We start from the raw sequence: 144,179 nt of genomic DNA, 5'->3' as shown, positions 1-144,179 counted from the left end.
GTGGTAATTTATAGCATTTTTATATGACTGTAGATAGCTTTTATTTCTCCTTCTGAAAACTACCTGCTCATATCCTTCAATCTTCTATCAACTGGGAAATGGCTCTCTTTTTATATAAATTTGACTCAATTCTCCATATATTTGAGAAATGAGGCCTTTATCAGAGAAACTTCTACAAAAAATTTTTATATTGATTCATTTTCTGTGGTACCTTTAAGTAAACTGTAGGTTTCCTGATTTTCTCTTTTAATTAGGCCTATTTTTGTTTCGCTTTGAGTGAGATCATGGTTGTTACCCCAATCTTTTTATTTCAGCTTAAGTATAATAGCCCTTCCATATTGTAGTGTTTAAGGGTATGGTGCCCTAATCTGAAAAAATATACATACTTTTTTTGGCTCTACCTTCATATCAGAGAATTTTGAATTTTTTTTTCTTTTTCTTTTATCGGGTGTTTACACAATTTGACTGTAAAATTTGGGTTAAGTAATTGGTCATAAACCATATGTAGGTCAAGGTAAGTAAAAATACTGTATGAAAAAAAAAAGTTAAAAAGAAGAAAATCCTATAGTGATTTCTTATGCCTACCCACAATATATCAAAACCACATTGGGGAAAGTCATGATAGGAATGGAATAACTGTATTAGATTCTGTTCTAGTCCTTTATTTTAATTCTGTGGATCTTTCTATTTTAAGTGTGATTCTTATAAACAACATATTATTATATTATAGTTTCTACTCAATTTCATTTTCTGCTTCCATTTTATGAGTGAGCTCATCCCATTCACATTCACAGTTATGATTACTGTGTATTTTCCTCTAGCTCATTTTCTTCTGTTTATTGTTCTCTCTCTCTCTCTCTCTCTCTCTCTCTCTCTCTCTGTCTCTCTCTCTCTCTCTCTCTCTCTCTCTCTCTCTCTCTCTCTCTCTCTCTCTCTCTCTCTCTCTCTCTCTCTCTCTCTCTCTCTCTCTCTCTCTCTCTCTCTCTCTCTCTCTCTCTCTCACACACACACACACACACATACACACACACATATACACAAACACACACATTTTTCCTCAAAAGCCTATTTTGCTTCTAGCCACTGCCTTCCTTAATTTGCTCTCCCTTTTATCACCCCCCAAAGAAATAAATTTTTTAAAACACAAATAAAAATAAAAGTTATGCCTTTTTATCAAATTGTAAAAAGCATTGTAAAGTGCTTAGCACAGTACTTGGCACATAGTAAATGCTACATTTTTGTAACACTTACTATTTGCCAGGCACTGTACTAAGCACTTTACAAATATTATGCCATTTAATCCTCACAACAACCCTTCAAGGCAAGCACAATTATTATCCCAGTTTTAGAGATGAGGAAACTGAAGCAAAGTTTAAGTAACTTGCCCAGGGTCACACAGTTAGCAAGTTTTTGAGGCCAAATTTGAATTCGGGTATTCATGACTTCAGGTCCAACACTTTATTCACTGTACCACCTAACCAGTCCACATGAGAATGACTCAAGAACTTATAGCTCTATATCTTTCTTCAGTTGGAGTGTCACACTTTAAGAGAGCCTGTGATAACATCCAGAAAAGAATGGTCAAAGGAAGAAAAAGGTTAAAGCAGAAGAGGAACCCTGGAAATAAGGCATATAAATATGGTTAAAGAAATAGATGTAATATATATTTCATTGGGTCATAGTCAAAGCTAAAAGAGACCTTAGAAAACATCAAATCCAAGCCCACATTTTACAGATGTGGAAGGAAACTGAGGCTCAGAAAAATAGTTACTTTCCCAATATCACACAGAAAGTATATGAGCCAGGATTTGAACCCATGTCTTCCTGACTACATTTTCAATGTCCTATGATAGTTTTCATCACATATTTGATGGAGAGTCATCCTAGAGAGGGAGTAGACTTCTTACATTTTGTTCCATGAAGCAAAATTAGGACTAACACCTGGGTATGAAATAAAGACAGATTTCATTCAGCTCAACCTAAGATAAGGCTTTATGACAGTTAAACAAATCCCATTGAATCCAACTATGTATTAGGTTAACTTGAGCTGTAGCAAGCTCTGCAGTACATCTAGGTATAGTGTGAGTCAGAAGTGCTGTCATAAGGAATTTTTGCCCTGAATAGACTCTGAGCTGTTTTTAAATTCTATTATTTTAAGGTTTTCATTAGGAACATAGAATTTATTTTCTTAATAATTCTTTCCTTTAACATGATAAACCTTTCACCAGGTAGGTGATTGACATAGTGGATGGAGCATTGGAGTTGGAGTCAATAAATCCTGAGCCTGACAGTCTGAGTGTCAGGTATTTACTAGCTGAGTGGTCTTACACATTACCTCTCTCAACCATGGTACTCTAGGATAATGTTTTCACACATTGCCCTAACTTTAAATGCAATTTTATCTTATTCCATCAGTAGCATGAATGCTAGTAATAAGAGTCGCAAGTGATTGCTTTGAAGTAGTCTAGAGCATTGGAAAACAAATCTCAATATAATACTATCAAGTTCAATGACTCTGAGCATACAGAAACAAAAACGAGTCTTCAATGCCACCCAGACTAAAATGATATCTTTTTTGTGTCTAATCCAGAAAAAAACAGTGAAGCAGCTGTCTCAATGACTGATGGAATTCTGCTGCTAGACAAAACCTAGCAGGCTGCAATACAACCATGATAAGACCAAGGTGATATTGATAGGCAGAAGGAAATAGTGGAAGAAATCTCCAAAAGAATATACTGAAATCACAAAAGCAGTACAAACACTAAGTTAATTTATCATTATTGTCAGAGGAGTAGATGGTTTAGAAGGCATTTCCCATTATTGATCACTGCAGCACAGAACACTGTCCTCTTTCCTCAAGACAAAGAAATTACAATAGCAGTTCCTTGAATCTAGAGCTTAACTGTTTTAACATATTCTAGTTGCATTCTTGGGGAAAGGTCAAGAAAATGTTGTAGAAAATAAGAGTTGAAGAAGGAATAGTATGTCAGTTGTCAGGCTGCTGGATAGAGCAAATCTCATAACCAACACTCTTCTTTTCACACTAGAGATTAAATTTTTATTTTACTAGGCCTGTAATTTTATCAGTAGGGGAAACTCCCAAGTGAAGAAATCCCTCTAAGCATGCAAATCAGTTTCTGCCCTGCAACTTATAGAAAGTTGGCTGGGGAACTGAGGAGTTAATTGATCAGCACCACCAGTATGCCTTAGAGGTAGACTTCAACCCAAGTCTTTCTGACTTTGAAATTGGCTCTCTAACCACTATAACACACTACTTTGTGAGATGACATTTAAGATCAAATTTAAGATTTATTGCCATCTTTGATGCTCTAAATAAGCAGCATTAAAGTCAGATGAATTCCTGCTGGCAACATCTAGACTTAGTAAACCATACATTAACATTATCTATGTTATATTGAATTTTTATTTATTTTGTACAACATTTCCCAATTACACCTTAATTTGATTCAGCAGCAATTGGTAGTTTTGCTGGCCCTACAGGTATGGGTTTGACACCTCTGCTCTAAACATATGTAAGGGTTATGGGATTTAAAGATCTTCCATGCCCCATTGGACTTGCTGATGTAGCAGGAAGGGGTGGAGCAAGAGGAACCGGAAGCCAAGCTAGAGTTCCTGCGGTGGCTAGCAGTGGCGGCAACAGTGGCGGCAGCAGCAGAGGCAGCGGCAGCGCGAAGCCCTTTTTTGAGTTAGCCAGAATTTCTGCTAAGGACTCCTGCTGAGGACTGCCAGGGGCCGGAGCTGCTGGGAGCGCGCTTCCCGGACGCTGGGTGGTTGCTGTGAGTGGGGAGAGGAGGACCTTTGCCTGAGGTAGCCTGTTCTGTTTTAAAGCCTTGAGAATGTGGGTGCTTTCTACTTTATCTACCTGTACCAATTTCATAACTAAGCTGATGGCTTTCACTTTCTGATTTTGGGACTCAGTCTTTTGGTATCTTAATAAATTTTCTAGCTTATTCCCCCATATGGCAAGCATGATGTATTTTGTGATGGATAATTATATCAGCATATCTATAATTTCCATAGGCATTGTGAATATGGCATTGCTGATATATTTGGCGACGAGGATGGGATCACAAAATGTCAGGCCTCTATTTGGAAGCAGTAGGGCTTTAGAGGGAGAAATGGCTATTCCAGGATGGGAGGATTTGCCTTATTACTCTCTAGCCAGAGAATGGGCTAAAAGCACAGGGCCCTGTGAAAACTGGGAACCAAGGCTAAAAGAGGGAGAACCTGGAGATTTGGAAAGATGTTTGAAAGGAATACCCATAGAACCAGGCAAAGAACTGGCAGGAGTGTGCAGGAGAGGCTGGGTGCTGCTAACAAGTTGTCGCCTTATGTGTAAAAGTAGGGATAAGCTGCTGGAGGAAAGAGCTCGGATGGCTAGGGAGTCAGCTGGTTTGCCTGAGGATTCTTCTGTGTCACAGCACTCAGAAGAGCAAACTGGAGGGACTCATGTTGTCCAGGAGCAAGCTACTGTTCATGTAGCTAAAAGGAAGCAAAAACCTAGCAGAAGGAATGTGCATGCAGCTTTTGTACAGGCTGGGCAGAGTTGCCCTGACAGCTTCCAGGAGAATGTGTGTGAGGAGAATGGAGCAAGGTTAGATGAGGAGTCTTCTAATGTAGAAGCTCTCCCCATAAGAAGAAGAAGACAGGAGACCCACTGAGGCAAAACAGAGTCCAGGGAGATAATTGAGGATTTCACTCAACAGGAGATCACTGATATATTGAGTAGATTCACCCAAAGAATGGGGGAGTCTTTAGTGTCTTGGATAGTAAGAATCACTGATGAAGGTGCTGGAGGAATAACACTGGACAATGAGGACTGTTTAAAATTCATAAGTATCAGTCAGAATCCTTTTGTACACCAAGCTTTTAGGGATCACCATATGCAAGGAAGTAATAACAAAACTAATCTGCTAGCTTTAGCTGCAGAAGGATGCAAAAAGCAATATCCTACTGAATCTATGTGGCCTAGGGGAGACAGACCCTGGTACTCACTTAGAGACTGTATGAGAAAGCTAAAGGAGGAGGTAATGAAAACTGCTATCCTGATTGGAGATGCAAATGCATATTATGATACCTCCCTAGGAGTTCCTCATAGAAATATCATAGTGAAGACAGCTCCTCCTGCATATAAGCACCTAATTCTGACTCTATTAATTGGAGAAATAGGGCACCCTCTTTCAGAGGTGCTGGATAAGATTTCACAATTAAGCAATTTAGGGGAATGGGAAAAAGACAAATTACCTCGACAGAGAAGAGTAAACAGCCAGAGGATTCAGAGACAAAATAGACCAACAAGAAGGGAACTGTTTACTGCTCTATTAAGAGCAGGGGCGGACTTCAGAAGAATAGATGGTATTCCAACTGAAGAGCTGCATAAGCTGTACCAAGAAAAGGTACTTAGCATTAGGATGAACAGGGAAGAAGGAACCACCCCTGCAGGTATTTCTGAATCTGAATCTTTGTATCCAAGTTTGCCCTACCTTCAGGGGGAATAGGAGATAGGCCAAGCCCCAGCCCAGATAAAAAAAATATGCAGAAGAGATTGCAGACCCCATATTGGTTTAACAATATATTGGAAGAATGAATCAACTACTGTGACTAGGGCACTGCTTGATAGTGAGGCTGAGGCCACACTTATCTATGGAAACCCTGATAAGTTTAAACATGGAACTCCTATTACCATCACAGGTCTAGGAGGCACTGAAATATCAGCCAGACAAGTTAAAATAACAATGAAAATTGTGCAGTTACCTAAGAAAGAATATACTGTGGTTGTTGTACCCATTCCTGAATACATCATTGGAATAGATGTATTGAGAGGCATGACTCTGAATTTACCTGAAGGGAGATACCAATTTGCTGTGAGGAAGATAGGAATTAATACAGTTTTAGTGGGAAAACTAAAAATGGACCCAATCACTTTACCTGAACCTTCTGAAGTAATTACTTTAAAACAGTATCGTGTGCCAGGTGGGCAAGATGAAATTGCCACTACTATAAAGGAATATGTTGAAGCAGGAGTGTTAGTCCCTACAACCACAAGATGGAATAATCCTGTCTGGCCAGTAAGAAAATCAGATGGGACATGGAGAATGACTGTGGATTATAGACAGTTGAATAAGGTGACTCCTTCTTTGTATGCTGCTGTTCCAGATACCATCACCTTAATAGATCCAGACATATGATGGGACTTGGTATGCAGTTATTGACTTGGCAAATGCCTTCTTCACCATCCCAATAGACCCTAAACAATGGGACCACTTCGCTTTCACTTGGCAGGGTAGACAATATACTTTCACCTGCTTGCCACAAGGGTATATACATAGCCCCACTATTTGTCACAGGGTTGTGGCTGAACAGTTGGATGAATTAAAGCTACTTGGTATACAACTTACCCACTACATGGATGATATCATGATACAGGGAAAAGATGCGAAAGAAGTGGAGAGGAGTTCGACCCTTCTAATTGAGCATATGAAAAGTAAAGGGTGGGAAATTAACCCCGCAAAGGTTCAAGGACCAGCTCAAAATGTGAAATTTTGGGGTATACAATGGAACAAGGGGCTACGGGAGATTCTTCCTCAAGCCCGACAAAAGATTCAGGATTTTCCTACCCCTACCAATAAGAAGGGGGCCCAAAAGTCCATAGGATTGTTTGGATACTGGAGGCACCACATTCCACATTTGGGACAGATTTTAAAACCTTTATATAGAGTCACATGGAAGAAATATGAATTCGATTAGGGACTTGAGCAGAGTAAAGCTTTTGAAGAAGCCAAGGCTGCCATACAATTGGCCCTAGATTTGTGGCCCATGCAAAATGGTCCAGTGGAATTGCAAGTGACTGTACAAGATGATTATGCAAACTGGAGCTTATGGCAAAAACAACAAAGCTGAAATGTACCTTTGGGATTTTGGTGTAGGAAGCTCCCTTCATCTGGAGTCCAGTATACACCTTTTGAAAAGCAGTTGTTAGCTGCATATTGGGCTTTGGTGGAGACTGAACAACTGACTCTGGGCCATGAAGTGATATTAAGACCTGGAATCCCGATTATGACCTGGGTAATGAGTACCCCAGCTTCTCACAGAATTGGACATGCCCAAGAGGCTAGTATAATCAAATGAAAGTGGTATATTCAAAATAGAGCAAAAACAGGCAAAAGCGGAGGCTCTGCTCTACATGAATCTGTAGCAAACATAGAAATTGACAGGAATGACACACCCCCTGAGCCAAAGCAACAGTTGGTACAGTCCACTGTAAAATGGAATGAGGGATATGATGTATTAACTGAGGAACAAAAGAGACATGCATGGTTTACTGATGGGACAGCAAAATATTTGGGGCAAAAAAGACATTGGAAAGCAGTGGCCTATAACCCATGTACTAGAAGGACTTTGGAAAGTACTGGGATAGGTGCAAGTAGCCAATATGCTGAACTTATGGCAGTATATCAAGCCATCAAAATAGAACAAGGAGGACAGTGTCACATATTCACTGATTCATGGGCAGTAGCTACTGGGTTAGCTACATGGATGCCCATGTGGAAAAATGAAAATTGGGAAATTCATGGCAAACAAGTCTGGGGCAAAGAATTATGGGAAGATATCTGGAACATGTCTTTGGTCATGGACTTGTCAGTTTTTCATGTAGATGCTCACATGGCCCCCACCACACCAGAACGTGAGTACAATGCTCATGCTGATCGACTGGCAAAGATTGCTACTGAACATATTGTCCCTACTTTGACAACAACTGATGATCCGGTATTAGCAAAATGGGTCCACCAAACAGCAGGCCATTTGGGGGTCCAGGCCACACACCAGTGGGCACAAGATCGAGGTATTAGTATCTCTCATTCACTGCTAAAACAGATAGCAGAAGAATGTCATATATGTCAATTGGAAAAGGAGTGAACTGTTCCTCAGGTAGTAACTGGAGAGATAGCAAGAGGAAAAGTCCCAGCCCAAATCTGGCAAATAGATGATATTGGTCCACTACCACTGGATAAAGGATGCAGATTTATATGTACTTGTGTTGACACCTATTCAGGTGTACTAGTGGCTTGTCTTTATAAGAATGCAACCCAGAAAAACACTTGTAAAACTCTAGATCTCATAAGTCTATATTATGGAACCCCAATGCAGATTCAAAGTGACAATGGGTCACATTTCAAAGGCAATGAAATGAAGAAGTATTGTATACTAAACAATATAGAATGGATATATCATATTCCATATTACCCAGAAGCATCTGGGTTAATTGAAAGAATGAATGGATTATTGAAAGAACAGTTGAGGAAGTTAAGTTCCAATAATTCATATCAACATTGGAAGGATAATTTGTTCATGGCTTTGCGTAATTTGAATAATAGACCATTGGGAGGAAGTACACCTCTAGCCAGAATGATGACCCCCAATCTGCAAATTAGAAAACAACAAACACATAAGATCCCAAATATTGAGTATTGGACCTTGAGGCCAGATGTCCCAGCACTGTACCCGGGACCACCTGGTTCGGTGGGGTATGATTTACATTGTTTAGAGGACTTTTGGTTGGACAGAAAAGAAATAAGAAAAATCTCCACTGGGATATGCATAAGAATCCCTAAAAATCACTTTGGACAGATTTTACCCAAATCAGGATTAGCAGCTCAAGGAATACATGTATTGGCTGGAGTAATAGATTCTAATTATCAAGGAGAAATTGTTGTAACATTCCAGAATTTAGGTGAAGGGCCCATACAGATTCATAAAAATGATAGGATAGTTCAAGTGATTATTGTTCCTTGTAAAACAATACCACTTGTAAAACTGACCCTCTTTCCAAAATAACTGTCAGAGGAACTGAAGGATTTGGTTCTACTGATAGAATAAAATCAGGAGCTAAAGTATGGGTAAAATGGAAGCCAGATGATGTTCCAAAGGCTGCAGAGATTATAGCACATGGGAGGGATAACACTGTAACTATTGTTTATTCTGGAGAAGATGATTACAAAATTGTACCCTTAACTCATTTATTCTACCGTGAGTGAGGCTACAATAGTCTGGTTATTGTCTCTTTGCTTCTTCTTGATTTTTTGTCTCTTCACCTTGTTTGCTAGATTTGTTTCCACAGGCTTGGTACCCTCCACCTGTAGATCCCTGATAACTTAAGCTGGATGTCACCCCCTGTCTGCAACTGTGATGTGTCACCCTTGGACCTGGCATCAAGCATATTAAGAACTGACCATTCAAATGGGACCCCTTAGGACAGGGACAGCTCTACATCTGATTTCAGCAGCAAGTAGCCATGGAAGAAGAGACCTTCAGCCCTTACCACAAGATTTTGGGGCCCCATTTGTTTGGGGTGGGGGGAATAATGGGGAGCTTGTGCTCAAGCCCCACCCTAAAATATGGTTTTCTGTGTTTATTGTGTGCTATTCTTGTTATATTGTTGTGAAATTTTGTTGACACCAGTTATTCCTACTGTATTTTTGCCAAGTAAGGGACATGAAAGATCTTGGGGCCAAATGTAAGGGTTATGGGATTTAAAGATCTTCCATGCCCCATTGGACTTGCTGATGTAGCAGGAAGGGGCAGAGCAAGAGGAAGCGAAAGCCAAGCTAGAGTTCCTGTGGTGGCTAGCAGTGGCCGTGACGGCGGCAGCAGCAGCAGAGGCAGTGGCAGCGCGAAGCCCTTTTTTGAGTTAGCCAGAATTTCTGCTAAGGACTCCTGCTGAGGACTGCCAGGGGCCAGAGCTGCTGGGAGTGCGCTTCCCGGACACTGGGTGGTTGCTGTGAGTGAGGAGAGGAGGACCTTTGCCTGAGGTAGCCTGTTCTGTTTTCAAGGCTTGAGAATGTGGGTGCTTTCTACTTTTATCTACCTGTGCCAATTTCATAACTACTCTGATGGCTTTCACTTTCTGATTTTGGGACTCAGTCTTTTGGTATCTTAATAAATTTTCTAGCTTATTCCCCCATATGGCAAGCATGATGTATTTTGTGATGGATAATTATATCAGCATATCTATAATTTCCATAGGCATTGTGAATATGGCATTACTGATACAACAGAATACTGCAAGAATTTGCCAAGAGCCATCTATGTTTTAGCCAACTTTTGGGCTCACAATGTAACTACCCATATAAAAGTATTTCTTCACTAAAAAGAAATTGGCATGAATAAGAGAGAGTGCTTGCTATGTTCACATTTGTAGGAAGTAGAATTACATATAGAGTTTCTTATTCCCCAAATTTGCAACTCAGGAACACATGCCGGAATTACCTAATTGTTGAAATCTCTTGTCTTATGTCAAATAACAGTGAATCTGTAATCTTGAGTGCACAAGCCCTCATCAATCACCCTACTAATAATACAGTAGTGAAGAAAATAAAGGAAGTATATGTACTTCATGTTTGATGTTTTGGGGTTAAATTTTGCAGTGTCTAGCTATCATGGCAATTAGCACCAAAGAATGAGTCAAAAGAGAAAGTGAATAGTCTCAAATAATGGATTCATGTCTCAAAATTAGAGCTCCAGAATTTAAAAGCTTCCTATTTATAGTCTACAAAGGAAAAATAACCTGGGATTATATCAGAACATGCTTTTATGTAAGTACAAATACAGAAAGGGAAATTATGAAAAATTAATGAAAAGAAAATGGATTTTAACTTGATGTTATCTTTCCCAACCAGGGAAGGCAAAGTCTTTCCATTCTTCCTCTTATTCCCTCAGAGAAAGCAGTTAAAATAGAAGTATGGATCCATAGCTGGTAATGCAGCATTTGATAAGGGAGCTAGCATAACTGTACGGGGGCTTTGAAACTCTTAAAAGTACTAAAAAATGGCAACCACATTCATCAGGGAAATAATTTTTCTTTACTTTTTAATTAAAAAGCTTTTCACAAGGAAAAAAGTTAGCTCATTCAATTGATGGCTAGAAATTTTGACTAGTGACAGGGAAAGAACTGACATACGGAACCATGAACTTGATGATAAAAAGAAATAGAGTGTCAAGGTAGCAATATCTAGTGAACAATCAAACATGATTCTAGGAGCAGTTAAAATCTATGAGGCAACAACAGTGGGTCCTCTTCACCTTCTAACTTCCTTTGATCATCTTATTGAAGTCAAGAGAGTCATAATGTGTCTCTCCAGGGGAGACTTAGAGGGGAAAAAAAAAAAAACAAAGAAGACAGGAAGGTCCCAGGAAATATTTAATGGCATTAATTGCTCCTATGCATGTAACACCTTGAGTTTTACAAAGCATTTCTTTCACAATAATCCTATAAGGTAGGTAGGGCAAGGCATTTTTTGTGGGGGTGGGAGAAGTGAGAGAGAATCTACACATATAATTTCTTTGATATTAAGAACTGACAGTGTAGAAACTCTTGTCACTGGCAAAATGTCTATGACTTATAGTCTTAAGAAGTTAAAGGACTTGCTCCTAATTTCACAGCTAATAAATGTCAGAAGCAGAATGTCTAACCTCATTTTTCTGACTACAGGCCAGCCCTCCATCTAGGTGTCTATGCTGCCAATCATAAGGCAGTGTGGGAATGGAAAGGTAGGATATTTTTACAGATTAGAAAACTGAGGGCCAGGAAGGTTAAATGAATTAGGCTCAAGTTCACATACAAAGTAAGTGTCAGAGGTGAGATTTGAACTAAGTTCATCTGACTCCAGAGTATGTGCTTTTATCATTTTAGAATGTTGTCTCCTATTGTAGTGAATGCTTAGACTACAACATAGGCAATCATACTTTTACTTAAATTAACAAAGGGTAGAAATTAAGGACACAAGGTGAAAATTGAATAGGACAACATTTGGACATGGCTTCCCATGCCTCTATTGGTTCCTCACAGATGCTAGCCCTCAAGAGGAACAGAGTACAAGCACTGAGTATCTTTCCAGGGCAGAAGAAAAATTTCTCTCTCCCAACCCCCAGATGGTTATAATCTTCTAATTCCATGTCAGCTCAGGGATCATTTTAGTAATGTGTCAAAAACACAGTCTATTTGTCCTAGGGCCTGAGAGTTTCTATACTCTCCCGTTCCTTTATTTCAAAAACTTGATTTTCAAATACTCAGATTATGGATAAACTTCCACCCTAGCACTAGTTTTTAATCATGATTCTCTGTGAAAAAGAGAAAGGAAGGAAGAAAGGAAGGAAGGGAGGAAGGGAGAAAGGGAGGAAGGAAGGAAGGAAGGAAGGAAGGAAGGAAGGAAGGAAGGAAGGAAGGAAGGAAGGAAGGAAGGGAGGAAGGGAGGAAGGGAGGGAGGGAGGAAGGGAGGAAGGGAGGAAGGAAGGAAGAATTTTCTGGGAGCTGAAGCAGGCCTTGGACAAAACCCACATTTTCTATAATTTTAATCTGTAATTCTTATAAATGAGCTGGTACTATAATGGGCCTTCACTCCCATAAATCTGGTTAGGAAAGGCAACAAGTAGTTTCAAAAGGAAGTAGTTTCTGACCAACAATGTCAGAACTTTTCAATTCCTCCTAGGATTTTCAGTGTTAGCCTCATGATTCCAGCTCAGTTGATTGTATGCCATCACATAAAGATCAATTTAATTTGATATTCTAATTTGAAAGTATATAAATACATTTATATAAAGCATATAAATACAAATTATATAACTGAAACTCCAACCGAGAGATCTTTTTTTCTAATGACTAAAAATTTGATATGCTACTTGAAGAATTAAACTGTAGCCATGTGGACATTTTTCTCTGAAAAAGAAACAGACATAAAGAAGTTTTTGCTAAATACAAGAATTATTCATGGGTTAGTTCTCAAAGAGGAAAATAAAAGTGCTTGAAAAGCAGGTTTAATAATATGCCTTAAGAACCAAAAGATATAATAATTCAGAGGGCACTTGATAGCTTTACCTTGCAGTATTCATGATGAACAATGACTACCATGCAAATAATTATAGTTTATACACTAACAATTGATATGGGTATTGAAGTACAGAATTTCCACAAAGAATTTGAGCCCCTGCAAACCAAATCAATATATAACTTGTTATTGGAGGATTCCATTTTTAAAAAAAGCATAGCACAATTCATTTTTAAAATTGTGTGTGTATGCTTACACATACTATATACATACACATATGTGTTAGTGGTGGTGATAGTGGTTGTTCAGTAATTTTTCTGTTGTGTCCAATTCTTCATGACCCCATTTTAAGGTTTTCTTGGCAAAGATATTGGAGTGGTTTTCCATTTCCTTCTCCAGCTCATTTTATAGATGAGGCAAACAGGATTAAGTGACTTCCCCAGGGTCACACAACTAGGAAGTGTTTGAAGCCAAACTCGATCCCATAAAGATGAGTCTTCCTGATTCAAGTCCGGTGTTTTATCCATTGTGTCACTTAACTGCATATATATGCATGCATGCATGTGAATGTATATGCATGTATGTATATACACGTACATATACATGTGTGTGCATATATAGTGTGCGTGTATATATAATCACATATGCGTGTGCATGTGTATATGTGTAAATGTTAGAAAATAGTTTGAAATTAAAGAAGTAAAGAGGACAAAGGTTCATGGCCTCCTCATACCATTATATCACCAGTGTTATTCAAAAAGAGTCAAAAAGAACTAAACATGGTGAGCATTAAGCATCAAAAAATTAATCACAATTTCACAGATATGGAAATGAAAGTTTACTGATGTGGGAGTCGCTTCAGAATCAGCTGCCTGTGTGCTGCTGATCATCTTGTTGAAGCAAAGGTCAAAATTAACATCTAATTAGAAGAAAGGCTAAAGATGAGAGGACATAGTATATAATTATATGAGCTCCAAAATGGCCTATTTGAAACAAGGGTTTCCTGAAAACTTCTCAAACGAGAGTGAAGAGTTGATTCTGATTATAGCTATTTCTTAGTGAAGTTTAACTGATGTGAACAAGAAGGATACTAAAAGAACATAACATATCATCCAGCAAACACTTAATTTCTTTGTTAAACAAAGGGACAAGGAAACAGAAGACAATTTCAGTTTATAGAAGAAGCCCATTTGTAAAAAGTACAAAGGAATGTGATGGAAGATTGTGAGTAATTTGTTGTTCATTCAGTCACATTCGACTCTTTGTGACCCCATGGATCATAATACACCAGGCCCTTCTGTGCTCCACTATCTTCCAAAGTCTGTCCAAGCTCATGTTCATTGTTTCCATGATATTATCCTCTGCCGTCCCCTTCTCTTTCTGCCTTCAATCTTTCCCAAAATCAGGGTCCTTTCCAATGAATCCTATCTTCTCATCATGTGGCCAAAGTATTTAAGTTTGACCTCTAGTATTTGTCTTTCCAATGAGTTGCCAATGAATTTCACTGATTTAATCTTCTTTCTGTCCAATGGACTCTCAAAAGTCTTCTCCAGCACCACAATTTGAAAGTGTCAGTTCTACATGTTTGGTTTTCCTCATAGACTATTTCACAACCATACAAAACTATTGGAGAAACCATAGTTTTGACTAGATGGACATTTGACAGCAAGGCAACATCTTTGCTTTTTAGTATGCTACCCAAATTTGCCATAGTTTTCCTTCTAAGGAACAAGCATCTTTCAATTCTATGGCTGTAGTCGCTGACTGCAGTGATCTTTAGCCTGAGAATGTAAAATTTGACACTGTTTTCATTTCTTCTCCCTCTGTTTGCCAAGTGATGGGACCCAAGTGATGGGACTAGTCTCCATGATCTTAGTTCTACTGATGTTAAGCTTCTAGCCAATTTTTAGAGTTTCTTCTTTCACCCTCATCGAGAGGCTTTTTAGTTCTTTTTCATTTTCTGTCATTAGAGTGGTATCTGCATATCTAAGATTGTTATTTCTCCCAGAAATATTAATTCCAACTTTGATTTATCCAGTCTGACATCTTAATTAAATAAATAAGGTGACATTGTGCAGCCTTGTAATATTCCTTTCCCAATCTTTAACCAATCACTTTTTCCATGTTTGGTTCTATTTGTTGCTTTTTGACCCATGTATAGGTTCATCAGGAGACAAGTGTGTAATATCATTCCACAAAATAGCAATTAGTAGTAGAAGAGAAAGGTTCCTACAGAAAGATGGCCATGAAACCCAATAGTCAGATCACCTAAGAGTATTGGCTGATAAAAATGGAAGAAGGGTAAAAAATAAAAGTGAACTGGAACAGAGCTCCCAATTTGTCTATGATATTCTATTCTCATTATCAGTGACAGTGGAAACACATTTGGACCCTAACTGCTCATTAGGCAGAGTCAGTTAGGTAGATAGAGAGCTGGACCTGGAGTCATGAAAAACTGAATTCAAATTGGGCTTAAATCCCATGATGGTACATTGTCAAGAAAACCAGAGAATTTGCAATCAGAAAGATATTCATCCAAGGTTTTGCTCTACCATTTGGCACCTGTGGGAGATTAGGCAAATCACATAAGGCTCTATTTTGATAAGAGGAAGGTGGGCTAGATAGCATCTAAGATTCCTTCTAGCTTCAGTTCTAAGACTAAATGGTCTTATATGATACCAAGAAAATGGAAGTATGCTTGTGCTACAAAAGGACATTGTAAATAAACTTCTGATACATATTTTTTTATTTTGCATCAGTGTCCCTTTTCCCCAATCCCAGGTTCCCTGCTTGTTGCCATTTACAGACTTTGAAACTGAGGATCAAAAAGATTAAGTGATTTAATCAATGTGAGGCCATAAGTAAAAGAGTCAGGATTAGAAGCCTGATATCTTGACTTCTAGTCTCTGCTCTCTTTTTATTATAACAAGATACTTCTCTCAGAAACAATCAAGCCTGGAGGGCTCAGAATTCTCCACACTCTGGAAGGAACATAAAAACAGGGCAGAGAACTAACCACAAAGAGAGGCAAGAATTCTGATCGCTAGAGCCTCTATGGCTAGCGCGCTCCTACTTTATCTGACCTCCCAAACTTTGGATTCTGTTTGTCTGCCTGAGGCCAAACTGCCTATTTCCTCCTCCTCCTCTTCCTCCTCTTTTTCCTTCTCCTCCTCCTTCTCTTTCTTCTATCAAATGTCTCTGACTCTGAACTCTGACAACATAGTGCATTAAAGAGACATATCAAACACACAATTAGCATTTTACCAAATCCTATGTTTGTTTGCATTGAATAGATAGCTGACTGCTACACATTGTTAACTGGGGTTAATTTCAGAGCTCTGAATTACTTGGAGGGAGAGAGGAGTTGGGAGCTTCCCCTAGGACAAGGGTCCTTAATATTTTTTGTATCATAGACCCATTTAGGAATCTGATAAAGCATAGGGATCCCTTCTCAAAATAATATGCATAAAATACATAATATTATAAACAAAACTTATTATACTAATATATACACATGTATGTACATACATGTATACATATTTTTGGAATAAATACCTGTATGCAAGTTAGCCATTCCAGAGTAAGTATACTGCATCAAGAATGGGATGGTATGCCTGTAACCCCTGCTTCCAGGGAATCTGGGGATGGTGGATCTCATGAGTTCAGCAATTCAATACCCCAGTGGGTCAAGCCAACAGACTGATGAGGTATCTGCATTAAATCTGGCACCACTATGGTGAGCCTCTGGGGAGCCACCAAGCTGCCTAAGGAGGGGCACAGTTCAGAAATGAATCCCTGATCAGAGCTGAGGTTTGGCCCATGAGTGCCTCTGTACTTAGAGCCTAAGTGGGATAGGGAGACTCAGTGTCAAAAACAAAACAAAACAAAAAAAAAAAACGTATTAAGAAGAAAGAAGGATGAAATGCTATCTTCCCTTGGTATCTGAATATAAAAGCTCTCCTCAGTAGTTATGTATGCCCAGGAGGATAGAAAAGCTTTAATTTTTCTTCAAAAATCTATTTTACTATAATTCTGCTAATTATTCTATGTATGATTCTAAGAGAGGCAGCTGGGGATGATAGAGAACTGTCCTAGAATATAGGAAGGAAGATTTGCATTCATATCCAGTCTCTGATTTTCACTAGCTATTTGAGCCTTAGCTTGTCATTTATCTCCTCAGACATCTAGCTAGTTCCCTAAGATTATAGTTTCATAGGAGGTAACAGCCTACACTGATTTCCAGAGTTTCCTCACCTGGAAGTACCCTATAACAGTGAGATCACAAGTCCAGTCTGTATCCCTAAGGTACTGCAAATAATTAAGAATAAAAAGGAGTTACCACATGGGAGAGGCATGCTGGTAATTATCCTTGAGTTAGCATCTGAGCTGGCCCCTCCCAGGCAGCTCTGTTCTATTTCCAGTCATGCCCTGGTGTGACACCATTAGATTATTTAATCTATCATTTTGATGTCCTCAGCCTGGCATTTAAGGCCATCCTCAAGTTCCCTCTGACCCACTCTTCTAACTTTCTTTCATACTGCTTCCTTTCCTGCTCCCTATGTTCCAGCCAACCTGAACCCCTAGTTCTTCCCCCAACTCAACCTTCTATCTCCCACCTGAATGTATTCACACAAGCAACCTTTCATGCCTTGGATGCTCTGCATCCTCGTCTCTGCCTTTAATTCTGAATCCTTACTTTCCTCCCAGGATCAATTTCCCATGGTCCTTTCTCTGTCCAAGTGGGCAATATTTATGCACAGTTTATATCCCCTGGTAAAACTGAAGTCCCTAGGGTGAAGGAAGGAGAGGAAATGTAATTCAATGGAAGAAATGTGTTTAGAGAAAAACTACCCAGAGCTCAAATCTCCCCTCTGCAACTTAATACGTGTGTGACCTTGGGAATGTCACAACCTCATTTTCCTCATCAGTAAAATGAGTAATTTGGATTAGATAATGCTACAGTCCCTTCCAGCTCCTAACCCATGCTATTTTAGCTTTTCATCAGAAATGGAACAAAAAGGAAGTATATATTTTGTTGGATTTTTTTTTGCTTGTTTGTTTTGGTTTTTTTCCCAACTGGGAGGACTGAAGAAGGCTCATGGGAGGCAAAAGCCATATGGGGCAGAGGAAACTTGGGTACTGTTGCTCTCTGCAAAGAAGGGAGGGGCTCAAAGATGACACACCACACCAGTGAGCAGATGGCAAGGAAGGGCACTGCTACCTCGAACTGAATATAATCATGCAGTAGGAGGAGGGAGAGAAAGAGAAGGAATAAGCTTTATAAATTGCCTACTATGTTTTTAAAAGTTTTGTCTGACTCAGTGACCCACCTAAGGAGTGATCTGCCTTACAGAATTTGCTGTTTGCCTGGAGATGCACCTCTTTGCCCTGCTGTGTGTAGAATAAGGGATTATTTTTGCTCCAGCTGATTTCTTCTTCCCCTTACCTCATCACTACTTGGCCAACTTGGGAGTTTCCTGCTTTATTTAAACCTGTATTTGCTATCTATACTTTCCTAAGGGGTTGTGTCTGCAGATAAAAATGAGTTGATTTTTGTTGCTATAAAGGAGTGGACCAAGAAAGGGAGGGAAGGTCCAAAAGATACCTGAGATCAGTTGCATCAGCCTTAACTATGTGCCTCTATTAACTTGCCTCATTGACTGAACAAAAGTCTTCACTACAAACTAGTTTATTGCTATTTTGTATCCCCAACACCTATGACAATGTCTTTCACATAGTAGGTTCATAATTAATATCTATTAAGCACTAATAAGTGCTTAATAGGTCAGTATCACTTCACAAGCAAAATAAAAGTAATTTTATCTTATTCTTAAAATCCATCCTTGATAGGGAAAATTAGGAAGGACATAAATTTTGTAGAAATTTTCTGAAATTTTGTAGATTTTTTTAAAATGTAGAGTAGCTATTTAGCCAGTTATTATGAATCTGATGCTGGGGTTTTCTTTAGACGTTCCCATAAATGCTGAGAAAAAATTTAACTGGTATTGAAGTCCTTGTCATAACGATTACCAAAAAGAGGCAAACAGGGAGGCTTATTTTCGGACTTTCATTTTAATTACACTCTTGGATATAGTTCAACTGACCATCTTCTTCCTCACTCACAACTTCTGAAAAGACCTTTGATTTATATTGCAAATATCTTGTATGGACAAAGTTGTTGACATGTTTTCTCCTTCATTAAAATGTGAACTCCTTGAGGGCAGGCTCATGTGTTTGTATTTCTTGATATCTCTAGCACCAAGCACAGTACCTGGAATGGTAGTTAAGAGATCAATAAATGCTTTTTTGATTTGAGGACACTCCTTGGCCAGTCCCCATGCTTTTGCACTGATTATCCCACATGTCTGAATTGTATGCCCTCCTTACCTCTGTCCTTAGAGACCCTCTCTCTTCCTTTAAGATGCAGTTCAAGTACCATCTTTAGGAAGTTTTCAGATTCTACCAACTATGAGTACCATCTCTCCCTAACTACTGTATATAAAATTCTATTTATTTATTTACTTCATTTTTGTGAGATGTGTGTGTATATATAATGTGTATATATACATACATATAGACATGTATGTATGCATGTGTATATATACATGTATAAATACAAATGTATATTTATAAGTATGTGTGTATATATACAGATACAGATTTATCTTCCCCTTTAGAATGTAACTCCTTGAGAGTAAGGATCACCTCATTATTTATACTTGTATCACCAGAGCTCATCATAGTAGGGGCTTAATAAATACTTGTTGCCTGATTGATTAATGATGTACAATCTTTTCCCCTATTGTTTCAAATTCGCTCATGGATTTTTCAATATCATTTTCAAGTGAAAGCAACTGGTAGGAACAATGCCTAAGAAATTAGGATGAAGTTTCCAGTTAGAAAACAGTAGAATAAAAGACTATATGACAGTCTTGTCTTGGACAGGTATATCTGCATGTCGAAGACCTCTCAAACAAAATATATTAAAATAATTTTTTTAATTCAGAAGGTCTGGTGTCTTTCATTCTAAATTCCATTGCCTTTTAAATAATCTTGGTTTATTGTCCTTACACTTCATTCAGTTCAACTAGACAGCCCTAAAACTAGTTAACACCCTGATGAACTGCACAAGTTGTGGAATTAATATTGCCCTAAATTGTTTCTACTCAACAAGAATTATAAAGCATGGCTCGATTTGTAGTCTATAAAAATTATTGGAAATTGAAATAGGCAGACTTGATGGATTTTGATTATAGGCAATCAAAAATTTTAACCTCTGTATGTATTCATCAGACATTTTCTCTTCATACATCTAGATTAAATTTATTCATGGTAATCTAGAAATTTAATTTTCTGGATTGCTCTGATGTAGCTAATTTTCTTATTATGGTTTTCAGCTAGAATTGCTTTGAGGCCTCACTTTTTCTTTAATTTGATTGCTCCCTTATATGGAGAGTTTCATATCTATATAGCAAAATCTGGTGCCTTGACCACAATTATTTCTCCTTGCCAACTCCAAACCTACATTCTTCTCTAGCCTCTATTTTTAAGGTTCCCTTAAATTTAACACAGTCATTTTTCTTACAACTTGACTTTGTACTATTATTCCAAGTCATAACCAAATTACCAGATTTGACATTTATTAAAACTAGATAGAGCTTCAAAATGACTATTTTAAAATGGCTGCCTATATTTAGTTTGCTTAAAGTTTTTTTGTTTTGTTTTGTTTTTCTCACATGATGCTTTATGATAACATTTAGTTACTTCAGAATCAAGGGAACCATATAAAAGTTTATTTCTGTTCTTTGCCACACTGTTGTTTGGTTCCTTATTATATTCCTCCTTAGTTCATCTTACATTTCTGAAATAATGCTTCAGGTATAATGGACAAGATGCCTAGTTATTCTGTGGCAAATTCTAATAACTATGTCAGGTTATCTGAAAGCCAGTCCCTAGATAGAATAGTCTACAAGATAGTGAGTGGTATTGCCAGAATTGTTAGCTTCCAGTTTTGGTGTGGGTGATGACTGAACCTGTGATTTTCTTGGTACAGGGAACGCCTGGGCATCAAGAGGAAGCTAGGTGGAACAGTGGACAGTTTGGAACTTAGAGTCAGAAGTTCAAATCCATTCTCAGACATTTACTAGCTGTGTGGCCCTAGAAAAGTCACTTATGTTCTCTAAACCTCAGTTTCCTTATCTGTAAAATTATAATAGTAGCACCTACCCCCGCCAGGGTTGTTGCAGGGATCAAATGAGATAACATATATAAAATGCGTTGCCAACCTTAAAGTAATGTAAACACATGGTAGTGGTGGTGGTGGTGGTTGTGATGGCGGTGGCGGTGGTGGTGGTGGCAGCAGCAGCAGCAGCAGCAGCAGCAGCAGTAGTAGTAGTAGTAGTAGTAGTAGTAGTAGTAGTTTGATACCTACTCTGCAAAATGTAAGCATAGACAGTTGCCTAAGCACTGAGTAGATAAGTGACTTTCCCAGAGTCACAGAGTTAGTACAGTCTGAAGAAGGATTTGAACTTCCTAACTCCAAGTCCACTTTGTCCATATGCCATCAGGTTACCTCTAAATGACCTACATTGGTAGTGGAAGTCTCCTCATTGGGCACTTCTTATGCCATTGAAATCATGGTTTCAGTCACCATCCTCCCTGAACTAGATGCTAACAAGTCCATTGTTTCTATGATGCTAAAGATCTCTGACGACAGCTATTTCTCCATTTCAACACTTTGCCTCTAAGTTAGTCATTAATAACTATTTAGTAATTACTGAAAAATTCTTATATTTATCCTGCGATGTATGTTTGAAGCTGGAGTTTCCCTAAGTGGCTATTAACCTAAATAATTCTAGCAAAAATTGGAGCTGCTCTGAGAGAATATTTTCACCCTTCCCAACACTTTATTTCGTTCATCGCACTCCTTCCAGTTTTAAAGTATTATTCATTTGTGGGAAAGACATTTGTGTAGTATAGTAGATAAAGAATTGGTCTCAAAGATAGGGAAATCTGGGTTAAAATCCCATCTCTGACTGTGATTCAGAGCAACCAAATAATTCTGTAAGACAAATGACAAAAAAGGGGTCCATCTTCATTTGTAGAGGGGGTATCCTCACCTGGGAGTTCTCTGTTTCAATATTACCTGTCCAGTTCATATCCCTATTAACTCATTTGTGTAACAATGGCAAAGTTCATATCCAAATTTCTTTCTATATATCTTCCTTTCATGTTCAAGTGCTTTGCATATAGTTTATTTTTTAATTGAACTAAAATATATTTTCAATTTTCTTTTTTTCTTTTTTATTCCAAATTATTTATTTTTAGTTTTCAACAATCATTTCCACAAGATTTTGAGTTACAAATGTTTCTCCTCATCTTTCCCCTACCCCCCACCCCAAAATAGCTAACTTACTGAATACCCCTTCCCCAAATCTGTTCTCTCTTATATACCCCCTCCAACTTTCTAGTAGGGCAAGATGGATTTCTATACCCCAGTGCCGGTATGTCTTATTTCCCAGTAGCATGTAAAAAAAAAAAAAACAACTTTTTTTTTTAATTTGTTTTTGAAACTTTGAGTTCCAGAGTCTTTCCCTTCTTCCCTCCTCACCCACCCCCACTGGGAAGACAAGCAATTCAACATAGGTTGTACATGTGTAGTTACACAAAACACTTCCATAGTAGTTATATTGTGAAAGACTAACTATATTTCCATCCTATCCTACCCTGTCCCTTTTAAAAAGTGTTTACTTCTAACTACCTTCTCCCCCAATCTTCCCTCCCTTCTATCATCCCCCCTCTTATCCCCATCCCCCCTGCTTTCCTGTAGGGTAAGATACCCAATTGAATGTGTATGTTATTCCCTCCTTAAGCCAAATTCAATGAGAGTAAGGTTGACCCATTCCCTTTCACCTCCCTGCTCTCCCCCACCATTGTAACAGTATTCTCTTGCCTCTTTTATATGAGTTAATTTACCCTAATCTATCTTTCCCTTTATCTTTCTCCCAATATATTCCTCTCTTACCTCTTAATTTTATTTTTTAGATATCATCCCTTCATATTCAATTCATCCTGTGCCCTATGTTTATGTATATATGTACATATAAATGCACACACTCACATATATATTTATATACACATATACCCTCCTATATATACATATGTATGTATTTATACATATATACATATATATTCCCTTCAACTATCCTCATACTGAGAAAAGTCTCATGAGTTACAATTATCGTTTTTCCATGTAGGAATGTATATAGTTCAACTTTAATAAGTTCTTTATGATTTCTTTTTCCTGTTTCCCTTATCATTCTTCTCTTGCTTCTTGTATTTGAAAGTCAAATTTTCTGTTCAGCTCTGTTTTTTTCATCAAGAATGTTTGAAAGTCCTCTATTTCACTGAATGATCATATTTTCCCCTGAAGCATTATACTCAGTTATCCTGGGTAGGTGATTCTTGGTTTTAATCCTAACTCCTTTGACCTCTGGAATATTCCAAGTCCTTCAGTCCTTTAATGTAGAAGCTGCTAGGTCTTGTGTTATCCTGATTGTGTTTCCATAATATTCAAATTGTTTTTTCCTGACTGCTTGCACTATTTTCTCCTTGACCTGGGAACTCTGGAATTTGGCTATAATATTCCTAGGGAGTTTTCTTTTTGAGATCTTTGTTAAGAAGTGACCAGTGAATTCTTTTAATTTCTATTTTGCCCTCTGGTTCTAGAATATCAGGGTGATTTTGCTTGATAATTTCTTGCAAGATGGTGTCTAGACTCTTTTTTTTATCATGGCTTTCAGGTAGACCAATAATTGTTAGATTATCTCTCCTGGATCTATTTTCCAGGTCAGTGGTTTTTCCAATGAGATATTTCACATTGCCTTCTATTTTTTCATGTTTGGATCTGTTTTATAGTATTTTGATTTCTCATAAAGTCATTAGCTTTCATTTGATCCAATATAATTTTAAAGGAATTATTCTTTTCAATTCATTTTTAACATTCCTTTTCCATCTGACAAATTTGGCTTTTTAAGGCATTCTCCTCATTGGCTTTTTGTGCCTCTTTTGCCATTTGAGTTAGTCTACTTTTTAAGGTGTTATTTTCTTCAGTATTTTGGGGGGGTCTCCTTTAGTAGGCTATTGACTTGTTTTTCGTGATTTCCTTGCTTCATTCTCATTTCTCTTCCCAGTTTTTCCTCCACTTCTCTTATTTGATTTTCAGAATCCTTCTTGAGCTCCTCCATGGCCTATGATGAGTTCATATTTTTCCTGGAGGCTTTTGATGCAGGAATTCTGACTTCATTGTCCTCCTCCAGTTCCATGCTTTGATCCTTTTTGTTCCAGAAAAAGGATTGTATGGTCTGATTGCTCATATTGCCAGACAATTTCTTGACTTTTGAGCTCTTTTTCATGGTAGAACTCTGCTTACAGAATGGAAAGAGCTTTGTCCCAAATTGCTGGAGTTTTCGCAGTTGCTGAAGCTATTAGTTGGGTGCCTTCTCTGCAGCCCCCGCAAGCTCTGGCTCACTGGCCACACATCCTAGGACCACCACCCTAGACTGTGATCCAGATCTGAGCAGGTTAAAGCAAGAGCAATTACCCTCTGAATGGTCACTTGGTCCCCCTACATTCCACAGGCCAGGAGCTCTGGAAGAAGCTACACTGTAGCAGCTTAAGCCATTGTGCCTCTGCCACTTCTCACCCTGGGGGCAGGGGCCAGACCATACTCTTCTATCCCCCTGTTACCAACAGAGCTCCCCACTGACCTTTTACTTTGTCTTCGACATTTATGGATTGAGAAGTCTGGAAACCACCACAGCTGCTGGTGATTCACTCTCCACCCTGGGACTAGAACCATGGCTCAGGGGGGACTGTGCTCAGCTCTCAGTGTGCTGCAATAGACCTTTTCTGTCAGCCTGCCAAGCTGCCTTCAGTGGGAAATTTGGTTCTCTCTGTCTCTTTGTGGGTTCTGTAGTTTTAAAATTTGTTTAGAGTCATTTTTTACATTATTGGAAGTGATTGGAGCCAGAACTGACACCAAGTTTGTGCTTTTACTCCATCATCTTGGCTCTGCCCCCAATTTTCTGTTTTTCAAAATCTTTAGTTTTAGTTTAAAATGTCTAGACTTGCATTTTTCCACTTTTAAAAACTGAGCCAGCTTCTAACTTCTTTATATCATTCCCTAGAATCAAGATTCCCTTCGCCAAATATATAAAAGGTATTTTTACTTTAACTTTTTTTCTCCTTTGTATTTTCCTTTTATCAGAAGAGTCTTTAATTAAACTAGTTCTATCTCCTTTTTAATATGGTTCTCTTAATTCAATTAACCTTTTTCTAACTTACCTGCTTTTTGCCCTAATCTGGGACAGTGAATGACAATTTCCTCCTAATCTGATGTGTCAAGGTGGAAAGAAAGTTTCACTTATTTTTTTTGTACCAAAAAACTACTCCTCAGTCCCCAAAATGTCAAATAATACACTGTGAGGAATCCTCTCTAGTAAAACATCTTTCTGAGAACAAAGTAATCCATTACCATTATCTAGGTCTTCCAATTATATAATCTACTCAGAAAGGCAAACAAAAATCATAAGAGTTACCTGAAATACCCAAGGGTACTTTTATTTTATAATATTTCAGAACTGGTCTCAAAGATACAGAGATCTGGGTTAAAGTCTCATCTCTGACTGTGATTCAGTGATTACCTGTGAAATACCTATGGGTTCAGTATCATTGTTTCAAATAGCTGTGGTTTATAATTCTTATTAATAAATGTATATTCACTGTATCTAGATGTTTATTGCCTAGAAATATAAACAAGAGTCAATGTCACAGAGTGTATAGAGAGCTGGTCTAAGACCTAGCTGAGTTCAAATCCTGCCTCTGATCCCTATTGGCTCTGTGATAGTAGGCAAGTCACTTAATCTCTCAAGGGCTACTAAGCAACTCTCAAAGGCTGTAGATAAATTGCAGAGATATTAATTTACATTGGTAGAAGAGGTTTGTTTATACAGGAATGTCCTATACCAATGAAATCACAACCCAGTCCCTATTCTAGTCCATATACATATAAAACATAAACTTATTGTATTTATAGGTACATTTGGAAACAAATGGCTCCTTGAACTCCTGTAGAACTAAATGTTTTATGCCCTGCTATTATCATTTATGAGCCAATACATTCTCTTCTGGCTTCAGAGAAACGGTATGTTTTTTTTTTTTCTCAAAGAGAAGAACTTGCATTTGGGTTCATCATCCCAAACATATAATTACTTGATATCTATAGAATTATCATGAATGAAAAATGGATTATTAGACCAAACTAAACTGGATACCCATTCTAAATTTAGAAATATTACTTTTTTGCAGCAAGGTAGCTTGGCTTAATTGTTAAGGTCTATGGAATAGGATTCAAGAAACATACATTTTCTGCCAAGCATTCATCATTGCCTTCTTTTCTGTTATGCTAATGAATCATCTAACTTCTCCATGACAAATCGGATATGCAGTACTTTTTACTTCCTGCCTCATGGGCATAAGCATGAGGTTAGTTAAATGAAATCTGTAAAATACTTTTAGTTCCTTAGAGAAAATTATTCTCTATTAGATATATGTATGTATGTATATAGAGAGAGAGACATGTGTTTGTGCAAATATACATACACACATGTGTGTACCATTTTGCCTGATAAAATGAAGATAATGCTTTCACAACTTCAGGCTATAGCACTAGTACAAAAATTCAGGAGGGGTCTTTCCTAAGCATTAGCCTCTGAAGGACAAAGGTCTAGCCCAGAATGGTAACCAACAGAGGATGCGTCATGCACCTATTGTTAGCCCTAAAGCCTCCACCATCTTGTGCAAAGCAGACATCTCCTTCACTCTCAGCATCTCTTTCATTTGTCTGAAATGATGACTGTTGCAGTTTACTTCCATCAGGGATCTATGACATATAGCTTTAGTCATTCTCAGGGATGTTATCTATAGCACAGAGCAAAGTGGGAAGATATTAAAGGTCCAGGGACTGCAATTTGAAGGATGTGCTTTATAAATGACAAGCCATCCTTTGAGTCACATCCCATCAATAGGTCTTACGATTAGAATCTGACTTTGTTCTGCCATATCCTGACAGAGTTAACAGCACTAAAATCATTCTGTCACTGTCACACACACCATGCAGAAAGGAAGGAGGCTGGGGTGGGGTGAGGAAGAGAAAAGATTTTCCTCCAAAAAGAAAATGATGAAGTTGACCAAACAGTAGAAAGAAAAAAAAAAACTAAATACTTTGATGAACAACTTTCCGTGTTACAGAAAGAACTTCACGTAGAGGGGAGATCCCTTTGTAGTCTACTCTATTTTATGATTAAAGTATATTTTCATCATGATGGCAAATTTTCACTTATGTTAAAGGCATTTAGTTTACTTTAGAGGGAAAAATGTCTTCCCTGACAATCAATACTATCTACAAAACAATACTGAATTTCCAGGGAGAAATTATTATTCTCCACACAGATGTCAAAGTGACATTCCTTAAAGCTGAGATGGGACCATGTTAGTCTCCTGTTCAAAAAAATTCTAGTAACTCCACATTCCACCTTGGATGAAATAAAAACTTCTCTTTTTGACATTTAAAGCCCATTCCAACCTGTTTGCAACATATAATTCCAGACATATGACACATTAATCATCAGCATATATGCACTATGCAGTCCAGTCTGTTCATGTGCAATATTCTATCTCCCAGCCTTTACTGAACTTCTCCCCCTTACCTGGCATATATTCCCTCTTCTTAGAGGGAACACTACATCTTAGAATCCCTAGCTTCCTTTGAAAGTCACTTCCTTCAAGACACCTTTCCTTATATCCCATTATCAAATTTCAAAATACATATAAGGCAAATAAAAGAATAAAAACTAATGGGTTGTAAATATGTGATGCTATGATATTAATATTTTTCAAGTACATCCAGAAGCAAAAAGATAAAATAACTCCCTCACACACACACACACACACACACACACACACACACACACATACACATGCACATACACATATCTCTCAATTTCCTATTCACATGCCTCTTTACAGAATGTATATTGGTAAATTCAAAGACAATCTAATGAATGGGTTCTGGAACAGTCTTTGAAATTACCAAAACTATAGAAACAATTGCTATTATAAAATAACAGAATAGTCCCTTCACCCTCCGGAGCCAACATGGGTCGCGTTCGGACCAAGACCCTGAAGAAGGCAGCGCGAGTCATCATTGAAAAGTACTACACCCGCCCAGGCAATGACTTCCACACCAACAAGCGTGTGTGCGAGGAGATCGCCATCATCCCCAGCAAGAAGCTCCGCAACAAGATCGCGGGATATGTTACTCATCTGATGAAGGGGATCCAGAGAGGCCCTGCGAGAGGTATCTCCATCAAACTGCAGGAAGAAGAAAGAGAAAGGAGGGATAACTACGTCCCTGAGGTCTCTGCTTTGGATCAGGAAATCATTGAAGTGGACCCTGATAGCAAAGAAATGTTGAAACTCCTGGACTTTGGTAGTTTGTCCAATCTGCAAGTTACCCAGCCCACAGTTGGGATGAACTTCAAAACACCAAGAGGAGCTGTTTAATATTTACTTTTGCCTTCTTTCCAATAAACTTGAGAACTCCCCCCAAAAAAAAAATTAAATAACAGAAAAAATTGACTTAGCCTTCATGCACAATACCCTTCTAGACCAGCTTCTCCCTCTCTTAGTCTCAAACAGCTTATAGCATAGTGCTTAGTACATAGTAGGAATACATGTTAAATCAAATTAATACATGTTAAATTATTGATTTAGTGATGACTCTACTAGACATTCTTTCTTGAGGTCATTCCTAATTCTTTGAATTACTAGTGCTCCTTCCCCAAAAATAGCATTATTTTTAAAAAATTTACTTTGTATAAATTTATTTACATATATTTATATGTGTATATGATAACTCTTCCAAAAGAACAAAAACTGATACCAGCTGGGTAAAATTGAGCAAGTTATTTAATTTTTATCTGCCTTAATTTCCTCTTCTGTAAAGATGAAAAAAGAGAATATTTCACTATTGTCTTTGTATGTCCAGCATCAAGTTCAGTGCTTAAAACATAGTAGGTGCTTAATAAATGCATTTTGATTTATTGATTTTCTTAGCTAAATAGATATCCTTAATTTTTAACAATGCCTCTAAATTAGTATAACCATTCTGAAAAGTAATTTAATTTTTTTAAAGCAATTGGGTTAAGTAACTTGCTCAAGGTTACATGGCCAGGTGTTTCTGGGTGGGTGCTAAGTGTCTGAGCCTGGATTCGATCCCAGGTCATCCCAACTCTGGGGCCAGTGCTCTTACTCACTGTGCTACCTGGCCAACCCTAATTTAATTTTCCTAATGACATACACAATGACTACAACAATGTAAAGAGAAAGAGTAATACACTCAGAAAAAATATCAAGTGAATTCTGAAAAATTATAAAGATCAAGCAGAGACCAAAAGAAAAGATATAAGAAGACATTCCCATCCCACCCCTTTGTAGGATTCAAAACATTGTATGTTGTACATCTTTTTGGACTTTTTCATTGTCTTGATCAGTTGTACTGATTTTTTCCTCTTTTTTAATCTTAAAAATATTATTTGTTATGTGAGATGGTTCTCTGGGAGGGAAAAAGAGAGGGATGCTGAGGGAGTGTCTGGTGATGTAAAAAAAAATCAATGAAATGAAGTGGTTAAAATGTCCATTGCCTTTTATGCAGATTCTACTACTAGGCTACATCTAATGAAGTAATTGACAAAAAGAAAGTCTTCATATAACACCAAAATATTAATAGCAGCACTTTCATGGTAACAAAGACATGAAAACAGAGTGGATGCCCATCACTTGGGGAGAGGCTAAATAAATTATCATACATGAATGTGATGAAATATTACTACACTATACTATAAGAAATTATATATATATATGATGAATATAGAGATGTATGGAAAAATTTACATGTATTTATGCAACATAAAGCAACAAAGTCAAGAAAACCACACACACAATGACTATAACAATATAAATGGAAAGAATAACAACCACAAATAATCTTTTTAAAAAATATAACACCAATGTGAAAGTCACATGGCAGCTATGAATATGCTGGTGTAGTTGTGAATCACAAAATGTAACAGGCTCTCCACATGGAGAATAAAACCAAAGCATTTATTAAAATACCAGAAAGCCAAATTCATCATAGTAACCATGAAGTTGGTACACATAACCAATGCAGTGAACACCCACATTCCCAAACCTTCCCTCTGTCAGACCTTCAAAACAAAACAGACTCCCTTAAGCAAGAATGCCCCTCTCTCACCCACACTAGTTGTTCAGCCTCCATGCTGCTTGCTCCAGCAGTTCTGGCTCTCTCTTAGCTGGTGCTCAGCTTTTATTCTGGTAATTAGCTCCTCCCTATTCCACCCCTTCCTGTTGCATCAGCAAGTTCCTCTCACTGTGGGATTCACAAGTTCTGCTTCTTAACAAAGACTTGATATAATTAAGGGCAAGGCTCAACTAAAAAAGGCGCTGAGTACTTGTTTGCTTGCCATTGCTAGGGGAAGGAAAGATCTTCAAATCCCCATTACCATTACATTCATACCCAAGATCTTTCATGTCCCTTACATAGGTCAATGGGAGTTTAGGGGTGACTGGTGTCAACAGAACTCTCCAGCAACATAACAGGGATAGCACACAATAAAAACAGAAAACAATATTTTAGGGTGGGGCTTGAGCATAAGCTCCTCATCATTCCCCCTTGAAAAAAATGGGACCCCAAAATCTTGGGGTAAGGGGCAAAGGTCTCCTCTTCCATGGCTACTTGCTGCTGAAATTGGATGTAGAGCTGCCCCTGTCCCAAGAGGTCTCATTTGAGAGGTCAGTTCTTTAGCTAGCATTCAGAATGGTCGATGCCAGGTCCAGGGGTGACACATCACAGCTGTGGAGAGGGGGTGACATCCACCTTAAGTGATCAGGTATCTACAGGTGGAGAGTACCAAGCCTAAAGGAAACAAATCCAGCAAAAGAGGTGAAAAGACAAAAAGCCAATAAGAAACAAGGAGACAATAACCAGAAAGAGAGTAGACATAGATAGGGTCAGTCATGCTTCTTAAATCCATGAGTCCACTATTGTAGCCTCACTCATGGTAGAATATATGAATTAAGGATACAATTTTGTAATCATCTTCTCCTGAATAAACAATAGTTACAGCGTTGTCCTTCCCATGTGCTATAATCTCTGTAGCCTTTGGAACATCATCTGGTTTCCATTTTACCCATACTTTAGCTCCCAATTTTATTCTATCAGTAGAACCAAATCCTTCAGTTCCTCTGATAGTTATTTTCGGGTCAGTTTTTACAAGTGGTGTTGTTTCACAAGGAATGATAATTACTTGAACTATTCTACCATTTTTACAAAACTGTATGGGTTCTTCACCTAAATTATGGATTGTTACAATAACTTTTCCTTGATAATAGAATCTATTACTCCAGCCATTACATGTATTACTAGAGCTGCTAATTCTGATTTAGGTAAAATCTGTCCAAAATGATTTTTAGGGATTTTTATGCATATTCCAGTAGAGATTTTTCTTATTTCTTTTCTATCCAACCAAAAGTCCTCTAAACAATGCAAATTTTATCCTGCTGACTACACCATAAATGTAAAGCCAAGCACAAGCAGCTTTCTAGAGGACTGCTGCTGTGAACAGCTTTAAGGTTCTTATTACATAGTATAATGAACTTTCTATTTATTCAGCAATAAATTAAAGCAAAATATTCACAAATCAAAGTACAGTGCTCACAATGTTATAACATAATAATTTATCACTAAAGTGGACACATAGTATTTACCAAAGTGGCCACATAGTTTTAAACAAAAGATATTCAGTAAGTCCTTAGCTCAATCATCCTTAAGGAGCAGAACTCATTAAGGCACACGAAGTACAAGGTCAAAGTTCTCCAACCCTAGGTCATAGTAAATCATGATTTCAGTTATCATTAAGTACCCAAGAAGAGTACTTCATCTTGTTCAAGTACTTGTTCAAGAGTACTTCATCAAGTTCATCTTGACTCGAGGCTGGCTTCCAGATTCCATGGTTCCTCTTCCATAGGTACAGCTCCTGCCTGAATCTACCCAACTGTCACCTGGGTTCAAAGGTAGGGAGCTCCCAGAAACTTGTTGAGCTCCTCATCCAGTTTCTCGTTCAGTTCTTCATCCAGTTCCCATTCCATATTGAAGCTCACGTGTCCAGTCCACCTCAAGTCCTTCACAGTTTCTCTTTGTGAGGAGACAAAACTTAACAGAGCCAAAACAATATTAATACACATTGCAGTTATGATCATCAATTCACTATCTGCCTGTGAAATCAACACAGACCCACAAAGACTGAGAACTCAACACAAACCATCAGTATAGTCCAGGGCCTCTGAAACCCTCCTCTAGGACTTCTGTAAACAAACAACAAGAAAATACTCTTTCAGAGCTTCCAGTAAAGCCCCAGGGCTTCTGTACAAAGTATTACAAACATAAATCAACACAGACAGAACAGACAGAGTGCTGTGATACAACAAGTTTTCTCCTTCTCAACTCTGCCACCACAAATGTTCTCTTCTCAGTTCTCTTTCCCACCTTAGGCTTCTCCTTATATATGGTCATTAGTTCCTCCCTGTTCCACCCCTTCCTGTTGCATAAGCAACAGGGCTTCACAAGTTATGGGGTTCACAAGTTGTGGGGTTCACAAGTTTTGTAAAGACTTGTTATAATCATGGGCAAGGCTTAATAGAAACTTGAACTGAAACAAGGTGTGAAATTAAATAGCTGAAACAAGGCATTAAGTACTCCTTTGCTTGCCATTACAAAAAAATCACATTGTAAAATTGTAAAGAATAAGTTTGGTCCAAAATAAGAAGTGTGAGAAGAAATGTTCCCCTGATACCTTGTAGAAGTGGTGGTATATTGGTGTATGATATTGTAGTATAACATCAGATGTTTTTCTGTGTACTGATAGAATCTGTTGTACTTTTTCCCTTCTTTCTTTTTTTTAGAAAATCTATTACAGAAAAATGATATAACAAATATAATATAAACTTCTCAATTTGACATTTAAAACTTATTTGTTACAACTATTTTTTTTAACAATTTAGGGCAGCTAGGTGGTTCAACACTGAAGCTGGAGTTACTAAGACTTAAGTTCAAATCCAGACTCAAATTGTCCTAATACCCATTTCAGATTTGAGACCCTGCCAAAAGGGAACAAGTTTTAAATGTTTTTACATAACTGGAAAGTCTTTGAGTAAGGGTGTGATGACCAATGGTATAGCTGTCATGCAGTCTGCATAAGTTTAAAGAAGTACATCACCAGGAGGTTTGTGAGCAGAGATAACAGTGGCAGGGTGGCATAATTTAACACTATGTACTGTCATTGTGTTACCTTTCCAATGAGCAAAGCAAGGAGCCCCCTACCAGAGAAATCAATGTCCATTCAGACACTCTCCCAACAAATGAAATCAAAAGAAAATATATTATTGCTAAATCAAATTGATGCTATCCTTACAGATAAGGGGTGAAAGGTTATAGATGTAATTATTATTTCTAAATCAGTTGGTTGTGTGAAGTCTGATAATAAAGTGGTTAAGGTAAGGGGAAATACAAACACCAAATTAGAAAAAAAATCAAACTTAGAAAGCACATGCTTTCTTCTACAGAGGCAGATGATTATAACAGCTCCAACCCATAACAACTCAAAGGTTCTCCTTGGAAAAGTGAGTAAAGAAATTTCTTGAGCTGATTTTCTCATGTACCCAAGTGAAATAAGATACCATTTCATGAGATTCTTGGCAATCTCATCTGTCACTGTTCATAGTGGACATAACTACAACTCTCATTTCCATAATGTTTAAAGTTTATAAAGCAGTTTGCTCACATCATCCAAAAAGCAGGCCATGTATGAGTTATTATCCTGATTTTACAAATTAGGAACCTCAGTCTCAAAGAGGTAAAGCAGCTTCCCCCATGTAATTCAACTAAGAAGTCTCAGAGCCAGGATTTGAAGCCTATTCCCCTGATTCCAAGAACCATACTCTCACTACAACAGACAGACTACTATGGAGGGAACCAAAGCAAGCTTATTTGCTGCAGAAGATAACTGTTGCAAAGGATAAAGGAAAGAAATTCAATGAAAGACCTTACAAAATCCTGGAAATTAAATTGACATACAGGGGGTGGAGCCAAGATGATGGTGTATAAGCAGCAACTCAGCTAAACTCTCCCAACATTCCTCTCCAAAATAACTTTAAAATATTTCTTCAAATAAAATTCTGAAGTAGCAGAGCCAACAAAATGTTAGAGTGAGACATTCCAGCTAAAGGCAGCTTAGATCAACAGAAAAGATCTGTGATACCTGGGTGGGGGTCTACCAGAATAAAGTGGTAGTGGTAATAGACTTGGGAGTTGGCTGCCACAGGAACAGTGGCAACCACAGCTTTGGAAACTCTCATTCCAGAGAGTAAGGGTAGTGGACCACTGGTCAGAAAGAGATCAGAGGGGACCCTTTTTTGGCACTGGGTACAGATGGCACTGATTGACAACTCTATTGCCCATATAAAGTTCTGGAATGCAATTCCAGTATGGAAAAAAACAGTATATAGTTGGTCAAAAGAAAGCAAGGACCCTTCCTGGGTAGAGACCAGAGCACAGACCAGAATAGCAGTGAGCACACCTCTCCTCACATCACACCACCTTGTAAATACTGAAAACTTGGAGACGCTCCCAAACTAGCTCTGAAAACAGCAGCATGAAAAAGCCTGAAGGTTTAGATAGTGCCTCCCCACTCTCCTGGGTGAGAAAAGCCCAAATTTAATATAAAGTTCAAAGTCAAGATATAGGCTGGGGAAATAAGCAAACAAAAACAAAAAGAATATGACCATAAAAAGATATCATATTAGCAGAAAGGCCAATGTCAAAAGACAACAATGTGAAAAGAGCTACTAGCAAAGCCTCAAAGAAAAATGCTAATTGGACCCAAATCCAAAAAGAATTACTGGAAGAGTTAAAGAAAGATATAAGACTGGTAAAGAAAAAAAATGGGAAAAGAAATGAGAACTATGCGAAAAAAAAATATGAAAAAGAGAATTAATAGCTTGGTAAAAAGAGGCACAAAAGTATTTTTTTAAAAAAACACCTTAAAAACAGAATTGGGAGAGAATTCTAGGAAGATATCAGAGTAGGTCAGAAAATTTCAAGCTCTCTAGATTTCCTCTACAATGCAAAAAAGTGTCTCAGGGTCAATGTAGAGAGGCAGAAATAAACAAGAGTTGGGGCAGAATAGTGGTCCTCCTGGGAGAGCTGGAGAAGATTCAAAGAAAGATCTCATGATGGAGGTTCAGCCTGAGTAAAGTATTAACACTTCCAGGCTAGCTCCATTGAATCAATAAGTAGTGCGTCCTTGGAGCAGCTTGATGGGGAGGTAGCAAAGCTCAATGAGGAGGTAGTGTTGGCCTCAGACATAGGAATTTTCACTCCCAGATAGTGTGGGGAGTCAGGTGTCACAGCAGGGGAAGATTGAAGAAGCCACTGCTGAGAAGGGCCACAAGACCCAACTGTATTGGTAAGATGTAATCTTGGGTGAGAAGGAACCAGCTCACGCTCAGTGAGCACAGAAGCAGTGGAGCCGAGAGTTATCGGGTATAGGCCCTTATAGGAGAGGAGAGTTACTGGTCTCAGTTCCAGGCCAGAGGGGAGAATGGAAGGTTACAGCCAGTGGAGCAAGAGTATTTCCAGCATAGTGTGCCAGGGGACCCCTAAGACCTCCTCAGAGCGGAAAAGTAGTGCAGAGACTGGGCCCAGGACAAAGCCAAAGAAAATAACAGTAAGAAAGACTTGAAGACAAAGGCACCATTCCCCACAGCCCAGGACTAGAGGTGATTATAATAATAAACTGTCAAAATAAAATTTTAAATGAGTAGGCAAAGGAGGAAGAACCCAATCATAGACGGTTATATGGTTGTTGTCCTTCATTCTCAAAGAGGACAAAAATGATATCACTATGCTAGAGTCAAGTTATAGTGTGTCCAGTTCTGACTGATCAGACCAGTATGAACTCTGAATGTTCTACCATAGGTCAGGCCCAAATAGTCCCTGCAGACATTTTGGGTGGATTCTCTAAACTTGCGCATTCTTTTGAGCTACTTCAATTCTGCTTTGGCGATAAAGTACAGCACCTTCTCTGATGTGGGCATGCCATGCTGAGTGGTCCTGTGCCAGTGTCTCCCATGTCACACAATCAGTTCCAGAGTTCTTAAGAGAGACCTTGAGAGTGTCCTTGTATCACTTCTTCCAACCACCACGTGAACATCTGCCCTGTGTGAATTGTCCATAAAATAGTCTTTTTGTCAAGCATATGTTTGCATTTGAACAATGTGGCCTGCCCATCAGAGTTGTGCTCTGTGAAGTAGTTTGAATGCTTGACAGTTTAGCTAGATAGTTACTATGAGAATAGAGAAGACCAGGGTCCATCTTCACAGGAGTATATTGAAGCAAAAGGAAAAAAAAACCCTCTCCTACCCCAAAGAGCAAAGCCAAATGGTCAACTGCCAAAATATAATTCACAGAAGAACTCCAAACAACTTCAAAAATCAAATAAGAGATTGAGGGGGAAAAATTGTTAAAGTAAGAACAATCTAAGAAAAACAAGATTGTGAAAAGAAAAATCAACTACCAGGAAAGGAGATCCAGAATTTTAAGGAAGAAAATTACTCCTTGAAAATTAGAATTGGATTATAAAGCAGCAATCTTATTTCTTTCTGAATTAAAAAAAAACTGGCTAAGAAATAGAGTGGTGGATCAGTGGAATAGGTTAGGGAGACAAGACACAATGGTCAATGACTATAGTAATCTACTGTTTGATAAATCCAAAGATTCCAGTTTCTAGGATAAGAACTCATCATTTAACAAAAATTGCTGGGGAAACTGGAAAATAGTATGGCGGAAACTAGGCATAGACAAACATCTTATACCCTAAACCAAGATAAATGCAAAATAGCTACATGATTTAAATATAAAGGCTGATACTATAAACAAACTAGGAGAACAAGGAGTTTACCTGTCAGATCTGTGGAAAAGGGAAGAATTTGTGACCAAGCAAGAGATAGAGAACATTATGAAATACAAAATCTATGATTTTGATTACATTAAATAAAAAAAGTTTTTACACAAAGACAATGCAACCAAGATTAGAGGGGAAGCAGAAATCTGGGAAACAATTTTTGTAGCCAGTGTCTCTGATAAAGGCTTCATTTCTAAAATATATAGATAGCTGAGTTGAATCTATAAGTATACAAGTCATTCCCCAACTGATAAATAAACAAAGAATATGAAGACAGTTTCCAGATGAAGAAATTAAAGTTATCTATAATTATATGAAAAAATCCTCTAAATCACTATTTATTAGAGAAATGCAAATCAAAACAACTCTGAGGTGCCATATCACACATATCAGATTGGCTAACATGACAAAACAGGAAAATGATAAATGTTGGAGAAGATGTGGGAAAATTGGGACACTGATGCATTATTCGTGGAGTTGTGAACTGAACAGTCATTCTGGAGAACAATTTGGAACTATGCCCAAAAGGTTACAAAAATGTGCATACCTTTTGACCCAGCAATACCACTTCTAGGGATGTATCCCAAAGAGATCATAAAAAAGGGAAAAGGACCCACATGTACAAAAATATTTATAGCAGCTCTTGGTGTGGTGGCAGAGATTTGAAATTGAGGGAATTCCCATCAATTGAGGAATGCCTGAACAAGTGGCGGTATATAAATGAATGTAATGCAATACAATATCCCATAAGAAATGAACAGGCAGACTCCAGAAAAAACCTGGAAAGACTTGAATGAACTGATTCTTAGTGAAGTGAGCAGAACTAGGAGAACACTGTACATAGTAACAGCCACATTGTGCAATGACTGACTTTGAGAGACTTAGCTCTTCTCAGCAATGCAAGGATCTAAGACAACTCCAAAAGATTCATGATGGAAAATGCTATCCACATCCAGAGAAAGAACTTTGAAGTCTGAATACAGATGGAAGCATACTATTTGCTTTCTTTTTCTTTTGCTGTTTTGTTTCTTCTTTCTCGTGGTTCCTACCATTGATTCTAATTCTTCTTTACATCATGACTAATGTGGTAATATGAATGTATATTTAAAGTTTATATCAGATTTCATGCCATCTTGGGGAAGGGGGAGAAAAGGAAGGGCAAGAAAACTTAAAATTCAAAATCTTATGTATGCAGATGTTGAAAACTAAAAATGAATTACTCAATTATAAAAAAAAAAGAAAAAGAAAACTAGAATTAGACAAGAGGGAGCCAGAGAAGTGATGAGACCAAGAAATAATGAAACAAAATATAAAGAAAGAGAAAAAAAGAAGACTAATTCTTGATAGATCTTGAAAATGGAAAGATCACAGAAGAATGGGAAAGGCCATGAACAGTGGTTTTACTGACTCCTTCATTCCTCTCTAATTTCTTTTACCTAACTCTCTGGCCTTCTTTGTCTACCATGACTCAAAAGTGTTCTCACTCTGAAAGATTACTTTACCCCTGTGGCCCATTATTCTCATAGTTCAGGTCCTCCCAGAACCACTCTTTTAAGGAAACTACTGAAGCCCTCCATCTTCATTCCCCTTTATTCCTCTCTATGCTCAACTCCTGATTCTCTGAGCTTCTTTCCCCAGCTCTTTCCCTACCTGGGTAACTTCTCCCCCTTTATTTCCTTCTCAGCTTTTTTTTAAAGATGTAGTCTTTCACTCATTAGAACATAACCTCCTTGAGGGCAGGAACTGCCTTTCTTTTTATTCAAAATTGTATGCATCACAGTGCCTGACACATAGTAAGCACTTAATTAATGCTCACTGACTTGACTTCACTTGCTTTGAAAACTTTGAGGTGCTATATGTAAGCTATAGTTATTAAAGGAAGACCAGAGAAGCATTGAGCATAGAAGATAATTATTCTTGGAACCAGGAGGAGATGGGTTTCATTCCCACCTCTGACACATACTAACTCTGTGATCCTGGGCAATTGATGACTTGTGAGGGTTCTAGGAAGCCCTCAAAGACAGGAAGTGGTAGAGACAGTGCCAACTTACTCTTGGCATAGGGAGTTAACTCACCTGGAAGTTCTATATGCCAACGAAATCACTGATCCAGTTCTATCCCTGTTAGTATTGTTAAAAGAAAAAAGGCAACCAAGAAGAGAGTAGAAATCACTGATCTAGGGGCCCAATTTCTCATTTCTATGGAGTCTTTATTACAATGATCTATAGATGTATCAAAGGCATCCTTGGTGAAAACATGAAAAGAGAACAAGTAGACTTTGAAGTGATTTTTCTATAGCAGATCATATCTTTATAGTCACCCGGTTAACCAGGTTTTACAAATCCTTTTGTTTATTGGTTTTTAGAAAACTTTTGACTCACTAGAACAAAAGGTACCCTTCTCAGATCGCTTCACTCTCTCTGAAATGTACCAAAAAAACATACAGAATTCAATGACAAATATGACAACAGAGATAGCTTTATTCTATAAACAAGTGTTGACATCAAGCAAACAGGAAAATATATCATCATCAAATATGTTTGTGAGTACCGCCAAATATTTTTTTAATAAAATCCAAATATTGGAAGGATTTTTTGTTGATGGCAAAGTACTCCAACTGATCCTTTCACAGATGGCATCATATTAATTACCTGTTAATTTGAATCATGATTTGTTAATTGGATCACATATCACTACACTACATTGGTAAAATTCAAGATAATTCAAAAGAAATTGATCTAAACATTTATTGAGGAAAAACTAAGTGAATTAAAAAGTTCCTATTTCTCATATTAAAGACAGAGTTAGATAGGCGGCATAAGTTTGATTCTATCATTAGAATATGTACCTTGGACCAAACACCACTGACATAATAATTTTGGCCATGATTAAATAAGCTTGAGGCTAGGTTTCATTTGGGAAATTGCATGGTACTTTCAACAGTTCTGAACTGTTCCACCGATGCAATAGCCTATCTTTTTGGCATCCCAATATTTTTTCTTTGATGTTGCATAGTTGTAAATCATGGAATTCCATGTTCCTAGAAGAATTACATTAACAAATACATGAAATACATGGAAAAGCATAAGAGTGGGATGAAATCAGCTACCAGTAATAACTTCTATGTAAAATGTGTTGTAAAGGATTTTGTTTAACAAAATTTGGTCCTGGAGAAAAGAACATGAAGTGTATCTCACCTCTTTTGGTAAAAGATGAAGACTATGAATATATAGCCAGTTTCTGTGTCATATGGTTTAGTTTAATAATTTTTGCTTACTAAAGAAGGTGTGTTCATGAGATGTGGAAGAAATAAGACAATAATATTTATTAGTAGTAGTAGTAGTAATAGTGGTGGTGGTGGTAGTGGTGGTAGTAGTAGTAGTAGTAGTAGTAGTAGTAGTAGTAGTAGTAGTCATAGTGGTGGTAGTGGTAGGAGAAGGAGAAGAAGTAGTAGTGGCCACTAGCCCAAGACACTCCATTTCCCATCTCTACATCTTTGTATTGGCTGTCCCACATGCCTGGTATGATCTCCTTCCTCTTCAATTCTTCATTTCCCTGGCTTCCTCCAAGACTCAATTCAAATGCTATCTTTTATAGAAGGCCTTCCCTTCTGATTTTACCTTCTATCTACTCTCTATGCTTCTCATATATACCTCACTAGCATCATGTTTGTCACCACCATTGCTCTATGAAATCCTTGCTGTCAGGGTCTATTTTTGCCTTTTTTGTACCAAGTGCTTAGTGCAATGCATGAGACATGAGAAGAGCTTAAATGCTTGGTGATTGACTGCTTGTTGACTGAGTCAGTCTGGTAGAAAGAATATTCACGTGGAAAAAAAAATTAGATCTTTCAAAGTATCAAACTAAGCATCTTTAGGCCCTCTAGGAAAAAAAGGTGATATAAGTAGTTTCTTTATCTGCCATTACATTTCCCATTGCTATTCTCTCATCCTCCACTAGCCAACCAATACCATTCTGTTAGTGGGGAAGATAGATATTGTCAAACGGATCTTCTGACACCACCCAAACCATTCCAGATAAACAAGCATCTATTCTCATACTTCCAACTTTGACCATATGGCTCATGTAGATGATTAATACTTTGTCACAGGAGACATAAAATCATTCTTCTCTCTTGATATTTTTATGAAATTCTTTCTATTATCCAAGGCCCAATTCAAATTCTAGCTCCTCCATGAAATTGTCATTGATCTCTTGCTATTAAATGTGACTTTTCCTTTTTCTGAACCTCTCTAGTACTTTGAATCTTTCTTATAGTTCTCATTTTCCATCCTGTTCTGTAGTTACTTATGTAACACCTGACACAGATCGATTAGATAAGCCCCTTTACCTAAAGAAAGAGGGATATAAGGCAGAGGCAGCTAGGGTAATTGATGAATATTCATGGATGCAGGCTCTAACCCCAAAGGCCTTCTATTAAGACTTGAGATTAAGTTTGTGGGATCTACTCAGGACTGGAGTATTCAAAGACAGCTGTAGTCAGTCAGTCACCCTGGATTGGAGCATTCAGCTCTCTTTATCTACCTCCATATAAAATCCTAAAGCACCTTAACATCTGTAGACCCCCTAGAATGAGACAGTTGCATTTTATCAAGCTGGTAGCCTGGGATTCAGCTGTGCCTGGGTACAATTTCAGTTTCACAAATCAAGCAACAGTGAGGGTCTTGGGTTGACGCTGAAGGAGAGCATGCATATGCCTAGAATCTTTTTTATAGAAGTGAATGGTTGATTAGTCATCTGTATCCTATTAATTAGCCCTGTAATTAAATTATTTTCACATGAAATTATGTCTATGATTCTTTAAATGCCCAAACTTTTTATAATACTACATATTGCCCTACTTGAAGATAAACAATGTGTCTCACTCAATTTTGTCTCAATCCACTCCTAAACCCTGTCTTGGTTTTTTGCATAGCATCTGGCACACAGTAGGCACTCCCATTTGCTGAGTAGAATTAAAGAAGAGTCAGGAAGTTCATTTGTCCTGTGACGGCTGTTAGTTTTTTTGGTTTAAGTATGAGTATCCAAACACACATATCATATAAACAAAGCTATATGCATGCATGCCCTTTATATTTAGCTATTTTATTGTCCTTGACTTGGAATTTATAAATAGAGGAAATATGAACTGATCTGAATAAATTATTGGATTTGACCTTTTAAGAAGTTAGTCATTTTTAACATTACTTTGTATTTGTGTGTATGTGAATGTGTGGAGAGAGAGATGGAGATAATGGAGAAAGAGATGGAGAGAGAGAGAGAGACAGACAGACAGAAAGACAGACAGAAAAAAAGACAGAGAGATTTCTGTCTTCCAGCAGCATCACAGTGCTTGTCATAGATTTCTCCTCTGAGCAATTTATAAATGACTTTATTAATACCAGCAAGGGAGTTAATTTAATTGTGCACCCATAAAATACTAACTCAGCTAACAAAACACCTTATGCCATATATAATTGCATTATGTGAATATCAAACAGGGACTCACTTTTGTGCAGGTAATACACATATCATCACAGCCAAACTCTGACAATTCATTTAGCCTTTCTTACTGCCCTTCAAGTAGTAATTTGTTAAACTTATCACCTTCTCCTTCCATAGTCTATTAGTCCAACATACATACTACATCTTACTAGCCTTTACTCAGTATAATCACTATCTATTTTTTCATTATTGAATTTAAGGTCTTATTTATGAACTATCAACCCAGCATCAATGCATGTCAAGATGCCATCATAGATTGCCTTCAGTCAATGAAAATATGCAGAAAGAAGGTTAGAACACTTTTATAAAAACTAAGTTGCACATCGTTATAGGGTTTGCCAATACCATTTATCAGAAATATTAAGAGTTATGAGGAAGTTCCAGGGTAGGAACCTTGGAATCCCAGTTAGTGTCAGAGACCAGCATATGGATGCCAGTGTTCAGAATGGATGCTAGGGAGGTCCCGGAAGATTCAGCATACTGACCCTCAAAGTTTCAAGAAGGCCTCACCCCTAGAGATGGGCGTCACACATCTTTTGACATCCAATGACATCCTTTAGACAGCTTCTCTTACACTACTTTTTGTTGGTAATGCATTGCAAACTATTCACCCTAAAATGGATACAATTATCTCATTTTTGTTTCATTTTTAAATCCTCTTTGGAAGAAAAAATGGAGAGCAACATGGAGAGGAGAGTTTTTATTTTTATTGAAATTAGATAATTTTGAATGGAGCATGGTGATCTTCTAACCTACATGAATGGAAACAGGGTAAGTAAGCTCTATAGAGGCACCAAACTAGCAGTATTCCATAGCAGAGTAATCAGAATGAGAGTCAGGCTGAAACCAAACAAATGAATTATTAACCAATATATCAAGCAAGTAAACCAATAAGTCAAGAGAAAGGCCATTAAAATGGAATGTCAGGACCAGAATGTCTAAATCTTTCTCATTTATTTTTGCCATAGCTGTCATCCTGGTTAGAATTTTTTAAAACTTCTGTGAAACAATTAAGTAAAAGTTTGATCATAGATTTTATTTTTCTCCACAACCGGCAGATTGTGATTCATGTAATCTATGACCTAGCACTGCAGATCCTCACCTCAGGTTTTCATAGAACAGGTTCAGTCTTGTCAATCTTTCAATAGTCCTATTCTTTAGGATTATGCCTCCACCTAAGGTTTTTGCCAAGATCTTCAGAATTTGGTTGATTTCTACTTCTCTGAAACAAAAGGAAAAGGCCCGTGGCTCCTATGAAAGCACCTAGGTTAATAAGACACAGAATAAAGAACAAGTTTTAGTCTTGACCAACAGAAAACATAAGAGACATGTGACCAATCCCATAAATAGATAATACAGCTCTCTTTACTTGACCAGTGGGCTTCTACCTTACCAAGAGACATATGCGTGTATACACACATACATATATACCTGTATATACATATATAGTCTCCTTATTGTGTATCCTCATACACAAAAAAGTATTCAGTTGTGCTAGAGGATTATGAAACCCTTTCTTCTAATGATCTCTGCCTTCTTAGAGACCTATTACAGTCCTCAAGACCCATAGAGCTACTATGGTTTTGTCCTTCTCTCCTAGACCCACAAAAAAGTTGGAGAAAGTAATCAGGGTCTATATAAAGGTGGTAACTTTACCACATGACTCATTGGATCAAGGGAATGTCAAAATACCTGGGTTTGCTCTTCCATGTCTTGGCTCTATTCTCAAAGCTCTTTGGCTCTAACTCAGACTTGATTCAAGAACTGAGAGTTGTATAGGACCTTTCACCACTTCCATTACCACTGCCACGCCCTGTTGCCATCACTGAGTATGATAGGCTTCTGAGGTGCTTACATAGATTTGTCTATGGTCCTCCTTTCATCTATATTCTTATTACTTCTGCTTTTTCTGCTCTACAGCCCTCCTTTTTAAATGGCCAAAGCCAAGGGTAATAACCCGATTAGCAATAAGATGTTAATTGGGTGTTGCATGAAGGAAGAAACAAGTTCAAGTTCACACCTCTCTAATTAAATTTATCAAAGGTATATTTTACTTTGTTAAGGACATGTTACTACTGCCAGAATAAAGCCTTCATCAGTGAGCACCTTGTGTGGGGAATTTCAAACCTGAACCCAAGGCAAAACCTAGACATATCTTCCACAATGTCCAAATATACCTTCTACATTGCTTAGACATCTTTAAATCTTGTTAAATTCAATTTGGAATATGAAATATTTCTTTAGGTACACTATCTTCAAAGAAAAGAAAAGAAAAAAATACCATAGGATTAGGTAATAAATTTTATTCTGTAAGCTTATTTTAATATACAGTTCATCCTTAGGTCTTTAAAAAAAACAATATTTTCTTTCAGTTAAAATACTATACTACATCTGCTTCCTTCAGTTAAAATATTTCCATGATTATTTTTCATCTACATTTCTATAATACCTCAAGGTTTCCTAACTTATTTTACATATACTATCTCATTTGGTCCTTAAAATAGATATAGAAGGTAGGTAGTACACATATCCTTATCCCCATTTTATAAATGAGAAAAAGGAAGCTATGGAGTTAAATGGTTTGCCTGGGCTCTATCACCAATAAGTGTCAGAGCCAGGATCCAAATCCCTAATCCTTTTTCCACAAAATGCTTCCCTTCAGTCAAAAAAATAAAAGAAAGAGAGGGAAGGCAAGGGGCAAGAAAGGCAAGGGAAGAGAAGGGAAGCTATCAGGTTGCCTTCATAAAATCTTGAAACACTTTAAGGCTTTCAGCATATTGGATAGAGCCTCTGTGGTGGATTTACAGTAGAATGAGGATAAGTATACACAGGTTTAGAAATCAAGGAGGGAATACTCCTAGCAATAAATCACAGATCCATCTAAGATTCAAAGTAAAAAATGGAAGGAAAAAAGAAACTAGTGTCTTGTGCTATTGATTTGGTCGGAAAGTGTTTTGTTTTACTTTTTTTTATTTGACAGCTAGTGTCATTGACTGCATTAAAAAAGCTAGATTGAAATATCTGATAACTTTTCTGGAGTTTTTCTATGAGGATTTGTGCCTGGGAGATAGAAGATATCCTTTAGACCAGGGGACCTTGAAAAGGCATCCTCCTCTGATGCCAGCATTGAGGGACAATCCCTTCAGATAAGGATCCAGTCTGGTTTTAAAGATCCTCAGAGAAGATTCTCTATATTTCCAGGGTAATTCATCCCAACATGTAGGTATAAGTTTTTGGGTGGATCAGAGGCTGTCTCAAGCTTGTCTCTCTGCCTTCTCTGCACCTAGCATAGTGATATGCAGAAGATGTTTCATAAGTACTTGTATTTTGACTGACCCAAGCCTTGTTCTGGGAATTTTTACTTGTTTATGAAGATTTTAGCAGATATCAGTTATACCCTCTCACAAAAGGGATATGGATAAGGGGAAATATTTTTAACCCTTTCATTTAGGTAATTTCTTGCCTTCATTATATGATTAAGCTATGACTGAGTGACATGGAATGGTGTGTGAATATTTACATAAATATAAACACACACACGAGTGCTATATTAAAGGAGAGTAAAGTTCCTGGTTTTCTGATGGAACAGTGTAAGGGGTACTCCAAATGATGTTTTAGTTTCAATCTCAAAAGTACTCTTCAGAGTACCCACAAAAAGCTTCCATACCTAGACAGAGTTAACACTTGGTCCCTAGGGAAATATTTGGCAATTGTTTTCATTAATGCTCACCATGGGATTAATGTGATTGACTTTTTTAATGAGGTCAGTTGTCTTGTGAGTATTAGTTTAATGCTCCTGACTTGGCAGGCAGCAGGCCACTAAATGGGCACAAGATGGCAAAAAAAAAAAATATTGGGTTACTTTGTCCCAGGCAGAATTTCAAAGGATAACAAGGCAAATAACTTCTTGGGTGATTTAAGCACACAATTTACCTCTAATCATTGTTAAAAACAATTATCTAAACACTCCCATTGTAAAACTAGAAATTCATACACTGTTTAACTCTACTTTTTTTAGCACTATTTTTATTATTTTCCTTATGAAACATACTGGTGGGGTTTTTTCCTTCCTTAGTATACCCCAAACATTAAATGAATCCTGTTAATATAAAGTACAGATATAACACTAACTAACGGTCAGCAGGGGCAGCTAGGTGACACAGTAGAGTGTCAGGCCTAGAGTTAGGAAGACCTGAGTTCAAATTCATCCTTGAATACTTACTAGCTGTGTGACCCTGGGCAAGTCACTTAGCCCTCTTTTCCTCAGTTTCCTCATTTGTAAAATAAGCTAGAGAAGAAAGTGACAAACCATCTCAGTATTATTGCCAAAAAAGTTCCAAATGGGGTTATGAAGAGTTGGACACAACTGAACAAAACAAAATAAATGGTCGGGAATATGTTTTATTTTTAAGATTATATGGTATTTTTATAGCCTTCATATTGGAAGGTACCATATAAATGTTAAATGTCATACATTAACTATTCACAAATTTAACAGCTTATGTGGCCCACATACGTTTATAGAATATCATCTTCAGTGGAAGGGTTCCTTTAAAAATGGGCATCAGGAAACACAGTTGGAAAAGAGGAGAGTTTGCAGGGGCAGAATTTGTTCTATTGCCTTTTAGTTCACCCCCTAACAAAGGACACACAGACAAACCTGTCTTCAGAGCTTGGATTTACCACAGCTCTGCTTACAGGCAGCCAAAATTTATTGAGTATGTACTGTGTATGCAGCTAAATTGAGCATTGTGGGAGGACACCAAAGATATAGAATATGCATTTTCAGAACTTAAGAGGTTTGTAATCTAGTTGAGGTAATAGAAGACATCTATAAGCAAAATTTTTACAAACCTATGGGATATTTATAAATAAATTTGGCTGAAATTAATAAAAATACTATGTTTATGGATTACATGATATGACCATAATCCAAGAAATAACCTAGCCAAGTTCAGAGGTTGTAGCGGCAAGCACCCCAGCATCCCCAGGGTCGCTGCCAACACAGGTTCTTGGATCTGCTTTGATAAAGGAAAGCAACTAAAAATGGGTTAACAAGCTTACTTTAATCAGTCAAACATATGTATCGTTTACCTAGTTCAGGGGAAAAAGGTCAGCACCCCGAACTTCAGAGTGTACTGACAGAATTATCAAGACAGAGAAACAGATCAAGTAGACAGTTTTCCAAACTGTCCAACCATTACATCCATGCCAAATCAACATCTGGGCTTCAAAGGGGGGGGGGTGCCCCTGGACAACGGCTTCCCATAGTTTCATCTGATCAAATCACAGAACACTTCTCAAAGTGAGCCCCAAAACAAAGCTACACATCAGGGCTTATATAGCCTTCTCCTGGCTCAGAGAATGTAACAACCTTATTGACCCACTGACCAATCAAAAAGTATCTACTGAAAAACAAGCCTCCCACCCCAGGCTCCAGGTGCACTTTAGCCTAGGGGCAGGGAAGAATTTACATTCCCATTACAGAGGTTCATCATCACATTATCCACAGGATGAGTTCTTAGTCATAGCAATTCTAAAAATCCATTGGCTGATTTGCAGCAGAAATACAGCCAAAAATATCCAACGTAGATAAAATCATGGATCTTTGAAGATTTGAGACTTAACAAGAGACCCTACAAATGGGCTTCTAGCTACCCCAGGTTCAGTGATAGGTTTAGGTTAATCTTTATAATGCAAATATGGCTCAGGATCCTATTTCCATTCAATACAACAATACTGTGCCTAGAACATAATAAGTACTCAATAGCTTTTCTTTATTCAGTCAGTCATTTGTTCATCCTATTTATAGATCATTCGGGAACCACACATCAAATAGCAAAGTTTGTCCCCCCCCCCCCCGCATTAAAATAAAATGATGAGGTAATTTAGGTTTTTAGGTCTAGAAGTAACATTAGGGGTTATGCAGACCAACTTCTTCATTTTACACATGAGGAAACTGAGTCCCAGAGAGACCGAATGACTTCACTAAGTCTAGTAATAAGTGGCAGAGTCAGAAACAAATTCCATATCCTCTAATTCAAAATCTTTCCACTAACCCACAGTGTCAGCAAAAAAATTCAGTTCTCCCTATCTCTCTCCACTTAGGTATTGAGGATAGCCTCCCAGAAATGTTAAGAGGAAAAAAACAACTGGGGAGAATGGGGGGGGGGGGTTGCAACAAACTCATGGAGGTGGGAAAACCATCCTTCCTATAGATGGAACAAGGTATCCAACAGGGAGGTTTGCAGATAATCCTTGGACTCATTCATCATACTGGCTGCAGGGTCACCAGCATACTATAGGACTCTGGGTTTAAGGACACCCCTGCAAACTCAACCTTGTAAGCTCTTCCTATTTCTCAATGTAAATCTGTACTAACCATGACCCTTTCTGTTTCCATTCCTACAACTCTCTTTTCAATCTAACTTATACATAACTTTAGACACAACATTTATATCCAGGGTACCAGGGTTAAAAGATTCTGATATCCTGTACCTCAGCCATATTGTCAAAGGAGGTCAGGTAGAAGACAACCTTTATCAGCCAGTTCCATATTGAAGAAGTGATATAAGGGGAAATTCATGAGAACTGATTCTGGGTCAGTGAAGGATCCTGAAGGATTCTGGTGGGTACATATGCAAGTTTAGCACCACATCCAAAACTATTATCCAGTTGGGAGTCAGTCTCAGTAATCCAAAGCATCCTTAGAGACTAGATTGATTCTAGTTAAGCCCCGTGATGTTGCCTTTTGGAATCACAGCAAAGGACTTAGAAAAGCTCTTAGAGACTGTCCAATCCAGCCCACTTCATATTAACCCACTATTTATTCCTATTCTTTCTTTAGTAGAGAGAGGGAACAGCTGGTCACCATGATTTAAATAATAATCATTTACATTTAAAAGAGAATGCTTGCAAAGGGATTGATTTTCACAAAGGAATCTATCACTAATAGTAGAATTTCATGCATCAGTGCAAAACATACATATGTTTTGCAGTGAATGTGAAAGATAGAAGGAAGATCCTGACAGAACCCCCTGAAATCACACAGTTTTTGTTGGCATGATTTGTCCTACTTCTAATGCTAGCCATATCTAATTCCTTTCTCTTCATTCCACACCCACCAATTCTTCCCCCATGAATTACATGTCATAAACCCAAGCTTGAATTCTACTTATTATTAAGATCATTTTGCCCACAATCAGGCTAATTGGCCCTCACATATCAGAATGAATAAAAAGGAAATCTTTCACACTCACAGTTACTCATAACTCACTTCTTTTTGCCAGAATTGTGGCTCTGCATACTGGAATTGTTCTCACAGCTCCTTTTCCCAGTTCTTTAGAGTGGGCTTATAGACCTATTTGAGTGTAAGTGTTACAAAAAGAATATATGGTATATTATCTAGATTAATAGAATCTACATATAAGGAAATAAGACACTGTGAGGAAGATCCAGAGTAAACATTGTCATCAAAGAAAATGTATAATTTTTTTAAAAATCAGCTGGTCCACATAGTATAAGGGAGAAATGGACATCCCGTGCGCTCTGCTAATAATCTTACTATATATGTCTAAAGAATTCAAGGAAGGTCCCTACTAAATTGAGTGGACCGACCTGTCTATGGAGAATTTATGCCAGGATGTAGTCAGGTATCACATCAATGGGGCAGGCATGGATGGTTTTACCATCTGTACCACAGATTTGGAATATCTCTATCAATAGGCTAGATCGTAGATGCATTTGAATTTGATTATTGTGGTGATAATAAAAACCTATCATCGCAATTGCATCTCACAGTAATTTTGGCATAGTGAAATTAGAGTTTGAGTTCAAATTGTAACTCTGACATTCATTAACTAACTATGTAAATAATTTAACTTATCTGAGTCTCAGTATCCTCATCTATAAAATGGAAATATTACTTGCAATTTAGGTGAGATTTAATTTGTTATTTATTAATTTTATTAATTGATTCAAGATATAAATTATACCATAATTAATTTAGGAAAAAAAACACTTTGTATATTAGCTTTGTAGTACTATAGGTTATTAAATATTGAATTAATCTCTAGATTTTCCATTCTTACAGGTATAGAGGGAATTGCTATTCAGGTACTGATTAGACTAAATTGCCTATGAGTTCCTTCTAACCCTGAGATTGAATGATTCTATGTGGCTGCTATAAAGAGGATGCCTATTCATGTCACTCCTTGAAACTAATAACATTGGCCCTAGTAGCATAGTGAAGTCATTGATTGCCTCAAATAATTTTCAGCTAAAATTCTGAACATCTACAAAAATGTCTCTGGCTAATAAAAACATTGACAAACATCTTTCATATCCCATTCTCCTTTGTACAGTACTCAAAATGGGCAACTAGAAAATGTCATTTGAAAAATTGTTTTGACAAACAGCAGGTAGCATACAAGACACAGGCAGGATAATACTAGAAATGGAGGATTTAGCAGCCAAATAGCCAAGAAAGAAAATGAAAAATACTGACATGAATGTTATAAGCATTTATAAAAATTTCAGGAATGCATGACTGGAGCTTTCAGAAGGGAAATTATAAACAATAAGAAATTTCATGCTGCAATTCCACGTTATTCAGAATCATGTCAGTAAATGTACCATTTGATTTAATAATGAAAATGGGAACAAACTATTAGCAAAATATAGTCTGTAGGATCTCCTGTCAAGAACAGGCTGTGTGTGTGTATGTGTGTATGTGCGTGCATGCATTGGCACTACAGTGTGTTTGTGTATGTACATGTGCACATTGGCACTACAGTGTATGTGTGTGTGTGTAATTTTTTTAAGTGAGAAATCCAATAGATGAAAGATTAAAAAACATTATTCGTATCTCTTTCCCAGCAGGGTGACTAAGGTAGCTGTCACTACACATGATATCTCACTGTTCCCTGATGGAGACCTTCTACTATGAGATGAATGCAAGTGTTTAACTCTTTTAGCAGTATCAACAAAAGAAAATAAAAGTAGTTATTGAAATAAATGTTCTGGCTACCCACTAATTGAATATGCTTGTGCCTTGAGACAGAGAAGGACTTGTACGCCAACAATTTTTGTAGTAATATAAAAACAATGATTTACTGTTTAAATGTGGAAAAATATGAGCCATGTGAGATTATTTCTCTCCTTTACAAGGCTCTTTGTAGCATACTCCCAGAAGGGACTTCCATCTTGTCTAGGAGGTTTGAAGTCTCGTGTGCTTGGTGTAGAGAAATGGACAATCAGAATCTCACTCTCTGATTCAAGCTTCTGGTTCTTACAGATACATGGAAACAAGTACTAACATAAATCTGAGTTCCTGGAAGATCTTTCCCAATTTGTATGCAAACTTTAATTTTGAAAATTCACTGCTCTTTAACTCATGGCATAAAATGTATAAAAAGTTTCAAAGAATGAATATGCCATGTCTTCTTAATAATTGTGTCTGATATAAAGAAAAACCCAGATCACAGAAAATCTCTGCCTAGAACCTAGATTGGCTTATCCAAAACAGACTTCACCGGTCTTGGCTATTTGCCACAAGTAATAACTCTTTAGGCCTTCTAGAGCCGACAGAATTCATTAAAGAAGAATCACCTGGGACATTAATCCTAAAAGTGGGCTACCTGGAAACTTCTGGCAGTTTTAACCTCAGGGACAGCCCTAGACAAAAATTGTGAAATATATGAAGCTTATTCCACTTTCCTAGGTTTTACCTTTCCTTAGGGCACTCAGACCCATCTCCCCTAGGCTCCTAGTATGTCTTTTTTTTCCTTTCTTTAAACTAACAGTAAAGTATTTAATGAAGTCATTAGAGATGGTAAATTATATGGTTTTCATATCGTAGGGTTTCAACAAACAAATATATGAATTAGTATAAATCTATCCACTGAAATATGGGGACTTAACATGTCAATTTCCTTCAGTTATCTATATTTTACTTTGTTTAAGAAGGAGGGCTAGTAAGGTAATAACTTTTACATATGGCTAACAGTTAAGTTTCATGCATTGGTAAAGAAGATTTGCATATCTTTTTTTTTCCTCCCAGATGGATAAAGATGAAGGAATGGTCCCTGGATAAGACCTCCAGAAATCACATTTATATTGACATGACTCAGCCCCTTCTTCAAATGCTTATTGTAACTTCTTCTTTTCTCTTCATCCATACCTCCAATTCCTTCTTCATGAAATACAGGACATATTAAAAGGGGGGGGGGGGGCGGTCAGGTGGCGCAGTGAGTAAGAGCACTGGCCCCAGTGTTGGGAGACCTGGGATTGGTTCTGGCCTCAGATACTTGGCACCCACACAAAATAACTGGCTGTATAACCTTGAGCAAGTTACTTAACCCCAACTGCTTTATTAAAAAAAAATAAAGAAATACAGGACATAAACCTAATCTTAAATTCTGCTTATTAGAAACATTTCTCTAGACACAAACAAGGTCATAAAAACAAAGCATATAACTGACTCATCAGGAAGGAGGAAGGGGAAATCATTCACACTTAGTTCCCCGAGAGCTTACCTTTCCATCAGGCCTGTGTCTTGGTGTCCTGGCATAATTTACAATTCATTTGGAGCTTATTCAGTTTTTTGAAGTGGATTGTAGAGTTATTGAGCCTTCAAATCTCAACAGAAAATATTTTATACCTTGCTTAGTAGAATTAACAAAAGCTAATGTGATGTCAATAAAAGCCTATCCTCACAAGCCTATTTAACCATGGGTGTGGTACAGTCAGCAAAATGCTAGTTGGAATCAGGAGAAACCAGATGCTAAACTGAGCTCTGGGCCATTACTTAAAATCTAGAAATAATTAAAAGAGGAAAGGTATATAGGAAGCTCTTAATTATTGTTTGATATTGCCCCATTATAATCATTATGTCTTCACTACGTAATCATAAATTATTACATCACTTACTTAGGCCCTTAACCATGATTTGGTCAAATGACCATGTTCTACCCTTTGGGTGAGTTACTTAAATGCCCTGGGCCTAAGTTTTGTCCGCTGTAAAGTAAGGACTCTAGTCTAGATGATCTTAAAGGTTCCTTCAATCTCTCAATCTATAATGACACAATCTACTTTTTTTTCTTTTTTTGCTTTTTGGAGGGGGACAAGCAGGGCAATTGGGGGAAAGTGACTTGCTCAAGACCACATGGCTAGTAAGTATTAAGTGTCTGAGGATAGATTTGAACTTAGGTCCTCCTGACTCCAGGGCTGGAGCTCTATTCACTGTGCCAATTAGCTGCCCCCATGATACAATCTTAGAGTAAGATCTTAATTGAAAAACTAAAAAGAGGTTTAGTGGTTTGGAATACTGGAAATCCAGACCCAAGGCTTTGTCTGAAATGTGCTCCATCTTTACTTCCCAGCCTCTTAGAATCCCCTCACTTCCCTCATTTAAATAAACAAACATTGATTAAGCTCCTCCTGTATGTAAGACATAGTCACAAGTCCTGGAGATACAAGGATACAAAAGGATAAACTCCTTTCTCTCAAGGTACAATTGTAGCTAAGGAAAGCGCAACAAGTTCTGTTGACGTGTCAACACCCTACAAATACATATCCTCCCCACTTAGGTACAGAGACAGACACTACTGTCCTCTCACTTCATACATGGAAATCCTCCATCAGCCTAGGCCCCTGTCTTGATTAAAAGGGAAGGCAGGGTCCAAGAGTAGATAAAGTAGGAGAAGGACAACTCCTTCTTGCTCCATGATTATCCATTAGCAATCAAACTGTCCCTTCCTGCATCCACTACTAGCCCCTGGCACCAGAGTGTCTAGTTATAGGTCTGACTCAAGGAGTTTACCTTCTATAGGGGTGGGGGGGAATGCCACACCTTCTGCTGAGATAAGAAAATAGAAAGCAATTTGAGGAGAAAGAAAGTACCAAGATTTGGTAGAGGCTTACCATAAGAAAGGGAAATCAGCTTAAAGAAAGGCAAGGATTCCAAGCCCCAGAAGTGAGGAGGCAATATATTGCAGAAACTGAGTACAGCCTGTACAAAAGTACAGAGATAAGAAATTGCACGTTAGGTTTGAAGAATAACTAGAGAGACGATTTAGTTGGATCACAGAATAAGTGAAAAGGACCAACACAAAACCTATATGTGATAAAGGCAGATGAGGACCAGATAATCAAGGCCCTTAGATCTCAGACTGAAGAAGCTAAATGGGACATAGGCAGAATGAGACACACATTTTTGGACATGGAAAATAGAGGAAATCATTCTGGTTGATGATATGTATTTGTTATAAAGGTTTTATTTCCCCCACACTTCCAGTGGAAAATGAAAGAAAACAAATGCTTGTTAAAATGAAGGTGGGAGGATATAATTTTTCAATTCAGACAGAAACTTTGCATTTTTTTCCTAGAAGCCATAGGGAGTCACCCTCAAGGCTCCATTCAGATTCCAACTCCTATGCGACACTATTTTTTATTTCCTCCAATTGCTAGTGACTTTTCTTTCCTGAAATTATCTTGTATTTTTTTATATTTATTTATTTGTATTTATCCTTGCCATATCCTCCAGGGTCATATAAGCTTCTTGAAAACAGGGACTCTTTGGTCTCTCTCTTTGCATCCCTAGCACCTAAGACAGTGCCTTGAAAATAAGAGAACATAAATAACTGTGTTTTTTCAACTTCAATTAGAAAAATTCAATTTGAAGTCATAGCTCCAATTTGACTTGGACTTTTCATCTTCAAAATTTGAAAACAAGACCCTAAACCATGGGGAAAAAACGTCTGGCCAACAATGGATAGCCTTCTTGATCTAACCTAACACACCTCTTCAAATGATGAACATCAAAGCTATTTCAGAGAGACAAACTGAAATACATGCCAGGGTTACTTTCAAAGGCATAGGTCTGAAAATGGTTGAGAATACGATGAAACTCAAGTGTCTCTCATCAGAAGGTGGCAACAAAGAATGTTTCTAATACCTGTTGGGGCTGGTGGAAAAAGCTTCATTATTAGTAACACCTTTGTGGTTCTTCGTTAAACTCTCCCATCATTTCCACCCAGTGAGGTGGGAGCTGTAGTTTTAAAAACAAAGGCTAATAGCAGTACTATTCCAGGAGCATCCTACTGCTTTGATGTCTCATCTACCAATTAAACTCCTCACTTCCTGCCAGATCTGATCTGCGCTATGTAGGACAGAAGCAGCTTAGCCTAGCAACTGCTCCTTCTACGAGATCTCCCTTTCTCTTCCCACACCTTTACAGGAGAAACACGATGCCATTAGTCGATGCTGGAACAGGAACTCCAGGACTAGGAGGGGATCTTACTTTCCTCTTGACTGTCTTCCTTAGATTAGTCTCCAAGAGGAATATACCATAAGCTCATTACCACAGGTATGATAAAGGTAGTGACCAGATCCGTGATTTCATTGCATTCAAAGCAGCTCAATACTTTCTCTGTAACATATTGTTTTAGAGCATTTCCCAGAGCAATGAGAGGTTAAGTGACTTACCTGGCATCACAAAATCAATATGTATCAGAAGCCAGACTTGAGCTCAGTTCTTGATTCTAAGAGCAGCTCTCTATTCATTGCTCCCAGTTGTCTCCCCTAGAAGAGAATGGAACACAAATTCCTCTGCACACTTAGATATTTTTTTCCAAGAAGTAATTAGAGAGCACCTTCAAAGCTAAGTATTTGTTGAATCAAAGACTAACTATAACCTCCTATAAACATCATTTACATTCTTATTTGACAAAGGTCAAGAGTATCTTATTTAATCAGTCAGCATCTAGTAAGCACCTACTATGTGCCAAGCAGGGTTAAGCACTGAATGATGCTAGAATTGCTGCCTCAGGAAGGGGAGAAACAGCAGGGATAGAAGGTGCAAGAGGTCATTGTTTTGATTGTACATTCAGACAGTACCTTAAGGCGAGGGAGCAGACCTATCAAGGTACCCACTTACCCCATTCCTCCCACAATAGCTCCTTCTTTAACCTGACCAAGTGCCTGAAATTTTTACCATACATTCAGGTCATAGATATCAGACCTTTGAAGGGACCTTAGAGATTATCTACTCTGCTCCCTTCTTCTACATATGATGGCATTGAGACTCAGAGTTTGCAATTTACCCAAGGTCACAGAGGCTGTCACAGAGGCAAGGATCACACTCACATTCTCTGGCTCACAAATGTAATGCCCTTTCTTCTATGCTATTTGCCTGAGTTATATCTTTTGGAGGTTTGGGGGTTTTTGTGTGTTTTTTTAAATATATAACCATGATAGCTGTCTTTAGTCAAGAAAAAAAGTACTATAGCTTCAATATCTTCATCTATTCAACATAGATAATATTCTCACTGGGGCAGTTAGTGGCACAGTAGCTAGAGTACCAATCCTAGAGTCAGAAAGACTTGTGTTTTTGAGTGCAAAATCTGGCCTCAAACATTTACTAGGACCCTGGACAAGTCACTTAACCCTATTTGTCTCAGTTTCTCATCTGTAAAATGAGATGGAGAAGGAAATGGCAAACACTCCAATATCTTTGCCAAGAAAACAAATGGTGTCATGAAGAGTCAAATAGTATTGAACAACCACCATAAAGACTCATTTTGGTCTCCAGAAACATGATTTGACTTCTTCCTTATTCCCAGTGGCTTTGCTCAGTGCCTTCTTCTTAGCATCTTTCTCCAAAAACATTCTAGGAAAGAAAATATTTTGTTATTGATATCATGTTGCTATGATACTTCACGTACCCTTTAACCTCCTCCTAGCCTTCACAAAATGATGGGGAAGAGAGTTAAGAAGTCAAATCCACTCTCTCTACTATATTCATATTCCTGTAACTTCTCCTACAAATTTGCTATATTTGGTTTTTGTTACCTAGCTATTCTGATTCACTACTAGCACCAACTTTTACCCAGAGTCAAGGTGAGCCCACAGAAAAGTGAGTCATAAAGCAAGTAAATTATAATGACCAACAAAATGGGGAAGATCCATATATATGAGGCTATTATCTGGGCTCTAGGTAAGATACCACAGTTAAACTCTCTGGATGTTAAAGGTGCTCAAAAGATTCTGTGGCTGAACACCAGAGGAACTCAATCAACTTTCATCAGGTGGACTACTAGAATCATAGATTAAGAGATGGAAAGGAACTTAAACATCACTTAGCTATAGGACCATAGATCTCCAGTTTATGAAGCCTCAGATTACATCTAGGAACTGAGGCCCAAGGAGGTTGTGACTTACCCAAGAAAACAATGTGGTAGAGATAGTATTTGAACTCAGGTCTTCTGGCTCTAAATCCAAGGCTCTTCCTACTACCCCATACTTCTCACTTACAGAACACTGAGGGGAATTTATAGACAAATAAAACTCAGTCTTGCCACAAAAGGACGCCAAAAGCAACAGGAGAATCTAAAATGATCTGGATGGAGGTAATCAAGACAGAATTTTACTTGTTTTACAGCTTTACCATTGGCTTGCCTCATGGGAAAGTTCTACCTGAAATTGTGTGTGGTCTCTCACCTAAGTAGTCCCAATTCCATTTATGAGTACAGTCCTGGTTCTGAGCCCAAGATGATTCTGCAATTGTAAGTAGTTGGATTTCACAGGAATACTAACTGACAATCATGTGGGGGGAAAAATCTACAGATGGAAAAAAATGGAAAGGGGGGGGGGGGAAGAAAACTAAAATCTGTTTATGTTCCTACAGCACCATCTAGTGGAATTTTCACATTTCCTTTGAATTTAAAAAAAAAATGTGCTTTAAATCTAAAATGGGAGACATGTGAGTTGCACTTTTGTGCCCAGAAGAGATGGCACCTGAGATATATTAATTAGGGTAGCTCTGTATCTTAAAGGTGTATGTTTGAAATGTTTATGAGAGGCCTTTAAGTCTTCAACTAGCATATTACCCCTGCTGGTAAAAAGCTTTCCTGTTGAACTTCACATAGGACTTTTTCCTCACCTTTCTAATATACTTGTCATGGGTTATTGAGTATTATAGTTACCTGTGGACATGTCTTATAATCTACTGGGTTGCAAGTTTCATAAGGACTGGAACCCTATCTTAGCTAAATTTGGTTTCATTCTCAGCATGACCTGTACATAAAGGGGGCTTAATAAATGTTTAGTGAATTAAAGTAGTCCCAAGAATGCAATAATTATAATTATCACCTGATCCACAATCCACTGGGTTAAAGGAAAAAAACTTGAACGTCCTAGAAAATTTGTAGGAATGGACAGATTAGATAGATAGATAGATGGATGAATGGATAGATAGATAGATAGATAGATAGATAGATAGATAGATAGATAGATAGATAGACAGACAGACAGATAGATGTATGGATGAAGGGTGGTTGGAGAGAGATAGATCAGTGGACAGACAAATAGAGAGATGGATAGATGGATGTGTAGAAGAACAGATGCATGAATTGATAGATGGATAGATGGGTAGAGATGGATGGATGGATGGATGGATAGATAGAGCATTCATTGGGTACTCAACATGTGTTGGACCCTGTGCTAAGCTGTAGGAGTACAAATAAAGTAAAACAAATGACTGCCTCCACCTTTAAGGACCTTACATTCTAGTGGTAGAAAGAAAATACATAAAAGAAAGCTGAAAAAAATTAGGGTTGAGAAAAAGAAAACTACTCAGGAGCACATTAAAAAAAAGTCTAGAGAGACTAGAAGTGAAGGAGGGCTGGAAGTAAGTATAGGTTTTGAGGAAATTTCATCAAATGGAGGTTTCAGGGAAGATCCTGGGCCCTCCATTACAAATAAATGTACATGATCAGAATAGTGAATCCTATTCTTAGCACAAAACACTGTGTTCCCATTCCCTCCATTTGTACTGGCTGCTCCCCCATACCTCGAAAAACCTCCCCTCTCATCTCTGACTCTGCCAGTTTTCTTCAAATATCATTTGAATATAGAAACCTGATCCCCCTTAATGCTAAAATGGGTTCCTTCTCTGATATCTCCTATTCATTCTGAATGTATCTTGCTTTATACATTGTCTGTGCCTTTGTTTCTGTCCTGTGTTTAGCATAGCACCTAGCAAATATTAAGCAGTTGGTGATTAGACTGGACCTGTGACTGCACTGATATAGATAATTCCTGGTTGAGGAAATGCAGATTGCATCTAGCAATGCAGATAGATAATTTCTTTCCAATTTATAGCCTTAGAGAGTTGCTCATAGTCTCATGGCTGCTTGCTTGGTTGAAACTTAAACCTAGGTGTCTCCATTTCCAAGCCCACTTTGTTAAGCAAATTTTAAATATTTCCAGCCATAGTTGTCTCTTCTAAAATTAAGTTTACTGTTTACTCTCATATTCTGCCTTTAAGACCATGAATTTAAATGTAAGTAATTCCTTTTCTGATGATTTTGATTTACCAAAGATTTAAATAAGCATCTACCTACGTTCAAGACATTATACTCAATGTTAGAATGATAATAAAAGCATATGCTTATCTAACACTTTAGCATTTACAACATTTTTCCTTTGTAACAACCCTACCAAGTACATAATTCAATTATTATTACCATCTGTGTTTTACAAATGAAGAAACTGAGGTTCATAAAAAGTGAAGTGAATTGCCAAGGTCATACTGCTAGGAAGGGATAAAACCTGGCTTCGGATTCAAACCTTATAGTTTCAAGTCCCATGTACGTTACCCTCTTCTCCCTTTTGCCCCAAACTGAATTTTACATCTTATTTTCTTTATTTGAATTTATATTGCAGTAAATGAATTTTGGATGTTTTCTTTATTATATTTAAGCCAATACCCACAGAGTGGTAACGAACCCTTGAACATAATGCATTATCAATTCCTTCAACTTAAAAACCTTAATGTGTGCTAACACATTCAATAAATGGGACATATTTTATCTCCAAATAAATGATGTTATTTCCTTTATCTAGCAACTGTCATTAACAATCCCTCAGACATTAAATATTTATTCAACACTTGCCATGTGCTTAGCACCATATTTGACAAAGCAAAGTATCAGAGGCAAACATAACAAATGATATTTATATAGTGATATTTGTATAGATTTGCAAAATGCTTTTGTACATTTCAGACAAGAAAAAGCTTGGCAAATACAGAGTAGTAAGGAAGTTAGACGTAGAGAAGCACAGTTTATACTAAGAAAGTAAGTTTAGATAAGTAGGGTATAGTCAGATTATAGAGGGACTAGAAAGCCTGGCTGAATATTTTAAAGTTAATTCATAAAGTCATACCAAATTATCATAAGGGCTTACATAGCAGAGTAACATGATGAAAGTTATATTAAAACAAAACTCATTTGGCAACTGTAAACAAGATGTATCAGAAATGGGAAAGATTAGAGCTGAGGAAATTATCAAAGAAGATTACAGCATGATGTAATCAAAAATATACTAGTTCTAGAGTCCAAGGACCTGAGTTAAAATCTTAACTGAGACATCTACTATTTTTGTGAATTTGGCAAATAATTTAATCTCTCTAGGCCTTAGCTCTTCATCTGTAAATGCTAAAAGCATTATCTAATATTTTGCAAAACTGGGAGAGATAGCTAACATGCTGAATGACAGAGTTAAAATCTAATCAGAACTTGAGAAGTTAGAACATTGGACTGAATCTAATATGATAGAATTAAATAGTGATAAATGCAGCTTTAAACTTGGATTAAAAATATCAACTTCACAGACATAACATAGTAAGAATATGGTTTGATAACAGTTTTGGTTTTTTTGTTTGTTTTTCCTGAAAAAGATAAGAGGATTTTTAGTGTACTTCAAATACAGTATAAGTCAATTATATGATATACGGCAACAGCCTTTAAAATGAATGTGATCTTGGGCTGCATTTTTTAAAAGTCATTAATAACAGGAATAAGACAGAAATAGTTCCATTATACCTAGCCCTGGTCAGATCTATACCTTAAATCTCAGTTCAGTTCTGAGCACCAGAGCAAGTAAGAGAAATAAGGAGTCTCAAATGTTCATATACCTAATGTATGTGTTGACTTTGATTTAGAGAAATCTTTTTTAAAGCTTTGGACACACAGACTTACATGGTTTGCTACCCAGCACATGCACATATAATGAAAGGCACATACTGACACAGAAAGCACTAGACTTGAAATCAGGGGATCTGAGAAATTGAAATCTCTTTAGATTTCTTTAGACATCTCTTTAGATTTCTGTATTAAACTGGAAAATAAGAGTTAAATGAAATAAACCAAAATGTCCCTTTCAACTCTAAGAAAATATGATTCTATCATATAAGCGGATGCCCCAAAATTCTTATTGCAGTGTTAAACTATTAAAACCTAAAACATTTGTGACTGTGTGTCTGACATACACACATATTTATGTGACTCATGTTTTCTATATGATCATTATATTTACTAAAAGTTACCTATAGTCTACTTTTTCTTCAATTTTATAATGCATCTCCAAAATTCTCTCTTGACTATATTGGAAGGACCTCAAAAACATCTTGCTTCTTCTATGTCTGAGGTTTTTTTATGAGAAATTAATGGTCCCAGGAATGTAAAATATAGAAAAGTAAACACAAAATAAAGAAAATAAAAAAGAAAAGTGAATACAAAAATAGATAATTATCTATAAAAAAGAGAATAATCTTCTGTTCATTAAATTTGGAGAGCATAAGAAAAGATTATATCTTAAGAAGTAAAATCAAATGTTTATCTTTGCTTATAAGTCATATACAATATATCAAAAGAAGGATGGAGCATGATTTCATTGGTAGAGGTAACTCCCAGATGCATAAACTTCTTCTACTAACGCATGTTAGCACTTTTCTTAGAGAGTTGCCTATGAATCAGTCAGTCAATAAATATTTATTAAGATTCTGCTCTGTGCCAACCACTGTGCTAAGCACTGAGAATACCATTAAAATTTTTTTTAATTTTTAAAAAGACAGTCCTTGTCTTGAAGGAGCTTATAAACTTTATAATCTAATGGAGTACTGTGCAAACCAGAGTAGAGTACTCCTAGAATACTGTGACAACTCAAGTAGATTACTATCCTGAAATAGAAGGTTAAAAGACTAGAGAAGTGCATCTCTCCTCTTCAGGCATTTATGGATGATGTCCCATGAAAAAAAGTGTTCCAAGGGGGTGGCCAGGTAGCACAGAGAGTAAGAGCACTGGCTCCAGTGTTGAGGAGACCTGGAGATCGAATCCCGGGCTCAGACACTTAGCACCCATCCAGAAACACCTGGCCGTGTAACCTTGAGCAAGTTACTTAACCCCAATTGCTTAGGGGCGGCCAGGTGGCTCAGCGAATAAGAGCACCGGCTCCAGTGTCGGGATGACCTGGATCATGTCCGGGCTCAGATACTCAGCACCACACCCAGAAATAACTGGCCGTGTAACCTTGAGCAAGTTACTTAACCCCGATTGCTTTAAAAAAAAAAAAGTGTTCCAAGAAGGAAACAAAGAAAAAGGATATGAAGAGGCAAAGGAAAATCTAAAATGCATCTATGATCTCATCATTGTGAATTTCTTCTAATCGTGTAGACTACAACCCATCCATCCTTGCCTAGCCATCCCTTCCCATAAATTTGCTGTGTAGGATTCGCTCAACAAAGAAGGAGTCACGATTCTTTCTTTTTTCTCTTGACATTGTAAGGATATCACTGTTGCCCCCAAAGCACGGTCAATTCTGTCAGACCTTATGCTCACCTGGCATATCTTTTGAGAGCCCAGAAATCCCTCTATACCACAATCTGCCAGCAAAATAGAACTATAATAATATATGTATAACATACTATGTTTTTTTTGGAACAGCAAAAGAAAGATTTCCATAATTCATCAATTTATAATAAAAATGAAATCAGAATGGACATTTTAAAAGATTTTGTTTATAGGCATTATAAACTGTTTCCTAATATCTGAAGTTAAGCATGAAAGGAGAAACAAGGTGGGTAATGGAAATCAACTGTTTTTCATCTGTACTTTTTATACAAATTATTTTTCTTAAGATTTACGAAAATTATATGAATGATATGAATATACAAAGTCTGTTTTCCTTTGAGATTATAGTAACCACCAATGACTTTGCTTTCTAAAAATTACAAAAGAAGACATTTTAATTTCAGTATTTAATGTCATACATCATCAACATACTATTAGCTCTTTGGCTTGCATTAAATAAGCTAGTCTGTATAACTAACTGATTTTATATTGTTATAGATACAGACTTTACATATCTATTAGTCATAACATCAAAGGATAATATTTTCCTTAAAATCATCCTCTAATCCAAACAGGTATGTTGTAATGTCTATTTTAATTTGTAGTCTGTTTTTCTAATTTCAATCTACTCTACAGGCAACTACAAAGTTCAAATATCCATATTTTCCAGACATTCAATGTTCTTCCTGTGATTTTTCCCACAATTTAGGTTTTTTCTCTTTAATTCCCATAGTTAAGTCAACACAGTAATAACTGGACAACACTAAAGGGATATTCTACACCTTAGCACTTTGTTTTACCTCTCTAATTCCAATATTAGGCTCACAGAAATATATAAATAGAAGGAACCTTCAGGGCCATCTAGTCTAACCTCTAGTCAAAATACTGATCACATATTAAGTGGTCATCCAAACACTATATGAAGACTTCCAATTACATGTAAGTCAATACCCCTTCCAATTTGGGACAGCTCTTATTATTTGATTCCTCACATTCACATAGCACTTGAAAGATTAGAAAATATTTTATTCACACAATGTCATATTACAAGTATTATCACATTTCACAAATTAAAAAACATAGACTCCAGTTGATGTGAATTAGTAACATCACTGCGTTTGCAGTCAGAGGAATTGGTTTTTAATCCTATGCTCAGCTCAGCTACTAACCCTTACAACATGACCTTGGGCAAGTCACCTATTTGGCCTCAGCTTTCTTGTCTATAAAATGAAAGTGCCAAACTTGATGATCTGACAGAGAGAGAAAGAGAGAGAGAGAGAGAGAGAGAGAGAGAGAGAGAGAGAGAGAGAGAAAGGGGGGAGGAGAGAGAGAATCTCACTAAAATGCAGATTTTTCTCTTAATAGAATATGAAAGTATCAGGAATGTTATACCTGCAATTATAAAAACTTCTATTTTTCATAGTGAAAGTAAAGTTCACATAAATTTCCAATATATTTAACCAAACATCCCAATCTTTTGATATTCACTCATCATTGATGCTTTGGGCATTTCAAGTCAAAACTATTCATTTCTCACTATTACTGGAAGGCTTGGGGGGGGGGGGTCTCCAAGTAAATGACTTCTCTTCTTCTAAGGAAGCCCCCATTATTCATAGCTAAAATTAGACTGTATGGAAATCTAGTAGAAAAAAAGTTAGCAGGAGACAGAGGATTCAGAGATAAAGCTCAATACCTTGGAAATGTCACATAAAAGAAAAGGAATAATAGGAGGGGAAAATGGAATCCAGCTCCCTGGGTGAAGACAAGGAACCAAGAAAAGTTCAAAGGAAACAGAAGAGCTTAACCTCACTGACCTTCTTCATAGCAGAGCAGCCAAAAAGGGGGGGGGGGGGAAGGAGGAATCTTATTTAACATTTCTTGGGCTTCAGAATGTATTGTACTTTGAAGGAACACAGGATAAATTATTTAGACAGTTTCAACAGAGATTGGCAAAATCCCAGCCTGTTATAAACTATGTTTAAAAAAAACTGGTTCTATATAAATAATTTATGGTTTCTAAACCAGAAAAGTCCTAAATTTGATAACCAGCAATAAATAGAAAGTGGTATGCCACCCACAATTCTTCCATCTCTTTTTAAGGAGCTGCAGTCTTGTCCTGTACTAAAAAGTGACCAAAGATATCATAGTAAAGTTTCAGTTCTTATGCCCAGTTTCTATTTTTAAAAAAAGGCTACCACAGCATAGGGAAATAAAAAACACACATATACCATGTAAAATATAAAATAAACTCATGTGTTCAATTATTCAGATACCTGACTTGTACAATTTTAAACAATTTCATCTAAATTATTGAGCTGTGTTGAATCACTCTGTACCTTAATACATTTTAGGTATCTTCAGAATCTTGCTAATTCCATACTATTTGAGTTTAATCTAAGTACTAAGAATGGCTAACAGATTGAAAGAGTCAACATACCTGGGTATGAATAAGCACCACAAAGATAGCTACAATTATACAATAATCAGCACCATCTGTCTCAGAGAAGACATGCTGATGCAGTTGATACTCACTTACATTACTCAGGAGTGCTTCGTTGCTATTCTGTATCATAGCTGCCAAATGTATTAATCTGGGACAAATCACAACCTCAAAATGTTTCAGTTATCCCAACCATACAAGATTATCAGGGTATGAGTTTCTATTTTTGTAATGGGAGTACAGGTCTCTGAATTGCAAAAAGTCGAATATTTCAGCGACCAAGATGAGGAACTCCAGTCAAGAATTAGAGGTCAATAAGATTTTGTTCATTTCAAGGTAGCAGTCCCTCCCCTAAAATATTTTTACTAATGATCATTTAACCTCTACTTATAGGTTTCCAATGAAGAGAAACCCACCATATCCCAGGGCAGTCCCTTGCATTTTTTGAGATAGCTCAGACTTTTAGGATAGGGGTTGGTTGAGATTCCCCACTCTTCCCCTCTCATCTCTGCTTTTCCCTTCTTCCTCCCTTTTCCCTTGAAGTTACCTAGTCCAATCTGCTAGTTTTCTGGATGAGGAAACTGAGATATAGAGAAGCAAAATAATTTACACAAGGTAGCAAGTGGAAGGGTCAGAATTTGAATCCAAGACATTGGATTGTATATCCAGTGCCCTTTCTTCTTTTATACCACAAAGCTTCAATGTCTGTGTCATTATCAAATGTGTTGAATAACAATTGTTATTTCACCATCCTCTAAACATTAATAGTCTCACTAATTGACAAAACACACAATCCTTTGTGAATCTGTCATATAATTTTATCACTAATTTAATTTTGGTTTTAGATGTCATGGGTACAAGAAACACCTTCCATTGGACGCCATTTACAGATGACTTTAGAGTGGAGCCAGGGTCAGGACCATCAAGGTTTTTCATGGTGGAGGTGTCCAAGCTTTTTTATTTTATATAGCCTGTGTATCACTCTCTCCCCATGCTCCCCACAGTTTTCCCCTTCTCCTCTCTACTGATCCAGATGGGCACAAAGGAGGAACTGAATGATTATTTAAGTCTCTTTAGATATTTGATTTTGTCTTCTACTAATATAGACAATCTACATTTTTGTAAATATTTTTCCATTTCACTTAAATTGTTTTTCCCCACTTAATAGTGTTCCCCCCTCCCAATTACATGTAAAAATAGTTTTCAACATTCACTTTTATAAGATTTTGAGTTCCAATTTTTTTTCCATCTTTCCCTCCTTCCTTTCTTCCTCCCCAAAACAGCAAGCAATCTGATATAGGACATACATGTATAATCATATCAAACATATTTTCATATTAGTCATGTTGTGAAAGAAGAGTCAAAACAAAGGAGAAAACCATGAGAGAAAAAAGAGAGAAAAGTGTATGCTTCAATCTACATTCAGACTCCACAATTCTTTCACTGAGTATGGATAGCATTTTCTATCATGAGTCTTTTGAAATTGTCTTAGATCATTGTATTGCTGAGAAGAGCTAAGTCCATCAAAGCTGGTGATCACACAAAGTTGATCATCACTGTTACTGTATTCTGGTTCTGTGCACTTTACTCAGCACCACCTCATTTACGTCTTTCCAGGTTTTCTTATAGCACAATAGTATTCTATTACATTCATATACCATGTTCAGCTATTCTCCAATTGATAGACAACCCCTCAACTTCCAATTCTTGGCCACCACAAAAAGAGGTGCTGTAAGTATTTTTGCACATGTAGGTCCTTTCTCTTTTTTTATGATCTCTTTGGGATACAGACCTAGTAGTGGTATGGCTAAATCAAAGGTTATGCACAGTTTTACAGGCCTTTGGGCATAGTTCCAAATTGCTCTCCAAAATGGTTAAATCAATCCATAACTCCACCAACAATGCCTTAGTGTTCCCATTTCACTTAAATTGTTAAATTTATTGGCACATAACTGGGCAAAATAATTCCTTTTAATTGCTTTAATTTCATCTTCACCAGTGGTGTATTCACCCTTTTCATTTTTGATACTAGTGATTTGGTTTTCTCCTCTTTTTTAAATCAAAATAACTAATTGTTTATTTGTTCCCCCATAAATCTAACACCTAATTTTATTTATTAATTCAATGGGTTTTTTTACTCTCAATGTTATTAATCTTACCTTTAATTTTTGGGATTTCTAATTTGTTAATGGGGGATTTTAATTTGTTCTTTTCTAGTTTTTTTAATTACATACCCATACATCATGAATCTGATCTTTCTCTATTTTATTTGATGTAAGCATTTTCCTCTAATCACGGATTCCACTGTATCCCATAGGTTTTGCTATGTTTTCTCATTATATCATTTTCTTTAAAGACATTATTGATTGTTTCTATGATTTGTTCTTTAACCCACTCATTCTTTGAGATTAGATTTTTTTAACTGCCATTAATTTTTAATCTATATTTCCATGGTCAGTTATTAAATATAGTTTTATTGCATTGCAATCTGAAAAGAATACTGTAAATATTTCTATTTTTCAGGGGCAGCTAGGTGGCACAGTGAATAGAGCACAGGCCTTGGAGTAAGGAGAACCCAAGTTCAAATCCAACTTCAGACGCTTGACACTTTACTAGCTGTGTAACCTTGGGCAAGTCACTTAACACCAACTGCCTTGCCTTCCCCCCTCCAAATATATGTATGTATGTATTTCTACTTTTCTGCTTTTAACTATAAAATTTTTATGTACTAATATATGGTCAATCTTTTTAAGGGTACAATAAACTGCTAAGAAAAGGTGTATTCCTTTCTACTTCCATTCAATTCTCTCTAGATATCTATCATATCAAGTTTATCTAAAATTCTGTTCACTTCGTTAACTTTTTTCTTATTTATTTTGGGGTTAGATTTTTCTAGTTCTGAGAGGGGAAGATTAAAGTTCCCAACTATTATAGTACTGTTATCTACCTCCGCTTGTAAATCATTTAACTTTTAAAATTGTAGATGTTATAGTATTTGGTGCAAATATGTTCAGTATTAATATTGTTTCATTTTCTATGGTACTTTTTATCAAAATACAGTTACCCAGTTTATCTCTTTTAATTAAATCTATTTTAGTCATAACTTCATCTGAGATCACAATTGCTACCCCTGCCTTTTTGCATCAGCTGAAACATAAATTCTACTCCAATCCTTTATTTCATCTCTATTGTATCTCTCATTCTTAAATGTGTTTCTTGAAAACAACATATTGTTGGATTCTGATTTTAATTCATTCTGCTATCAGGTTCTGATTTATGGGTAAATGCATCCTATTCACACTCAAAGGGTGTGATGTAATCCTCTTAATCTCATTCTATATGCCCTTTTAAAAGTCACTCCCCCACCCTATCCCCACAGTTTTCTCACCTCTCTAGAAGTTCAGAAGATTTCTAAACCTTTTCAAATGTAAACTTTCTTTCCTCTTCAACCCAGAGAAGAGTAAGGCTCCAACATTACCAGCTCTCCACCCCCACCTGTTTCCCCTATATTAGTTCTTCCTTTCATACCCCATTTTTATGTAGTTGTTCCTTCTTACCTTTTCATACCCAATTTGTTTTTTAGAATCATCCCATCATACACAACTCAACTGCAACCTTTCTTTCAAACTCTTAGTAATGATAAGTTTTAAGACTACTGATAATATTTTCATATATCATAAGTAAAGAGTTTTACCTTTATCAGTGTTTATAATTAGCTTTTAATGATTTCCTTTTATTTCTTCTAGATCTTTTATGTCAAATTTTCCATTGAGCTCTAGTCTTTTTGTCAGAAATATCTGAAAGTCTTTCACTTCATCAAATATCCATTTTTTTTTCATCCAGGAATATACTCAGCATTGCTGGATAAATTATTCCTATACGCAATCCCAGCTCCTTTGGTCTTTGAAATACAATGTTCCAAGATCTATGGTGTTTTAGTGTAGAAACTACTAGTTCCTGTGAAATCCTGATGGTTTTTCTGAAGCATTTAAATTGCTTGTTGCTTGCAATATTTTCTCATTAAAACTTGGCTATGACATTCCTGTAAGTTTTCTTCCTAGGATCTCTTTCATGTGGTGATCAGTGCATTCTTTCTGTTTTTACTTTACTCTCTTGCTCTAGAACTACAGGAAAATGTTCCTAGATCATTTCTTGTAATATTGTATCCAGACTCTTTTTTGATCATAACTTTCAGGTACTCCATCAATTCTTATATTGTCTCTCCTCAATCTGTTCTCCAGATCAGTTGTTTCTCTAATGAGATATTTCAGATTCTCTTCTATTTTCTAGTTTTATTATATCTTAGTGTCTTATAACATCATTCAATTCCAGTTTTCAAAGTAGTTATTTTCTTCCTTAAGATTTTGTATCTCCCTTTCTGATTAATTTTCTTTTTCATAATTTTCTTGTATTGTTTTATATGTTTTACATATTTTCCTCATTTCTTTTTTTTCTAATTTTTCCTCATTCTCTCTTATTTGATTTTTTAATTCCTTTTTAAGTTCTGCCAAGATTTTTAGGGGGGCAGCAGGGGGAGGAGTTGTGACCATTTGACATTACTCTTTGGAGTAGAAGTGTGTTTTTTTACCCCACTATCTTCCTCTGAATATGAACCTAGATCTTTTATACCAAAGTAACTATTGCTACTTGAGTTCTTTTTCCTTTGCTTACTCATTTTTATTTTTAATATGTCTTAATTCATTTTTAGTAGCTTAATATTATTATGAAATTTTAATCCCAAATTGTGAGTAATGTTGCCCTAGGCCTCAGGTCCTTCTAACTTGTTTTCTGAATCCTCCCTGGGAGCTCAACGTGAGGGACACCTGTCTTTCCTCCCCTAAGCCCCAGCCATACTGTCACCAAAATGTTCTTGGTCCATGTGATACCACTATCACTGGGCTTGTGCTCACTCTTCCTCACCCACAGACACAGCCTGGGATCATGTCTGGTCAGCACTGCTGGGTCTGATTTCTGGAAATATCAAGGGCTCTTTCAATATTCCTCACTCAGTCATTTGCTATTCTTTAGATGAAAGTTTGTAAAGTAAAAGTTCATGACATGAAAATTCCTGAGACTGTGAAGTCAAAGTTCCCAAGGTGAAATTTCTTGAGACCCTGAATGATGTGAAAGTTGAGGTAACATTCCCTGAGCCTAGTCTACTTACCACAGGGCCCACTGTTTGTTGATTTAGTGATGTAGACCTAGAGGTGTTTACACTTCACTCAAACCAAACCTCAGCCCTTGGAGTCTTCTCTGAGGTCCTCTCAAGTTATCTTAGGAGGACAACTATTTTTTCCCTTTATTTTTGCTGCTTTTTGTTTATTTCCTAGAGATCTTCTGTCATACTCCTCCCTCATTTTATAGTTAAGAAACCACAGTCTAGAGAAATAAAATTATTTGGGCAAGGTTACGTAGCTTATTAGTTACAAAGCCTTAACTTTTATGAGAGTGTTAAGTAGAAAATGGGGTATGTTAAGTAGCATGGAATTAATTTATTTTGGGGCAACTTCTACAATGTTGTAACACTTTCATCAAAAATGGTGAAAGGAACCTGGACAAGTCATTGAGCTGTCAAGATTTACACTGATAACTGAGACACCTCAACTGTGTCCAACAATTGAGGATTTTTTCAGAGTTGTTTTTGTTTGTTTGTTTTTTAGTCCAGCTGGAACTACTTGATATTTTATTTCTAATGAGGTTTTCTTTTTGTTTGTCTTCCAAACTTATTGACTGGAATTGCCCTGGACCTGGTTTTTCTCTCTCTTCTTTGATCTCTTTGGGCAGCACAAACATCCTAAGCAGGCTATGTTCCAATTTGGCATTTTGGATGAAAATCCATCATTATACACATGGGCTGATGAGTCTAATTTTGCAGCTGTATTGGCAATGAGAATAGATTGAAATAACTTTATAGTGGGAGTACAAGTGAAGTCATTAGAAGATTCAGCAATTTTATGAAATGAATTCTGCAGTGGCTAAGGTGCTGGGCTTGGAGTCAGGAAATCCAGAATTCGAATCTGACTTCAAATACTTAATTTAGCACTTTGACCCTAAGCAAATCACTTAACATCTGTTTGGCTCATTTTCCTCATCTGTAAAATAAGCTTAATAGAACCTACCTTCCAGGATTATTGTGAGAATCAAATGAGATAGTATTTGTAAAGTGCTTAGCACAATGCCTGGCACATAGTAGGTGCTATATAAATGTTAGTTATCATCATCACCTTATGGGATTATCCAAACACTTTTTGACCTCAGCTGTTTCTTCGATATTCCAATATAAAAGTTATAAGGGTTCTTCTCCTTCAAATTTTAATGCCAAAAAGCAAGCACTTCAGTCTTTTACATATGTTGTCAATTATACCTTTAACAGCTATTTTAAAAAATACTTTTTTTCAACTATAGAGCTAACTATACAAATGATTAACACATGCAAGAAGAAAAGTGTAGTTAAAAGGACATTCCCCTCTAGGGATTAATGGATAGAAACAACTCACTGTAGATACTTCATTGTTCAAGTGAGGATACATTCAGGACATACATTTTCTTCTTTATAACAATTACTCAAGATAGTCATTTCTTTTAGAAAATAGCATCTGAAAATAGCTCACATTTAATTCCTCAATTAATATGAACATTCAGTTTTCTAAGGAAAAATCCAAGTTATCAATAGCTATATTTTAAAAATGCTCCAAATAATTAATAGAGACATTCAAATTAAATATGAGGTCCTACCTCATGCCCATCAGATTGGCAAAAAGCTGACCAAAAAAAGAAAATGACAGATGTCAGAGGGACTTCAGGAAGATAAGCACATTACTGAACTATTGGTAGAGCTGTAAATTGGTATAGTCATTCTGGAAAGCAATTCATTCTAAAAAAGTTATTAATTGTGTATACTCAATGATATTGCTACTAGACATAACCCAAAGAGATCAAAGAAAAAGAGAACAGATTCAAATGTAGAAATATATATATGGTGGCTCTTTTTTGGTGTGGCAAAGAACTAAACTAAAGGGATACCCATCCATTGAGGAATAAACAAATTATAATATATTAATATAATAGAATAGTATTGTGCCACAAGAAATGATGAAATAGATGGTTTCATTGTAACCTAGTAAGTCAAGTCAGATAACATCAACAAACATTACTCAAGTATCTACATTTTACTAACCACTAGGGTTTCCCCAAAAAAGGCAAAAATAGTTCCTGCTCTCAAGAAGGTCACAGTGTAATGGGGAAGACAACACACAAGTAACTATGTATAAATGAAATATATACAGGACAACAGTTGTAGATAATCTCAGAAGGAAAATATTAGTATTAAAGGGAATTAGGAAAGGCTTCTTGTAGAACATAGGATTTTAGTTAAGACTTAAAGGAAGCCAGGAGGCAGAGATGAGGGAGGAAAGAAATAAAGACTTGGATAAGGAGATCAATTTATATAATAATAACAATATTTTTAAAATGAACAAACAACTTTGAGAGCCTTCACAACTCTGATTAACACAATGACCAACCATGATTCACAAAGGACCAATGATTTCTTGACATAGAGGTGATGAATTCATGATACAGAATTATGTGTGTGTGTTTATATACAGACAGTGAGTGAATGTGTTTTGCTTAATGATACATTATTATAGGTGTTTTGTTTATCTTTTTTAATGGGAGTAGTGGGATAGAGAGTAAATCGATATTTGATTAAAAATTCTTTTAAAAATAGCTCACATTTTAATCACATCTCCAATGCTAACCAATTTGTTGAAAATAATGCAATGTGTTTTACACACTTTGGAGCAGGGAGATTTGGGGCAAAGTGATTGCAGTCATTTAGACAACAAGGAATTTTTTAAGTGCTTACTTATGTGTCAGGCTCTATGCTAAACACTAATAACATTTTTTAAAAGTACAAAATTAAATCCCTGATCTCAAGGAGCACACAGTCTAATGGGGAAGACAGTACAGTTTATTCCCCTTTGTTCTTCCAATTCTTCATCCCCTTTCTAGTTTCTCTTTCTTATCTCTCTGGTCTTGACCTCCATTTGACCAGTACAACTATGTACTATTCCCTTTGCCTTGATAAAATGCCTTTAGCCTACCATAGTTCACACCCTACTAATTTTCAACCATGAATCATCTCCAGTGTCCACCTTTTTCACTCTTATGTGCTTCTGAATATCACTGGAGAAAGTCTCTCAAGTGTGCCACTTGAATCCACCACAAGTTATTATCTTTGTCAAGAACAACACCACCCTACTTGTGCCTTTGGTGCAATTGCCTCTCTTCTCCTCTGGGGTTTGCTCCCCATTCTCCCCTCATCTTCAGTCTCTAGCCTTCTATTGACTCCTTCATATATTATAGGACCAGGAATTTAGAACTGAAAGAAACGTTGGAGAAAATCTAGTTCAACTCTTTCATTTTCTAAATATCCATACTTAAAAAAATTATTTAGCCTAGAAATTCCTCTCAAGTGAATCCTCCTTTTAAATGCCAAGTACCTAGAAAGTTGTCTACACTCATCACTTCCTCATCCTCATTAACTACCCACTTCTTATTCTCTTATAATCAGGTTTATGACCCCATCACTCTCCGGAAACTGCTCTCCCCAAATTTTATAGTAATTTCTTAATTGCCAAATCCTATGACCTGTTTACATTTCTCATTCCTTTTGATTTGTTCACCATCTTTGGACATTTTTGGCTACACTTCACACACTCTGTCATCCAGCTACATTGGCCTTCTTATTCTTCCTCATATTCTATCTCTGGACTACACGTTTTTGCACCAGCTGTGCCCTGTGCCCAAAATGCTCTCACACCTCATCTCATCTCTGAATCTTAGTTTCCCTGGTATCTTTCAAGATTCAGCTCAACTCTACCTTCTACAGTAAACCTTTCCTGCTTTCCTGCCCATATCCTCTACTCTGCATCCCCCTCCCCCAAACACAAATCTCTTCTCAGAAATTACCTTCCATTACCATAATGTATATCTTGTATGTACATAGTTATTACATAATTTCTTCCCCATTAGAATGTGAGCTCCTCAAGAACAAGGACCATGCTTTACGTTTTCTTTGCATCCCTGATGGTTAAAACACTGCCTGGCATATTGTAAGTGCTAAATAAATTCTTGGAACCAGTTGTTCACAAGTGGCCCTATTGATTCTGGGATAGAACACCAGCTCACTGGATCTTGAGGCCTATCACAATGGAGTTCCAATCTTTTTAACCCTATGTTACTCTCCTTCTACATTCTACACAAACTGAACAAATGGGTGTTCCCCAAACTTGGATGTCTTACACATGTCTCCATGTTGTGCACAAGTTGTCCTCCATGCCTGAAAAGTACTCATTCCTCATTTCTGCCTCAGTGTTCTTAACCTCCTTCAAGTTAAACTCAACTGTCACTACTTCTTTGCGGCCTTTAGTATTCGTCTCCCACTCGGTTGTTAAATGTCTCTCCTTCCTCAAATTATCCTGAATTTACTTTATCTGGATATGTCTTATAAAGAGTAGCAATATAAACTGCCAGTATAATATACACTTTTTAAAATTTTTTGGTCTTTATTAATTTGTTTGTTTACTTTTAATTTACAAGATTCAGTTGCACAATTCCTTAAGTTTCAAATTTGCTCTCCCTCCCCCCCAACATGGTGGCATGCAATCAAGTATAGGATCTGCAAATACTTTCACATTAGACATTAGTCAGGTTGTAGAGGATATAACCAATGGAATGAATAATGGGAAAGAGGAAACAAAACCAAACAAGAAAAAGAAAGAGCAGGTAGTTTGCTTCAATCTGAATGCAAACTCAGTTCTTTCTAGTTCTTTCTCTGGATGTAGACATCTCTCTCCATCATGAGTCTTTTGGGGTTGACTTATGTGATAGTATTGGAATATAAAGATCCCCCTATATTGGCTTGGTTTTCAAACTGATTGTGTTAAAACCCAGAGCTTGTTAATCCCACCTGTGGGATGGACTTGTTGATGTGAAAAGAGAGTCCTGAACTGGGAGGAGCTGGTGACGTAGATTTGGAGAGAGACAAGAGAGAGGCAGAAGAACTTTTTGGAAGCAGCACCCTCGTGGAGGCAACTGAGAGGATTGCTGAGGGCCGCTTTCAATTGCCCTGTACTTTTGAGACCTGCCCCCAGAGCTGCCAAGGACTGAGGAGACATGGCTGTTTTGCTGGTACTTTGTCTGTCTGTTTTGATGTTGTTTTGCCAGATTTGTCCACTGGTGAAAGACAGTCCTGTTGAAGAAGTCCTGGAACCTGGCTGTTGGCTAAGAGCTCCTGAGACTGTCCTGCAGACAGAGAGTGAATACTGTCCACTGGTGAAGGACAGTGCTGTTGTTGCAGGGGTCTGGGAACCTTTCTGTTGGTTCAGAGCTACTGAGACTGTCCTGCAGACAGAGAGTGAATGCTGTCCACTGGTGAAGGACAGTGCTGTTGTTGCAGGGGTCTGGGAACCTTTCTGTTGGTTCAGAAGCCCTGAAGAAGGATTTTCTTGTTGTATGTTTACAGAAATCCTGGGAGAGGGTTTTGCTAATGTTTTCACGGGTCCTAGGACTGTTCTGCAGACAGAGGATGAATTAATGAAGAGACTGGCAATGTATCTTGTAGCCTTGCTAAGCCTTGTCTCCCCAGGAACTAAGATTGCTGAGAATTTGCCTCCATGTCAAGATGAAGAAAAGACCTCCATTTGGGTATTAAGTGCTGTGCTTAAACTTGATGTAACTCTGGGGTAGATTCAATTGTGATCCAGGGGTGGGGAACTTTTGACCTTTTTGTGTTCTATGGTTGAACAAATGAATGTACTTTACTTATGTTTGGAAACTAATCTCCATTTGAGAAGAGGGGTTTTGTGATGGACTAAATGAAGGTACAGCCTAGGGGTGGAGTAGTATTTAGAACCGGGACTTTGTAATTGATTGAATGAATGGAAGGTCCTGGGGTGGGGTAGTACTTGGAGATTATTTAATCACACTTAGTAAATGCTGTATTTTGAATGATGTCATGTTTTGACCTTCTCTGTTCTTGGTTGGTCACTGAATAAAATGGAGAGCACCTATGCTGGTATTCTGAACCTTGGGAAGTTGCCTCTGCTTGGCATGACATTACATAACCCTGCATTGCTAAGAAGAGTCCAGTCTATCAAAGTTGGTCATCAAACATACGTTGTGTCTATAATTGTGTACAAATTTCTCCTGGTTCTACTCTTCTCACTGAGCATCAGTTTGTATAAGCCTCTCCAGGTAAATATGAAGTCCATCTGCTCCTTGTTTCTTATAGCACAATAGTATTCCATTACATTCATATGCCACAATTTGTTCAGCCATTCCCCAATTGATGGGCACCCCTTTAATTTCCAATTCTTTGCCACCACAAAAAGAGCTGCTATAAATATTTTTGTACATATGGGTCTTCCTCCCACTTCTATGATCTCTTTGGGATACAACCATAGAAGTGGTATTGCTGGGTCAAAGGGTATGAAATTATTTATAGCCCTTTGGGCATAATTCCAGATTGCTCTCCAGAATGGTTGGATCAGTTCACAACTCCAGCAATGCATTAGTGTTCCAGTTTTTCCACATCTTCTCCAGCATTTGTCATTTTCCTGTTTTGTCATATTAGCCAATCTGACTGGTGAGATGTGGTACCTTAGAGTTGTTTTGATTTGCATTTCTCTAATCAATAGTGATTTAGAGCATTTTTTCATATGCTTATAGATATCTTTCATTTCTTCCTCTGAAAACTGCCTGTTCATATCCTTTGACCATTTATCAGTTGGGGAATGACTTGTATTCTTATAGATTTGACTCAAAGATATTTTTTTCTTTGTATCTCCTTGAACTGAGTAGTGACTTAATAAATTTTGTTGAATTGAATTGGAGAAGTTACTATACACCTGGGGTCAGTCTTCAACTTTGTAGTTTCAGAAACTTAATTTGGTCAGTTCAAGAAACAGTGATGGAGTCCTGTGGTACTGAGTCATAGTGATTCATGTCAGAAGAGATTGATTTACAGACCAGAATTTGGATTTATTAAATTCTAAGAAATATATAACTTACAAACATGCTGCAATACCCAGGCCAGCAAGTCAGAACAGTATCCACAGTAGATAATCTCCTTGAGGAACAAGATTGATATGAGAAGATTGTTTGAAATAGTGATACCTGAGGTTATCTTGAAGGAAAATAAGGACACTGTGAGGAAGCGATAAGGAAGGAGTATGTTCTAGGCATTGGGGACACAGCTTGTGCACTCTAGAGAGCTGGGAGATAGAAAGACAAAGTTTGAGAATAGTCTATGATGAGCTCTCAGGGAAGAAGATTCAGTTTTCAGTGTGAACATTTACACCTATGAAACTGACAAATACTAAAAAAAAATTAAGGCTTGATTTGCTGTTTTGTTGATTGTTTATGTTTAAGAAAGTGATAGAGGCCAAGACAATTTCGAAAGACATCATGAAAAATCCTATCCATCTTCAGAGAAAGAACTAATGGAGGTTAAAGGCAGTTCAAAGCATACCTATTCTTTTAACTTTATTTTTTTCTGAGGGGTGGTGGTTAGGTCTGATTTCTTTCACAACATGACTAACATGGAAATATGTTTGCATGACTGCACAGGTATAACATATCAAAGGGTTTGCCTTCTCAGTGGGGGGAAAATAAAAGAGGGAGGCAGAGAATTTGGAACTCAAATTTTAACAAAAACAAATATTAAAAATTGTTTTTACATGCAATTGGGGCAAAATATTAAAGGACAGAAAAGAAAGCAATAGAAAATGTTTATACTAAATATATATTATTTAAATCAGTTTTATATTATTTAAAATATCATTACTTACCATTATAAATAAAATTATGTATAAAGATGATAAATAACAAAAATAGAAATTTTAATGATGATGAAATTTAGAATACATACCTATCTTTTTGGCATAGACTTCGAAGAGACAGTTTCACTTAGCAAAGGCAGCTAGATGGCACAGTGGGTAGAGCACTGACCTGGGATTCAGGAAGATTCATCTTCATGAGCTGAAATCTGGTCTCAGACACTTACTAGCTGTGTGACCTGGGGCAAGATGTTTAACCCCATTTGTCTCACTTTCCTCCTCTGTAAAATGAGCTGGAGAATGAAATAACAGACCACTCCAGTATCTCAGCCAAGAAAATATGGGGTGATGAAGAGTCAGGCAAGACTGAAAAAACAACTGAACAACAACAAGGCAACAATTCTGTGCAAATCACTATACTAGGTGCTAAGGAAACAGACTAAAAAATGGGGGGAAAAATAGTTCCTGTTCTCAAGGGGGCTCCAATCTACTAAAAAAAAAACATTTTTATCAGCGCTCTCTTTAAGGGGAGATATTTCTGCAGATGGCTTATTTTATCTACTATATATTGATTCTGATTCTCTGTGATTTAACAGTATGGCATTTTGGGGAGGTCAGGTAGCACAGCAAGTAAGAGCACCAGCTCCAGTGTTGGGATGACCTGGAGATTGAATCCCGGGCTCAGACACTCAGCACCACACCCAGAAATAAGTGGCCGAGTAACCTTGAGCAAGTTACTTAACCCCGATTGCTTAAAAAAAAAAAAATAGTATGGCATTTTCTGACTTTATAGCCATAACTCTTTTTGGAGTACATCTGTCACCATGTGCACTAACTACCATGATAAGCTTCTTATGACCTTCTAACCAGACCAAATGTCTGAGTAATCTTAAAAAAAAAAAACAAATGTCAATCTTTTTTTGTTTCCCAATATAATTATTCAGATAAATTGAACAGCAGCCCATGAGCACAATTTATCATAGGACGATAAATTTAGAGCAAGCAGGGATCTTAGAGGCCATCAAATCCAACTTCTTTATTTTACAGTTGAGGAAATTGAGCACAGAGAGGGCAACTAACTTGCCCAAAGTAACATGAGTAAGACTGTGTCTGAGACCAGACTTGAACCTAGATTTTCTTGACTCCACGTCCACTGTACTCCCCACTGACCCTAATACATTGTACTGATTTTTTTTTCTTTTTTAAAGACAAAAAAAACAATGTCTCAGAAAAGTTGAATCCTTCTAGGAAGACAGTAAGTCTGGCAGAATTTAACGAATTGATCTGATCCATTAATAACTCAACAATTTTCTGCAAATTGTTTTTTTAAATGGTTTCCTTGGGGGGCAACTAGGTGGCACAGTGAATAGAGTACCAGCCCTGGAGGCAGGAGGACCTGAGTTCAAATCTGACCTCAGACACTTAACACAAAAACCAGCCGTGTGACCTTGGGCAAGTCACAGCCCCAATTGCCCTCCAAAAAGGAAAAAAAAAATTGGTTTCCTTTTCTAAGATTATGTGATGGTTATAGATTATCATTCTGTGATGACATGAATCTATCAGGGTTTTTGTCATTCCATCTTACTGGCTACATCTCTCCAATATAACTTTTACCCTTTTACCAAAGTCAAATGCCCCTTACTTTTGGGGAGTTCCTGATAAATTAAAATGCCTGCTGTCATTAGCCATTCCGTTAAACTTTGAAGATTTGAGATTATCATGACCTTCTATCCCTTGTCTTTAATCCTTCCTTATTCTCTGAGGTCGTAATTGTTATTGCTATTCAGTCATGTCCAACTCTTCATGACCTCATTTGGGGTTTTCTTGGCAAAGACACTGGAGTGATTTGCCATTTCCTTTTCCATTTCCATTTCCATTTCCAAGAATTTCTAACAAATTCATTAACTGGGACAGAGCTACTGATGATAGCAGATAAGAATGAAACTGCACTAGGAAAGCAATTCCCACTTGTTGCCCAACTATTATTATTAAGAGAACAGCAGTACTCAAGAGAAGGGCTTAAATGGGAAGACCGTAGGATCTTCAGTTCTTTCCTCAATTTACTTACCACATCTCATTCTCCACATTAACTTTTGTACTGAGCTCTCACTTTCCCAAAACAAGGCCAGTTTAGCATTCAAAGTACTTCATAACCTGTTCCCTCCCTTATGTTTCAAGGCTTCTTATACCTTAGGCACACGCACTGTACAAACCAGTGACACCAGCTTCCTTCCTGTCCAAGGAAGATATTCCATCTCTTGCCTGTGAGCATTTTCTCTGGGTGTCCCACAAGCCTGGAATGTTCCCTCTCCTCACCTCTGTCTCCTGGCTTACTTGGATTCCTTCAAGTTCCAAATAAAATCCAAACTTCTACCAGAAGCCTTTCCAGATTCTCCTTAAATTTAGTGACTTCCTTCAGTTGGTTATTTCTAATATATCCTCTATATAGCATGTTTATAGAGTCATCCTTCAAATTTCATATTCAAAGTTTTTATTCTTCACAGGTTAGTAAACAATAAATTTTTAAATTTATTTTTAGTTTTCAATATTCACTTCCATAAGATTTTGAATTCTAAATTTTCTCCCTATCTTTCCCCTCCCTCCATCCCAAGACAGAATGTAATTTGATATTGGCTCTACATACACATTCATATTGAACCTATTTTCACATTAGTCATGTTGTAAAGAAGAATTAGAATCAATGGGAGAAACCACTAGAGACAGAGACAGAGAGAGACAGACAGACTGACAGAGAGAGAGACAGAGACAGAGAGGGACAGAGACAGAAACAGAGAGAAAGAGAGAGAGAGACAGAGAGAAAGCAAATAATATGCTTCAATCTGCATTCAGACTCCATAGTTCTTTTCTGGATGTGGTCAGAATTTACCATCATGAGTCCTTTGGAGTTGTCTTGGATCCTTGCATTGCTAAGAAGTGTTGTCTATCAAAGTTAGTTATCGAACACTGGCTATTGCTATGTATGATGTTCTCCTGGTTCTGCTCACTTCACTAAGAATCAGTTCATTCAAGTCTTTCCAGGTTTTTCTGAAGTCTGCCTGCTCATCATTTCTTATAGCACAATAGTATGCCATTATATTCATATGCAATTTGTTTAGTTATTCTCCACCTGATGGGTATCCCCTTAATTTCCAATTCTTTGCCACCACAAAAAGAGCTGCTACAAATATTTTTGTACATGTGGATCCTTTCTCTATTTGTATAATTTCTTTGAGATTTAGACCTAGAAGTGATATTGCTGGGTCAAAGAGTAGGCACAGTTTGATAGCCCTTTGGGTATAGTTCTAAATTGTTCTCCAGGATGGTTGGATCAGTTCACAACTCCACCAATAATGTATTAGTGTTCCAATTTCCCCACATCTTCTCCAGCATTTATCTTTTTTCCTATTTTGCCACGTTTAGTCAATCTGACAGGTGTGATGTGACACCTCAGTTGTTTTGATTTGCATTTTTCTAATCAACAGTGATTTACAACATTTCTTTCATATGACTATAGATAGCTTTAATTTCTTCATCTGAAAACTACCTGTTCATATCTTTTAATCATTTATCAATTGGAGAATGACTTCCATACATTTGACTCAGTTCTCTATATATTTGATAAATGAGACCTTTATCAGAAACATTGGCTGTAAAAATTCTTTCCCAGTTTTCTTCTTCCCTCCTAATCTTGGTTGCATTGCTTTGTTTGTGCAAAAACTTTTCAATTTAACATAATTGAAATTATCCATTGGGCATTTCATAATGTTCTCTATCTCTTGTTTGGTCATAAATTCTTCCATTCTCCATAAATCTGACAGGTAAACTATTTCTTATTCTCCCAGTTTGCTTATAGTATCAGCCTTTGTATCTAAATCATGTACCCATTTTGACTTTATTTTGGTATACAGTATAAGATGTTGGTCTGTGCCTAGTTTCAGTCATTCTATTTTCTAGTTTTCTCAGCAGTTTTTATCAAATAGTGAGTTCTCCCAGAAGTTAGAGTCGTTGGGTTTACCAAACAATAGATTACTATAGTCATTGACTACTATGCCTTATGCACCTAACCTATTCATTCCACTGATCTACCCCTCTATTTCTTAGGCAGTACTAAGTAGTTTTGATGATTACTGCTTTATAATACAATTTAAGATCTGGTATGGTTAGGTCACCTTCCCTAGCATTTCTTTTCATTAATTCCCTTGATTCTCAGGACCTTTTGTTCTTCCAAATGAAATTTTTTATTATTTTTTCTAGCTCTAAAAAATATTTTTTTGGTGGCCATTGATAATTAGATGGGAGTTTGGGACATTGGTGGTGTACTGTGGAAAATCGCAGATGTGTTTAATAAAGAAAAAAATTAAATAGTAAGTCAAAAATTCATAAATACTGAATATTACTCATCTTTTTATCATTTACTACTGCAAGATTACATACACACATTTAATATAAGGAGTTAAGTTTTTTAATATAACTTTCAGGGGGCTAAAGAACTACAGGCTTCACACTCTCTTTGGGAACGCCTCCTCTTTGGCGCTTTAGCAGCCAGACTCAGTCACATGATTTTCTCACAGTGTGATATTGACCTTTTTGTAGGAGAAAAAAATCCATGAAGCAGTTGTTGCAGCTACACCAGAAACTGCTGAAGATTGCATAGTGTGAAGAGATATTGATTTCTCTGGCATAGAAACTGCAACTCTTTATGGGTGCAATGTGCTGGGGTTTTTTTTTTACTTGTTTTGTGTGTTAAATAAATATGAACAGAATTATTATAAATAAAGGTTTGGGTGGGGCCTAGAGTTATTCCCAGTTTTTCACATTCATGAATGTTAAGGGACAACTGTACATAGTTGTTCACTTGTTGTCTTCTCCATTATACTGTGAATTCTATAAGGTTAGGGAGTGTATTTTGAGTTTCTTTGTTGCTCTAGTGTTTAACACAGTACCTGGCACTTTCTTTCTTAAAAATGTCTCCCTATCCTGGATTTTCAAAATTCACAAAAAGCTTACAACTTTCCTCACCCAAAAATTAAAGATTAAACTTCAGGGCAAAGAACTAAAGCCTATATGTACAGAACCCCATCAGCCTCAAATAGGAAAAGCCCTTTGATCTCTACCCTTAAAACACTGTCTTTTGCTTGACACCAGGAAGAAGCAAATCAAATAAAAAAGGTCAAACCATGAGGAGAGAGACAAAACGAAAAACAGAGACACAGAAAGATATAGAAACAGAAAGTAGGGAGGGAGAGAGAAAGAGAGATATAAAGGAAAGAAAGAGAGAACAAGAGACAGCCTTCCCCAGAGGGAAGGAAAGACAAGGAGAAAGGGAAGAGGGAAGAAGAAAGAAGGGGAAGGGAGAGAACAAGAAAGAAGCAGGAAGGAGAGAGAAGGAGAGATAGAAAGATTAAGGTGGGGGGGAAGTAGGAGGGAGGAAGTAAAGGGTTGGGAGGGGACTTGGCTGGATCTTTTTAATTCACACTCCCACACCACACCCAAGTCATTCAAAAGGACATTTCCTTACTAGTAGTAGTACTACTAACAGCAGTTAGTAGACCAAAACCAATTCAGAATATCTCCACATGTTCCAAAGTCTAAGGCTCCTCCATTGCACACCATCTTCTGGAAGTACATTTACTGGCATCTTTTACAAATGGAATTGCAGAATTAATCTCCACATGCTCATAAGGATTTGGCTCATTGACCAGTGTCCATTACACTATTCTAAATTTTATATTCTTTCCTCAGGTTCCAATAAGATGCCCCCAAACCTCCTACTTTTCTGAAAAGACTAAAATGATAGAGTGGGAACACTTCAAAATTGATCAACATCTTTATTCAACTTCTCTTCCTTCCTTCCTGAGTCAAGACAATGGGTATGTCTTTATTTATACAAAGAAGTCATCCCTCTCAAAGACTAAAGTATTTCTTTTTAGTCTGCATTCTTTCTGACCTCTCTCCATAATGTATACTATGAGCCACTCTTCGGGCTGTATATTCCCTCATCTCTTGGTCTCTGGGATACCCCATTCTACTTGGTTTTCCTGCTTTTCTAACCACTCTTTAGCTGCCTCCTGTTACTATAACCCTTTAATTCTTGAATTCTCCACTGTTCTCTCCTTGGACCTTTTTCTCTTCTCCTTCTGAATATCACTAAATTTAAAAAAAAAAAAACTACCTACTACCCAGTGCTTTCTGGTCTCTCTCCACCAAAAACTCCATCTTATGCTATCTTCTCATGCTGAGTCATGCCCTCACTTCTTCCACTGCCAATTTCTGTCCATGAGGAAGGGGCTTGGCTCCTGCCATCTTTAAAAATTCCTACTGAACAACAATTAAAATCTCTTTTTTTCAGCACCTTTGAAGAGACTAAGCCCTCTTCTAAAATAAAGTACAACAGCTGTAAGGCTTGATACCTCCCAACCCCACAGGGTGCTCTGTCTCCTGACACAATGAAACAACAGGGTTTTGGTCTCCTGAATGCTACATTCCTCCTTCGTAGCTTTTCAGTAAAAACACATACAGAAGCACACTGGGCTACTGCTATAGTTTACTTGGAAGTTCTTATCTAAGAAATACATCTTTGTGTTGAGTTCTCAAGAGTCTTCCCCATCTATAGCTCTCAAAAAAAAAAGCTAAAAAAACTTTTTGGTCAGAGGGCAAGTTTCAGCTTCAACACAATGTGTAAACTGAATGGTCCCTGACAGTTATCTCTATAGGTAACCATTAGATAATGCTTATATTATTTTTGTTCTGAACCACCTACCAGGTAGCTCTTCATCTTGAAGAAAATGTCTAATAAATAATAAAACAAATAAAGTAGGCTAAAACCAGCCCTCAGATATAAATAGATAAATGTGTGTGTGTGTGTCTTTCCTGCTGACCTTCATAGAAGAGGGTTCAGAGGAAATATAGCTGATATCAGACTTAAAACAAGACAGAAATATTATAGAAAATGTTCTTTTACATTTCATTTAAAATAAACTTACAAAAAATGATATCATCTGATAAATACTTCAGTGGATCTGCATTCATTAGGTACTAATGTGGGCATTCCCTCCACTCCTACAGATATAATAATAACAATAATAATGGCAGCTAATATTTTGTAGTGATTTAAGGTTTGCAAAGTAGTTCACAAATATCTCATTTGAACCTCACAATCCTAGAAGATAAGTACTATCGTCCCCATTTTACAGATGAGAAAACTGAGGCAAAGAGAAGTTAAATGATTTACTCAGAGTCACACAACTATTAAGTGTCTGAGGCAAGATTCAAATTCAGGTCTTCCTGACTTCAGGTCTGATGTACACATCTACCCATGCCTTGCCTCCTGTATGATTGATGCCTGTCCATGTCCTTCTAGAGTGACTGCCCCAATGTTCTGGAGAGCTTCTGGGTCTTTTTTTTTACATTTTGTGGGAACTCCCCAATATTCATCCCTAGTTTATGTCACTTCCTTGCTCAATAAATTCCAATGACTCCCTATTACCTCTAGGATCAAACACAAACTTCTCTGCTCATGAAAGCCCCTCATACACTAGCTCCCAAACCTCTCTGGGATTGTTAGATGATACATTTTTCCTTTTCACTCACTATACAGTCCAATCTATCCTTGCTCTTCCTTAGATAAGACACTCACTCTTCTCACTCTGTACCCTCACACTGACTACCTAATGTGCCTAAAATACAATCTCTTCTCACCTCCACCTCTGACAAGTTCAGCTCAGTCATCAGCTTCTATATGAGGCCTTTTCCTGATCACTCTTTCAGCTTTTAGTGTAAGCAAATATATCAATCAAGTTGTAAAGCAGTTATGAGGAAACTATGCAGATTAGATTGGACCAAAGATTACACGAGAGTTAAATAGCTCTATGATTTGTTATTGCTACAGACTTTCCCCCATGAACCTGTGGCTCCAGGAAGGTCTCTCATCCATCGTTCAAAGAACTCACTTCACCACTAACCAGAGCTCTCTCTTTCTCTACTTCTTTGTATTCTCTCCACCAGTTCAAAATCATGTCTCTCTACTAGGAAGCAGTATATAGCATCTTAGCCTTTAAGGAAATGCTTGAAGCTAACTAGGGCAGAGATGTCTCATATATATTATGTGTGCATACATACATACATACATACATATATATATATATATATATACACTTCCCTTCCCCCAAACAAAAAAATAAGATCCTTGGAGTCAAGATGGCAGAGTAGAAGCAGGACCTCCCCTGGGCCTCCAGCTCCTACCTTCCCCAATCCATGTAAAAGGGGACTCTAAACAAACTTTGGAGCTTCAGAACCCACAAAATGACACAGAGAAGCTAACCTCCTCCTGAGGAAAGCATGGCAGGCCAGCAGCAATCGGCCAGCACAGTGCTCTGGAAGCCAAGCCCAGCCCCATACCAAGGCTTTAGCCCCAGGGCAGGCCTGACCAGCTGCTGGCCAGAGGGACTCCAGATCAGCAGCAGCTATGGCCATTTCCAGATTTATCAACACATAGATGCGAAGTACAAAGTGTAGTCTGGACTTTGGGACGCGGTAAGTGGGAGTACGTGGCTTTTGCCCCTGGGGCGAGAAGCCTATGGGACACCTGGCACAGCCAGCCAGAGCCACATGGCAGCTTCAGCTCCTGGCCTGCAGAATGTAGGGGAACCAAGCACCAGTCTGAGGGGTAATCACTCTTGCTTTAACCTGCTTGGATCTGGATTGCAGTCTAGGGTGGAGATCCTGGGGTGTGTGAACAGCTTTCCAGAGCGTGTGGAGACCGCAGAGAGGGTACCCATCTAATACCTCCAGCAGCTGAGAAAACCCCAGTGTTTTGGACTTTCCCCTGTCTGGTGACAGAGTACTACTGTGGCAAAAAGCCCAAGAGTCAAGTGACTGTGGAGCAACATGACCAGGCAAAGGAAACAAAGCAGACAGAAGATTCCAACATTAGACTCCTATTTTGGGGACAAAAAGGATTAAAGCATGGAATAGGAGGAAGACAATGAAGTCAGAACTCCTGCACCAAAAGCTTCAAAGGAAAATACGAGCTGGTTACAGGCCATAGAGGACCTTAAGAAGCAAATAAGAGAAGTGGAGGAAAAATTGGGAAGAGAAATGAGAACAATGTAAGAAAATTACGAAATGAGAGTCAACAGCCTGACTGAGGAAAATAACACCTTAAAAAATAGACTAACTCAAATGGCAAAAGAGGCTCAAAAAGGCAATGAGGAGAAGAATGCCTTAAAAAGCTGAATTGGCCAGATGGAAAAAGAATCCCAAAAGCTCACTGAGGAGAATCATTGCTTCAGAATTAGATTGGAGCAAATGGAAGCTAATGACTTTATGAGAAATCAAGATGCTGTTAAACAGATCCAAACAAATGAAAGAATAGAAGGCCATGTGAAATAGCTCACGGGAAAAACCACTGACTTGGAAAAGAGATCCAGGAGAGATAATTTAAAAATTATTGGACTACCTGAAAGCCATGATCAAAGTAAGAACCTAGAAATCATCCTCCAGGAAGTTCTCAAAAAAAAAAAAACTGCCCTGATGTTTTAGAACCAGAGGGCAAAATAGAGGTTGAAAGAATCCACCGATCACTTCCTGAAAAAGATCCCAAAAAGAAAACTCCTAGGAATATTATAGCCAGGTTCTGGAATTCCCAGATTAAGGAGAGAATATTACAAGAAGCCAGGAAGAAAAAATTTGAATATTGTGGAAACACAATCAGGATAACACAGGATCTGGCAGCTTCTACACTGAGGGATCGAAGGGCTTGGAATATGATATTCTGGAGATCAAAGGAGCTGGGATTAAAACCAAGAGTCACCTACCAAGCAAAACTGAGCATCATGTTTCAGGAGAAAATATGGTCATTCAGTGGAATAGAGGACTTTCAAGCATACTTGTTGAAAAAACCAGAGTTGAATAGAAAATTTGACATTCAGATACAAGAAGCAAGACAAGCATGAGAAGGTAAACAGGGAAAAGAAATCATAAGGAACTTATCAAAGTTGAACTATTAACATTCCTACATGGAAAAATGATAATTATAACTTATGAAACATTTCTCAGTAGTTGAAGGGAATAGAAATATATATATATATATATATATATATATATATGTGTGTGTATATATATATATATATATGTTAGGGTATATGGGCATATGAATACATATGTGAATGTGTGTATATATGTTTACAGGTATACATAGATAGAGGGCACGGGACCAATTTAACAGGAAGGGATGATACTTAAAAGGTGAAATTAAGAGGTGAGAGAGGAATATAATGAGAGATGGGGAGAGACAGAATGGGGTAAACTATCTCATATAGAAGAGGCAAGGGAAAATGGTTGCAATGGAGGGAAAGAATAGGAGGGCAAGGGGGAATGGGTCAACCTTATTCCCACTAAATTTGGCTTGAGGAGGGAATGAAATACACACTAAATAGGGTATCTCATGCTCCAGGAGAGTGGCGGGGGGGGGGGTGGAGGGGGGGGGGGGGGTGGGATAGGAGGGAGGGAGATGTAGTCAGTCTTTTACAGTATATCTACTATGTTATTGTTTGCATTAGCCACACATGTACAACCTATACTGAACTGTTTGTCTTCCCAGTAGGGGTGGGAGACAAGGGAGGAAGGGAATGAATCTGGAATTCAAAGTTTTAAAATCAAATACTCAAATATATATATATATATATGTATATATATGTATATATATATATATTCTATTATTAATACTATTTTACATGTAATTGGGAAATAAGATATACAGGCACTAGGGCATAGAGATCCACTGGAAAAGTCAAAAGGTGTATGGGAGAAAATATGGGAGAGAGCAGATTGGAGTAGGGGATATCCTGTGGGACTGCTATTTTGGGGGAGGTAGGTAGGGGAAAAACAGGGAGAGAATTTGTAACTCAAAATCTGGCTGAAATGAATGATGTAAATCAGAAGTTAATAAAGCATTTGGAAAAAAAAATAAGATCCTTAAGAAAAGGAATTGCTTCATTTTTGTCTAAGCCCCTACACCAAGCACAATGACTGACACATAGTACAGTTCTAGGTACTTAATAAATGCTTGTTGATTATGTATTAAAAGATAGTCAGTCTAATATTGCTTCTCTCCCATACTTTCCTTCAGAGCCTCCCAAACACTGAGCTAGCTCTGGCAATGTGTTCGTGAACCTTATTATCAATGTGTACATTCCTAGAAAGTACACTACCTGGTGGTACACTACCAAGGTAAGTGAACTTTTATCCACAGCATTCAGAACTTCTCCGTTTGTTGTAACTGCTGGTTCCATGTATGGATGGTGTATTGGCAACTGATGGAGCATCTGTGTTTTCTTGGTGTTAATTGTTAGGCTAAAATAAGCACAAGCAGCAGAGAATTGATCCATACTTTGTTGCATCTCAGATTCAGAGGCTGCACTGAGGGCACAATCATCTGCAGACAGAAAATCATGCACCAGTACAATCTCCATTTTGGTCTTGGCTACAGCCTTTTCAAGTTGAAGAATTTACCATAAGTACAGTAGATTACCTTGATGCCATTTTCATCCTCAATGAAAGCATCTGATGTGAGCATCATGTTTTTTCAGTCATATCTATGTATAAAAAGACTTTGAATATAGCTTAATGATATCTCCTGCCCAAGGACAAGCCTTGATATTTTCAAGGGAACCCATCACTATCTTAGCTTTAGAATTAATTTTTGTGGTCACAGCAACACCTAAAAGTAAAATTTTAGGGTGATGGTGATTTAAGCGGAAGACGTAACCACACCTACAAAATTAGATGTTCTTGAACTATTGTGATGTGATGTCATATACATTATATTAAAGTATTAATATGGCTGTCATATGTTTGCCTATGCCTGATAAATATATAGGAAGATAGGTTGGTATTTTTCTAATTATACAAAGAAAAAAAACCTGAAGCATAAAGGTTAGGTTACTTGACATAAGGTCACTCAACTTCTGCTGGGGAAAGGCAGGAAAGAGAAAAATATTTTAGAAACATGTCTTTCTTAGAAGAGTTGTGTTGGCACTGGGTCTTGGATATAGTAGGTATCTAATAAGTGCCTGTTGGTTGATTGGTTATCATAGAATAATTTTTGTTGTGCTTTTGGTAGTCTCTAATTAAGTCTAGTAAGTACTGAAGCAGGTGAAAATAATTTGTTGACATTCAGAGATGTTTCAAGAGTATTATGCATGTCAAAACAGACAATTTATTCCTTATTATCTAGTTCAAAGTGTCAGGTACAACATAGTAAATTTTTGTAAGTGTAACTAAAATCCTACAAATAAAATTACAGCCTACAGAATGTCAGTAGTGCTTCAGAAAATGTATTTTAACAGTAACTCTGTCTTTTTTTAATAACATAAAAACTCATTTGGTATTCACATAAAAAATAAAATCTGATCATTTGAAGGATTTATTTTAAAGGAATGACATGCTTTAAACAGAAATGTACAGAGACACACAGAGAGCACAGCCGTAGGCTGCATCTAATTTGATTCAATCTGTTCAGAATAGGTGGAGATGCAGCCATTTGTAAATGAGAATGGAGTCTCATGAGCAAAGAATATTTTCTCTTATCCCTAGATCTCATTGCACTAATTCTTCCCCAAATTCAGAACTGTCTTCTTCCTCCTGTATTTCTTCCTTGGTAAATTTGCTCCTATGTGGTCTGTTCTTGGGCTACAGTAAGGAAAATGAAAAAGTGAAGCCAGAGGGCTACTGATCTATAAGAAATAGACTTTTCTTCTCTTATAATCTTATCCCCAGAAAAACTGGGGGAAAATAAAGAAACATGTTTATTGCAATCATAGATTTATAGAGCTAAAAAAAACATAATATTAAAATTCATCTTGAAGAATAAAAGCTCCAGAAAATCAAGGGAATTAATGAAAAGAAATTCTAGGGAAGGTGGTCTAGCCATACCAGATTTTAAATTGTATTATAAAGCAGTAATCATCAAAACTACTTGGTACTGACTAAGAAATAGAGGGGGTAGATCAGTGGAACAGGTTAGGTACACAAGACACAGCAGTCAATGATTATAGCAATCTACTGTTTGATAAACCCAAAGACCCCAGTTTCTGGGATAAGAACTCACTCTTTCACAAAAACTGCTGGGAAAACTGGGAAATAGTATGACAGAAACTGGGCATAGACCAACATCTAACACCATATACCAAAATAAAGTTCAAATGGGTACCCAATCTAGTTATCAAGGCTGATACTGTAAACAAATTAGGGAAGCAAGAAATAGTTTATTTGTCAGATTTATGGAATAAAGGCATTTATGACATAACAAGAGATATAGAACATTATAAAATGCAAAATGGATAATTTTATTTACATTAAATTGAAAAATTTTTGCACAAACAAAGCCAATGCATGAAAACTATGTATCCACCTCCTCCTCAGCCATCCCTTTCTCCTTTTGCCTTCAATCTTTGCCAATATTGTGCCCTTTTCCAATGAATCCTGTCTTCTCATTAGGTGGCCCATGTACTTAAACTTCAGCTTCAGTATTTGACCTTCCAATGAATCGTGTGAATGAGTTTTCTAAATATTGACTGACTTAATCTTGTTGTGAAGGGACTCTCAAAAGTCTTCTCCAGCTCAAATTTCATAATTGGAAAGCGTTGATTCTACAGCTCTTAACTTTCTTTACAGTCCCACTCTCATAGACTGAGTGGACCTTGGTCAACAAGGTGATGTCTTTGCTTCCTAGTGTGCTATCCAGATTTGTCATAGCTTTCCTTTCAAGGAGCAGGTGTCTTTTAATTTCATGGTCAAGTTATTTAGGCTTAATCTCCAATGTCCATCACTCAGATTCTCACCTCCACCTCCTAGGTTTCTTTTAGTCTCAACTCAAATCCTATGTTCTATAGGAGACCTTTCCAGTCCTTTCCTGTCCCTTCCCTCTTACCCCTATTCTAGTACCTTCCCTTTGAGTTTATCTTTCATTTATATTGCATTCATCTTTTATGTATATAGTTGTTTGCATGTTGTCTCCCTTGTTAGAATGAGTTCTTTGAGGGTAGGTACTGAATTTTTGTCTTCCTTTGCATCCCTAGCAATTAGTACTGTATTTGATACATAGCAAGTGCTTAAAAATTGTGTTGTACAACTGACTATTCTAATTAATGTCATAAAGCGAGGGTTCAGTTTGGGTTGAGACCTCTTTTTATTTAAGGAGGGCTAATTTAAATCTGTAAAACACACACAATTGATTTAGGTGGAAATTAGGGGGAAAAGATTTTTTTAATATATAGAATTATTGGCCATATGGGATATTATTAACCTGATAGAGTCCCAACTCTGAATCTCATGACATTTTTTGATACCAGTGGAATACAGGGGTCATGATCTTGTTAGAACCCTCAATTGTCGTGAGTACATATTATGTGCCAGGTACTGTGCTCCACGTGGGCTAGGGATACAAAGAAAGGCCAAAAAATAGTCTCTGCCCTCAAGGAATTTACTTCAGAGTGGGGGGTGAAAACATGCACAGGAATAGATAGAAACAAGATACATAAAGAGCATATACAAAGTAACCTTAGAGAGGAAGGCACCATTAGCTGGTGAAACCAGGAAAGGCTTCCTGAAGGCAGTGGCATTTGAGCTGAGTCTTGAAGAAAGCTAGGTATTCTAAAAGGCAGAGATAAGGAAGAACACTCCATGCATGGGGGACGGACAGTACAAAGATATAGAAATGATAGAATATGTGAGAAGAAGCAAATAAGCCGGTGGGTCTAGAATGTTGAATGATTGGAGGACAATATTGTGAAAGAAGATTATAAAGATAGGAAAGTGCCCAGCTACAAAGAGCTTTAAATGCTAAATTAAAGAGTTTACATTTGATCCTAGAGGTAACATAGAGCCAGTAGAACTTATTGAGTGTGTATATATAGAGGACATAGAGGTGAGGTCATCAGACCTGTGCTTTAGGAAAATCACTTTGGCGGTGAGTACAAGAAGTATTAAAATTGGTAAACTTGAGGCAGGGATATCAACTAGGAAGAGATCACAATAGTTTAGGTGAGAGGTTATTAGGGCCTGAACTAGGATGGTGGCTTTTTGTGTAGAGACATAAGTAAAGAATATTATATATATATATATATATATATATATATGTAGAATATCAACACCTGCCAATCAATTAAGTATATAGGATGAGCAAGAAAGAGGAGCTAAGGATCACAATAGAAGGATGATGGTTCCTTTGTTAATAATAAGGAAATCCTTAAGTAGGGTAGGTTTTAGAGAAAACATAACCAGATATATTTCAGAAATGTTGAATTTGAGATGTCTATAGAATATATAGTTCAAAATATACAATGGGGCACTGAGGCAGAGCCGAGATAGCAGAGAAAAGGCAGGAAGTTGCCTGAGAGTTTCCCTTGAAACAATTTTAAATCAAGTCTCAAAACAAATTCTGGAACAACAAAACATACAAAAGGATTAGGTGAAAATTTTTTCCGCCCAAGATAACTTAGAAGGACTGCAGGAAAAGTCTGTCTCACTTGGATAAAAGGGGAGTGCAGCTCAGCACAAGAAGTGTCTGGGTAAGCCAGCTGGAGGCCCCTAGCCCCAGAACATATTAGCAACGGAGGCCCTGCAGTTTTGGATCAGCAGTCCAATAGCACACTAAACCAGCTGTGAAGCCTCCAACTCCAATGCAACAGTCAAGCTGCCAACCCAGGAGACCCCAGCAAAGCAAGCCAGTGACCAGGCTCCTGACTGTCAGCACAAGAGGCTTAGGATAGTGCCCCCATACCTCAGGAGCAAAGCTTAACTTCAAAAGTCATGATATAGGCTGGAAAATGAGCAAAACAAACAAAAGCCTTGACCATATAAAGTTACTATGGTGACAGGGAATATCAAAGCACACACTCAGAAGAGGATAACAATGTCAAAACACCTATATATGAAACCTCAAAGAGATATATGAATTGGTCTCAGGTCCAAAAAGTTCTCCTAGAGGAGTTAGAAGAGGATTTTAAAAATCAAATAAGTGAGGTAGAAAAAAATTAGGAAATGAAATGAGAGTTATGCAAAAGAAGCAGAAACAAAAGAGTCAACATCTTGATAAGGAAGCACAAAAATTCACTGAAGAAAACAACTTCTTAAAAAGTAGAATAGGACAAATGGAAAAGGAGGTACAAAAATCCACTGAAGAAAATAATTCCTTAAACATTAGAATCAGGCAAGTGGAAGATAATTACTCCATGAGACACCAAGAAACAGACAACAAAGTCAAAAGAATGAAAAAAGGAGAAGAAGAAAATGTAAAATACCTCACTGGAAAAACAACTGACCTGAAAAAACAGATTCAGGAGAGAAAACTTAAAAATTATTGGATTGCCTAAAAGAAAAAAAAAAGAGCCCCAAAAGCATCTTTCAAGAAATTGTCCAATAAAACTGCCCCAACATCCTAGAACCAAAAGATAAAATAGTAATTGGAAGAAATGACTGTAGCAGCAAGCACCCCAGCATCCCCAGGGTGGCTGACAACACAGGTTCTTATATCTGCTTTTCTAAAGGAAAGCAACTCAAAATGGGTTAACAATCTTGCTTTAATCAATCAAACATATCATTTACCTAGTTCAGGGGAAAAAGTCAGCACCCTGAACTTCAGAGTATACAGAGGTTACAAGCAGAAATTACAAGACAGAGAAACATTTCAAGCAGACAGGCCTCCAACTGTCCAACTTTCATACTTAGTCAGTCACCAGAGAGGGAAGCATCAACATCTGGGTTTTTCAAAGCCAGGGGGCTCTCAATGGCTGCCCAGAGTCTCGTCTGGTCAAATCACACAACGTTTCTCAAAGTGAGCCCCAAAACAAACCTCACATCAGGGATTATATAGCCTTCCCCTGGCTCAGAGAATGTAATAACCCTCTTGACCCACTGCCCAATCACAAAGTATCTCCTGAAAAACAAGCCTCCCATCACAGGCTCCAGGTGCACTTAACCTAGGGGCAGGGAAGATCTTAAAAATTTACATTCCTATAATAATGAACAATCACTTCCTGAAAGAGATCTCAAAATGAAAACTCTCAGGAATATTATAGTCAAATTTCAGAACTCTCAGGTCAAGGAGAAAAAACTGCAAACTGCCAGAAAAAAAAAACATTCCAATATCAAGGAGTTGCAGTAACACAAAATTTAGCAGCTTCTACATTAAAGGATCAGAGGGATGTGATATTCTAGAGGGCAAAGGAGCTAAGATTACAACCAACAATCAACTACCCAGCAAAATTGAGCATAATTTTTCAGGGGGGGGGTATAGATAGTCAATGAAATAGAGAATTTTTAAACATTTCTGATAAAAAGACCACAGTTAAACAGAAAATTCAACTTTCAAATACAAGACTCAAGAGGAACATAAAAAGGAAAGAAAAATGTAAGTTATTCAATAAGTTTAAATTGCTTACATCACTACACAGGAAGATGATACTTGTAACTCTTAAGAACTGTATCTCTTTAGGGAAGTGGGTATAAACTGACTTTGATGGAATGATGTAAAAATTAGGGGGTAAAAGGATTACACTTGGAGAAGAGGGAAAGGAGAGGCAAAATGTGGCAAATTATATCACAAAAAGAGTTTTGAAAAACCTATTACAACAGAGGGGAAAAGGGAGGGGGCTGAGCATTGTTTGTACCTTACTCTCATCTGATTTTGCTCAAAGAGGGAATAATGTACACACTCATTTGAGTATAAAAATCGATAGTATTCTATAGGTCAACAGGAGGAGAGAGGACAAAAATGTGGAAGGGCTAACGGAAGAGAGGGTAGATTTAGGGAGGCAGTATTCAGGAAGCAAAACACTGGTGAGGAGGAACAGGGTGAAAGGAGAGAGATAGAGAAAAGTACAAATGGGTAGGAAATAGATGGAGGGAAATACACAGTTAGTAATCATAACTGTGAATGTGAATATGATTAACTCTCCCATGAAACAGAAATGGATAGCAAAGTGGACTAAAAACCAGAATTCTACAATATGATGTTTACAATAAATACACTTGAAGCAGAGAGACATACATACAATAAAGGTAAGAGGTTGGAGCAGAACATATTATACTTCAGCTCAAGAACAAAAAAATAAAAACAGGGGTAGCAATCATGATCTCAGACAAAGCAAAAGCAAAAACAGGTATCATTAAAAGGCTTCTCCTCCCTGACTATTTGCCGGAGGCGGGGGTTGCCCTTTCTTGCAGTATCGTAATAAACCATTCCTTTCTGCTTTCTACCTTGAGAAGCCTCTGCGTACTACTTGGGTAAGGGTCTCTGTTGCACACTGTTTTGGGGTACACACAGTTTTGAGGGCTCATCTGTGATTAACCCTTTCACAAGGGAGGGTCTCAGATCCTGTTAAGGACCAGTTGCCAACCAAGGTTTCTCGGGGGTCCTTGGAACTGGTCTATGAGATCTGACTCCTATCAGGTAATGACCCGAAGAGAGGAACTCAGAGAAAGCAGAAATTAAAGAAAGAAGAAATTCCACTCATGCTGGTGAAGACAGATGGCACAGGATCACGACAAAGTTTCAGTTGTTCAAACTCCACCACTGGGGTTCCTGGTGCATCAATACCAGCCTGTATATTGGGTGTTGATCCAGGTGTGGAAAGAGGAAAAGCTCACCCCATCTTGGGAAGGACCTTTCCAGATCCTGTTGACTTCAGATACAGCAATATGGACTAAGGAACATGGGTGGACATACCATACTAAGGTAAAGGGGCCCATGAACCCTCCTGCTCAATAGACTGTTGATCCAGAAGATTGGGGGGAACTGAAGTTGCACCTTGGCAAAGGCAATTGCCCACAGCCTGAGCTCATGAGCCCTGAACCTGTAGTAACTAGATTTTTTTTCTCTTCCTTCTGAGTATAGCAATTTCTTTTCTGCTTATAACTATACTAGTGGTTGGAATCTTTGTTTGTGCCTCTACCTTTTTTGCATAATTCTTTTACTTGTAACAAGAGTGTAACACCATGGGGTTTACCTTAACTCTGCTCCTGGTCAGCACACCCCTTCTCCAGCTAGTCCCCATTCCCTGGGTACTCAAAGAAAATACTGAAAACAGTTTTGAACAGCTCCTAGGTGCAGTAGCTCAGGTCTTTAATGTGAAAGCTAAATCTCTCTAACTGCTGCATAGATGATAACAGAGAGCTAGTAAAAGGTATTACCCAAAATATTAGAAAATTGGCTCATGTGCCCATTCAGACCTGAAAGTCTCCCTTTGATAGCTCATGGTGGTCTTGGATTGGGGAAAGCTGGTTGAAACAGGCCCTTTGGTTTTTACTGATAGCCATAAGTAGCATTATCCTATTTCTAATATGCCTCCCCTGCATGATGCAATTGATTACTGGAATATTCCAGGACACTTTGTCCAAAATGATAAGGTTAGAAGGGATAGCTGAGGGGTCTGTACAATTGATGGTGTTAAAAGGACAAGGGTGGACCCCAAATGCCCAGGAGGACAGGCCTAGCCCTGATGGTCTAGAAATTGAAGAAGATGAGATTGTAGAAGGGGTTTATCAGCAATGGTGTGAGAAATTTTCAGAGGGTGAAAATAAGAGGAGAGATTGAATGAGAGAGGTGAAAACTTCTCAGACTATAGTCTAAAATCTAGTAAGGCTTTTTGTGGGGAACAGGTCTGAGTTCCCCTTTACCAGAAATCACATAATTTACAAGAACTCAAAAACTAAGAGCGACATAGAGTCATTCTCCTCTCAGTGCCACCTCAGCATAATATATGCCAAATAAGGATAGAAGTGCTTTCTCAAATGTATATTGGTTGGTCTACTGTTTCCTTGTTCTAGGTACTTGGGATAGATTGCCGCATTTAGATTGTGCAACTGACTTCCAGCCTATGGAAATCAGCAAGGGGGTGGAGAAAATTCCAGGTTAGGTCTATATAACTTTGCCATTGCCTTTTGTAAATTGCTTCTCCTAACTGACTATTTGTTCCGGGGAAGTTTCCCTTTCATGTGAGATTGTAATAAACCATTCCTTTCTGAGTTCTAAAAAAAAAAAAAGATACCATAGACAGTGAAGTAATATGTACACTAAATATATATGCACCAAATGGTACAGCATTCAAATATGTAAAGGAAAAATTGAATGAGCTACAGGAAGAAATAGACAGTAAAACTATAATAGTGGGGGATCTCAACTTTCCCCTCTCGGAACTAGATAAATCTAACTACAAAATAAGCAAGAAAGCAGTTAAGGAAATAATAGAATTTTAGAAAAGTTAGATTAAGGGGGCGGGGTCAAGCTGGCATAGTAGAAACAGGACTTCCACAGGGCTCTGATGCCCACCTCCTCCAATTCATGTAAAAGGTGACTCTGAACAAATTTGGAGCTATAGAACCCACAAAATGACACAGAGAAGATAACCTCACACTGAGGACAGCCTGGCAGGCCAGCAGCAAGTGGCCAGTGTAGCACTCTGGGAGCTGAGCCCAGCCCTGCATGAGCCAGAGGTTTTAGCCTCAGGGCAGGTCTGACCAGCAGCCAGCTGGAGGGACTTCAGATCACCAGCAACTGTGGCAGTTTTCAGAATTATCAACACATAGATGCTAAGGACAAAGTGAGAGGTCAGTGCAGTGTATTTGGGATTCAGTAGTTTGGGAATGTGGTCAGCCTTTGCCCCTGGGGTGAGAAGCCACTGAGTCTGTGCAGTCATGCGGCTGCTGCCATGTGGCAGCTTTAGTTCCTGGCCTGCAGATTTTAGGAGGACCAAGCAAGCCACCAGTCTGAGGGGTAAATCACTCTTGCTCTAACCTGCTTGGATCTGGATTGCAGTCTAGGGTGGAGGTCCTGGGGTGTGTAACCAGCTTGTCAGAGGATGTGGAGGCTTCAGAGAGGGTACCCAAATAGTATCTTCAGCAGCTGAGAAAACCCCAGCATTTGGGATGAAGTCACCTGTCTGGTGGCAGAGTCCTACTGTGGCAAAAAGCCCAAAATTCAAGTAATTGAGTGGCAATGTGAGCAGGCAAAAGCAGCAAAGCAAACAGAGTAACCCAACTTTACACTCCTATTTTGGGGACAAAAAGGGTTAAAGCATGGAACAGGAGGAAGACAGTGAAGTCAGAACTCCTGCACCAAAAGCTTCAAAGAAAAATATGAGCTGGTTACAGGCCATAGAGGACCTTAAGAAGGATTTTGAAAACCAAATAAGAGAAGTGGAGGAAAAATTGGGGAAAAGAAATGAGAATGATACAAGAAAATTATGAGAGTCAACAACCTGACTGAAGAACATAACACCTTAAAAAATAGACTAACTCAAATGGCAAAAGAGGGTCAAAAAGGTATGAGGACAAGAATGCCCTAAAAATCCAAATTTGCCAGATGGAAAAAGAATCTCAAAAGCTCACTGAAGAGAATCATTCCTTCAGAATTAGATTGGAGAAAATGGAAGCTAATGACTATGAGAAATCAAGATGCTATTAAACAGGTTCAAACAAATAAAAAATATAAGGCAATGTAAAATATTTCATTGGGAAAACCATTGACCTGGAAAATAGATCCAGGAGAGATAATTTAAAAATTATTGGGCTTCCTGAAAGCCATGATCAAAGAAAGAACCTAGAAATCACCCTCTAAGAAACTCTCAAGAAAACTGCCCTGATGTTTTAGAACCAGAGGACAAAATAGAGGTTGAAGGAAACCACCAATCACCTCCTAAAAAAAATCCCAAAAAGAAAACTCCTAGGAATATTATAGCCAAGTTCCGGAGTTCCCAGATCAAGGAAAAAATATTACAAGCAGCCAGGAAGAAATAATTTGAATTTTGTGGAAACACAATCAGGATAACACAGGATCTGGCAGCTTCTACACTGATGGACTACAGGGCTTGGAATATGATATTCTGGAAGTGAAAGGAGCTGGGATTAAAACCAAGAATCACCTACCCAGCAAAGCTGAGTATCATGTTTCAGGGGAAAATATGGTGATTCAGTGGAATAGAGGACTTTCAAGCATTCTTGCTGAAAAAACCAGAGTTGAATAGAAAATTTGACATTCAGATACAAGAAGCAAGAGAAGCATGAGAAGGTAAACAGGGAAAAGAAATCATAAGGAACTTATTGAAGTTGAACTATTTACATCCCTACATGGAAAAATGATAATTGTAACTTATGAAACTTTTCTCAGTATGAGAATAGCTGATGGGAATAGAAATGTATATGTACACACACACACACACATACATACATATACGTGTTTATATAAGAGGGCATATGGGAGTATGAATACATATGTGAATGTGTATATATATATATATATATATATATATATGTGTGTGTGTGTGTGTACATGTATACATAGATAGAGGGCACAGGAACAATTTAATAGGAAAGGATGATTAAAAGGTAAAATTAAGAGGTGAGGGAGGAATATAATGAGAGGAGATGGGGAGAGACAGAATGGGGTAAACTATCTCACAGAGAAGAGGCAAGGGAAAATGGTCACAATAGAAGGGAAGAACAGGAAGGCAAAAGGGAATGGGTCAACCTTATTCTCATTGAATTGGTCTTAGGGAATGACATACACACTAAATAGGGTATCTCACCCTACAGGAGAGTAGGGGGGAAGGGGATGAGAGGGGGAATGATGGAAGGGAGGGCAGGCTGGGGGGAAGGGAAGTTGGAAGCACCCACTTTTGAAAAGGGACAGGATCAAAGTAGAAAATAGAACAAGTGGGATGTGGGATAGGAGGGAGGGAAATATAGTCAGTCTTTTACAATATATCCACTGTGGAAATGTTTTGCATAATTACACATGTACAACCTGTATTGAATTGCTTATCTTCCTAGTAAGGGTGGGTGACAAGGGAGGAAGGAATGAATCTGGAATTCAAAGTTTTAAAATCAAATATTTAAAATATGTATATACATACTATTATTAAAATAATTTTACATTTAACTTGGAAATAAGATATACAAGCACTGGGGCACAGAGATCTACCTTACCCTACTGGAAAGTCGGAGGGGGTATGGGAAAAGATATGGGAGAGAGCAGATTGGGGGAGAGGATATCCAGGGGGATTACTATTTTTGGGTGGTGAGTAGGGGGAAAAATGGGGAGAAATTTTGTAACTCAAAATATTGCCTAAATGAAGGATGTAAACTAGAAGTTAATAAAGCATTTGACAAAGAAAAAAAAAGAAAAATTGGATTGATAGACCTCTGGAGAAAACTCAATGGGAATAGAAAGGAATATACCTTTCCCTCAGTGGTATATAGCACCTACACAAAAATTGACATGTGTTAGGGCATAAAAATCTCATAGTCAAATTTATTTATTTATTTATTTTGCTTTTTAGAGGGGGGAAGGTATGTGTAATGTAATGCCAAGCAAAGGCAACTTCCCAAGGTTCAAAATACCAGCATAGGTGCTCTCCATTTTATTCAGTGACAAATTAAGAACGGAGAAGATCAAAATATGACATCATTCAAAATACAGCATTTACTAAGTATGATTAAATAATCTCCAAGTGCTACCTCACCCCAGGACCTTACATTCATTCAATCAATTACAAAGTCCCTGTTCTAAATACTACTACACCCCTAGGCTGTACCTTCATTTAGTCCATCACAAAGTCCCTCTTCTCAAATGGAGATTAGTTTCCAATCATAAGTAAAGTACATTCATTTGTTCAATAATAGAACACAAAAAGGTCAAAAGTTCCCCACCCCTGGATCACAACTGAATCTACCCCAGAGTTACAACAAGTTTAAGCACAGCACTTAATACCCAAATGGAGGTCTTTTCTTCATCTTGACAAGAGGCAAGTTCTCAGCAATCTTTGTTCCTGGGGAGACAAAGCTTAGCAAGGCCACAAGATACATTGCCAGTCTCTTCATTAATTCATTCTCTGTCTGAAGAACAGTCCTAGGACCCCTGAAAACATTAGCAAAACCCTCTTCCAGGATTTCTGTAAACATACAATAAGAAAATCCTTCTTCAGGGCTTCTGAACCAACAGCAAGGTTCTAAGTCTTCTGCAACAACAGCACTGTCCTTCACCAGTGGACAAATCTGGCAAAACAACATCAAAACAGACAAAGTACCAGCAAAACAGCCATGTCTCCTCAGTCCTTGGCAGCTCCGGGGGCAGGTCTCAAAAGTCCTGGGCAATTCAAGGTGGCCCTCAGCAATCCTCTCAGTCTCTCTCTTCCTCCAAAGGTGCTGCTTCCAAAAAAAAGTTCTTCTGCCTCTCTCTTGTGTCTCTCCAAATCTATGTCACCAGCTCCTTCCAGTTCAGCCCCCGCTTTTCACATCAACAAGTCCATCCCACAAGTGGGATTAACAAGCTCTGGGTTTTAACACCAAAAACCAAGCCAATACAGGGGAATCTTTAAATTCCATTACTATTATAGTAGGGTAATTGCAGTTAAGTGACTTGCCCAAGGTCACGGCTAGTTTCTTTTTGTTGTTGTTAAGTGTCTGAGGCCAGATTTTAACTTGGGTCCTCCTGACTCCAGGGCAGGTGCTTTATTCACTGTACCACCTACCTGCCCCATAATCAAATTTAGAAAGGCAAAAATGTGAAATACATCTTTTTCAGGTCATGATGAAATAAATTACATTTAATGAAGGTCCAGGGAAAGATAGAATAAAAAATAATTGGGACCTAAATAATCTAATCCTAAAGAGTGGGTCAAAGAATAAATCATAGAAAAAATAATTTTATCAAAGAGAATGACAATAATGAGACAAAATACCAAAATATATAAGATGCATCCAGGGTAACATTTATATTTCTAAATGTTTACATCAGTAAAACAAAGAAAGAGGAGGATCAATGAATTGGGCATGCAATTAAAAATGCTTCAAAAAGAACAAATTAAAAATCTTCAATTAAATACTGAATTATAAATCCTGAAAATCAAAGGAAAGATTAACAAAATTGAGTAAGAAAATCATTGAACTAAAAAATAAAACTAAGAGCTGGTTTTATGGGGGGGAAAAACAATGAAATGAAGAAACCATTGGTTAGTTTGATTTAAAAAAAGAAAGAAGAAAACTAAATTACCAATATCAAAAATGAAAATAGTGAATTCACTACTAATGAAGAGGATATTAAAGCAATATGCCCAAATGCATTCCAATAAATCTAATAATCTAAGTGAAATGGATGAATATTTACAAAAAATATAAACTGCCCAGATTAAGAGAAGAGGAAATGAATTACTTAACCCCATTTTAGAAAAAGAAATCAAACAAGCCATCAATGAACTCCCTAAGAAAAAATCTCCAGGACCAGATGGAATTACAAGTGAATTCTACTAAACATTTAACAAATTCAAATACTATATAAACTATTTGGGAAAATAGGCAAAGAAAGAGTCCTACCAAATCCCTTTTATGACATATATATGGTGGTGATACTTAAACCAGGAAGAGCCAAAACAAAGAGAAAACTATAGACCAATTTCCCTAATAAATATTGATGGGAAAATTTCAAATAATATAGTAGCAAGGAGATTACAGCAATATACCAACAGTACCATATACTATAATCAGGAGAGATTTATACTAGGAATGCAGGGTTGGTTCAATATTTGAAAAATTATCAGCAAAATTGACCATATCAAGAACAAAAGCAACAGAAATCATATGATTATCTGAACAGATGCAGGAAAAGCTTTTGACAAAATACAAGACCCTTCCAACTAAAAAAAAACACTAGGTGTAAGGGTTATGGGATTTAAAGATCTTCCATGCCCCGTTGGACTTGCTGATGTAGCAGGAAGGGGCGGAGCAAGAGGAAGCGGAAGCCAAGCTAGCGTTCCTGCGTTGGCTGGCGGTGGGGGTGACGGCGGCAGCAGCAGAGGCAGTGGCAGCGCGAAGCCCTTTTTTGAGTTAGGACTGCTAAGGACTTTCTGCTAAGGACTCCTGCTGAGGACTGCCAGGGGCCGGAGCTGCTGGGAACGCGCTTCCAGGACGCTGGGTGGTTGCTGTGTGTGGGGAGAGGAGGACCTTTGCCTGAGGTAGCCTGTTCTGTTTTAAAGGCTTGAAAATGTGGGTGCTTTCTACTTTATCTACCTGTGCCAATATCATAACTACTCTGATGGCTTTCACTTTCTGGTTTTGGGACTCAGTCTTTTGGTATCTTAATAAATTTTCTAGTTTATTTCCTCATATGGCAAACCTGACGTATTTTGTAATGGATAATTATATCAGCATATTTGTAATCTCTATAGGCATTGTGAATATGGCATTGCTGATACACTAGGGAGCAGAGGAATAAGAAATTTTCCCTTAAACTCATAAGAAGTATCTATCAAAATCCATCAGCAAGCATTATCTGTAATGGAGATAAGCTAGAAACCTTCCAGTAAGATCAGGAGTGAAAAAAAGATGCTCATTATCACCACTATTATTCACTATTCTACTAGAAATGTTAGATTTAGCAATAAGAGAAGAAAAAATTGAAGTAATTAGAATAGGCAATGAGGAAACAAAATTATCATTCTTTGCAGATAATATGATGGTATATTTTGAGAAGCAACTAAAAAACTAGCTGAAATTGTTTACAACTTTAGCAAAGTTGCAGGATAAAATAAACTCACATAAATCACCAGCATTTCTGTATTTAACCAACAAAGCCTAGCAGCAAGAGATGAGGAAATTTCATTTAAAAAAATTTGTAGACACTATAAAATATTTGGGAGTCTACCTGCCAAGACAAACCCAGAAACTATATGAACACAATTATAAAATACTTTTCACACAAATAAAGTCAGATCTAAACAACTGAAAAAATGTCAATTGTTAATGAGTAGGCCAAGCAAACATAATAAAAATGGCAATTCTAACTAAATTACTTATTTAATGCCACAACAGACTACAAAAAAAAGTATTTTATAGACCCTGGAAAAATAATAACAAAATTGATCTGGAAGAACAAAAGGTCAGGACTATCAAGAGAATTAATGAAATGAAATGCAAAGGAAGATGGCTTAGCTGTACCAGATCTCAAAATATATTAAAAAGCATCAATCATCAAAACTATCTGGCACTTTTCTAAGAAATAAGAGTGGTGGATCAGTGGAATAGATTTGGTACACAAGACAAAGTAGTGAATGACCATAGTGATATGGTGTTTGATAAACCCAAAGACTTCAGCTTCTGGGAAAAGAACTAACTTTGACCAAAAAAATATTGGGAAACTGGAAAAGTTTGACAGAGATTAGGTGTAGACCAACAGGTTATGCAATATGCCAAGAAAGTTGAAAATGGGTATATGATTTAGACATAAAGAGTGACACCATAAGCAAATTAGGAAATCAAGTTAATAGTTTACCTATCAGATCTATGGAAAAGAGAAGAATTTCATGGTAAATAGATGATTTTGATTATATTAGATTTAGAAGTTTTTGCACAAACAAAACTGATACAACCAAGTTTAGAAGGAAAGTAGAAATTTGAGGAACAATTTTTGCTGCCAGTGTCTCTGATAAAGACTTCATTTCTCAAATATATAGGCAACTGATTTAAATTCATAAGAATACAAGTCATTCCCCAACTGACAAATGGTCAAAGGATAGGAACAGGAAGTTTTCAGATGAAGAAATCAAAGCTATCTATCATCATATAAAAAATTGTTCTAAATCAGCATTAATTACAGAAATGCAAATTAAAACAACCCCAAGGTACCACCTCACACCGATCAAATTGGCTAATATGACCCCCCCCAAAAAAAAAGGAAAATCACAAATGTTGGAGAAGATGTGGGAAAATTGGGACACTGATCCTGATGATGAAGTTGTGAACTGATACAGCCATTCTGGAGAGCAATTTAGAAGTATACCCAAAGGGCTATAAAACTCTGCATAGCCTTTAATCCAGCAATACCACTATTAGATCTGTATCCCAAAAAGTTCATTAAAAGAGGGGAAAGGACCTGCATGTACAAAAATATTTATAGTAGCACTTTTTGTGGTGGCAAAGTATTAGAAATTGTGGAGATGTCCATCAGTTGAGAATTGGCTGAACAAGTTGTAATATACGAATGTAATGGAATACTATTTTGCTATAAGAAATGACAAGCAAGAAAATTTCAGAAAAACCTAGAAAGACTTTTACAAACTGATACAAAGTGAAGTGAGCAGAATCAGAAGAACATTGTACACAGTAAAAGCAACATGGTGTGATCAACTGTGATTGACTTAACTCTTCTTAGCAACACAATAATCTAAGACAATGTATAAGAATAAGGACCATTCCCTAATCTAATAGGTAAGAGGAGTTCTCAGGGAAAGAAACTCAGGCTACTTATAACCATATGAAAAACATTCCAAAAAACTAATAACTAGAGAAATGCAAATTGAAACAACTTGAAGTTCTACCTCATTCCTATCAGATTGCCAAAGATGACAAAGAGAAAAAAGAAAATCATAAAAAAGGAGAGGTTGCAAGAAAATAAGCATACTGATGCACTGTTGGTGAAGTCATGAATGGAAACAACCATTTTGGAAGGCAATTTGTCATCATGCACAAAAAGTATTAAACAGTGCATGCATGCCCTTTGACCCACTTATACCAGTAAGATTTGTACCCCAAAGACATCAAAAAGGAAAAGGTTCCATATTCATAAAAATATTTATATCAGTTCTTTATGTGGTAAAAGACTAGAAACTAAAGGAATACTTATGAAATATATCATGCCCGATGACACTATGGCATATGATATAAAGGAATACTATTGTGCTTGAAGAAACTAGGGAAAAGACATTTTCCAAGAGACTTGGAAAGACTTGTATAAATTGATACATAGTGAAGTAAAAAGAACCAGAAGGGTAAATGAGCAGTTTTGAAAAACTCAAAAACTCTAATCAAATAAATGATCAACCATAATTAAAGAGGATTAATAAAGAAAAATACCGTCTGCTTCTTGACAAAAATAAGATGAACTATATGCAAAGTAAGAAAGACATTTGGTGACAATCAACGTGGGAATGTTTTGTTTGTGCTTATGTTCTATTTTTTTTCAACGAGTGGAGGTAGTTGAGGAGAAATTAATTCATGATAATTTAAAATAATATTTTTAAAGAATGAGGAAGACGGATATATTTGTAGTGGGAAACAAGGAAGGAGACAGAGAGAAGAAATCAGAAAGAGGTATATAGATATATACAGATATGTACAGATAATATAGGGGAAATCTGCTGGAAAAGAAGGGAAATGATGGAATTAGTGGGTCATATAAAGGAGTGGATACATCATAACGAGATTAGAATAAAGAAAAAGAGATAACATCAGGGGAATTTGAATAAGGAAAAGGCGAGATGCCTCAATTTTGAATGCCATCAACTGGTGTAGTATGAGGTGAAGTCTTCGGTGGAAAAAGTAAGGGAGAGAATCATGCAGAAGGTTTAACAAAAAAAAAAAGCTCTGAAGGAGTTGCTTTGATGACCAGGAGTGAGAACCCCTCTACCCTTTAGATATCTAAAGGAATATCTTTCCCAGGTCATCATCCCTTCTATCCTAACAATATTGTCCTCTTTCTATTTTAACAACCCCTTAGTGAATCAATTCAGCTCTACACTCTCTTCTACATTATAATACTAGCCCCTTTGTCCTATCAATGATCGCATCTTGCTGAGCCTCAGCTTTAAATTACTCGCAGTATTTACTGCTTTTTCTCTCATTCACATCCTGCTGAATGAAACAGTTGAAAATCATGGAACAATGCTATTTCCCACTACAATTTTATGTTATATAATCTCAGGTGGGCTCTCCTTGCCCTTGGGTAATCAGTTTACACCTCCAATATCAGTTAACTGTGCCACTTAGCACAGAGGTCATTCTAAATATATTTACCATTCTTCAAACCTCCCACAACATTCTCTCTCTTACTCTCTAAGAAGCTTGCTTCATACTTCACTGAAAAATATGACACCATTCACCACTATCTCTCTCTTGTCCCTTCCTCCTCACCTTGTATCACTCAGATGTCTTTCCTCCCCCAGTATCTCCTGTCCGACTGAGAAGGTAGCCTTTCAAAGCAAACCCCTCTATGTATGTCCTTGATCCCATCCCTTCCTATCTTCTCTAGAAGAATGCCCCCACTATCATTCCCACTTTCTCACTAATCTTCAAGCTTTCCTTATCTATGAGCTGTTTCCCTGATGCCTACAAACAAACCCATTTCTTCTGTATTCTTTAAGAAAACTTCAATTGATTTGACTATACCTGCCAGCTATCATCCTATACCTCTACTCCCTTACATAGCTAAACTCTTAAGAAAACCAACTCTATTCGATGCTTCCACTCTCCTCTAAATCCTCTGCAGTCTGTCTTCTGACTTCATCATTAAACAGAAATAGGCGTCTCCAAAGGTGCCGACGGCATCTTAATCGCCAAATATGGTGGCCTTTTCTCATTTCTCTTGATCTCTTTGAAACCTGTGACACTACCAATCACTTACTTCTCCTTCAATATTCTCCCCTCTGCAGAATGTTGTGACACTGATCTCTTCTGGTTCTCTTCCTACTTGTCTAGCCTTTCTCCATTCTTCATTCTGCATCCTCATCCACCCAACTCCCACAACTGTAGGTGTCCCACAAAACTCTACTCTTCTCCAATTATGCTATCTCTTGCTCCCTTCAGCTGAATTATCATCTCCATGATTCTCGGATCTATTTATCCAGAACTAACCTCTACTGAGTTCCAGCCTCACTTTACCAACTGTCTCTTGGATATCAGAGATAGCATGCATTGTAAACATCTCAAACTTAGCATGTCTAAAACAAATCATTGTCCTTCCCCTAAAACCTTCCCCTCTTCTGGACTTACCTATTACTATCAAGGGCACCTGCATCCTCCCCATCACCCAGGCTTGTGACCTTGGTGTCATCATCATCAGTTCTTCATCCATACTAACTCTGCATATCCAATATATCACCAAGTCTTATTATCTCTACCTTCAAAATACCTCTCATATATGTCTCCTTCACTCTGCTCACAAAGCTATCAACCTGGCTGGTGAAGGTCCTCATCACCTCATACCTCAACCACTACAATAACCTTCTAATGGGTCTCCCTGCTTTTAGTCTCTTGTTGCTCCAATCCACCCTTCAATCTACTGCCAAAATGATTTTCCTAAAGTCCAGACCAAACCATGTCATCCTCTCTAACCAGTGACTCCCTTTTACCTCCAGGATTAAATAAAAATCCATTGCCTGGCATTTAAAACCACCCACAACCTAGTTCCTTCCTATCTTTCTAATGTTTTTACACTCTACTCCCCTTCTCTGTGCTCTAAGATCCAGTGACACTGACCTTGTTACTCCTAGCACATGGCACTTCATCTCTGGATTCTGTACTCTTTCACTGGCTGTCTTTCCCCCATGCTTTCCATTCTCATTAAAATTCATCATATCATAGATCTGTAATTGGTTTTTTAAAAAACCTCATTCCTCATTAGACCCAATGCCCTCACTTTACAGATGAGGAACTGATCTTTCAAAAAAGTTAGGTGTCTGCCCAAGATCAAAGAGGTAGCAGAGTCAGACTTGGAATCAAAAACCTCTGGCACTAAATTCAATGTTCTTTCTATTGTATCATGGTACCTCCCATTCATCAGTGGGAATGGGATTAGCTGAATAAAGCTTCCTAGAGATTTTGATACTTGAGCGAAACTTTGACGAATAAGTCATTTCTTAGAAAAGGTAAACATGATAAAAGTAAAGACCCTCAAGATACTGACCAGGAATCTCTTGGTATCTGGAGTCCATTTTAGGGGAAAAAGAGCCATAAGTAAATGGACTTTGACTCTTTACTTTAGTAATCTTCTGAAACATGCAAACCATGGGGATAATTATCAATCCCTGGAAACCAAGCAGAGATTACACAAGGTTAATGGGCCAAACTGTTTCTTATTTTCTTCTGAACGATTAAGCAATTGTTGTTTGATCCCTTATAACAATTGACAAATATGAGATCTGAACCAGAGTCAATGGGCTGCATTTATTTATTTGTTTGTTGTTTACTTATTTATTTATTGCTAAAGAGAAAACCATGCAGTGACTAAAAAGGGAGGGAGAGGATAGATTCTTGTCTCTAGTGCACAGAAATGAAATCTTCAAGGAAAATCCTGTTAACCTTATTCTGACAAACCTGCTGTCTCAGACTTGGCCTGCCCAACCAACAAAACAGCTGTCTGCCTATCTAAGTAATCTGAATAGTAGCTGTACTTAAGTATAGTGTCTAATGGTTCCTTCCCCCAATCCGTAGAGTAAGGACTCCAGAAAACATCTACATCATATTAATGATACTCTATAGGTCTGACTTTTATTTAAAAAGAAATAACAGGAATTGGGGAAAGCCTACATGCAGAAACTCTTGAATAGGACCAGAAAAGAGCCTCCTCTTGAGTTCTCTTTTCTTGTTTCCTTGGATTCATTCCAGCTAGAGATTTTCAACTCCAGGAAGCTTCAAGATCTCCAGAACAAAACCCATGACACTCCCAACTAGTTAATGTCTTCAGGATTAATATTTTCTTTGGACTAAACTTCACAGATGCTGCGTTTGGGATTTCTGTGGAAAATTCATCCCAGCTCTTGGTAAGTATTTCATATGCCTCCCAATTTTACTCTCTGAATGTCAGATTAAAAACAAACTAATGGCTATTTGATAAATGATTATCAAAAAGCCCTGGGGTTCCCAATTTTCAAACCCTATGGCCCTTCCTTTCTTCCACACAGAGAGGGTGAGGAAAAAGTCAAAGACTACATGAAACATATAACATATAGGGACAAAGTCATTGTCTCCTCTGTCTGCTCAGTAATACTCTGGTGCTTTCTTGTAAAGCACACCTTTACTTAAGTATGTTTTCTTAATAAAAAATTGCTCCTTAGCTAATCCTATGAAAAGCTGTACTATCTAGAAGTATGATCTTTAGATATTCATCCTCAAACTCAGACCACCATGAAAAAAATCAAACATTTCATAGAGAGAAGAGGTTACATTAACTTTATTTTCAATCTATTTTTTTTAGAAAAGAGACCACCATTTCTCAGAAATTGAGATATGAATGTACAGACTAAGCATATCAAGTTGCATAAAGTCATTTCAAAATTTCTAAAGTCTTATTTCTGATACTGCCAATGTAGACATAAAAGTAGAATACTGAAATAATTTTTCAACATTTTACCCTAAAGAGAAAGAAAAGAAAAATTCAGGTGAAAAGAAGTGTGTATCTTAACTCGTTACCCAAAACAACCATTTGCTTTGATCAGTTCTCTACCTCTTGTTCATGCTAATTTGGAAATGCCAACTTGGTAAAGCAAAAACACAATTGATAACCAAAAATCTGATATCAAAAGATATTTATCAGGGAGAAATCCAAAGGAATTGATCATTTCTGGTCAGAAGTGGACACCGTCCTGCTTGTGGCATTCCAGAGGAGTCTAGGAGACAAAAGCCAAGCAAGTTTTATATGTAGTTTGGTACAGACACTCCCTTCAGAAGATTGATTGGTTCATTCTCTTCTGGGGGCACCTCTCCATTATCATACATTATTAATAATGAGGCTCTAATTCTGTTAGATTATATACATAAAACATGAGGTTCATTAAGCAAGCGCAGTAACAACCCCAGAATACTGACGACACCCCCACCCCCCAGTCTAACTAGATGTGTCCTTATCTGGGCCTGCAAGACTCAAGGCCACCGTCTGCTTTTTAATTGGTCAAATCTACCTGCTGCTGCCAGCTCCTTTTTATTTTACATCATTTCACTTTTAGTATTATCTAGGAGCTCTATGGTAACTGAGAATCCAACTTCTTCCCAAGGCTACTGTCTGTTACTTTTATCAGTAGCTTTATTTCAGCAATTTTTGCAGTTCTGTGGAAATTTAACCTTTTGCTACTTCTCACACTAACAATTGTGTTTACCACATTAGTTAGTTGTCATCTTTAGAAGGCACAGAAATACAGAATAATCCAATCTCAATTTGGGTGATGAAGGAAGGAAGAGTAAATTCTCATACTATCAACAAGATTTAGGTGAACAAATGGACAGCTTAAGAGTGCCAGGATAAACACTCAACAATGGGGCTTCTGGGGAAGAGTCCCTGGAAATGGGAATTAAAAGAGACAGTGTAAAGGTAGATGTCTATTTATATATTGGGGGGGGGCATTAAAAATAGAGGATACTCACAATAAAATTCACAATTTTGCCTAAGGTAAACACTTCATTCTGGCTTTCAGAAACAAACCCATAAATGCTTTTTTTCTTTTTTTTTTTTGGCAGAGGGGAGGCATAATTTAAATCTCAAAGCACAATTTTCAGGGGATATAATTTTGATACCCAGAATCTTTAGGAAAGAGAACTTTGGAAAGTTCAAGGAATTAAGGACTTTTAACTATGAAAAGAAAGATTTATTCCCTTATTAAATTTTCTCTTGGCAGAAGCAGCATGGTTCATGATTTGCATGCCTACATTCTGTGCTCACTGGAGGTGATCTGGAAGCTGCTTCTCAGATTATATCACATTGCCAAGTGCAGACTCACTCATTAGTGTGCTTTTCAACCAAAACCTTGTATCCTTTGCCAGATCCAAATCAGCTTAAAGAAATCGCTTTTAAAAACCAAGGCAATAAAATAATTACTTCTGGAAACCACAAATTTTTATTTGATTATAGAATACAGGTATATTCATGTCAATACACATGAGTTATGTATAATGCATTTAATCAGTATTGTTGAGAGAAAGTCATGCACCTGGAGAATAACTGCTGTCACTGCATAAAACACAGTTTTTATACCTACCTGCAAAGTATTTTACCATAGCGTGGTACACTACTAGAAAGGAATGAAAAGCAAAAAGTGGAGTATGTCCATGCTGCAGCTCTATTCTAAGGCTGGTAACCAAATGAAGAAATACTGGCTAGAATTCAAATGGCTTTTTGCTATGGAAAAGTCACAATAGATAGAACTGAGCTCAGGAAGGCCAAAAATGAACACCTATACTAAAGTCTGGAAAGAATCACAAGGAGAAAAGGTGGAGGTAGGGGAGGGTGAGTTGAACACCTCACTGACTTAAGTAGATGTGGCATGACCTCCATGAGTCTGTCTGGGTTCATAGCTGTGAAGAGGCAGCTGAGCAAGGAAACCACATGGCCAACACTCCATAGCCATGGAAGACTGCTATCTCAGAATGAGTCTTTGCAAGAGGCAAGCTTTCAGTCACCAATGAAGATTTTATGCTCTTCTCAAACTCAAATTTCCTGACCTTGGTCATTGACTACCTTCCCCCAGACTTTGGAACATTTTTCCTGAACTGAGTTGTTACTTATTCTCTCCTCTCAGCCTCTAAGAAATACTGGAATTGATTTCAGACCACCTTTCTGTTTACCAGTTTTGGATCTCAGTTTGAATCACGCCATATTACCAAAAGGGAAACGTCTGGGCCTGACACAGCTACCAAGAAAGTACAAATAACAGAATAAATTACCCCATCTCCAGAAACTATTAAACCAGAAAACAACTAGAAAAAGAAAGACAACTATGGGTTTAAAAAATGAATAAGTAAAGGGATCATTAAAAGATGTCTTTCTTTTTTAATTTTTTTCAACTAGCAAAAATCTATTTTTTCTCACTTCAAATTTCCTCCAAAGAAAATTTTTTTTAAAAACTATTAAGGCCCCTATGAAAAATATGCATGCTCTAGCCAAACAAATTATTGTACAGTCCACGTTGAGAGAGAAGAGATAGAGACAGGGACAAAGAGTTAAAGAAAGATAACAACAGAGACAGAAAGCGCTGACAGACCCAGGGTTTATGTATATGTTTAACTCTTTTTCCCATAAAAAAGAAAAGTTATGAGAGAATGGGAAGGTGGCAAAGGGAGGGAATGGAACAGAGAAAAAAAGGGGGGGGAAATCTCAGTTCAGTGGTGAAAGGGCATCCCACTAAACAACTCTTCCATGGGAGAAAAATATTTTCTGTAATGTGCAATAGGTACCTAAAAATGAGAATGATCTGCAAGGATTTGTTATTCAGAGAAATAACTATCTTTGAGACTGTATTGTGCCTCCATGGACAATGCCTTACATCAAGAAAAGAAGAATGAGAGAGGATTCTGGGAAGATGGTGGAGGTCGGAAAATTTCAAGCTCTCAAGATTTTCCTCCACTAAAGAAATAGCCCAGTGACTCTGGGCGAACATAGAATGGTGAAACAAACGAGAGTAGGAGCAGAACTGGGCTTCTCTTCCGACAAACAGACAACACCTGAAGAACAATCCTTGGAGGAGGTTTGATCTCAGTGAAGAGTAAACCCCGCCCCCCCCAGGTCCCCTTTAACAACTGGCAGCAAGCCCTGGGGTTAGTAGGTTTGAGAGGCTGCCTCAGCCCCAGCCACAGGAACTTTTACCACCTGGAGAGTGATGACAATTGGGTTCTGACTTGGGGAAGGTCTAGGGAACCTCTGCTGACGAGGAACACCAGACCCAGCTGTACTGGGGAGAGCATTGGGGGCTAGAAGGAACAAACACACACCCAGTGAGTGCAGAAGCAGTGGGGCGGGACACCCCTGGCTTGTGGGCAGTTACAGGAGGCTGGAGGTCTTGATTTGAGTTCAAGGTCAGAGGGGAGAACTGAAGAGGAGCAGAGGTCAGAGTAACCATCTCCCCATGCCCCAGGAGTAGAGGTAATTATAAAAACTAAATTATTACCAAAAAAAAAAAAAATGCACAGGCGAAGGAGAAAGAATGCAACCATAGAGAGCTACTATGGGAATAGAGAAGACCAGGGTTCATCTTCAGGGGAAGATACTGAAGCAAAGAAACCCTCTTCTATTCCAAAGAGTAATGTCAAATGGTCACCTGCCCAAAAAGAATTCACTGAAAAACTTTAAAAAGACTTTAAAAATCAAATGAGAGAGATAGAGGAAAAATTAAAAAGAAAAATAAGGATGGTACAAGAAAGTCAACCAATTAGAAAAGGAGATCCAGAATCTTAAGGAAGAAAATGACTTCTTGAAAATCAGAATTGGGCAAAGGGAAGCCAGTAAAGTTATAAGAGATGAAGAAATTTTAAAAATATATAAAAAGAAAAAAATAGAAGAGAATGTGAAACATCTCATAAGAAAAGCAATGGGGTTTGTGCCCCATGTTGGGCATGACTGTTTCTTTTGGGGGGCAGCTAGGTGGCACAGTGAATACAGCATGGCCCTAGAGTCAGGAGGACCTGAGTTCAAATCCAGCCTCAGACACTTTAACACAAAAAACTAGCTGTATGACCATGGGCAAGTCATTTAAACCTAATTGCCCTACCTTCCCCCTCCAAAAAAAAAAAAAGCCAAAAGAAAATCAGTGGATCTCAAGAACAGAACAAAAAGAGAAAACATAAGAATAATTGGACTACCTGAAAATTCTGGTGTAAAAAAAGAATCTTGATACAATAATACAAGAATTAAATAAAATTATCCTGAAGCCTTAGAAAAAGAGGGGAAAGTAGAAATAGAAAAAATCCACCAATCACCTGAAAGAGATGCTACGAGGAAAACTCACAGAAATATTATAGCTAAATTCTGAAACCCCAAAATCAAGGCCAAAATATTACCAGCAACAAGAAAAAATACAATTTGTATATGATGCTACCACAATTAGAATCACAAAAGACCTAGCATTGGCGACACTTGAAGATTGTAGATCTTGGAACACTATATATCAAAGAGCAAAAGAGCTAGACCTCCAACCAAAAATATCATACTCAACAAAGCTAAGCATAATTCTGAATGAAAAAAAATGGACATTTCATCAACTGTCATACTTCCAGGACTCTGTTTTTAAAAAAACCCTGAACTCAATAGAAGATCTGACATACAAGAAGCCAAGAGAAATATAAGATACACATCAATGACCAATTACAAGGGACTAAATAAGGACAGAATGTTTACCTTTTATGTGTGGAAAATGTAAAACCTATGTCTAAGATTGGTACTAGTAACTAGGTAGCTTATAAGTATGATATGATATGAGTATGATATGACTTTAAAAAGTAAAAATGTTCAAGAACAGCTAAAAGAGTAATTATCTTATACAAATGAAGTACAAGTGGAAGAATCAATACAGAGGAATTAGATGGGGGGGGCGGGGAAAGCTGTTAGTTCTGGAAACCTACTTTTGTTGGGAATGGGTTTAAGAGGGGAAAATACATATACATCTAGAAGAGTATGAAAGTCTTCTAAATTTGGAAAGAAATTAAACTTTAAGGGGATGAGGAGGGGGAGAGGATAAAGGAGGGATCTTTAGAGGGGAGGGGGAGGGAATAGGTTAAAAGTAGGATATAGAAAGGTCTTTAGATTTAGGGGAATGTGAGGATAAGGTAGGGAGCTTTAGAGGGGAGGGGGGCAGAATAGGTCAAAGGGGTGTATAAAAGGGTGTTTAGATTTATGGGAATAGAAGGATAAGGGAGGGGCTGCTGGAGGGTACAGGTTAAGTAATAGGAGTACAAGGTAGCAGGTAGCAGTGAAGTTTGGAGAGAATGGAAAAAAAGAGATATGCACAAACATAAAAACAAGATTAGGAGTAGAATCTCTTAGGGAAAGTATATGTTCATATACATATGTATGTATAAATGTATGTTTCTGTATGTATGTATACCTGTATGTATATATCAATACCTATATATAAATATATCCATGCTCAATTGTAGCCTTAGGGTGGTGGCTAGGAAAGCAAGGGGGGGGGATAAAAGAATAAAGTAAAAATTGTACAGCAGAGAACAAAAGAAAACCTACAAAGAAGCAAAGACAAGATGGACAGTTTTCAATGTAATGTACAGTATTTAATACATAAACTTTCTTGAAATGATAAATTATTTCTATATATTCTGAATCCTCTCCTATGTTCTGCTGTGTACATGACAATTTTTTTATTTTATATTTAAGTTTATAATGTGTCTTTTTCTTTTCTTATTATGTATTTAAGCTTTAGTATTTGTCTAAAAGAAAAAAGTATAGGACCATGAATCAAAGAATAAAAGTTTAAAACAAACAGAAGTGAAGAGAATTGATAACTAGAACAAGGCAAAAAAAAATCTATTTCAGAAAAAAAGCACAGAATATGGAGGCAGGGAGCTAACAAAAGAATTTTAAGGGAACAAGAGGAAAGAGGTTTTTAATCAATCCCTTTCCTGCCCCCCCCCCCGCAAATAAAGGAGAAAACAACTTCCTATTTGAGAAAAAAAAAAGGGGGAGAGTTAAATAGCTAGACAAAAGGAGGAAAGAAAAAGGAGTCATTAAGTAAAACTCTAAAACTAGGGAAAGGAGTGACAAATACGGGGAAGATGAGTGTTCCTCTATGGCTTTTCACAACATCCTTTTCCTTCCATGTCCTACATGCCCAACTGCTCCTTCTCAATTGCTTTTGTTATTTCGTCATCCATATCATGCCCCGTAATTGCAGTTGTACCCTAGGCTATGTCATGGGCCTTTCTCCGTGATCCTATTTGGAGCACCTATCCGTGAACTACATTGAGTACCTGCTCCCTTATGTTTAATTATCATCTCTATGCAGATGATTCTGGTTTTAATATTGTATTTGTTTTTAAGATATTTCAAACTGGTTATCCTATAGGCCTCAAACTCAATATGTCCAAAAGTGAACTCGTTATTTTTCCTGTAAAACCCAATCCTCTTCTGAACTTGCCTATTCTTTTTAAGGAAACAATTATGTTGCTGGTCATACAGTCAAGAAAAACTTGGTGTAATCCTTAACACTTACCCTACATATACTATCGGTTGCTAACTCTTATAGTTTGTACCTCCATATTGCTCATGTCTATCCCCAGCTCTCTATTCAGACAGTCAACCCTCTATTTCAGGTCTTTATCACCTCTGACCAGAAAGATTATATTAGCTATCTAATTGGCCTCCTTACCTTAAGTCTCTCCACCTTCCCCGTTCAATATGTTCTCTATTATTGCCAAGACGACTTTCCTAAAGTGCTAGAAAAGTCTAAAGTCTGACCATGTGCAGACCTTCCCTCCTCAATAGGCTATAGTACCTCCCGAATGCCTCTAACATAAACGATTAGCTCGGTCATTTAGCCTCTAAAGTCCTTCACCACCTAGCCCCAATCCACTCTTTCAGCCGTGTTAGACAGTGTCCGCCTTGCCATCCTCCACCGCCCAGGTACCCTCCTCTTCTTCCTGTTCCGCACACATGATGTGCCACCTCTCATCGGCACTCTTCCACACTAGCTGTTTCCCCCTCCCTCCCCCCCTTAGAATCCCTGTTTATTTCAAAATTCTACTCACGCAACACTTTGTATAGGAAGCCTTTCCTGATGCTCCTGATTCTGCTGCCCTCTCACCAAAAAAACTACCTCGGTGTACATATTTTACATATCCTCATTTTTGTATATGTTGTCTCCAAATAAAATGGAAGGTCCTTGAGAGAAAAGACTGTTTCGTTTTTATGTTTATAGCCCCGAAGCTTAGCACCATGCCCTTCATGTAGGAGATGATGAATGTGTAGATGAATAAATGAACAGAGAGATGTACAGATATATATATGCAAATATGTATATACACCTACATATGCATATGCATATATGTGTGTATGACAAACACCACAGATGAATAATGAGTCAGGCCAAGAATTGAACAGAAAGAAGATACGTGATTCTGAATTTCAAAAATTGTAAAATTATTTTAACGACCTCAAACTTCTCTCCAGCATTTAAGTACCAATATTTGTCTAGTGTTGTTGAAAATCACTCAGTATCACAACGTTGTTCAGTTGTTTTAATTGTGTCTGACTCTCTATGACCCCATTTGTTGTTGTTTTGGGTTTTTTTTTTTTTGGCAAGATACTGGAGGAGTTTGCCATTTCCCTCTCCAGTTCATCTTACAGAAGAGGAAACTGAGGGAAGCAGGATTAAGTGACTTGCTCAGGCTCATAACAACTATTAAGTGTCTGAGGCTGGCTTTGAATTCAAGTCTTCCTAACTCTGGATCTTCTATCCACTGTCCCACCCAGCTGCCTCTGAAATACATTGCAAACAGAGAATTACAAAGAAGAAGCAGCATAAAGGATGTACAAGTAAAGGAAAAAAATGTGCTGGTCATCGCGTAAGATCGGGAAAACAACTGGGAATAGCACATGTACTCCAATGGTATATTCACAAAGTTGGGAGAAGGAGAAGACCCTCTTTACATGACGGGTGGAGAGCCTTTTGTGGTGAATGGATGGAAGGACATGAAAAAAATTGTGTGCACAGGAAGGCAGGCATGGATGGATGGGCCATGATCTGCACCACCAGAGGAAGTACTCACTTCAATAAGATCACAGTTGCATTTGATTATTCATAAATTTAAGTGAATAGTTTGCCAAATGTTATGAAAATCATTTATATTTATTGTGTGAAAATTTTATACATACTTATTAGTATATATGCTCTTTCCAAATATAATGTAAGGTACTGGAGGGCAATGACTGTCTCAATTTTATATCTGTATCTCTAATGCTTAGCACTATGCCTGCCATGTAGAGGATTATTTGTATAGATACATAAAAGGATAAATAGATAGATGGAGATAAACAATGAGAGATAGATAATTTTTTCAAAGTGTGAAACACAACAAATTTGAGAACAGCAGATCTACTGATTTGGGGTACAAAGTAGTATATTTTTCAGAGAGTGCGTGGTATAAAAAAAAATCAGCTCCTTAACCAAGCAGAAAGAAGATGGGCATTGAATATGTTTAACCTGTTTTGTACAACATAGCTCCATCAAAATCCAACCATGATGCCTCATTGTGGTAGAGGGTTGACCCTATACAGTTCCTGAAGGTTATGCCAATAGAGCACAGGATTGTCCTCAAACCAAAGAAGCTTCAGGTATGGGATGTGGCAGTGCCTTTAGAGGCTGTCATCTGAAAAGCAGCTTAACCTAGCAGTATTCATAGAGGCTAACTAACTAACCACCAGAAGGCTGCTTAGGAGATGATGATTTTTTCAAGGCATCTAATGAATAACCATCTGTTAAGTGGTTTCAATATATGGCAGTGGCAGGAAAAACCCACCAATGAAATCACCAGTCTTTTGAAGTACTAACACACAGAAATATGATCATTGTACTTGTCAGTGAGTGAAAAAAAAATCTTTTGGCAATCTAAATGGCCTTTCCTTTGGTTTTGCTTTGAGGAGGTAGCACAGGAAAGGAAAGAAAGCATAAAATAATTGCATTCAGTTCTGGTCTTTTGCAAGGTTCTCTGCTCTTAAAGGGAACAAGAAAAACACGTCATAAGAATTCCCTTACTTAGATTACACTCATTTTATTTTGGATCACAAGGGGGCAGTGTTTCCTTTATTAAAAAAGTTCCTTTGTTGTCTCAGAAGAGCAATCCATGGCAGTGAGCATAGAAGCATCATCCTTAGATGACTTGTCAAGATTAATATAATTTAGTAACAGTGTCAACTGCACTTCACAAAATCTGAAGAAAAAATATAAGTGTTAGATCATGTTTCTTGAAGAAGCCCTAAAACAAGCAGTTCATTTATTATCACAAACATAACAAGTCTACCAACCAAATCAGTAGAAGGAATGCATATTTAGCTCTTACTTTCAGTCTTGTAATTAATTGGCTTTATTCCTGATGTATGGTTAGAACAATTCATAGTTATCTTAAAACTGCAGCTGCAGGAGCAGTCCATGTTGTTAACACAAGACACTAAATGGCGTCTTGCTTAAAGACTTAAGAGCAGGGGATCTTCCTTCAGAAGAACCATTGCTGTTTCTGATCCTGACCAGAGTGACTCAGTCAAATATAAGAACATGGCAAAGGCTCATAAAAAGGTCCATATTCTTCCTTTGGAAATGATAGGTGATTTTATTAATGAACCAATTCATAAACAGGTTAAGGGGAAGATAAATCCTCCATTTTACAGGGAAATCAAAATTCACAGTATTTAGGTTGAAATCTACCTCAACAGTAGGAAGGGTCCACATAGAACAACCACCCAAAGGAAGCATAGTGTAGATGGACCACTAAATAGGGAGGCATGGTACTCTAAGTCTAATCTTGGCTCTGCCACAAATCAGCTGTGTGATTTTGAGTAGTTTGGCCTCTGGGCTATATCTTTATAAAGAGGCACTTGGATTAGAACAAATTTTCCTAACTTTTTTTGTCATAAGACCCCTTTGGCATTCTCTTGAAGCCTGAATGCCATTCTCAGAACAAATCTCCCCCCCCCCCAAAAAAATACAGAGGATTATAAAGGAAAACAATAACAACGAAATGCAATTATTACAATAAAAAGTAAATGGACCCCCAGATTAAGGACCTTTTGACTCAAGTAATTCTAAAGTTCTTTCTAGCTCTGTGATTTATAGCAGGATTGTCTCAATTGTCTCAGCAGCTTTAAGATTAGTCCAATAGGTAAGACCTAATAGGAACTTTTTTATAGCCCTGCTCACTATAGATTAAAATTGGGAAAGGCATTTCCTTCAAACACCTTCATTTTAAACAAATATAAATAACTCAATTTTGTCTACAAACAGAAAAATAGGAGTTGTCCCTATCCATTTTACAAAAAAAAAATTTGGAATGGGACTATCTTTGCAGAGAATAGCACATAAAATTACTCTAACTAAGATGGACTGTCCATAACTCAGCTGACAAATCATAATATGCTCAAAGCTAAGTTTATAAGGAGACAGAGTAAGTGACCATTTGTATGGTGTGGTTTTATAATTCCAGGCTGGCCTACTGCTAAAATAACAAAAATAAAATAAACTTTCTCAACTTTTCACTAAAACCAGAATTTCCCAGTTAAGAGTTTTATTCCTTTAGCTCTATATGCCTTGTTGTTGTTCATTCATTTTCAGTCATGTCCAGCTCTCAGGCAAAGAGTTTTCTTGGCAAAGATATTGGAATGGTTTGCCATTTCCTTTTCTAGTTCATTTTACAGACAAGAAAACTGAGTCAGATAGGATTAAGTGACTTCATAGCTAGTAGGTGTCTCAAGGCCCAGCACTCTAGCCACTATGGTGCAAACTAGCTGCCCTCTATATGCCTATTACCATTTTAAAACTTTATGCTTTTACTGTTTACTTCTTAATATGAATTGTTTTCATATACTTTCCAGAATTCATTTTAATTAGAGATAATGGGCATGAGTACCTAAGGGAGAGGAGAAGCCAGAAACCCTGGATATTCCACCAAGAAAGGATAAAAGTCTCTAAAATGAGCGACCACACTGAAAATAATAGTCACTTATTTACTTATTTCATAATTTTGCACAGAGCTGGCTGAGTCTCCCATTGGCATTTATGCCATATGACAGCTTAGAGATAAGGCTTTCAACAATATAAATGAAATATGATGTACTTTCAAGAACACCTGAATTGTGAGCTTTTTCAGTAGCATTTTATTATCTCAAATATTTGAACAAAACATCCAGAGTTCTATAGAAAATGTTGTAATTATTCTTCAAAGTGTCTCTAGATATTCAGAGTATCAATTCAGCATTAAATTACTTGGGCTTCATGTTTATTATATATGGCAGCATTTAGAGATCTTTTTCTAATACCAGCTAATTGTCTTGTAGTGTACAAAACACCATTTCTATTCATGAAGGAAACAAGTCCTCTATTTTCTGGAGCACATTTTTTAAAAAATCTTTTGAGGTTGGAAACATGAAGTCAATTTATATTTGCCATATTAATTTATGTTTGTAGAACATAATCAAAGGCATATTTGAAAAAAGAAGACTATCATTCCTTATTTAGAACATACTATATTTTTAATTTGTGTCCACTTTTAGATACAGTAAATGAGTTTTAGAACATAATTCTGCACAAAATAAAAAACATTTCCAGATTTTCAGTCTGAACTAAAACAAATGTTATAAAAGGGTGGAGATGGGAAATCCATAAATATTATATTTCAAATAAAATTTATCTAGGTTTGGCATTGTTTTGTTTTATGTTTTTTCCCCATATGTGAAAAAAAAATACTGTCATATCTGTTTATTGGTAAGGACTTAGGATTTAACCTTGAGGCATATGTGGATAATTAGAAGTCTTCTCTCTCTCTCTCTTTTTTTTTTTTGCTTTTTGGAGAGCAATTGGGGTTAAGTGACTTGCCCAAGGCCACACAGCTAGTTTTTGTGTTAAGTGTCTAAGATTGAATTTGAACTCAGGTCCTCCTGACTCCAGGGCCAGTGCTCTATTCACTGTGCCACCTAGCTGCCCCTAGAAGTCCTCTTAAAATAAGATTGGTTTTTGCCACTTTTTTCCTCTTTTCTATCTTGGTGATACTGAGAAAATTGTAAATAAATGCTAACTTACTTTGGTAACCAAAGTTTTATATTGTAGCCTCCTATAAGACAGAAAGCATCATCTCTTTTCTACACTGCTAAGAATCAGTTCCATAGAATTCTGTCCCCTACCTAAGGGGCAGCTGGGTGGTATAGTGTTTCTAATGAATGTCCTCAGACATTTGCTAGCTGTGTGACCCTGGGCAAGTCACTTAACCTCTTTGCCTCAGCTATATTAATCTGCAAAATGGGGATAATAACAACACCCATCTCCAAGAATTGCCATGAGGATCAAAATAAGTAATATATGAAAAACTTTTAATACAGCACCTGACACATAGTAAGTGCTATATAAAATGCTATCTATAATTAGCATTATTGATATAAATAATTAATAATTAATATTTATTATTACCAGTCTTCACAGGAAATTTGTTTTGTTTCAATGAAGATGGAGACTAAAGATACCTAGAGAAGCTTAAGCAAATACTGATATTGTGCTACTTACACTTCAATATATTAATCTAAGAGGAAAAGTATAAATGAACAAACATTTAATGAACCTTTATTATATGCTAGGAATTGTGCTAGGCATTGGGGATACAAACTCCAAAATAAGTCAATTCATGCCCTGAAGGAACATACTTTCTCTCAGGGCAGACAATGCACATAAGGGCCAAGAGAGAGAGTTTTGTTTGAAGGAGTCACAAAAATTGTGAGTGTATCCATTGGCATGACCCTTCTAGTAGCAAAGGTAGTATTGATTAGATTACTGTTCCCAGAGCAAGAGGTAGGAAAAGGGATGAAATTGATGGGGTTATCTGGGCAGATAACAAGATGTCCATAGCATGGAGAAGCCCTGGTTTTCTGACAGCTGAAGGCTGGGAACCATAGTCTCAGGCCAGATTAATATAGAAGATTAAAAGAGTTTTCACTCATTCACTCAGGATAGCTCACCCCAGGGGTACCAAATTTGGCTGGAAGATGAAGTATGTAATCTAGTATCAACTAGACATAATGGGCAGTGTTATCTAAGGAATGAAATATGAAAAAAACTGCAATTCTTCAATATTCTGACAGGTGAAAACCCATCAAGCACTAACAGAGACTGCATCTATTTATTTCCATATAGTTACAATCTGTTCTAGAGCATGGGGATGGGGTGGGAGTGTCTCTAAAATGGGTACAGCACCAAAGGATTCATGAAAACCTTTGTGCTCTGGCATGACCTACAAATATTTACTCAAACACACAAGTCCAGTAGATACACACTGGCAAGTTGGATCAGAAAGTTATTCTTAGGAAATTCATATACCAACAGGGAAGGAAAATGACAGGGACTCTAATACTATACTGAGCAAAATAGTTTTACTATGTTGGAATGCTATAAAAAAAACAACCACAAAAAAACCCCACCATATTTTTGTATGATTCTTGCTTTAACTTAATATTGAAAAATAGCAGTAAGAGTATGTCTAGGCAGGAATAATCAATTCTAATAAATTTCAAAGGTCATTTTAAAATTATTATAATGAAGTTTCTTATATTAATATATTCTCTGATTCCTTTTAAAGTATATGTATTAGTGCTCTTTGTAATTAAAAATAATGCTATTATTTATAGATACATTTAAAGAGATTACTCTATAGCCAGCAGTCCTTTCTGTATTAATCTACATATAAGATCAGAATTACATGGGGATGGAATTGGTATCTCCTTGTTATTATTATTTTGTTTTTTCTTGATTCAATTCAAATGTTTTAAATAAGTGTTATGGATGTCTTTTGTCTTAACATCTGTTTGCCTCAGCTCCCTTATCTGCAAAATAAGAATAATAAGTTACAGTCATTTCTTCCAACACCTGCTCTCAATTGAACCCCACAATATGACAGAAAAAAAAGCCATTAAGCAAAGATATCCAATATAGAGACTGTCCGGCAACATATACAATATTCTGTTCCAGCAGTCCTCCACCACTCTGTCAGGAAGGAGGAGACATGCTTCATTATTTCTTCCCTAGACCTTCACTGTTTATTGGCTTTTGTTTGTTTGTTTTCATTATTTGGGGTTCATCTTCTTTTGGAAATTTTTTTTAAGCAATCGGGGTTAAGTAACTTGCTCAAGGTTACACGGCCAGTTATTTCTGGGTGTGGTGCTGAGTGTCTGAGCCTGGGATTCGATCTCCAGGTCATCCCAACACTGGAGCCAGTGCTCTTACTCGCTGAGCCACCTGGCCACCCCAAGTTCATTTTCTTTTTAGTAATCTTTTTATTTATGATCTTTTCATGTATTTTGTTGTCTTGGTCCTGATTGTTTTATACCACAACAGTTCATAAGATGCCCCATGTTTCTGCAAACTCTTCATATTTTTCATTTCTTATAGAACTAAAATATTACTTATATTGATATGCCATATTTTAATCAATTCGCAGTCCCCACCAACCATATATGGTTTATTGCTACCACAAGAATGATTCTATGATTAATTTGGTCTATATTAAACCTTTGCTTCTGACTTCTTAGAATTAGTGATCAGGAGTGGAATTGCTGGGTAAAAGACAATCAAGTCATTTTTCTTGTATAATTCCAATTAAAAACTCAGAATGGTAGAATTACTTCCCAGATCCACCAACAATGCATCAGTGTGCTGACTTCCTATAGCATCTCCAACATTGACTATTCTTCCACCTTTGCCAAAGAGAGTGGAATAAGGTTAAAACCTTGTTGCACTGGATATTTCTCTTACTATTGTTGATTTGTAGCTAGAATTCATGTGGTCACTTATAGCTTGCAAGACAACATAATAATATTACTAGAAAGCCAGCCTCAGAACCAAGAAGATCTGGTTTTAAATCACACTTTTGACACAAGACTGACTGTGTGATTCTGAGCAAGTTGCTAACCATGGAGGGGGGAAGGAGGGAAGTGGGGGGTTAGAAAATACTTCTTCTAGGAGGTGGTACCTGAGCTAAGCATTGAAAGGAGGGATTCCAAAAGGTACAGGTGAGAAGGAAGAGCATTGTAGATTTATGCAATAGCTTATACAAAAGGTATAGAGATGGAGATGGAAAGTCATATATGGGAAGCAAATAGCAACTATGATAGCTTTAAACATGCAATGCATGAAAATAGATCCAGATTGCAAAGGGCTTTCAATGCCTCTGAAGACACACTGATATTATCCTATGAGCAATAGGAGCCATTGATGTTTCTTGAGCAAAGGAAAAAATGATCATACCTGTGCTTTAGGAAGATTCATTTGGCAGCTATGCAGACTAGATGAGCTAGACTGGATGAAAGAAATGAGAAAGCAAAGGGCAACATTACAGTGGATAGAGTACTGAACTTATAATGAGAAAGTCCTGAATTCAAATCCTGTCTTAAACACTCCCTAAATCTATGACCCTTGGCAAGTCACTTTACCTCTTTTTTTTTCTTTCCTGTGTTATATCATTTATTAACTGTTTGAGATTATTCACATTGGAGGAGAGAAGGGTGAGAGGCAACTGAATCATTTTTTGAGTTTATTGAAAGCTGTAAAGAAGATGGTGAAGAACTTTTCTCCAGTATGGCAGATGAAATAATGAAATATGGCTGATCTGGGCAGCCTCTTTAAATGGAGAATTCCAGAAGGAGTCATGCAGTCAGAGGGAGAGGACACAGGAACAGAGGGAACTTCCAATGTGGGGATTCCAGGGCTGAAGTGAGACTTTTCAGCTACAGGTCTATTAGTGCTTTTGTGAAATCGACTTTTAAACACTTTCTCAAATGAAAATGCAATAACCATTTCTACTAAGCCTTCAGTGGCTCCCTATTACCTCTAGGTGGCTCAGTGGGTAGAGTGCTAAACCTGGAATTAGGAAGACTCCTCTTCCTGAGTTCAAATCTGACCTCAGACACTTACTAGCTATGTGACCCCAGGCAAGTCACTTAACTCTGCCTCAGTTTCCTCATCTGTAAAATGAGCTGGAGAAGGAAATGACAAACTACTCCAGTATCTTTGCCAAAACACACCCCAAATGAGGTCATAAATATTTGGACATGACAGAAAACAACAGAACAAAACAACCAATAAAATATAAACTCTAACATTCAGGGGTTAACTATTCAAGCTACTGTTTAGTTATTGTTCTCTCCCTATATCCTGGAACAAAACTCCTAGACACTCAATCCAAGTGCACTCAGCTACCGTACTCTCTTCAGGTTTACTTCACCAGATATCCTTCTTCCTTGACCATATCCCAAACACTTTCCAACCACTCCACAACCAACACCAAGTCTTAGGCTCCAAGCTGATCTTTCTATATAGGCTGAAAAATTAAGAGCATCTACCAGCCCCCTACAGTCTCAGGTACCTAGCTGTTTCTCTTTGCCTAGAATTATTTTCCCATTAACAAATAGGGCCAATTGGTAATATTTCTCCATTCCTTGTCAACCAGTATGATCCAACAGTTACACACAGTGGGAAGAATGCTGGGGTTAGAGTCAGGCAGTCTAGACTTGAATCTCAGCCCCTTAGACAAATCAATTTCCTCATCTGTAAAATGGGAGAATTTGAATTAGGTCACTTTCATGGCAACTCTGAATCTATTATCATTTGGTCTGATGAGACAGAGACTATCTGACAAGTACTCTGGTGGGAGAGACATCTAAAAAATCATTCCTGAGTATTTAGCATCCTCTGACATATAAATATAAGCTATTATTAATGTGGTTCCAATATGGAAAGTCCATTATTTTCTGGACCTGTGGCCACATTAGCAAGGTTCTTCTAATATTTTTCAGTTATGTGCTATATGATCAATACCATGAAAATTAAATGTGTGTAAAGAGAGCACAGGGTTAGTGATTTAGAAAGGGTTTGGCTATGGTGATAATTCAGCTCAAGGATAAACCCCTGGAGCTGGTGGGGCCCAGAGATATCTTTACATAATTGGGTCACAAGAGATGACTAAGGTTTCACTCTGGGCATAAGGTGGGGGTGGGGGTGGGGAGAGAACTGAGGTCAAGATCACCAAGTGAATCACAGTCCAGCATTTGAATTAGGATTTATGATTGAACAATTAGTATTCTTTATGCTGCAGCACGATTCTTTCTCCTGAAAGTTACTGCTATACAGAGGATTCTCAGTCAGTCAACAAATATTTAGTAAAATACCTACTATGTGCCAGTCACTATGCTAAGGTCTGAGGATACACATATTAAAAAAAAAAAGATGGCCCCTTCCCTCAAGGAGCTTACAATCTAGTGGAGGAAGATAATGTGCAAAAGGAAGCTGTCAAGGAGGATTAAGGAAAAGAGTACCCCAAGGAGTTCCGAATTCATTATGATGCTTCTCTTATCCAATAATTATTTCCATTTAATGTCTTCTAGCAGGTCTAGGATGATGGGAAGAGAATTAAATAGGGTTAACTAGCATTTCTAGTCTTAGCCCATGAGCTTCTTGACTGCTAAGGAATCTAGTTTCTCAAGGCAGAGAGGAAAGCCCATTCTATGATTTTGTTTTGTTTTGTTTTCTGCTTTTTGGAGGGCAGTTGGGGTTAAGTGACTTGCCCAAGGTCACATGGCTATTTTTTGTGTTAAGTGTCTGAGGCCTTATTTGAACTCAGGTCCTCCTGACTCCAGGGCTGGTGCTCCTTTCACTGCACCACCTAGCCGCCCCTATGATTTTGTTTTTTATTTGGATTTTTGTTTGTTTGTTTTGAAACTGGGTCTCTCTAGTCACCCAGACTGGAAGAGCAGTGGCCACTCGCCATCCAGACCCCACTGCAGATCAACACGGAAGTTTTGTTTACAGTCTGAGCCTGTTTTCTTCTTTTTAGGAAGTTTGGTCGCCATACTGGTGGCGGACTTTATATGGATACCTGATTGGCTTTGGCCTTACTATAGCTCAGAACTTCTGAACTCAAGCGATGCACTCCCTTTAGTCTCCCCTTCTAGCATGGATTACTGCCATATGCCACTATTCTTGGCTAAAGTCCATTCTTTAAAGACAAAATCAGATCTCCACTCCCCACCACACAGACTTGCTTACTGCCAGATGACAATTGTTTTTCTCTCACATTCATCTGCAGCAGTAAAAATGTATCTGTTTTGAACCAGACCAAAAATAAGCCCAGATTGGGATAAATTTGAACTCTGTGTAGCAACAAAGCTATGTTCACAGAAGTAATGTTAAACATACATATTATATATTATTAATAACATTAATAATATATAAAATATGTAAATATTTATGACATATATAGTTAATATATTAATTGATTTTTGCTGGCCCTCTTAACTGACAGAAAGCAGCAAAATGTCCTTATTCTTTCAAGTAGGGATTTATTTCACCCAACCAGTCAGCCAGCTCCTTTCACAAGGAACATGAAGATCTTGGAAGGTACACAATTGTTTCTTTTCCTCTGTCTCTGAACTAGTAGCAAATGTCTGGTGCTGTCCTTACGAGTACTTAATAGCTACTGATGGTCCGCAGCAAAGCCTGTGGCCTGCTTGTTGCTTTAAGCGCCTTTCATCTGCAGGAAGTCTTTCCTCCTAGATCATGTTGTCACATTGAAGCCATATGCTTCTCTACTCAAGGACACCTGTTCACACAGGACATGCCAAAAAAAAAAAAAAGTAAAAAGATTGCTTATACTACAAACAGAGCAGATGCTCAAAGCTTAGGGGCATTTGTGAAGGCCAGCTACAAAGACTGTATTATTGTAGGTTTGCAACAGGACTCCTGTTGAAGTTTCCTAAGAGGCCAAATTATGTTACATGTATAAAGGTTTCCTTTTGCACATTACTTAAAATATTTATTTTATTAGAACTTCTGGTGCTAGGAAATTAAAATTCAGCAGATGGGTTAAGCAGTGAAACCAGATTCTCCAAAAATATTTAGAAAATTAACCCATTTTTTTAAAATAAGACTTTTGATGACTGCTAGCAAATTTTTCCTGTTGAATATGCACAGAGATCTGCACTTGTGGGCTGGGGCGGGGGGAGGGGGAGAAGGTTCACAAAACCATGTTTTTAAGTAGGAAGTGGAATATACTGTACAGAAAGACTGAAAAAAAAGACACATCCTTTTAACAGTATAGTCATCACATTAGTCACAAAGTACTCAAGGCTAGCGATAATGCCCTTTAAGGGTCTGGGCTACGAGAATGTTGTTATAGGTAAATCTTCTAATGTTCTGCAAAGTTTTAGGTTTATGTGTTGCTAAATCCTATAGCCTTTTCCAGAACTCAGGATTATTTTTTTTTACATTTTCAGGAGTTTTTGACCGCCTCCTCCTCCTAGCCACTGTTCTCATAGCTAGCTGACTTTTTTTGTTGTCCTTTGCTGAATCATCTTCCTTCCTTTCACCAAGAACCAGCGTGCTCCAAGGTTCTCTGACCCTTTTCTATATATAGACTCTTCCCTTTTGTGATCTTACAAGCTCCCATGTAGTCTGCTGTTCCTCAGCAAGGTACAAGGGGGTCTAGGGCTTAGGGTATAAGTGACATCAACCTGACTGCTAGTCTCCTAAGGCAAAGGTGTTTATATTGGCTTTTCCCCATGCCTGAAATCATTTTTCTTATCTCTACTTCCTGGCATCCCTGGCCTTTTTAGAGTCCCAGGTAAAATCTTACACTCTCTAAGAAGCCTTTGTTAATCTTTCTTAATTGCTAGTTCCTTTTCTTCTGTTAATTATGTCCAATTTATCCTGTATTTATCTTGTTTGTACCTAATAATTTGCATATTATGACTCATTAGACTATGAGTTCCTTGAAGACTGGGACTGGGTTTTGGTTTTTTTTTAACTTTCTTTGTAACCTCCAGAATTAGCACAGAGTAGGAATTTGTTGTCTGTTTGACTGTTGTCTGTTGTCTGACTGACTTTCAAATTTATATAACCAATCCTAACAATTGTCCAGTGCTCCAATCCCATATGACTCACTACCTCCTAAACATCAATTTGTCCAAAATGGATTTCATATTTTCCCCAAATTCATTGTTTTTATAAAATTTTTCACTTCTAGTGGTGCCACCATCATTGTTCCTCTCATCCAGATTTGCAACCTTGGACTTTGACACTTTCTTTTTCTTCTGTTCCCACATCCAATCAGTTGAAAAGTCTTGCTGATCAAACCTGCAAAACATCTCCAGACTCTCCTTTCCACCACACAACCACCCGTGTTCAGGCTCTTCTCACCTCTCAGCTAGACTTTCCTAATGGCCTCTGAATTGAATCCCCCTACCTCCCATCACTTTACCCTCTAAATTACTACCAAATTGACTCTTTTTAAAGTACAAATCTGACCATGACTCCTTATCCCACCTCCCAATTAAGATAAATAACAAGCAACTCAGTGTTTAAAGCTCTTCACAATATGACTCATCTCTCTTTGCAGTCTTATTTCACTTTAACTACTTCTCACTCTCTTTGTCCCAGACAAACTAGCCCATATCTACATAACATTCCATCTCCTCCCTGTGCTTTTGTGCAAGTGGACCCTGGGGTTTGGAATATACTTCCTTCTCACTTCCAACTTCTATCCTGTGGGGAAAAAAAAAAAAACTTTATTCAGTTGTGGGAACTTGGGAAAAACTATATTGTATTGTTTGAACCAGCCCTGCAGGGGTGGGAAGCTGGACTACCTCTACCTGCTGTTTAGAGATCCTTACCTAAGGACATAGATTTTGCTGATCAGAAATCCAGTAAGACCCAGAGGGAGATGCAAGGAGTTTTCTCACAATTATATGTCTCAAGCATATGTCTTATCTGAAAGCTAACCCCATACTAATCAGTCCATGTTATATACACACACTTAGGGAAAGTGGGACATCTCTTTTTCTGATTTCAGGATTTGGAAAGTCCCTAATCTCTCAAATTAGAAATCAGTTTACCTAATTTTATATACTGGTTAATTGTTTTCTCTTAATTAATTGGTCTCATTTGATTGTTCTTAATATATACAATTCTTTCTCCCGCTGTATTCAGGGTCTAGGACTAAGCTAAGGGAGGGACCTAGACCCAATTTATTAGGCAATTCATGCATTGCTTAATAAATCAATACGCTCAGAAGCTCAAACCCTTGTTTCCTCAGTCATTTCATCTTTTACCTACTACAATGTATATATTATACATATACATATAAATACATATGCTATCGAAGGGTAACAAAAGAAAACAAAAGGAATTGGCCTAAGATGGGTACATTGTTTGGCATGTCAGATGCTGATGAGAATTAGTCCTAGACTAGGTTAAGTAAGGTCTTCTGTGAGGCTATAACTCTCACAGAATGATAGCATAACAGAAAGGGATTTTCCTGTGAAAGGAAACATCACAGCATCTAGAACTGACCTCAGAATACGTTTAGTCCAACAGCTTCATTTTACAGATATGGACATTGAGGCCCAGGAATGTTTAAGGATTTGCATAAAATTGCAGGGGTGGGGAACCTGCAGCCTCGAAGCCACATGTAACCCTCTAAGTCCTCAAATGGGGCCCTTTGACTGAATCTAAACTTTACAGAACAAATTTCCTTAACAAAAGGATTTGTTCTGTAAAAACTTGAACTAATCAAAAGGCTACACCCAAGGACCTAGAAGGTCACATGCCATGCAGCCTTGAGGACATAGGTTCCCTACCCCTGGAAGGTCACACATATATCAAATGACAGAGGCAGGATTTTGATTCACTTGCTCCTACCTCCAAAGTTAACACTTTTTCCACTGTAACCAATTTCCTCAGTGGCTGTCCTTCATCACTGCTCTTAAAGGATGCTACCCATGGGGTGGCTAGGTGATGCAGTGAATAGAGCACCAACCCTGGAGTCAGGAAGATCTGAGTTCAAATCTGACCTCAGACACTTAACGCTTACTAGCTGTGTGATCTTGGGCAAGTCACTTAACCCCAATTGCCCAGCCTTCCCCCTCAAAGCAAAAAAAAAAAAAAAAAAAGGATGACAGCCAAGGAAGGAGATATTGCTTTATCAATGATAAGCAATGTTTTTATTATGTCCATATCTTCCACTAATAAATGAAGGTGAGATGGTATGCCAAAATTGAAGAGATGCAGAGCTGTGAATAACTGTCCAAATGCTACAGTTAGGAATCATTGCTTCTTTGCCTCTACCTCAAGAATCAACAAACTATGTTTCTTAGCATTATGAAAAGAGACTGCAAGCATTTGTCTCTCGGGCAATAGTTTGCTGTTTACAGGTCTTGTATTCTAGAAAAAAACGTATGGGAGAGGCTTCTGAATTTAAGAATTTTCTTCACAATGAAGGTCTCTTTGCCGCTAATACCTGTAACATTCTCTTACACACTTTGTCATTTCCTTCTGACTGCCAAGTTTCAGACTGCCAGGATAGTTTTAACTCGTATCTTCCTCTGACTTCTTTAGCACCATAGTGTATGTGTGGACCATGATGCTCAATTCTGCTTTGATCATGAACTACCAGGTACTTCTCCAAGTCTAGATTATTCCCAAACCAGGCAAATCTTTATTCTATTATCTCAGCCCGCCTATCTATAATATTCCAAGCCTTTACTGCTAACTCTGTATACCCAGATCCTCACTGCATGTAGTCTTGAGTGAATATGAACTTATAATTCCTCTTGCAGCACTTCTGTGGAATGTGGGTTGCTTACCCCTCAATGAAAAGAGAGGTAATTCTAGAGAAAGGGAACCCCCAAATCTTCTAACTACACCTTTTCCTACCAAAGCTCAAAACTTAGAAAATAAGAAATATCTGCCAAGGTGTGATAGTTTGTCCTATATCCCTCTTTTGATGAAGAATTACAACTGGTAAAGATGCAGGATCTGAGGTCTTTTCACAAAAAGAGGAGGTACCTAGTTGCCCACATAGAAACTCACTCATATGTTCAAAATCTGAAACACTGCCATAAAAACATTTGAAAATACGATAAAATTTTAGAGATCAACAATTAACAATTGACAAAAGTGAGAATATACTAATTAGTGTACCAACAACTATCACTGGCAAGATCTTGGAGTGAATTTCCTAGCACTGGCTATTGAAGAGCATTATTAATTGATAGCTTTGGACTACAATACAATATTTCAATTCCTCTCATTTCTGTGATTAACAAACTCCCTTCTCAGGGGTGGCCAGGTGGCTCATCGAGTAAGAGCACCGGCACCAGTGTCGGGATGACCTGAGGATCAAATCCAGGCTCGGATACTTAGCAAGCACCACACCCAGAAATAACTGGCTGTGTAACCTTAAGCAAGTTATTTAACCCTGATTGCTTTAAAAAAAAAAAAAAACTCCCTTCTGTCTAGATGAAGACTACCTTTGGCCCCACATTTTCATCCCTAGCTCCAATGTTTCCAAGTTTAATACTAGCCTCCCTACTTTTATGTTTTCCTCTGCTTTTCTTTCCCACTATACCCTACAGAAACTTCCTCTATTATTAATAAATTCTACTTTATCTTACAAACCCAGCCTACTAGTGAAGGACTGAGACAAAAGCTTCAGAACATGTGCTAAAAAGCAAAATAACAGAGTAGCACAGTTTGTCTAATCAAGCCTCATATTTTTCCTTCTGAAGTAGAAGCTAATCTCCAGCTGTGGCCAGTCCAGCATCTACATATAGGAGTAAATGACACAGAATTCATTAGATAGTATTGAATAGAATGGCTACCATCTTCAAGAATTATTTTTTTACGCTTTATAGTATTTTATTTTTTCCCAATTACATGTAAAGATGATTTTTAACATTCATTTTTGTAACATTTTGAGTTCCAAATTTTTCTCCCTCCTCTTTCCACCCCCCCAAGACAATAAGCAAAGTGATATAGGTTATACATGTACAATCACGTTCAACATATTTCCACGTTAGGCAGGCTGTGAAAGAAAAATCAGAACAAAAGGGAAAAACCATGAGAAAAAAAAAGGGAAAAAATACACTTAAATCTATATTCAGACTCTATAGTTCTTTCCCTGAAAGTAGATACCATTTTCCATCATAAGTCTTTTGGAACTGTCTTGGATCACTATTTTGCTGAGAAGAGCTAAGTCTATCATAGCTAATTGTCACACAATGTTGCTATTACTATGTACAATGTTCTCTGGGTTGTGCTCACTTCACTCAGCATCAGTTCATGTAAGTCTTTTCCTATTTTTTCTGAAATTCTCCTGCTCATAAGTTCTTATAGAACAGTATCCCACTACATTTATATGTCATAACTTGGTCAGCCCTTCCCCAATTGATGGGAATTCCCTCAACTTCCAATTCTCAGCCACCACAGAAAGAGCTGCTATAAATATGTTTGTATATGTGGGTCCTTTTCCCATTTGTATGATCTCTTTGGGATACAGACCTAGAAGTGGTATTGCTGGGTCAAAGGGTATGCACAATTTTATAGCCCTTTAAACATAGTTCTAAACTGCTCTCCAGAATGGTTGGATCAGTTTTACAACTCCATCAACAATGCATTACTGTTCCAATTTTCCCACATCTCCAACATTCATTATTTTCCTTTTTTGTCATATTAGACAATCTGATAGGTGTGAGGTGGTACTTTAGAGCTGTTTTAATTTGCATTTCTCTAATGAATAGTGATTTAGAGCATTTTTTCATGTGACTATAGATAACTTTAATTTTTTCATCTGGAAATTACCCATTCATATACTTTGACCATTTACCAACTAGAGAATGCTTGTATACTTATAAATTTGACTCAGTTCTCTATATATTTGAGAAATGAGGCCTTTATCAGAAACATTGGCTATAAAAATTGTCTCCCAGCTTTCTGCTTTCCTTCTAATCTTAGTTGCATTGGTTTTGTTTATGTAAAAACTTTTAAATTTGATGTGATCAAAATTATTTATCTTGTATTTCATAATGTTCTCTATCTCTTGTTTGGTTATAAATTCTTCCCTTTTCCATAGATCTGACAGGTAAACTATTTCTTATTCTGCTAATTTGCTTGTGATTCACCCATGACGTCTAAATCATCTGCATATTTTGCTATTAGCTTGGTATATTGTGTGAGATGTTGGTCTCTACCTAGTTTCTACTGTCCTGTTTTCCAGTTTTCCCAGCAGTTTTTGTCAAATAGTGAGTTCTTATCCCAGAAACTGGAGTCTTTGAGTTTATCAAACAGTAGATTACTATAGTAATTTACTACTGTGTCTTGTCTACTTGATCTATTCCATTGATCCACCACTCTATTTCTTAACCAGTACCAAATAGTTTTGATGACTGACACTTTATAATGTAGTTTTAGAACTGGTAAAGCTAGACTACATTCCTTTGCATTTTTTTCATTAATTTCCTTGATATTCTTGACATTTTCTTCTTCCAGATGAATTTTATTATTATTTTTCCTACCTCAATAGAATAATTTTTGGTAGTTTAATTGGTATGGCACCAAATAAATAAATTCATTTAAGCAGAATTATCATTTTTATCATATTAGCTCTGCCCACCCAGGAACAATTGATATTTTTTCTCCAATTATTTAAATATTAATTTATTTGTATGAAAAGTGTTTTGTAATTATGTTCATATAATTCCAGGGTTTGTCTTAGAAGATAGACTCCCAAATATTTTATACTGTCTACAGTTATTTTTAATGGAATTTATTTTTTTATTTCTTGCTTCTAGGCTTTATTGGCAATACATAGGAATGCTGATGATGTATGTGGGTTTATCTTATATCCTGCAACTTTGCTAAAGTTGTTCATTGTTTCAAGCAACTTTTTAGTTGATTCTTTAGGCTTCTCGAAGTATACCACCATATCATCTAAAAAGAGTGATAATTTTGTTTCCTCTTTGCGTATTCTAATTCCTCCAATTTATTTTTCTTCTCTTGTTGCTAAAACTAACATTTCTAGTACAATATTGAATAATAGTGGTGATGATGGGGATCCTTGTTTCACCACTGATTTTATTGGGAAAGCTTCTAACTTATTCTCATTATATATAATGCTTGCTGATGGTTTTAGATAGATATTGCTTATCAGTTTAAGGAAAATTCCATTTATTCCTATATTCTCTGGTGTTATTAATAGGAATGGATGCTGTATTTTGTCAAAAGCTTTTTCTGAATCTATTGAGATTTCTGTTAGTTTTGTTACTAATATAGTCAATTATGCCAATAGTTTTCCTAATATTGAACTAGCACTTCATTAATGGTCTAAATCCCACCTGATCACAAATATTATCCTCATGATAAATTGCTGTAATCTCTTTGCTAAAATTTTATTTTAAAATTTTCATTTATATGCACTAGGGAAATTGGTCCATACTTTTCTTTCTCTGTTTTGACTCTTTCTGGTGTAGGTATCAGCACAATATTTGAATCATAAAAGGAATTTGTTGGGACTCTTTCTTTGCCTATTTTCCCAAATAGTTTATATAGTATTGGAATTGATTATTTTTTAAATGTTTCATAGAATTCACTTGTAAATCCATCTGGCCCTGGAGATTTTTTTTCCTTGGGGAGTTCATTGATGTTTAATTGTTCAAGAAATTGTTCAATTTATTTTTCTAAAATGGGGTTAAGTATTTCATTTCCTCTTCTGTTAATGTAGGTAATTTATATTTTTGTAAATATTAATCCATTTCAATTAAATTCTCAGATTTGTTGGCATACAGTTAGTCAAAATAGCTCCTAATCATTGCTTTGATTTCCTCTTCATTGGTGGTGAATTCACCCTTTTCATCTTTGATACTGGTAATTTGGTTTTCTTCTGTCTTTTTTTAATCAAATTAACCAAAGTTTCATCTATTTTATTGTTTGTTTGTTTGTTTGTTCATAAAACCAGCTCTTGGTACTATTTATTAGTCCAACAGCTTTCTCACTTTCAGTTTTATTAATCTCTCCTTTGATTTTAAGAATTTCTAATTTGGTATTTAATTGGGAGTTCTTAATTTGTTCTAGTTTTTTTTAGTTTCACAGCCAATTCATTAACCTCCTCTTTCTCTATTCTATTCATATAAGCATTTAGAGATATATAATTTCCCCTAAAAACTTCTGTGACTGCATCCCACAAGTTTTAGTGTGGTAGCTCATTATTGTCATTCTCTTTAATGAAATTATTGATTATTTGTAGATTTGTTATTTGACCCAGTCGTTCTTTAGGATTAGATTATTTAGTTTACAATTAATTTTTAATCTATCTTTCCATGGCCCTTTATTTTCAAGAATTGTTTTAGACCATTTATCTGTTTTATGACAGAACAAGATATAAGAGGAGTATAAAAACAAATATTAAAGTCAAACTATATCTACTCTACAATTTTGTCTAGGTTGAACCTGGATATTGCATTCACTAAAGGGCAATTAGCTAATTTGAGAATAATAGGGTTAGGATAAACCTTAAAATAATGTAATCTAGATTTGCAATTAAATGCCAGAATTTCCTGGTAATTAAAAAAATCAACTCATTTCCCCATATCACATAATCCCAAAGATATTAAACTTCATAATGTCAGTATTCTTTATGATTAGGGATGTATAAATTGTCACTAGTCCCAGGCATAGTGGACAGCTACTTATTATAGGCTATTGGGCTTTTTTGCATATTTACTTGTATGTGTATGCAATCTCTCCCTCATACTCCTTGAAGGCAAAGACTGCTTCATTTTTGTCTTTTAAAATGTCACATAGTAGGCACTTAAGAAATACCTGTTGATTAGTAGGCTTCCCTAGGCCTACCTCCTGTTTTAATTTGTAAAATAAGAGTTTCAAGTATTCAAATCACCAAAAAAAAAAAATTCCTGATTATTGCCATTCTCACCTTTTCTACTTACTCATTCCTCTTTTACTTTATTCAAGGGGAGATGGGGGAAGGAGAACTCATTAAAGCGACCTTTTTCCCTAGAAAAAGTAAGACACGCCACAGAATAGAGCCCAACCTCCAGAACAGTTTTCAGGGTTTATAAAAACTTTTATTTGGCAGAAATCGTCTTCCTCATTTGTAGGAAACAAAAGAATATTCAAGTCTCCAACAATATTTTCTTTGTAAGGGAACTGGAAATTTAACCATATATGTATTGGCAGAGCAGCCAGGAAACCTTTGGTAACTTAACTGATAATTGATTCATTTCAAGAAGTCTCACATACAATGTTCCCTAATATATGCCCATGGTTAGATTGAATCTGTCCTTTTCCCCTTATTTAAACCAAAGTTAGATCTCTGTCATCTGAATGTTAATCCATGCAAATCTCACAGATGTTCCTTGAATGAACAGGAAACTCTCAGCATGGCTCCAGTTAAACAGCGTTGCTTGGACTTTTATGCATGACAGCGCAGCGCTAAAATGGAGCAGGTGTAGTCACACCAGATGACATACTGAGTCAGTACTATGTGCAAGAGGGATGGAATGGAGGATACAAGCCACTAAAAACATACCGAACAACAAATATGTTCTCTTTAAAACATAGAGCCAACTTCCAAACCTAGAAAAAGTTGAGTGAAGCTCACAACTGACTTAACAAGAAAATTAGTACTGTCTAAAGGAGCTTCTAGCAAAGGACACCATTAAATAAAACTGTGCCTGTTGTTCTGTCATTTTTCAGTCATATCTGACTCTTTGTGACCCCATATGGAGTTTTATTGGCAGGGATACTGCAGTGGTTTGCCATTTCCTCTTCTAGTTAATTTTACAGATGAGGAAACTGAGACAAACAAGGTTAAATGAATTGCCCAGGGTCATACAGTTAGTAAGTGCCTGAGTCTAGATTTTAACTCATCTTCCTGACTCCGGGGCCAGCTCTCTATCCACTGGACCACCTCCCTAGCCAACTGTTTGTCAAGGAGAGACAGCAGACACCTAAAGAGGCAAGTGCTCAGTGATGGATATATATATACATATAGGGGTATTATATACATTTTCAAGGGTAAATGCTAACTCTAGTCCTTCTATAAACTAGAATAAAACTCAGTTTCTTTCAGATCGTGGGTTTTTGTTGTTGTTGTTCAATCATTCCAGGAATATCTGACTCTTCATGACTCCATTTGTGGGGTTTTTTGGCAAACATACAGGAGTGGTTTGGCATTTCCTTCTCCAGCTCATTTTACAGATGAGGAAACTAAGGCAAGTAGGGTGAAGTGACTTACCAAGAGTCACACAACTAGCGTGTGAGGCCAGATTTGAACTCAGGAAGATTAGTCTTCCTGACTCCAAGCCTGGCACTCTATCCACTGCACTACCTAGATGCCCTAGATTATGGGGTATTCACTCCAAATTGGTTTAACAAGTTGCTATCTCATTCAAAATATTTTCCCTTTTAAATTTCACTCCCTCTTGATACTTCCCATTTTTGTCCAAGAATGCTCCAGCAACATCTACTGCTTAACTAACTGTATGATATTCTGAAAATGTCTCCTTGCTGTGTGTTAATTGATTTTCACTCAATTATAACATTTACTTTCAAATGAAACAATGTGCCAGTGGAGAGCATCAATTTCCAAGAATTGCATGTTGCCTTTCCTCTAGTTTGCTTTCCCTCCTGTTGTTTTGAAATATTAGCACAGTTTGAAAAGGGGGACAGGGAGAAGTTACCCAATTTGGGCCAAATTGGTTTTCAGAATTCCTTAGGAAAGTTCTAATCTATTTCTTTATTGGGGTACCTAGTCCCTGAGAAAAAGAACATGATCTCCAGAAACTGAACCTCTTTTATTCATGACACACAAATAGGATCAATTCTTATTTCATGTACCATATTGGATAATATGGACTAGAAGGGAATAGGAAAGAGTGGGCAAAGGAACAAGCATTTATTAACCACCTATTATGGAAGAGGCACTGTGCTAAGCATGGACTGGGGACAAGAGAACTATAAGAGCAAAGCCAATACTTGGACACAGGTGTATACAATAAGCAGGTTTCTGGGGAGCAATTCCTTCTCCACCAGGAAAGATATGGAACAGAATCCTCCTGGACTGTGTCTTTCTCTGTCCTTGCAGGTTGGCTTTAAATAGAACCTCCTCTTTGGCCACCACTCCTACCTCCAAATTCTTGTGACAGGAAGAGACTAAGGCTTAATGGCATTGACCTTTAGCTTCACTTATATCCAGTGGCAGTAGCCTACATTAATGATCTTTTCTCTGCTCTTTTACTGAGTTTGTAGCAATATCAATGACTACAGTAATAGAAGGGGAAGCTATAGAGAGGGCAGCTAGGTAGTACAGTGGCAGAGCACTGGGCTTAGAATCAGGAAGACTCACCTGCAAGAGTTCAAATCTGGGCTCAGACACTTACTAACTGTGTGACCCCAGGCAAGTCACTCAGCCCTGTTTGCCTCAGGGCACATGATGATGTAAATGAGCTAGAGAAGGAAATGGCAAACAAGTCCAATAACTTTGCCAAGAAAACCCCAAAATAGGGTCAAAAAGAGTTGGGCATGACTGAAAAACAAACAGTAATGATTCATTAAACCCCCAGTTAGAAATTCTCTAATGGGGGCAGCTAGGTAGTGCAGTGAATAGAGCACCAGTCCTGGAGTCAGGAGGACCTGAATTCAAATCAGGCCCTCAGACACTTGACACACTTACTAGCTGTGTGACTTTGGGCAAGTCACTTAACTCCAATTGCCCTCTAAGAAGCAAAAAAAAAAAATTCTCTAACAATCAGCCAAAGACTCGGATCATTTCCATTAATGAGGAAGTAAATTTCAGATCAAGTTACATTACTTGAAGCAAAACCACCAGACCTTCCCCTGGTTGGCACTCACTGACCATGCCAAAATACACCCTGGGAAATGAAGGGTCTCTATAAATTCATAGATGTTTTGGGTAAAGCAGAAAATAATCCAAATAAAAATAAAAATTAGAACATAACAAGACAAGAAATCATACGAGATAGCTGTTAACAAACAAACAGATGTGTGGGAGATGTGAAGCTGCAGAGATATACCTTGGCAAAATTTCATCATGGTTCTCAAGGGAAAAAAGTCACTTCTCAGCAGAGTTGGCATTTCTTCTTATAAAATGAAAGCCTAAGGGAAACCACCATCTTTACCTTCCAATCACAATCACAATAATCATAGTACATGGTGGCACAGTGGAGAGAGCACTGGACCTGGAGTTAGAAAAACCCAGGTTCAAATCTAGCCCCAGACATTTCCTAGCAGAGTGACCCTGGCAAATCATTTAGCCTCTGCTTGCCTCAGTTTTCTCAACTGTTAAATGGAGATAATGACAGCACTTCCCTCACAGTAGCAAATGAGATGTTTGTGAAGGGCTCAGCATGGTGCCTGGCATATATTAGGTGCTATATAAATGTTTATTTTGTTCCCTTCCCCCTTTCCTTCTCCTGACACCATTCTGGTTCCAAGCTCTTTCTTGTTCTCTCCTGCTATATTCTCTCTCCTAACTCATTCATACTTCCTTAGCGTTGTAGTCTAAATCAGAATCACATGCTATGCCTTTCATCTTTTCCTAGCTAAGAGAATGTATAAACATTGCAAGCTTCAAAATTCTCAGCAAGGGTATAACTACTTCCTCTACCTGCAGGTGAGGAATCCACCCCAAACATCTGTTACATAGGGTTCATGACCTCCTGGAAAGTAAATAGTAGACCTAAGACTAGGCATCTCATTCTTACATCTGGCAGATTAATGCAAAGAGATCAAACTGAGATATAGTCAAGGCAGCAAACATTCATGTCTTCTACATGCCAAGCACTGTGCTAGGTGCTGAGGATACAAAAAGGAGAAGTCTCTATTCTCAAGATGCTCACAGTCTAATGGGAGAGATAACATGTAAACAACTACACATAAAAAAAATCATACATACAGATAAATGGAGGATAGTCTCAAGGAGATGGAACTAAGATTAAGAGGGACCAGGAAAACCCTTTGTAGAAAGTTGAGACTTGAAGGACGCCAAGAAAGCCAGGAGGCAGAGAGGAGGAGGGAGATCATCCCATGCATGGAGGGCAGTCAATGAAAATTCCTGTATTTGGAAGATGGAGTATTATGTGTAAGAAACAGTAAGGAGGCCACTGTGACTGAATTATAAAGTAAGGGAGTAAGATATAAGAAGATGGAAAGGTGGGAAGTCCAGTTATGAAGGGCTTTAAAAGTCAGAAGATTTTCTTTTTGATCCTAGAGGTAATAATATGAAGCTACTGGCATTTATTGGGGTTGTGGAGAGAGTAATATGGTCATACCTTCCTGTTAGGAAGCTCACTTTAATAGCTAAATGGAAGGTGGACTGGAGTGGGGAGACTGTGAGGCTAGGAGACCAACCAGCAGACTATCACAATGGTCCAGGCCTGAGAAGAACAGGATGGTGGCAGTGTCAGAGGAGAGAAGGCAGCAAATATTATAGATGCTTGGAAGATAGATCCAATAGGTCTTGGTAACTAAGTTGCTCTGTCCCAGGGAGAATGAGGAGTCAAGTATAACACGTAGGTGACCCTAGGTGACTGGGAAGATGGTGGTGCTGTC

General features: G+C 37.4%; 1 protein-coding gene across 1 annotated transcript; it reads left to right on the top strand.

Moving 5' to 3' along the window:
* Positions 1-28,036: 28,036 nt before the first annotated feature.
* On the top strand, positions 28,037-28,507 carry LOC138146605 (small ribosomal subunit protein eS17-like). Its single transcript, XM_069068612.1, has one exon. The coding sequence runs from the start codon at positions 28,059-28,061 to the stop codon at positions 28,464-28,466; it is 408 nt and encodes a 135-aa protein (XP_068924713.1). The 5' UTR covers positions 28,037-28,058; the 3' UTR covers positions 28,467-28,507.
* Positions 28,508-144,179: the final 115,672 nt, after the last annotated feature.

Source organism: Petaurus breviceps, unplaced genomic scaffold (genome assembly GCF_028583685.1).
Source record: "Petaurus breviceps papuanus isolate PSGF00001 unplaced genomic scaffold, PetGlider_PUasm1.0 90763, whole genome shotgun sequence".
Lineage (NCBI taxonomy): Eukaryota > Metazoa > Chordata > Mammalia > Diprotodontia > Petauridae > Petaurus > Petaurus breviceps.
The sequence above is the reverse complement of the archived record's forward strand: the minus strand, read 5'-3'. Positions and strand labels throughout refer to the sequence as shown.

Coding starts and splice junctions, on each gene's coding strand:
- LOC138146605 (XM_069068612.1), top strand. CDS start 28,059: ATGGGTCGCGTTCGGACCAAGACCCTGAAGAAGGCAGCGCGAGTCATC.